This window comes from Cygnus olor, chromosome 1, assembly GCF_009769625.2.
Source record: "Cygnus olor isolate bCygOlo1 chromosome 1, bCygOlo1.pri.v2, whole genome shotgun sequence".
In the NCBI taxonomy this organism is placed as follows: domain Eukaryota; kingdom Metazoa; phylum Chordata; class Aves; order Anseriformes; family Anatidae; genus Cygnus; species Cygnus olor.
In genome coordinates this window covers 103620727-103740897 of record NC_049169.1, presented here as the reverse complement: position 1 = coordinate 103740897, position 120171 = coordinate 103620727, and the positions used below count along the sequence as shown (strand labels likewise).

The following is a 120171-nucleotide window of genomic DNA, read 5'->3' as shown; positions in this document are numbered from 1 at the left end:
ATCAATTGTGAACACTTATGGCCCCACAGCACTATGTAAAATAATGTGCTCAGTGAGATAATGGAAGGAAAAGTTTTCTCAATATGCTTTCAAATTTCTGCCTTCAATATAATTTGGAAAAGGATGATGTATTGTGCTTTCCTCCTGAAGGTGCTCCATGCTGCTAAACGGTATTTCCTGTCACAGGTATCTTCTGGGACAGCAGGGGTGTACAATCAACCTTGTCATTTTATGTCTTTTAAACTGTATCTTCTGGCATTGATTTTGATGTGTAGGATCAGGCTTCACATTTGCAAAAACCTTGGTAAATCATCATGTTAGAAAAAATTGAGAAAAAGTAGTTTTCATGATCAGTTTACACGTCTTGTATTATGAAAAGTCATTCATCAATAAGATACCTGAATCCCAAATACCGTGTTCTGTTGCATCCCAGTTAAAATTTTGACTTTCCTGTACATGGGTGCAACAGATGCTGATATGCTGAAGGCCAGTCCAGGAGGTCCTAGCTTCCTTTTCTCCTTGTGTCAAGGCTCATGGTACAGAACCTATGTCTGGTCTCTGATATCTCACTGCTAAATAACAGAATAGCCACCAGAGGGCAATAATAATAACCGCCAATAAAAAAATGCAGTAATCAGCCTCAGGAGGTCAGACTTTCTGCCTGTCTCCATAGGTGTTAGGTGGCATGCATATATTGCAATAGCACTGCTGCTGCTATTTTCTCTGAAAGTGATTTGGAGGTGTGCTGAAGCCAGGCAGTTGATGTACCTGTGTCCTCCTCTAAATCTTGTGTACCTACAACTGAGGCAACCTTGCATCCCTGAGTTGTCAGAAAGCACTGAATTTTTTTTATCTTCAGGGGACTGAAGCCTTCAGATGATTTCTGCAGCAATTTGTGTTGCTAAGATTGAGTTCCAGTAGGAAAGCTATTTTCTGCTTGATGTACAGGCTAGATGTGGCTTGTGTCAAGACCTGATAGGGAGATGCTGCCAGCCCTGAGTGTGGCTTCCAGCAAAGCATGAGCAGCACTGATGACCCCTTTGAGACATTTCTCTGTGATTGAACCCTGTAGATGTGCTATCCAGAAGCTAATGAATAATGAGGCTATCACCGAGATGTTGGAGGTGGTGGATAGAGGGGATTCTTCCTGATGAAACCCCCCCTAGCTTTGAAGTTGGTCTTGCTTTGAGCTTGAGGTTGAGTGGAGTCCTCCAGCAGTTCCTTCCAGTTTAAATATCTCCGATTCAATGACCAGGATGTTTCCAGGGCAACACCTATATAAACCTTAGCTTTCATAGAGTAGGAAATATTTCCCGCTCTTTCATATATATTTACATCTATCTGTTTACTTTTAGATATCGCTACCATGGCTGAGCAAATTTTGCTGGCTTCAGGAAGGTGCAGTGCTCTCTGTTCTCACCCGGGCTGCTCACAGTGTGAACTTCTGTCAGTCAGGAACTACTGACAACACAGGGTCATGAAGCTAATGAAAACAGCACCTGCTGCCTCATATAGAGGGTGGGACATCAGAGAAGACAAAGTCCAAGTAAATGGGCAGATTATGAGCCTCTGCCAGTGGCTTCAGGCCAGGGGACACTGAAGGCAGCGTGACTTGGGGGAGAGGGAGAGAGAAGAGACATACTGGGAGACTCTGCTCTGCTCTGCCTGGAGGAAGAAACATTTCAGATAAGCAGTCATATTTTCAGTGACAGGTCAAAGAAAAAGAATTGGAGGGAAGAAGAGGCTAGTGGGCCAGGATTAGTGCAAGGAGCTCAGAGAGGCACACTTTATAAGCCATTTGATTAATTTTTCTGTTTCAATTACATTTGTCCTTGTCTGTTAAAACTTCTCCTTCCCTGACAAACGTTCATTGTCATAGGTGTACCCATAGGAACAGATACAAAAATACATTTCAAATGATCTGGAGAAGGAAGAAAATGATGTAATGGAGTAGAGCAGATTTTTTTTTTTTTCCCTACTCTTCATAGGGATTTGGGGCTTAGTCATCATTTTTTTTTCTGGAAAAATTCCCTGCAGATTTTTTGGCACCTGAGATGACATCACACAAGGATAAGGGACCACCAGACCCATCTCTGCCTCCGTGGGCACCAAGGCACTCATCTAGGTGTTTCTAACCAGCTTCACATTTCAAAAGGCAAACTGTGATACAGGAGCTGAAACTAGCCTATTTATGAGGTTCTGTCTCATGAGCTGGCCATATGTAGCTTTTCCGTAGCCTCCGCAGGTGAACTCCTTACCAGGTCATTGAAGTTTCTTTTTGCTGGGGCTAGGTTGGTTTGTCCTGTTGTTTTCAGTTACTTCATGTCAGCTTTGTAGATTTTTCTGTTCCAACTTCTGCCTACAGCAACTGGCATTCAGAGCTGTTAACAAGGCACTACTGTAGCAGACAGAAGCATTGCTTAATCCACCTGCGAAACATAGTCCTCCCACAGGTGAAATTCAGCACATGCATTAAGCAACAATATGCAAGAAATTTATGACTATTTGTATGCAAAGGGATCTATTGCACGGGAGTGTATGCAGCCAAAATACAAATGCAGGAATGCCATTTAGTGAGAGTGCTGGTGCTGATGTTCTCAGGCTCCTGAGGAAGGTCAATCAGCAAGCAGAACCTTGAAGACTTGGCCACTCTATGATACCTTCAGTGGTCTTCTGTGATGGAGTGACTGCATCAGATAACAAGGGAAGACCAACTGATGTCATCTACCTGGACTTCTGTAAGGCCTTTGACATGGTCCCACATGACATGCTCATCTCCAGATTGGAGAGAGATGGATTTGATGGGTGGACCATTCAGTGGATAAGGAATTGGCTTGAAGGCTGCACCCAGAGAGTGGTGGTCAATGGCTTTATGTCCAGGTGGAGTCTGGTGACGAGCAGTATTACTCAGGAGTCTGTCCTGGGACTGGTGCTGTTTAATAACTTTATCAGTGACATAGACGATGGGATTGAGTGCACCCTCAGCAAGTCTGCAGATGACACCAAGCTGAGTGGAGCGGTTGAAACAACAGAAGGAAGGGATGCCATCCAAAGGGACCTGGACAAGCTTGAGAAGTGCACCCACGTGAACCTTCAACAAGTCCAAGTGCAAGGTGCTGCACATGGGTTGGGGCAATCCCAACATGAGTACAAACTGGGTGAAGAACTCCTTGAGAGTAGCCCTGCAGAGAAGGACTGGGGGGTTCTGGTGGACAAAAAGCTCAACATGAGCCAGCAGTGTGTGCTTGCAGCCCAGAAGACCAACTGCATCCTGGGCTGCATCAAGACAGGAGTGGCCAGCAGGTCAAGGGAGGGGATTGTCCCCCTCTGCTCTGCCCTTGTGAGGCCCCACTTGGGAGTGCTGCGTCCAGGGTTGGGGGCCACAGCACAAGAAGAATGTGGAGCTGTTAGAGTGGGTCCAGAGGAGGGCTACAAAGATGATCAGAGGGCTGGGGCACCTCTGCTGTGAAGAAAGGTTGAGAGAGCTGGAGCTTTTCTGCCTGGAGAAGAGAAGGCTCCAGGACGACCACGTTGCAGCATTTCAGTACTCAAAGGGGGCTTATAAAGAAGGTGGAGAGCAAATTTTTTGATTGAGCATTGACAGGACAAGAGGGAGTGGTTTTAAACTAAAAGAGGGAACATTTATATTTGATGTTCAGAGGAAATTCTTCACTCAGAGAGTGGAGAGGCACTGGAACAGGTTGCCCAGAGAGGTTGTGGATGTGCCATCCCTGGAAGTGTTCAAGGCCAGGCTGGATGGGGCTTTGAGCAACCTGGTCTAGTGCAAGGTGTCCCTGCCCATAGCAGGGGGGTTGGAACTGGATGATCTTTAAGGTTCCTTCCAACCCAAACCATTCTGTGATTCTATGATTTTATACCATGCTGGCTAAGGATTAAACAGTGCATTTGAACTAAAAAGCAGGCAGCAGATTCCCAGCTATTGATCTCTAATATCTTAGTGCCAGTTCCCAGACTGGGAAATGTATGCAGTCATTTACTAAATGAAAAGCTGATTAAATGACAACATGGTAGGGTAGGGAGGGAGTAATCTTAGCAAATAATTGAAACTTACCAAATCACTGAAACATGCCCCCAGATTTGACGGATAGTGAGGCCAAAAACCTTCAGAGGTGGCTGCAGGAAGTTGCCCTCCCAAATTAATTCCAAGCAAGAAGTAAAAAATAAAATAAAATAAAAGAATAATAATAATAAAAGATTCTTCCTTATTTAATGAAGTAAAGGATATACTGAAGAGCTTTAACAACAAGAGAGTAGCACTAGACCCTCCCCAGGAAAAAAAGCATGGGAATTTAGACAGGTGAATATGATAGCTCATCTTTAGTCAGATTAGAGTTTTATTTTCCTTCTCTTCTGTGAAACTTCTCCTCAACAAGAATGATTTCCTTATGCCTTCCAAGGGAAGAAGGCTGAAGAATACAAAATTTTAACACAATTTTAAGTGTACAAATATATGTTCTCTGGTTCTAGAGGTGAATTAAAACTGCGTGTTTTGTTTCTCTGTTTGAATATGGCAGCTCTGAAATAAGGGGGGAAAAAAAGAAGCACACACAAAAAACAAACAAACAAACAAACAAAAATAAAAATGACAACAACAACAAAACCCACAAATGTTAGAGGGATTTGGAGTCAAAACACTTCCGAAAATGTATAAAACTTTATTTTATGAATACATTAAACTATTGTGCACAGCACATACATATAAAAATAAAAGCAATTTCACAAACAATTGATTGGAAAAGTTTTGTGTTTCTTGCAAATTTACAGTCTCAATTATGAGTCCATATTGAGTCAGAATATGAGGTATATTTTTGTGACAAAAAATAATGTGAGAACTTTGGCACCATTTTACTGTGCAAATAAAATTTTGGAATTGCAATATTTAGTGAGGTATACATAAATTACTCTGCTTTTCCACTGTGTATGAATGTCCATATCTCTGCCTGTTTAGGGAAAAATGGATTATTTAAGAGCATGATGCACTGGCAGTAAACGCTATTTTCTAACAGAGGTGGACTAGGTCTTAAATTATCATGGGCTTTGCCTGTGGAGGAAGAAACTTTGAAAATAGGTTTCAAGTCCCTGGGAGAATATCATGTGCAAAATCTAAGCCACAAAGGCCCATGTGGTGAATTCACAGCAATACTTTCAAAATTTGCAGCTCATTTCATGGCTTTGTGCTAATGCACACTGAGATGACATATGCTTTGAAAGGGACCACCAAAAAAAAACTGTCAGAAATTGGTTTCTTAGCTCTTACTTGGGAAATTGTTTTACTTTCATGAGTTTGTCTTTACATAGTCACATATCCATGGAACTGTTCTTTTGAAGATAGCCTTGCTTGAGTTTTCCAGATCATGTCCATATTCTCTCTATAACTTCCATATGATGCAAATTCAGCTTATGATTCTTTTTTCTTCTGTACCAGCCCAATAAACTTATTCTGAAGTGTCTAAAGTGAGTGGTGGTCTTTCTAAGCCCTTCTTCCATGAAAATGACAACAGAGGAAGGAGGCAGAATTTAGCTAATTGAGCAAGAGGAAGAACAGAGTCCGGCTGTTTTTGAGGCTGCGTAAATTCTTGAATTCTACCACAGTGAATTCTGCTATTGTGGGCTGCCCCTAGACTGCTTGCACATGCACAGCAATGTGTCAGCACACACCTTAACTCCTCTAGTGAACGTAGCCAAGCATTCACTGAAGAAGAACCTCTGTCAAAGTCACATCCAACTAGCCTAAAACTGCAAAATGCTGCGGTACCACACTAGTTGTGCTGGAGGGGCTTCCTGCCAGTTACCACACCTGACAATGTCATCCTTCATTCTTGTATTAATCATGGCTCCTGACACTGCAGAACTTTTTGTGGTTTCAGTGTTGACTTCAGTGTTGATCTGGCTGGCATAGATACGTAATATGGACAAAGCAGTGGTGTAAAGAGTAACTCAGCAGAGTGAATGGTGAGAATTTCCAAATGCCGACCAAAACTGCATCCACGGGGGTCTGCAGTTCTTAAGAACATGTTCAGCTCAGCTTGCTGCATCTAAACAGACTTCTTGTGACCTGGTCTATGGTTTTCTTGTTGTTGACCAGTATGCGTAAAATGGAGTCAGTGAGTCTGATTCTCATCTTTTTATGCCAGCTATCCCGTTACTTATCAGTACCGCCAACAACAAATTAATTCAAACTATGTTGGTTTAAGAGGGAACAGACTTCATCCTAACCTAATGACACTGGTGTAAGCTGTAATCAGAAACAAATGTGTCAGCATTCAAACTATGATTTCTTCTATGTCCATGCACTCTTCCACCCTTCTTCAAATTTCATTTCAAAAGACAATTAGGAATATAACACAAGAATACAGATTGTCAGCTAATGTATTTCAATACAGCTGTGGTCTGCCTATCAGCACTATTAGGGACTCTATGTCAGTGTAACTGTCTGATATCAACCAAACTTTTCTTTGGGGCAATCTCCCCACTCAAAACATCCTACTTTTTCTCTTAAAATGAATTTTTTTCCCAAAGTAAACTGCTGCACACATTGTAGATGAACAACGGGTGCCAACTTGGCTTCTTTCTACATACTGCAAGACCAGAAAATTAAGTGTAACTCCTATCCTTTGCCATATCCAAAATGTCCCCTTAGTGTAATGTAAGCAGTGTTCCATTCTTTTTACTCTTCCTTTACACTGTGATCACCACTTACATTTAAGAAAAATAAATTCAAGTATAAATTACACAAAAGTAGCGGAAAACTGTATTATGTCCACAAAACAATTGTCTTGACAATAAGTCAGAAAGTATGGCTGCAGATGCACCCTTGTAGGCACACTCTTTGGACCAAATCTTCTGCAGCTATAAACCGATAGGCCAGTTTGGCTGCTTTACTCCATCTGAGGATCTGGCCCCGAACAGTGTTTTTCTTACATGTCAGAAGGCTCAAATTCATTATGAATAGACACCCCCTGCAAATAGAATGGCATGTCAAGGCTGGACATAGTCACATTTTGGCTGCACATGGGAGATTATCTTGCACTCAGATGCTCACTTCTGCAGCAGCACAGTCCATCTATGCTGAAAATGCTCATGCTCTGACATTGCATTGAATCTAGTTTCAAATTTAGGAGCATGCCATCAATGCAGGAATCCCAAGGCTTCTGGTAACTGACATTTATAGTGACTATTGACTTTGGACATCTTAAAATACTCTTTCAAAGGCACAGAGAATCGTGGTATGGAAAAAGGTTGTCAAAATAGTAAGGCAAGGTTATGCACCATTTGTATGGCTTCTAGGAGAGATTTGGAGAATATTTCATATAGCTTGCCATGATGTCTTTGAATGTGATGCTTTGCAATTGGCAGAAATTCTAATTAGTTTAAATTCCTCTGCACCAACATTGGAATGTGTGCTTACAAAAATTCTTTCTTCCTCTGTACTTGGTACCTCAGTGAGGTATAATAGAAAAGAACCAAATATACTTAAAACAGTAAATAAAATTGAATTCAAAACAGAGACGTTTTCTACAATAACCCTTTGATGGAAGCTTTCATGAATTCCATACATCTTATATTATATAATTAAATAATGCATCCTGCAGACCGGTTTCAGTTCTTAAGAGATAAATATGGTACAGCTAAAAGTGAAAACATTGCTGTTAAATATTTATGATTGCATATGTGTATGGATATCAGAGCACCTGGGCATCTAGAGACTGGGATGACTGATGCGTTAAAAGTATGTAACTACTTAGATACACAAACACACATATCATGTCTATATATATTTATATTAAAGATATACACTTCTATATTGGAGGTAGGTCTAAACTTAAGTAGCCCCCAAAATGCCACGTGGGTGGCATTCAACATCCTAATCTCCTGATGCATTTTGTATTTGGGACCCATCTCTGATATAGCCCATGGCCCTTCCTGAGGGAAATTGATTGTAGGTCTTAATTTTGCCAACAAGCCCATGTGAGGAGGTCCTGCAGAATTCCTTCAGAGAAAGAGGGACTCTGGGGGTAGGCAATTTGCTTGTGTGGAAACAGTTGTGGAATGGGCACCATCATGGTCAAAATAGTCTGAGGACTTCACAAGACAGGACACGTGTACATGTGTAGAAGGGGAGGTGCAGGCAGATATTCAGATGGAGTAAACTGCTCGAAGTTCTGGTGAAGCAAATTCATCTTATGATTTGGCCCATAATATGTAAACAACTCACCATGTAGGGTTTTTTTCTGAGGTAATTAATATTAACTAGTAAATAATCAATGGTTGATTAGATAATTATCACAGCCATTCTATATCTTCCTAATATTTTTTCTCTTTGCACTCCAACTTGCATTTTTCTCTGTTCAGCACCAAAGGAGGCACACAGCCATGTAAAATTTGTACAGAGTAGAAGAGAAGCAGCATAATATTACATATGCCATATGATGAACCTAGTACAAATTATTTTATCCAAATATACACATATAGATTTTTTTTTCAATGAACAGTATAAATACTTTACCTGGGAGATTATTCCCATGTGCAAAATGAAAGAGTTTTTCCTGGGATTAAGTCTTCTGCTTTGTTCATGTTCATATTCTTGGTAAAAAGTGGGTCACTGTCATAGCTGGAGAAACTTTATTTCCTCTCTTCACTCTCCCATGTTTGCTGAGTGCTATATAAGCACCGTGGTAAGCATTTGATTCATATGCATTGTAGTTATTGGGCAGCAAGGTTTCTTTGAATTTGCATTCATCTTGGAAAACAGCCTATAGAATAGGAAGGGGGGGAGGGGGGAGGGGGTGGTGCGGGGAAGAGCAAAAGCAGTTGCAATAAGTATTTCGGGAAGACCCAAGTCACTTTTCTTACTAGCATTTTTACCGAAGAAGAGCATGTTACAGTGTGCAACAGGTGGTGCTGTAGTGTCTGCATCCAACAATAAATCTCCCTCCACAGTGCTAGTTTGGTGTCAGATGAACTCAGATACCACCTGTCCAGATAATGAACTGTGGACTTCCTGTGACAGATCAGGTTAATTCTTCATAAATCATGGATGTCTCCATTTTCTTTGTAAGCAATAATTTGTCATCATCATGCCCTTTTGCCCAATTGATGTAGCTTTATTTCATACCTCCCCTCTGCAAGAGGTCCTGTCATTTATGAAAGAATTATATGCTGCCTGTCAAAACATTCAGTTCTCTCACAAACAGCAGTGTTCAGGAAGAACTGGTTGTTTGAATAAGGCATTTGAAAAAAACCTTTGATTAGCACCAAACCTTCTTTTTTGGTACATCATTAGTGATGCTATATTTTGTTACTTCTTTAATGATGTTATATTTATCTGTTAGTGAGATATGATGTTCCAGCTTCTAAGCCAGGAAAACAGTTTAAGTTATCTTCATATGGTGTCACTTCAATCCAAGGAAATAGAGTTATCTGGGAGAGAAAGTGACAGGATAAGCAGGATACAAATGCAGAGCACCAAGGAAATTAAAAAAGAAAGCTGAATAATTCTCTGACATCAAATGTCTGGCATATGAGACACCACCAGTGCAGTTCTACTTGGGCATCTTTGTAATAAAACAATTCAAAGTTTATAAGAGTTTAACTCAGGGCATTGCATTGTGCAAGGGAGAATGAACATCTATTTCAGCATTTAAAAATGTCTTTGAAAATAAGCAAGATTGAACAGAAACTGTAAAAAATAATCCAAAGGAGCTCTGGATTTCTTTAGAAAGACCTAGCTAAGCAAAGCATTTGGGCTTCTGGCAATTCTAGGTGCTTGAAATCAGACATGAGTGAACTAATATTCCAAGAGTGGAACCTTAAGATGCCCCACTACCATTACCTGTGTGAGCAGGAAACAGCCAGATTAGTAATGGCTATGTGTCCTTCACAACATCTGGTACTTTATTAAGCAGTGAAATGCTTTGTTGAAATTACAGCTGTTTCAAAGGAACTGACTTTATTGTTTCTTGACAAAAAAAAAAAAAAAAAAAAAAAAAAGAAGAGTTCTGTCAGTATCATTCATTATTGTGAGATGGGCTGGTTTGCTTATTGCCCAGAGCCAGACTCTCAAACGAGCTTCCTAACAGGTGCCTTTTCTACTCAGTGTTGAGACTGAGGACGCCTTGCTCAGGTCTCAGAGATTAAATTGCATTTAAAAAGCATAGCTAGCACTTTCTAGATGAAGATGATGGTGATGATGTTTCAGTATGACTTGCATACCATTGTTAATAGCTATTACTGTTTCTTCGCACTTTGGGACTGATCCCACAAAACTGATCCTTAAATAGCCCCAGTCACATATGTGGGCTTTGTAGGGTAGACTTCCTATTTATTCTCCATGCTGTGTTTGTTTGTAGTAGGGAGAGGCATGTTGTCATGATTTTACTAACAGCAGCTAGCACTGATATAGCTCAAATTCTCTCTCTCTTACACGCTCATGTATGTGCATACAAGGGTACATTGTTACACACACACTTTAGGTTCTAGCAGTTTTTCCAAAGCACACCCTTTCATTTTAAGTGTAATGAAGTGTTGGTATCAGCAGGATTCACTCTTACTACAACGTTTGCAGTGCTGAGCCCTTAGAAGAAGCTATCTAATTAATCTGTACTATTTGCAAAATGCATTCATTTTCCTAGGGTGCTTTCTGTACAGTGTTATTGGAAAGCTTTAAAATAACAGTCCACCAACAGACACAACACTTGTTGCACTGAATAACACTGATGACTCCAGGCTGGGTACATTCCCTGTAATTGAAAGGCTGTTTTCTCTGCTTGAAAGTAGAGATTTTCAAGAGGAAAAAATAAAAAACAAACAAACAAAGCACCAAAACTCAGGACCTTTGCAGTTTTTGTTTAAGTCTTGAATTATTTAATTTATTTTAATTATTAAAATTATTTGCACTTGTACTCACCGTTCCATACAGCTTCCCCTTGTTGTTCATTGCAATGAAGAGAGCACTTTTCACACCGAACAGGCTAACAACACCTCTCTCTACAGTGGATATTTCAAAGAGACCTAAAAAATAAGAAGTTAATAGAAACATTATCACAGAATTTGTAGCTAATCAAAGCCAATTTAGATATGACTATTTTAAAACCCTAATGAACATACCATAATTTTTATTAGAACTATGTCCCTAGTTGGGCATAATAAAAGTACACAGAGAAGATGATGTTTTTTTCTATATGCCAAAGGATCTTATAATAATTCTTCCAGAATCATATTCACACTCTGTAGAATACTTTTGCTCTTATATCTATCAAACTCTCTTGGACTTTTTAATATGTAACTTATTTTTATGTTACTGTTACTGTCTTCTATGAAAAAATCAAGTCCGAAGGACTAAAGCTTTTCCTTTAATCTTATAGTTACAGAACTGCAGCCATAAGAACAAGCACACCAGGAACAGCAAGTCCCTTCCATTACTGAGTGTCCCAAATGTAGAATTCCAAAATCATTCTTTGGCTCTGTGAGCTCGGTGACAACCTCCCAGATTCAAAAGGCAAATGAGAAGGTGAGGAGTGAGCAAATGCAGCAGAGAGAAAAAGTTTTCAACCTGTTTTGTCTTTTCTCATCTGTGCAGTAAAGCAAAGTAAAAATAAATTGTATCTAAATTTGTCTAAGCATTTGTGACATGTTTCAGCCTGGAGGTTTCTAATGTTTATTGATCCCAGAGACTTTTAAAAGGCAACAGATGTAGCACAGATTAACAATAACAAGTAATAACATTTGCATTCTATGAAGGGTAATTACTAGAGTTCACAGCAATTAAGTGACATCTATTTCATTTCTGGATGCAACTCACTGTATTGGTTTTCATTGTGAACTCCGCTTATCCTTCCGTCTGGGAGGATTTGAAGGTGAAACCCGATGCCCACGTTGCAATAAAGCCTCCGCTGCCTCTTGATTCCTAGCAAATAGTCACTCTCCCAGTTCACATCTGACTTCTCCCCTGACATCCCAGCAATGGACCTGGACAACAGAGATTGCCATCCTCTTTCCAGCAATGTGCCATTAGTTCTGCTTACAACTGGATATGTTGAAGCAATCCCAGCTAAAAAAAACAGGAGAATGAAAGCAGACAACGTCCGATGAATGCTGGCTTTGGAGAACATAGTGATGAGAAGTCTTTGTGCAGTGGTCATCCGGTTCAACTCCTGGGCACGTGGTCAGAATTAATGGCCCTAAAAATACCGCCCTTCTTGTTTTTCTCCCTTCAGCATGGTGGCAGAAGCTTATTTTTGGAAAGCAAATAGAGATTGCTGACATGAAACTAAAGCCTGAGAGCAGTTGGGTTGAAAGCAGAGAGAGGCCAGCAGGACTCAAACTGGTGGGGACCATGTTTTGGAGGTCCTGCTCTCCGGTGGGCAGCCTCGGTTGTATTTGATTGACCCATCTTTATAGTGCAGAGGCTGTCCCTCCCCACATCATCACTCTGACATCAACAGCTTGCCAGAGGTAAGCTTGGCATGGCTGTAACACTAACCTGCCATCCTCCCCGGCTGGCTGGGGTTTGATGAGTGCTGTCATCCAAGACCAGAGGCAGGAGTGAGGTTTCATTGGCTGCGCAAAGCAAAGGAATCAAATTGGTTGGGCAGTCAGAGGCCTTGCAGGCAGCTTCCTTATTTAGAGAAGAAGGTGTAAAAACAGTCATGGACCTCATCAGAGAGCAATGAAGACTTTGCAGTCACTTCCTTAGCTGCATGATCGCTGGGTGTACATCAGGGTAGCTCAGCATTTGGGGAGAATTGGCTTGAAGTGGCCGTTTCTCTTTTAGTGCATGCCCAGCAAATCCAGGGCACCCCTTACGACAGCGGCCCATGCACTAACAGCTTTTCTGTGCCTCTAAAAGGAGTGCTCCTGCTCTGTTAACACAGAGGTAAGCCATGTGAAAAGTGGGGCTTGTTCCTACTATTTTTACTCAAACATGCTTCTGCTGTTTGCAGTTGCATTTCTGCTAAGCCAGGCATGCAGGCACAAGATTGCAGTTGCTGGTAGCAAGGGGACATTGCTAATGTTCTTAAGTGTTTGTGGTTTTCACTGAGGTGACTTCCAAATGATCCCATTTATTTGGGAAGGACATGGGCCTTAATACAGTGAACAAATCTTGGATCTGTGCTGCCCTGAAATACATTTGCAGGTGTGCAATTGTATTTGCAAGACAGGGTCTTAGCAATGCATTAAAGAGGGAGGGAAATGGCCACTCCTTCCTACCTTTTCACTGTCTCTTTTCCTTAAGCCCAAGTACTCCTTTACCTTTATTATTTACTTTTGTAAATGACAAGCATCTTCATTTTCCTCTTCTTCCTCAGACTGCCTTACTTATTTCCCCTCATATAATACACTAATACAGTAGGTGGTGGAAAATGGCTGAGATATCTGCAAATATTTTTGCCAATATGTCTGGCAGCTTTTCACAGCACAGAACTTGTGTTGTCCATGTCATTTGAGATGCCTGCATGCTAGTAAGGAGAGTACCTGGAAGCACAGTGGAACCAAGCACATCAGGCATGACATACAGTTTCACATTCACTGGGCTGTAATATGAGGCCATGGACACAGCAGACACTCGAGCAGAAGCACTGTGAGCGATGGGGAGGAGATGGTAGCCTTGAAGCAGGTGAGCAGATAGATTCGGTGACGTGTGAAATACTGATTACTCTCTTGAGAGGGGCTCAGCTATAAAAAGGCTGGGAACCACTGGACTAGTCCCCTGGCTTGTGCCAGGTGGCATTTCAGAAGCTCTATGTCTTGGTCAAAGCAGCATTCAGGTTATCTTCTGCCTTTTGCTCATGATGAAAAAAAAATCATATCACTTTCTCTGCTGCTGTCTACTTTATCTCATGATTTTTCCGGGGTGTGAACTGCACATATAATTTTTAGGAATTACCTGCATTTTTCACCCTCTCGGCACAGCTGCAGTGTCTCTATGGGAGGCCAGTGCTGACAGGAAAAAAGGCTCATGGTTATAGGGATGTTACAGGGATGAAGCATCGACTTTCTAGATTGTTTTATAGTATAGTCTGAAGTCCTGCTCATTCCCAATGCATGTAACTCCAAGAAAAAAGCTTAATCTCTTGGAGCCATCCCTGTCTCTAAAATATGCATTGTAATATTCACTTCCAAAATGTTGTTTTCTTCTCCCTAAGGAATGTTTGAAGTGTAATTTTGCAGCTTGCTTGTGATCAGTGTCCTAAGAGGAAAAGCAGAATACAGCTGTCAATCATCAAGCAAAACAGCAGTTGGTGGTTTCACAGGTTGAGGGAGGAGAGTGCAGAGCTGGCTTTCCATCACCAGCTTTCAATCACCTTTGTCTTATTTGTCAGTTTTCTCACAACAGGACCAAGGCATGGGCTAAAACAGCTTCTCTAACTTTTGCTGGCATATCTGCCATTGCCATTTTTCCTTGATCTGGAACCTAAACCAATAGCTAAAAATTGTCACTTCACTGGGATGTTTGACAGTCCTCAGAGAGAGATTCTTGGTACCCAGCCTAAGACCGAGTGGTGAATGGTGTGCAGCTGAGAGATGAGGTGTATACTATAGTCTTGTACTACTTGGCAGTTCTGCATCAGAGCTGAAATGAGTCTTGAACCACCTCACAGTCTGATCATAGCCAGAAGGTTGCTGAGTTTTGTTGTATTAGGAAAGGTGTCTGAAGACAAACTTTTGTGTAAGTTCTAGAGTTTCTGATTCAATTAGATAATCCTTGTCTCCTTTACCATGTATTTTGTTGTGGTTAAACTTGTCTTCTTGGCCTGTGAATTAACTGTCTCCAGAAAATTGACTGAAATCTTTTTGATTTTTCAGATAGCACATTGTTCTGGCATCATGTGTCCAGCAGAATTTGGAAGGTGTCAAGGGAGATAACAGTAAAAACTGTAAAATAGAAATTTACAGTAAAATTAGTCCCATGAACTCCGTAATGGTAAAAATTTACCTCAGCAATCAACCTCTTCTTACCCAAAGTCCTAAGACCCAGGATGATGGGGGTTACCACCTAATTAAAGTAACAGGCTTTCATTGTCAGTATTTCAGTGCGATATTAAAATAAGGCCCCTTTGGAACACAGTAATACAGATCCACTTTCGGATAGTCTAGGAAAAGCCAGGCAGCTGAGCAGTAATGCGATACAGATTCAGAACACGTCTTTCAAAAATGCACGATGACCTAGGCTCCAGGGTTCCATTTTCAAATCTCTAAAAAGTCTCTACCTATTTTAAGGCACGGAAAGAGCTGTCCCTCATTCGAAATCAGAAAGTCAAACCAAAATTTTTCACCTTGCCTGTGCTGAAGATCCAGGCTGGTTGTGGAACAGAGGAGGAAGGAGATTGCTGGGTCACAGATCTGACTGCTATGGAAGGGCATTGCAGGCTCTGGATAACTCGCACAGGACTGTTATACCCAGTATGAACATAGAGCCCCATCAGACCATCTTTAGGCACAGGGGGGTTTGCTGAAGTGAGTTGGCCAGCACATAGAGAATTGTAACAAAAATACTATTATGAATGAAAGACATAAATCACAGAATGTGTGTATGAAAGCAAAACCAAAAGAAAATATAGCAAGGATTATGAAAATGACTTGTATTAATACCCAAGGACCCAGCTAACAGCAATAAAACTGGTAAACACTGGGTGTGTTGTTGACATTAAGATCAGACAGCCCACATTGGATAGAGCTACAGCACAAATCAGTAGAAACCCAGAATCAGCAGAAAACCAGAAGGCTGATGGCAGAACAATGACAAAGAGGGTTATAGCACTCTGCATTTGTTATTCTTCTTCCCGTTATCCCACAGGGAAGGCAGATGTGTAGCCATTTATACCCAGAGTGAATAAGCAAGAAAATAGACAGCAACCTTGTGTAAGACACTTAGAGGCTGAAGCAAACAAGCTTCTGAAACAAAAGTATCACCTTGTTACAGCTGCTGACTTCTAAAGCATGTAAAAGGCATATTCAAAAACCAGCTTATCAACACCAGTCAAAGTGAAACCAAGACACAGACTGAGGATGTAACAGCTGGCTTCCCTCATCTTCCATGTCACAAGCAGCAGTCCTGGCCAGGACACTTGGGCACATATGTCTTGGTGCATGTGAACATGTGGGTAGGAGAAAACAACTTAGAGATTTGTTTGTAATAAGTATCACCTTCCCATTCCACCACAAGGCCTCTCATTGGGGTTTTACATGCCAGTTTCCTACAGGTAGGTACAAATGACAGAACACCTTCCTGGCATTTTTTTTTTTTTTTTTTGGAGAAAGTAGAGGAAAGATCCACTCCCAAAGGAAGCTATAGAAGAGTCAGGAATATATAAGTATTCTAACTTACTTGGAAAAATTTTGGTTTACAGATCATTCAAGCTAAATTCATATTCATAATCCAAAGAGGGCATGTCAAACATAGATAAGCCAAACAGATTAATCTTTTTCTCCCAAGGCATTAGCACGGAAATTAGTTCATAGGGACACAGAGTAACTTTGCTGTGTTTGCACACAGACAGGATTATGGGCAAATCTTGCTCTTTATGACATGAACACAAATTCCTTCTTGCAACAGAGTTGTTCCTGGGGTACCATGACGTAACAGAGCAGAGCTTGCATCTTACCTTTATAGTTTTCCGCACAAGAGCTGTCCTAGGCTTATCCTGGTTTAAAGCTTGGCATAGAAACCCAGAGCCTGGAAGACCTCTGGGAAAAGAAACTGTTTCAACATCTCGTCTGTTCTAGGGACTGTGAGGACAAGGTAGCCCACATAGGCTGCAGAAGTGGTTGGTGTTGAGTAGGAAATGGAGTGGCCAAAGCAGCTGGTGATTGCACTGGCTCCCCTGTAGAGCTCTTGCTGGTGCAGCCTGGAGGACACTTGAAGATTTGGGACTGCTCTCTGAAAGCACAGGAAAAGATTTCTGTGGTGCAGAGTTGTCAGTAAGAGATGTATTCCAGTGCAGCTGGCCTGGTCCTTCTCTACATTTCTGGGCACAATAAAATCCCACCAACAACAGTTTTGAGGTGGCTAAATCTGCCTCTCCATATTTTACAGAGATTGAAATGACTTTCAGAAGACAGAGCATTGAATCCATGGTGAACCTTTTGCTTCCCAAGCCAGTGCTCTGCACACCAACCCACTGCCTCTCTCATCACCTCCTCAGCTGTTCCCACTCCGCAAGGACAGGCAGTCCGAGGGCAAAACGCTGAGCTTAAAAAAGTGACAGCCACCAGCCCCCACAGAGATCTCTTCAGTGTTATTTATTAGAAGAGTAGAATGATGTGGGACATGTTTAATTTGGTTTTAGTTTATTACACACAGGGTTTTATCATTACAGCAGGAACAAGAACAATGCAGGGATAGGGACACTAAATGGCCCATTCAGGTAGCATCATCAATAGGAAAGCAAAAATAACAATTTTTTGTTGGTGGTAGTGGTGAGGTTTTCTACAAGAGGCCAACTGACAAAGTCCTTGGGTTATTCCTGATTGTGGAAGCCATTCAGATGATTTGCAGTAATCCAGTTTTGAAGGTTGAGGGCAATTTCTGCCACTTGCCAGGTAAATGTGTCTGCCTTGTTTTGTGTTCCATTAGTTCAGGTGAGGGCTTTCTCTTGCATGTCAATTCCATATCTCTTGGTCTTGATCCCTCATGTTTCAGAGAAGAAATATGAATCATGGGACCTTTGTGGGGCCAACTGAACTCTTTCCTGGTTTCTTGCAAGGTGGGCAACACTGAAGGCCTAAAGCTTGGAACCGAGCTTTGATAATAGTTACAATTTGTTGTTGAATTTCACCAGGAAAGGAACCTGTCTTTGACTTCTCCTCCCGCCCTCTTCCTTTTTTCCATTCTCACTGCTGTGTTGGTGGGGGAAGAGAAGGTACTCACCACACCTGAGGATTTCAAAATCCTGTAAGAAATACAGGTGTGTAACCCTTGTCATGTTGCTCATTCACAGGGGAAGGCTGAATTAGTTAGAGTGAGTCCTGGAAGGGGTCAAAACCCAGGGTGTCCCACTGCAAGAGGAGAGCAGAAGAGAAACCACTTCTCGCAAGAGTCCCTGGGCCATTTTGTGTGAGCAACTGCTCTGTGTTCATACATGGGTGTGAAGGTGCCTACACTACAGTGAGTCCACGTGCTCCAAGGGTCTAAGCTTGCAGTACAGTCAGGGAGGGGTCTAGTTAACACAGTCAAGAAGTGCAGAAACTGACTCAGCTCACCAGCCAGGAGGTGTCTTCTCCAGGGTGAGCTGAAGCCTTCTCAGGACCCCACTACCTTCATTGACAAGGTCTTCGTGTAACAGGAGCTGAGGCACACACACATTGACACTTAAATGGAAGTTTTTTAATCTGGAGATGAATCCCCTCCCTGGTGCCCAGCAACTGGCCCAGGAACAGAGCAGCAGACAGACTGAGAGTAAATGTGTGTGAGCTGGTCACAACCAGGTTATGTTGTGTTTGATCCAGCAGCATTTGCAGTGATGGTGTCTGCTTGGAAATCTTTTGCACTTTTCTCCCAACAGCACAGACATGTTTCTTCACTGAGCTCTGAAAAGCTATCTCAAGCCTATTATCTGAAGTCCTACAAAGTCTTCACACATACTTGTGTCAGGAGGGTGTCTCAGCCACAGGCTGCAGTGTACAGGATGCTCTGGGTATATTCAAAGACCGCATGACTTTGTTTTGTGCTACAGCATTTGCACATTCCCAGCTACATAAGAGTGGGTGGAGAGTTGCTGCACAGCGTGTCCCTTTAACATCCCACTTTCTTTCAGATCTATACTTGGGTGAAATTTTTAAAGGGCATCAAAACTCCAGACTGATCTAAGTGACTCAGGCAGGGTTTCAGAAACCCCTGGTTTCTGGTGTCAGCTGCATGTGCTTTCCACATGATTAGGCCTCCTAGGGCTACCTAGCTATAAGGAGGTCAGGGACACAAGTCTCACCAGCCTCACTAAATGCTGGCTCATGTTCAGAATATGTTGTGGAATAAGAACAAGAAAAACAGATTCTCCAAATTCTTTATGCTTCCGAAATTAAATCACAGCAGCCATGGGATTCCAGTTCCCTTTTACTGCCCCTCTTATGCCCTTGGCAGATTTTTCAGACTAAGCCTTACCCCACCCATGGAAGAAACTCCTTGTTTCTTTCTTGGGTGTTTCTTTTATTTGGTCTCAGTGTTGTTCCGCAGTGTTCCTATCATGTTATTGCATGTACAAAAATAGCAACAACTTAATACTTCACATAGGAAGGAAATCTGGTGTGCCAATGATATTACTGAAGATCTCAACAAGTCTTCTCCTGCCCTTTCTCACTAAACTTCTCTGTTTCCCTAACCCCCTGAGTGAGTCACAGAGTCATTGAAACATGTATGTTAGAAGGGACCTAAGGAGTTCAAGTTCAGCCTCCTGCTCCAAGTAGTGCTAACTCCAATGCAAGAGCAGCCTGACCAGTCAAATACTTAACATTATCAGGCAGCAGCAAGAAAGGAAGAGAAGCCAGCAGCTGAGGAAGACCGCAGCATGGGCTCGGGCTGTGCCTTCAGTGTTGTGCCAAGGGCAAATAATTTTTCCTTATAACACGCTGTCCTCAAAAATGTCCAAAAGACAGTAGATAGTATGCTCTGCCTTCAAGCTCTAGGAATATAAATCAGACAGCTGTTGGCTTGAACTTTTTGATCGCTTGAAAACATCATTTGTGCTGAAAGATGGAGCTAGTATTTTCCTTTCATGTTGTTCTTTATGTGAAGTTCTTAGAAATAAGAAAATGAAGGTAAGAGAGCAAGGGATTTGTCCTTCCTTTTATTTCTTTGTTATTTAATATAAATTAATCAGTTCCTGGGACTGATTGAGAGGGACCTGCACTTAAACAGGATCTATAGGAGTAACTGAAGATTTTTCATTCACTCTTTAAAAATGTGCATCTAAAACTATATCTTGTTCTCATCATCAGGGGTCTAGTAAAGCTCCAGGCTGCATTCTCAGACAGCTATCTAGATGGGTAGCTAAAACTCAGCCACCAGAAAATCATCCAAAGAGAAAGTTCATCAGCCAAATTGGGACATTTCAGAAGTGATCTATGCTCTGTCTGGTCAGATTTGCTGGCTAAAACAAGCCAAATGAATTTTCACGCACAATTGCAATAATTCATTTTTTGTTCCTATAGCTCCTTTTCTGAACAGGAGAAAGTGAACAGGATATCCTTCGGCTTCTCAACAGCAGGACAAATGATACAGAAAAGAGGGTTCAAACTATGTCAGAGTCTGCTGAGAAGCTCAAAATTTGTATAGAACTTGCAAAGGATCAGGAACGCACAATGGGAGAGTTGGTACGAGCTCTCACTGAGTTCAACTACCCAGATCAATATGATTGTAACATAGATGCTTTCATTGCCAAGGGTGAAGAAAGAAAAAGATTTATTTCATTGATGGGTGAAGAAAGAAAAAGACGGATCATCCTATGGTTGTTGTAGAGAGAAGAGCGTTTTTGTTTGGCACTGCATGGGAAGTGCTCTGTGATAAGTAGGCCACAGTTTCTGTGAGATTTTGATTTTAGCTTCTTCCCAAGGCTCAAGCCAGGTTGTTTGTTAAAGAATTGCTAGTTTTTCATTTAGGCCTATGACTAAATTCTAACTTGAACAATAAATTAGTCTGGTAAAGGTGAAGCTTTATTCTAGGCAGAAGCATGAGTGTTTGCACACAAAAAGCAAGGAGCAGGGAAAATAACCAAGGTCTCACTACTCATCCATTTGGTTAGCACATGGCAGAATATTTGCTTAGCTCATCTGAACTATTGTCTAGCAGAGCTCTTTATCCAGTGAACAGCTAAATGAAATGATGTTACTGAACTTTAAACAGGATTTACAAAAGGAGGAGTGGAAGACACTGAATTAGAATACAAGAATGGATTAAAAAATGAGCTACCCTAACACAGATTTTTTGTAGATTTTGCATCATTAACAAAGAGTCAGATATACAGAACTTGCTATTATAGTATTTGTAGGAATGGGATAATCAGTTTTTGCTCTGAATAAATCCTTACCCAATTATTACAGAGAATACCCAAGTTGGAAGGAACCCACAAAGATCATCAAGTCCAACATTTTTTTCAGAAGATTGATCTCTGAGAACAGGATCCATACAGCTCTCGGTGAAGGAAAAAAAAGAGAGAGAGAGGGAGTATTAAAATTGTTGACTAGTAAGGAACAGGTAAAAGTTATTATAATTTTGGAGATACCATGATGTAATCTCCAGGGACTCCCTTTCTACTGTTTAAGTCCCTATAAATGGTAAGATTTAGTTCTACAAAGACACTTTGGTAGGAAAGATGGGAAGGTGGAAATAATTCTCTCCAGGAAGTGGAGGAGAAAGGAAAAGAGCAAAATCACATCATTTTGAGACAGAAAGGTGATGAAGTGGTATTTAAAGATACTAATGTATCTGGAAGGAATTTTGCATGTATATGTGGAAATTTGTCTTAGAAATTGTGGGAAGCATATCAGATCTGCAGGGGCATACAGGAAAAAAATATAAAAGATTGGAGAGTGGAGCAAGCACTAATAAAACATATGCAGAACAGGTAGCTAGTAAGTATCGTGGCTTACATCATTAAAGACCAAAGATATGCAGCAGGTGGCTGGGATCAACCAGTAGAAAACTCTGAGCAAGTTTCAACTCTTAGGTCTGTGGTCTTTGTTTCCTGTGGACCCTTGAACTGTTCACACACTCAAAATTAGGCACATGCTACTGCAGATGGCTGAACTGGCCTGATTTACAGTAGTAAACGTAGGTACATGTAGAAGCAGTTTGAAGATCAGAGCATTAATGAGTAGAGGGTGCAAAATAAGCAGTCAGTGAACCTTTCTTTGATATCAGTATTAGGTAAGAGGTGATGGATATGGAGTGGCCTGTACCTCCATGGTATAAGAGGTTATAAAAGAAACATGGAAAAAAAATAAAATATGTAATTCAAAAAAGTAGAATTGGACCAGAATTTGAGCTCTGGTTATTCTCTGACCTATACCTCTCCTGTGGAGAGCTACTAGAATTGGACTGCATTGGTTTCTTCTTTGCTTGAAACAAACATTTATTACACACATGCAGCATTCAAATTTTGTGAATTCTCCATAGGATGACAGAATGACTTCATGGATAATATCCAGGACTCTATTTGACTCTCCATTTGACTCTCTGAGACAAATGGACACATTTTTACTTTGCTAGAAGGCTAAAGCTCAAAAAAACTACAGACAGCTGAGCAGTTACCTTGATCCTTGGTATGTTGCCGACAATACCCTCAGCCTCTCCTTGAACATCAAGTGCTTCAGCCCCCTGTGCATCCTAGTGGCTCCCCATTGTACTCTCTCTAATCTGTTGACCTCTCTCTTGTGCTCAGATGCCCCGAACTGGGTTTAGCACACCAGATGTGGCTTCACCAGTGCCAGTTACAGGGAAATAATTGTTTCCCTTGAACTCTAGGCTACATTCTTGCTAATGCAGTGGGATATAGCCGTCCTTCCTCACCACAACTGCTGCCTCAGGTTCATCTTGCTCTCTACCAGGATCCCCAGCCCCTTCTAAAAGTGAAGCTGCACCCCCATCAGTCAGTGCCCAGCCTGTACTGTTGTGAGAAATTAGGTCTTGCCAGGGGGCAGGTCTTTTCATTTGTTAATGTTGGACTGCATGAGAGCCCTGTCAACCCACTCCTCCACCTTTTCAGGGTCCTATCCTCTTTGTATCAACTTTTCCGGTGCTTTGTTGTTAACTGCAAACATCTGAGTCAGTGAAAAGAAACTAACCTGGTGCTAGTGTTGGATTCGTCTATTGATGTGTCATGCTGTTTATTCTCTCCAAATTAATGCATTGTGATTGAACACTATGTAGTACCCACAGTAAAAAGAAAAAAAAAAAAAAGAATTTTTTTTTTTTTTTTTTGCATAAAAGGCAGCCGGTAAGGCTCTTTTATTTTTTCTCTTACTTTTAACATGTTCTTTTTAATGTGCATTATTCTAGATGTAGTGCTACTAAACCATGACTGTACTATACAGTTAGACTGACTGAAGCACAACCCAAAGACAAACTGAGATTAGTAAACCCAGAGTTTTAATCTCATTTATTACCATGATCATCATGTAATATTCTTAAATTCTGCAAGTCCCATTTTTCAGAAAGGAAACCATTTCTTTTTGTCAAAATATCCTCTGCCCCCAGTGCATTGAGGGTCCTAAATACAAGTACCATTTTTCACAGTGGAGCCTCAGAGTTTTTGAAGAGCTGGCTGTGAGTAATGGGAACATTGGTGCCCTCTCTGCAAACAACATGCAGGTTTGCAAGGTTATTTGGCTCAAGACTGCCTCCTTGCTTACCTTGAAATGATCATTTCTGATACCTACTCTGATAAGAGTAGCAAATCTGAACATAAAATACATGCTTTTTATTTCAGGCTGTAGCCACCTTGTTATATCTTCCTCAGGAGCCACAATGCAAGGTATTCGTTGTGATGGTTTTTAACATATGGAAGATCAAGATCAGATTCCTAAAATATTCTGAAAAACAGTTATAGCTTTAACACTGACTGTGGTTAAATATAAAACCCAAGCAATTTGTTCTATTAAAAAGCCAGAGTCTTATTTTTATCAAGCGATGTTATGAGGGCATGTTCTAAATCAGCCAGAAGCTCTTGCAGTTATAAGAGCTTCACTTCTGAAATTTTTAGCAGCCCAGTTAAGTTGGTGTAGGTTCTTAGTGCACTTTGTCAGCACAGGATTCTTCCTCTGACACTGACCAGATCAGAGTAGCTCCAGAAGATTAAACATTTAAAGACACAGACAAGGGAAATACAAGAACTGAGTTTAATTTTCCCTTGCAAAGATGATTCTCACTTGGATAGGGTCGGGTTATGGTGGGAACACAGGACTAAGAAATAAAAACACACATTTAATGCATTCATACAACACCTCTCCTCGTGACATCCCTCTCCCTGCTATCATGCACTTTTCCATATGCATGAGCCCAGTTTAAGATTGCTCTACTAATGATGATATGCAACTATTCCAAGCATCTTTTAACAGAATGTGTATTCCATGCAGGATTAGAGAACAGTTTGTCTGATGCACACTAGACAGGCGGTATGGAGCAGGGTCAAGGCAAGCATGTAGCAGAGCTCTGAAATTTCCTTTTTGATCAAGCGAGTAGTCAGCATATGTTCGCAGCTGGAATGTGTGCTCAACTTACTTTAGCGAAGTTTCAGCACTGACCTTTTGCTGCATTCCTCCAGCAGCAGTAAAATGGTTCTGCTTAAGTAAACTGACATATACCAAGTGCAAGTCCAGCTGTCTCCTCCAGCCCACCATTTCTCCTACTGTTACAAAAAGCCTGAAGGCATGGGAATGCTGTCATATAATGTGTAATAACTAATCATGAAAATAGTGTTGTGTAAAATGATTGTGCTGATGGCACAATGAAAGCCTCTTATACATCTCCTGCTGAATCCTGTTGCCGTGTCCAGCTTGACTGATCCCTAACTCTCTTTGGTTGTGTTTGCCGCCTTTGTTCTTGTTCTACTTGTTTTTCAAAGTGTCTGGAAGGTCTGGCTTGCGTATGACTCCAAAGTAAAAATTAAGATAGTTTATGCAGCAAGTAGGTAATTGAGCAGGCACATATTACTGTGCAAAATGCTTCTTTCAGAGAACAATTTCATTCACAGAGCTTCTCATGATAGCAAGCACTGCCACTGGTGTGGGCGCTGCACAGGTGACAGCCAGATTTTGTTCTCATGTTGTTTCATTTGCACTGTGTGCAGGCCAAGACTTTCCCAGATGACTTGTTATTCCAATTACCCCTAATTTTGAGATGTATTAAACTTTAGATGCATGGGCTTGGCTTTCAGAAAGTGCTGAATATCCCATTTGAAATTCAGCCTGCTTAAGCTGCCTTAGTTTGTGTACTCAAAAATGAAGACATTGCCCAGCATTTGGATAGACAGGGAAGAGCTTTCCTTTATGTGCATAGCCTGAGGTTCCTGAAAGTCACATCTGAATGTGTCTTTCCCTATAAAAATGCAGCAAATTTGAAGGTGATAAGGATCCAGCATGTACTGTATACAGCCTGCACTGCCACACTCTTTCTGACTTCTTTCTTTTCTTGCTGATTTCTTTCTTTTGGAAGCTGGTGAAAAATGTTGATGAACGGCACTAGCAGTCAGGAAAGGTTCAAAGATCTCTTTTTTCCCCCCTTCTCATAGGAGTTAAGGTGCTGTCTCCATTACCCTCCTCAGATAAATATCTCAGCCTTGATCGAGTTTTCTTCCCACTGCCATGACATCAGCTGAAAGATTATCACCTCCTGCTGCTCCTTGCTGCTGCCTTTCACTCAAACTGCGGTGGGTCAGTTAACACAGGGCAACTGAGGGGCTCTTCTGACCCACTTCTTTCTGCCTACAGAGCTCAAATTGCTTTTTGAGGAGTGTTTCACCCAATGGAGGTAGAGATGGGAGTGGTGACCTTCAGCAGGGCAGGATGGAAGTTACCCTCTCAGTGAACAGAGCTGCAGGCAGAGAATAGAGAGGGTCCTGAGCTCCTCCAGTTTTCCAGCCTCCCTAGATCAAGCCTCCTTTCCTCCTGATGCATTCACTCAGGCCTGTGCCCACAAACATGTTCAGTATGGTAGCACTTCACTTTCTGAATCCAGAGCCCTTTCAGGTTCTGCAGCACCAGAGGAGCATTAGTCACCCCGGAATGACAGCAGCCAGCACAGTCACCATAGAAGCACTGTCTACTTCAGTCATAAGGGAACACTAAATGATGCCTTCAAAGTCCACCATTTTTTCTGGATTCAAGCCCTTATCTCGGGTCTGAATTATTAGCCTCAAACCATTTTTGGAGGTTAGGCACCAAAGAGGAAAGAAGGTCAGCCTGCTGTTTTCTTCCATGTTGGGAATGCCCTACATTTGGACATATTTACCAGTACAAAAGACTGTATCAATCTCTTTGAATCAGGAAACTCAGATACCAGGCCCACACGGACACAAAGAAGTTCAAATCCATCTCTCTCCTGAGAATGGCTTGACCACCAAGGGCAAAGACTGTGGTAAGAAGATGTGCTTGGCTGGAATTAGGGATGAAAGAGAAAGAAGCCACCACTCTTACCACATGTCCCAAAAGCCAGGGAATATGTGGATGGCACATGTGTCCTCACTGCATGGCAGTCTGACAAAGAGCCCTGTGTGAAGTTTAGTCCATACACTCCAAAAGACACCGAACATGGGTTGGAAGCACTACTAAATACTGAGGTTGTTTTGGATAGAAGCAAAGTTAAAGACTACACCCTTGACTATCACCTCAGCCATGATGATAAATCCCGGCTGACATAAAATCTGATTAAAGAGGTACTTAAATATAACTTAAAGTCTTAGTAAATTTGATGTCTGCAATTAGACAAATATTTGTTTTCTGAATTAGGGCCTGACACAGTTCTGTAGAGCTGTAAATATAAGTAAATCAGTTCTCCATCTTAAGTTGGTATACGTGGTGGGCCTGACCGATTTTAGCTGTGAGACAGCTAAAGTGTTATGTACATATTTAAGCATATGTTATTATCTATCAGCCTGAAAGGGCTTTAGGGAGTCAGAGGATTTGGGGAGCCAGAGGGTTCCAGAGTGCTGGGGGTTGCCAAATCCAGCCTGACAGAGCTGGGGCTGCTTCAGCTCCTTGCCCCCACATCCAGCGGGGCTGAGTGTGTGTTTCCAGTAGGCACACGTGCACACAATTCATACATACATCTCTACATGGCTGATCCTACAGATCAGCACAGACAGAAAACACAGCAGGCAAGGAAACACAATCAGTGCCAATGGCTTCATCCTGTTACCTTCTCAGACTGATTGGAGAGTGGAAAATATAAGTCATTATCAGGGAGTGTAGTGATAGGAGAAGTAATGGTTCTAAATTAAAAGAGGGTAGACTTAGATTAAACATTAGGAAGAAATTCTTCACTCAGAGGGCGGTGAGGCACTGGAACAGGTTGCCTAAAGATGTTGTGGATGCCCCATCCCTGGAAGTGTTCAAGGCCAGGTTGAATGGGGCTTTGAGCAACCTGGTCTGGTGGGAGGTGTCCCTGCCTATGGTAGGGGGGTTGGAATTATGTGATCTTTGAGGTCCCTTCCAACCCAAACTATTCTATGATTCTACATGTATGTATGTATACGTATGCACATATATGTACATAATACAATATGTATCCTTCCAGTAGCTGATGTGCTCTTATACACACTGTCTGTCCTGTAACTTCCCCACAATCTTGCATCTCCCCAGTGGCTGGCACTTGGACATATAAGCCCCACAGGCCTGCAAACCCACTTCAGCTACTTCCTTGCATACATACACAAACACATGCCGTATGGATGTTATTTCCCTGCAAATTATTTCCCACTGCCAGCCAGAAGTAAAATATGCTGTTGTTGTCTCAAGCATGATGTACAAAGATAAAGAATCAACATGATGGAAACTTCCTTCAAGCTCTTTCTATAGGAATAGTTGAAATGAGCTCTGCACATCTCAAAGATTTTTAAAAAAAAGATGGTCCCTTTAACTGCAATATAGGCATGAGATCATACTATCATAGAAATGTTTGTTGGAAGGGAACTCTGGAAGTCATCTAGTTTAACCTCCCACTTCAAGTGGGAGTGTTGCCAGCTCTAGAAAAGATCAAGTCATGGCTGACCTTCATGCCATATTTCTAGCCGTAGAGAGATACCCATCTAACTTAACGTTTGAAGATTACTATAGGGCTAAGAATAATTCTCTGACTAAGGTGCTCTTTTGAATAAACTGGATGGTATCTGACCTTTTGCAGTGGATTTTTTTCTTCTATTTTTTTCCTTTTTTAATAACTGCACTTTCAGAGTTTAAATATTCACTGCTTTCCCTTTTTCTGCAAGGGACTAGATCTCAAGAAAACTTGAATAGCACCTTAATAGCATTACTGATGTGAATGCAACACGTAAAAGTTTGTTCATTTTTTTGCTTTTTCATGAGGTTTACACTACCTACACCAATACACCACAAAAGGGAGCTATGCGAAGTATATACTTGAACGGTGAGGAGCTGTATATATTATTACCAGAAAACCATGTGTCTACATGACCTTTAAGTATATTATGACATTCATCCAGCAAGCTTTTGCTGTATATCTCAGTTTTGCATTGCTGAGTTTCATAACTCATGGTTTTCAAATGAAGCAGCTGAAAGGGGATATGTTGGCAAAAGATGCCATGAGGCACTGGTGACACTGAGGTGTCCAGTCTGGATTTTGAGCTGTTAGATCTGGCTGCTAGACATCTTCTGTTTAGAAGAGTCACAAATATTTGATGTATTACACATTTTGCACACAAATTTATTATTATTATTATATTTATTTTTAATTTAATATAATATAATAATTTAATATAATTTAATTATATTAATTAAATTATTAATTATTACTTAACCACTGTGTGTTTCTAGAGCTATATTGGGAAGTGATATCCTGGCCTTACTGAAGTCAATACCAAAACTTCATCAAAGTTCATCAAGGCAAGGATTTAACATTACTGTTGCATATGAAGCCCTAAATTTGACTTGAGCATGCAACTGAGTCGAGAAGACTGACTGCAAACTCAGCTTGTACAATGCATCCAGCTAAGATCCATCATGTGAAGGCTTTGTGCTTTAGCTTTCCAAATTCCGTGGTTTCAGTGTAAACAGCTTTGATAGTGCTCTTTACAGAGGAAAGAAAATTAAACAGATTTTCTAGGAACAGTCGGGTAAGATTGTTCTCCGATTTCATCACCCCACATTAAGTAAAGACTACTTGAAAGCTTTCCCTTAGCATTTTGAGTCATCCTCTTGAGCATAGTATTTTATTTTTTATATCCATTATTCAGTTGATCAGCAGTCAGCAGAGAATTTTCATGTCTTCACAAGGTTTTTCTATTTTTTATTTGTGTGTGTGTGTGACAGGGAAATTAATCTTAAATTAAATTCCCCTTTTAAATTCCCCTAGATTGTATTTCATATATGTCAGAATTAAGACAGGCTCATGAACTGAATTGTAGTTAATCTGGTAGGTCAGAGATAATAGTCATGACAGAAAAAATGAGCAATTCAGGTTCAAATCTTGCTCTTTCTAGGGGGAGAGAGAATGGCTGCTTAAGTACATTGGTTTGACTGGAAGTCGCTTGCAAAGGTCTTGCTTCTGGTATGGGACTGCAGTTATATGTAATTAGCTTAATTTGTCCTGTTGGTCCTACTATTCTTTTCTGAGGCTTTATCAGAGTTTGGACATGTTACTTACCCCACTGCAGGCCACAATGGTCTAAACATCGGTGATAGGTGGTGCTTTTTGCTACACAGGCATAAAGGCCAAGGTTGTGAGGAAAGTCTGGCTAGACTGAAATGTATTTATTAATAAAGGTATGCTATTTCTCTACTGAGAATTGATTTTGCTCCTGAGTCACTGGCTTTTCATTTTCACTAATTCCAGTGCCCTTTGAGTGAGTACTTTGGTGTCCCAGAACATGTAATGGACTCTACTGTCACAGAACGCAGTGTCCAGCAGACAGTGAATTAAACATTAGAAACAACCAACTAACCAACCAACCAACCAATCCAGAGACAACCAGCAAGCTTCCTTCCTGCTCAGAGTACCTGCGGTGTGGTTGACATGAACCTAGGGCTCATGAGAAGGCTGCGGGAATGAGGAATGGCCTCGAAGTTTCACAGAGAGGAAAGCTGCTCTTATCTCTGTATGACAGCATCTAGTCCACTGGCTACATGATTTTTAATGCCCAGGTGATTTTAATTATTTTTAACTTTTCTATAGCCTGATAGTGTTCCCAGGCAGTAAAGTTTTCCTGGTCAGCTACATTTTGTCCTCAAATAATTTATTCTACCATTACCTGGCACACAGTATATAGTTTCAGTGCCAAAAATGAACCTTTAAAGTCTGCTGCCTGTCTTCTGTGTGACTGTCAACCAAATATCATTCAATCACTTGAGTCCTCATTTTTTTAAAAAAAAATCAACTTAGAATAATTTGCTTGACCCAATGCCAGGAGTTTTACAAGGACTAGATAATTTGACACATAGGGAGTTTGACTTCCCTGGGTCTACATCCATCACTTAGCTTTGCTTGCACACCATCATCTTTGTTGGGATCCATGATAATTTCCAGCTATCAAGTGACTCACAGGCAGGAAGGACACAGGACTTTGCCTTTCCTGAGGACTCCAGGTAGTGCCTGTTATTAAAGGCAGAACTGAAGAATCAGTAGACTGATCTGCACAGCAAATTCCATCTGCTGAAACACAGCAGAAACTGACACTAGTAAAAGCATGTGCACAAGGAAAGTTAAATATCCTGCATTTTTAGGCGGCACTTCCCTGAATTATTGTGAAGGTTTAGAAATCAAGTGAATCTTGGAGAGATGCAGCAATTGCCAACAATTTTTATCTGCATATTTTATCTCTTAACGGGAAGGTTCAGTAAGCAGAGCTGAACAGGACTACCTATCAACACAAGAGTGGTATGTACCATTTTCCGTTTAGTAACATCAGCTTGCAAGACTTGCCCATGATTTATGGACTGCTTAAAAGAAAGAACAACTTCCACAGGCAGGGAGAATTGCCCAAAATTGCTAAAAACATATCCAAGATAACAACTGGTTGTCAGACAGCGGTTTCCAAACAACTACTCAACAGAAGCACTCACATCCTCTCGTATAGCTTGTCAAGCCTGAGGGAAAGCCCATGTCATTGACCCACTGCAATTTCCACCTTATATTGTTGAATGAGGAAAGATTCATTTCTCAAAAAAGGAGGCTTGGCTGGCTTGTGCTGGTAGGGTTTCCGCTGTGGAAATAGGCACGCGGAAGACTGATAATGTGGATGTTGCACACAAAGCGTGGCGGAAGGAAGCAGGCCCCTGTTTGTGGAGTGATGCTATTTCTGCCTGGATTTGAAAGTGTTCATTGGAACAAAGTTGAAACAGTCACTATAAATTACTTGTATGAGTGAGTAAAGAGCATTTTGGAGGATTATAATTTATGCCAGGCAGATGCTGTTATGGTTCAGTTTAAGGCATTTAAAATAAGACTTTTGGGAACCAACCAAACCAGCTTCAAGTCTTGTAACTTCCCAGTTCAAGACACTAAATTTATATGTACAGGGTCCATTCCTGCACAAGGGCCATGAGCCCTGAACTCCTATTGAAACTACCAGGTTTCAAAGATGCTCTGATGATATTTGATGTAAATGAACCAATGCCCATTAGGAAAGAGCCAACAATGTCATGTAGCATATGACTTTTCTTGTCTGAACCTGAATTAATCCAACTAAGTGATCTAAGTGATTTGCTCACAAAGGTTTTGTCTTTCACAGGAAGTATGTCTTGAAAGAGTGGGGAATTTTTCTCCATGGCATGCTGGGACCAAACCATGTCTGCTGGATCCAGATGGTTATGCATGTGTTTCCCAAAGATGGAATGGCAGGAGGAAGAAATCGGTTTCATCTGAGCAGTCAGAAAGGCAGACATGAAGCCCCATTTTGGCCTCTCACAGGCAGCTTAAGAGCACTTTTTAACATAACAGCATAGCTGCAGCCTCGTGTCATTTTGTAAATTATAGTGGATGCCACTCCATTCACTGACAAATTTTTATAAATTATGAGACTGATCTCTAAGTTTTTAGAAATATTACTTCCATAATTCTTATGTATTTTCCTTTGCTCAATTTTATCCCTGTAGGTTAAGTTAAAACCCTTCTTGGAATACGTAGTACAACCCCGCCTCCTCTTTAATCTTTGCACTCGTTAAATATTTACAGATGGTTTTCATATTCCCCTTCAGTTGTCATTTAGCCAGTGTTACTCTGTATCTGCTCAAACTTAGCACCCTTGGAAGGGCACACAAGGCCAAATTCTGCTCTCAGTTGCATCTGTGTAATTTTGGAGTAAGTCAGTGAACTTTAGTAGACTGAATTTACACCAGGAAAACACAGAGCAGAGGGTGACTCCTAAATAAAGGTGACTGCTAAATAAAAACTAGGAAGAATATCAAAGTTAACATCATATCCAGGCCCTGGACTGCAGAAGATTGGCAGCTTTTGTATGACAATAACTTTTGTTGTATTTCCAGTGATTGGAATGAAGATTTAGGAGACATGAACTGCAACAGCCATCTGAAAGATGTCAGTACCAACTATAGCTTTTCTAAGTGCAGATATAGTGCATTAGTAGTCTGTTTTGAGTTATTTCATGATTTAATGCTGCTAGCTTTCTTTTCTTTTTTCTGTGTTGCAGATAATATTTGCTACTAGTTATATTCATAGCTATATGTGTTACAAATATGACACAAGAACCTTGTTTTGTTCTGGGACTTACTTTCCCCAGGGGGTATTGATACTTATGCACACTGGAGAAAATTTATCAGACTTCTCTCAAAATTGCATAAGACTGGTCGAATGCACTGTCCCACGTCTATTCTGAAAGTCAAGAAACTGATGAGACAAAACCCATGCATCACGTACTTTAGTCATTTTCTGATTTAAAATAAATAAATAAATAAATAAATAAATAAATCTACATGGGAAGAAAGTACCCAGAGGAAGATTTGCTTGCTAATGTGTTTTTTGTTTGTTTGTTTGTTTGTTTTTCATCTGTAGGTTATTCTGACAGACGTGGGAATGGAAACAAAGGACTAAGAACCACCTTTCTTTTCCCAGAATCTGGACTAATCTCCAGGAACTAATCTTGGAAAGAGCTTTGGAGGTTTCTTATGGGTTCCTTTGTAACCTGAAGTCACCAGGGCAGCCTGGACCACGTGCAAAGAAAGAAGTTAGTACATTCCAAATTGGAAATAAGTTGTAATTTATATGCCTGCTTCAGAAGATGAGACTCTGCCATCCATGCTTAGCTGCTACCCATCTACAAAAATAGTTGGGAATGTAAATTTTAACAGGAACTTCAAAGCACCGCTTATGAGTATTCATAAATCAGTCTTAATTTCAAGAATAACAAGCTCATAGTCCATTGGCTATCTCTGAGCTCATTCACATCATCAGCTGGGTTGTCTTCACTACACATGCTCTCTGGGGCCCAATCTGGTTCATGTGCTGAGAATTCGACAGAGATCCTGACAAACAAGGTCACTGTTTAAAGATTCCCACAAAATATAAAAGCCCATCAATCTGAGCACTTGCTTGACCTGTTCAAGACCCAGTTCATTTTTTGTTTATTATTATTATTATTTATTTATTATCTGTAGGAATTCAAAGTCACATTTCCTATCAAGCTACAAACTTCACCAATCTAGGGGTATTACCCCATTCTTCTTGTTGGAACTGTTTGTTGCTAAAAATGAGTAAGGTTCTTTTGCCAACAGAACACAGTTTATGACAGATGAACTGAACCCACCTGCCTGACCCTGCTAGCTGTAATTACAATGCTTCTTTGCCTTCAGGGTTCAGTTGAGCTTTCAAAAGTATTGAACTATTGTAGAAGGAAAGATCTCTGATACAATTCTTATCCCTCCAGGCAGTACCAACACTTACGTTTCTAGCAGTGTAAAAAAAAAATAATATTTTACAGCAGTGTAAAAAAGGTCTGGTCTGAACTACAACTCTAAATCTGTTCCTCAACTGCCTGCATGCTTTGCCTTGATTGTCATCAGTGATCATGTAAGCAAACTGCCCCAGACTGTATAGCTGAAGACAGTGGGTTTGAAAGTCAGCTCGGGATGTCCTTGACAAACAGACTTTAAACCTCGGTTCAGATTTTGCTAAAGGTACCTGCAGTTTATATCAACCACCATAAGCACGTTCAAAAACCTGCACAATGTCATGTCTTCCACATTTCTCTTCAGAGCAATTTATTTAATACAAGCGCAGCCACATACACAATTTTACACAACATCTTTAAGGTATTCAGCACTGTCATCCTTCCAAGGAATGCTGCTGTGCATATACAAATAGAAAACCTCATGCCTATTGAGTCATTTTCCTCTTAATCTCAAATAGCTTCTCACAGCCCCAGTAGGATTTCTCACATGGCTTTATTTCATAAATTGCAGTCTGTATACTACTGGTCTGTACAGTTGCCAGGTACAGATCAAATAGAAAGGACAGTCGAGGTCACCTCAGCTCTGTATTCTGTTTTTCTACAAAGACAGCTAAAACTTACTGTTAACACTACTTCCTGGGAACAGATATGAAAAGCAGGAATAATAGATGATGTATCAAGAATTCTTTTGACAAAGTCTGGCAAGACCATTCAGTGCTTACAAGGGCCAAGCTTTGGAACAATTTAAGCGTAACTAATAGTTTAGTACCATTTCTTCCCTTTAGACTTTCCAAAACCTCACCCCTGGAGTTTGTTTGCTCATTTTTGTATCAAAGATGGTTATTAGGGTGAAAAGTTCATATATAATCCACTTTCTGAGGACTGAAAATACACAGCTTCAAAAAATTAAAGGCAGTAGGACTTATCACAAAAAGGAAGTAATTTTTTTTGAAAAGAATTTGCAGTTTTACACAAGTGTTACTAAATTAGATACGTCTTGGGGTTTTGGCATAATAAAAGAATTTGTGTGGAATTTTTTATTAAAAGTCTGAAAGTATAAGACAGATAACTTGCTCAAGAATTTTTGGTGTTCCATGGGTTACTTCGTGGTAGATTTACTGACTGGGTGTGGGGGGGTAATTATGTAACACACATCTCTCTTATAAAACAGATCAAGTCTTACAACTTACAAAAAGGAATACTTCTGCTACCACATCTTTCACAAACAGAATCTTGGTTAGAGCACTTGATTTTCTGGGACTGGAGTTTGACTTCATCTTAGGAGTAGCAATGAGCTTTAACAGGATTAATCCAGATCATTCTAGATGAATTTAAATCCTTCTATTCTGGAACACCAAATGAGGTCACATTACTTTCATGATTCTTCTTTAGAAGCTGCTGGCACAGGAAAAGAAAGCATTTGACAGTTCAGCAATAGATAGTTGCTGTGTCACTTAGGTGGACTCTGCACAGCATGAAGGATTCAATAAAAAAGTTAAGAGTTTATGCCATTTATAAACATCATGAGCGTATTAATATTATTTTGATTCTCTAAGAATTTTAAATTATAATTCATATTTAAGTTTTATATAAATTATAGTTCATTATAATTTTTAAATTACAGTTTCCCCAGTACAAAGCTTTACACTCTTTGCATTCATTGAACTAAATAAAACAATAATAAAGTCACAATGAAGATAGTAAATCACCTCATTTTTAGCTGGTTTTCAAGCGCAGAACTTGGGCAATCTGTAGAAAGATATAGAGTCAAACCCATCTCTGCCAGGATCCCAGTGTATCCTACAGAACAGAACTGTGGGCTTCAAAAAGCTCCCTGGGACTTTCACTACCTCAGCTGCTTTCTCGTGAGCCTAACTCTTCTGGGAACACTGAGAATACCAGCTTCAGACAGGACTTTCCCTGTGACGCTGATTGCTTACAGTCTCTTGTGCCCACAGACATGTTCAAAAAGCTTGACTGTCCAAGATGGGATAAAAGCAGTTTCTTCCCTAGTTTCCCATCAGTAGGAGGCAGAAGGTTGTGAGGCTTGTTTATTTGAGTGGATTCAAGTTTGGCCTAAGAAATTTCACACAAGCATCTTGATTAGTGATAAAGACCCTTTAGTGATAAAACATTTTGACAATAAGCAGCAAAATATACCAGTGCAACAGATTTCAGAACACTATAATGTTCCTACTAAGTTGTACATGACAGACTTGTCAATGTGAAACCTTCAAAGAAAGCAGAAAGATAACATAGTAAAAAGGCAATAATTAAAAGAACACCTAATCATTTTCACAGATACATTAGCTTGATTCTTTTTTAATACTTCCAGTGATTTACAAAATGCAGTAGGTTAAAGGATTCTCTCATGTTTTTCATTTTATAACAGTTAATTGGTAAAACGAGGCATTAATACATTTTATTTTGCAGTCACTGTGAGCTTGGAAAGACAACTGAGAATAATTTCGATATAATTTGTCAAAGGAGACATGTAACATCCTTTTTTTTTTTGACATTTTTTTTTTTGACATCCTTTAAATGTCACCAAGCCAATCCAGAAAATGTTTTTAAAACCAAGCAATCTGAAGCCCCTCCCTCCCCCCGATCCTAATTCTACTGTAAGTCTTATTCCTACCAAACTACGTGAATCATTTCTGTGGATTACATAAGACTAGTTACATTTCATGTCTTTCAGAAAAAGGTGAGGAATTCAACATAAATGCTGTGCTGAAACAGAGAAAGACAAAAATAAAATGCTAACATCCAAGTGCAGACAGCATATATCTTTTATTAAGATGACATTATTCTTGAAATTGCAATAAATACCAACTCAGGGTCATCAGGCCTTGGAAAAGAGACATTTCCATAAAGAATCTCCATAGCCTCTTCCTCTGTCAACAGGATATGTCTTACTGCTGCACAGAACTCAGTGCTTAGAGGTTAGAGTCAATGTAGAGGATACTCGGAAGATTTGGGGAAGCATGTTACTCAGTTGGTAAAACATTTCCTCAGAAATTGTCTGGGGGGAGGAGGGGAAAAAGAAAAAAATAAAGAGATACACCAGTAAGCTTTGGCTTTTTGCTGTAGTTTGGAAGAACTAAATCTCTTTAAACTTTGCTTTTTAACATTTAAAAGAGTGTTGCAGTTTTTCAGAAGGCCAAGAAGGTTGTTTTCAAAATGTACATTATAATTCTATTTAATTCAATCAAAAGAAAAAGATTGACCTAAAAATCATGTCTGTATATTTATGGGATATATCTGTTTCCAGTACATTTCTTGTTCTAATAATTGATTAGTTCTGCCTAGCAGAATCATGACAGTGCTGTTCATTATCTACAGGACTTCTGCTGTCTGAATTCCAGCATCAGATTCAGCTTCAGTTCATTTATTCTTGGCTTCCTCCTTGCTCAACAGTTTACTACTTTGTCATCAAGTATTTGCTATTTCTTTCATAACACAATTCTGATTTTTTACAGAATTTCTAGCACCACTTTTTAGAATAAAAACAAACCAAAAAAATAACAGCACAAAAAACACCTCAGTATTGGTCACATTTGCAAAATTTCCTGTTTCTGTAAATCAGTTAGAACTCCAAATTAAATCATTTCAGAATCTTTATTACAATTAACTTAAAACATCTAGAGTAATTAATGATTTTGTGGAAGCATGACTGAACTCAGTGCATTGCAATTTTCCAAGACGCTCAACAGTATGACTAACAAAAACCTAACATTATATAATGCAAAGTTAGTCCCAACTTTTCAGAGAAAATAAGAGAAAAAAATAAAAGTATCTTCTTCTAAGGTTATGTATTAACCATTCATAAAGGTGAACTTCCCAGTTTGCATTTTCAGCATCCTCAGAAGATACTACAGGATACCCAAAAATATAAAACCCTTTTATTCCTGTTTTGTAAGCAAGGGATAAAACCAACAGCGATTAGGTTTAAGCTCAAACTGAAAAACAGGGCACAGCAAAGAAATCAAATCTAGATCTGTTGACATTTAACTTCTTGTTCCCAGTCTCCCAGTTTAGATACAAACTTGGTTTAACCTACCTGCGGTACCAAGAATTGTACAGTCCGAGAAATTCCTCCATCCCATGAAGCCATTTCCATCATGAAACCTAAAAACCAGCATTCATATTATATTCATTACCTATGTAAACTTCCCCCTCAATCACACTACTATCAAGCAATGAGGAAGTTTTCACATACAATTAGGATTTTAACTGCCTTAACTAGGGATATCGTTAGTCACATTTAAATCAGACTTGGCTGATCAACTGACTGAAATCTGATTTAACTGGAAAATCTAATGAGGAATTACTGAGAAAACTGGAATACCCTTAAACAGCAAAATAACCAGGTCTATGGTACAGCAGAGTACTAGCCAGCAGAAGTGAGAGGTTTTTCCAAATATGATTATATTAGGAGTTTTTTCAATAGCTTGCTTTCATTGAGAAGCAGCTTTTTTCTTTAGCTCTGATGCGATCACATCCAGATGAATGAGTGCAAGACAATATCCAGTTGCCAAAAGGGTTTTGGCCATCTGGCAGGAACAGAAACTACTTGGACTTACTTACACAGAAAATGCTTAATTCTCATTGCTCAACTTATCATCATTTGGCATTTTTATGCTAGCATTTCCTAACTATAACCAATGAACTACAAGGTCCACCGAAACACATTAGTGACAAATAAAGATGCTTGGAAAAATACTTGTATAATGAAAATGGTTACATGGATGATATTTCATTGTGAATCACTAAAGTTCACAACAGCAAGAGGTTCCTTAAGTAGGTGGTAGAAAGAACATAACTACTAGCATTTTAAATACTCTAAATGACTGTTGCGAGCGTTTAAGTGCAGGACACAAGAATGCAGTAAGCAGTAACACAAATGGGAAATATAGGAAATGACAGTCAAATCATGATGACTTTCAAGCAAAAAGGTGAATTAGCATATAAACTAGTCTTGAAAAAGTATAGGGAATTGTCACTGAGGAAATTAAAATACAACAGACACTGGAAAGTATACTGTAGAGAACCACCTGCTCCTGCCCTCCTTCAGAGATTGCTCAGAAGCAGTAAGGGCTTTTTCTTTCACTGTCTATGTAACAGTTGTGAAGATATTTTCAAAACATTTTGTTTCCATTCTAAGTGTGAGATTATTTCCTGATGCTTAAAAGTCCCACAACAATAGTTAATAATTTTAAAGAGAAAGTATAAGTGTTTTAACAAGTAGTAAGTTACTAAAATGACTTTTTTGGGGGAAAATGTATAGCTTGAGCTAAGACTGGATGTCATCAAATGCAACACTGGAAATGAGCTGAAGCATTTACTAACATACCTTTAACACACTTGAACACAAGCTCTGCTCTCTTTAAGCACCATGGAATGGTCATTTCCTAAAAATAAATGAATAAATGAAAAAGGTCCAATGCCCATGGATCTAGATCAAGAGCAAGAGGAAAATTATTAAAAATAGTAAGTTATTACCATAAAACCATATTTTCCCACCAGGTATCCAAGCAGCATTACAGGCCATGATGAGGGATTCAGTTTTCTAAAGTACTCTAGACAGGTGGTGTGTGTATATGCGTATGTATACGTATACATAAACACACATGACCCATATATACATATATATAATATATGACCATAAAAGCACAGCCACTGCTTATTGGTATGAGAGCCTAGTGTCTGAACAGCCTATATATTTTTAAGCTGAGATCTTGAAAAACAAAAAAAACACACACCACCATACTGTTGATAATAATCCTATTAATGTCACTGGAAAATGGGTCTACTTAATTCCTCTGTGGAACTTCAGAAAAATGTACAATATACAATTGTAACTATCAGATCTGTGCTTCAGTTAGCTGAAGAGAGGCTCCTGACCACGTCTTAACAGCAGTAGCTGATGATTACCAGCTATTTTTGATGATTCTGGTTTAGGCTTATTGGCATACCCATACACCTTCAGTAAAAAATTCTCTCTAATACTGAAATTGGTAGAAATAATTATATCCTAGAGGTGCATTTTTATTAAGAGCTAAAACAAACAAAATCCATCTTCATCTGATGGATGGGTTTCAGATATAACCAGACAGCAAATTCTTACCTGAAGTTAAACACCAAGATGGGATATGAAAACCACCTGTATAAGCTACCTTACTATATGACAAACAGGCCCTAGTCTAAAGAATTTAAGTAACAGTTCAAATGCATTAGTACATCAAGCACTCTTCAGCTGTCAACTATAAAATGAATTATATTAAGATGACCATTCCTACTTAGAGGCAGGACTGTCACTGTAAACACTTCTCAGGAAGAAAATAATACTTACTTGTTCTGATGTGCCCTCCAACATCAAAAAGTGCACTTTCCAGTATGAACATAGGAATATACACATGGAATCAAATTTATCATTCCACGTACCTTTTAAAATTTATGCTTTACATAATTTTCTATTCAGTAAAGCCAGCGTTTATTTTGCAATGTCAAACAGTGTGCAAGCTGTCATTTTCAAAGAGCTTCAGGATTAAAAAAGATTATTTGAGAAGCAAGGTTGTCCAAGAATGCTGACTGATAATGTTGAATCAATATATTGAATGTCTCTGCACTAAACAACTATTAAAAGCTACAGTTTTTTCTTAGGTGGGAGCACCTCCCTATATTCTCCCATACCTGAAATAGTAACAGCCTCATAGTAACATAAAAACAGCCTAAGTTAGAATAACTTTACAGAACTTTTTTTTTTTCATGAGGTGAATTGTTGCATCAATAGGTGCTGCTTTTAGACTATACAACATGTGAATCAGAAACAACAATATTGGACAATTTTTTTTTCTTTTCTAACCTTTCTGGAAGAAATAGCTGGGTTTTGTTATAATTTATCTGCCCACATTTGCATTCTGTCACAAGCAATGTAGGAGTTTATTGCTACTTTTGATCACTGTTTTGGCTTAGGTTAAAAACAAATACCTAAAAAGAAAGGTCCTGTTGCTCTGAGGGCAACTTATGAGTACATTATATAATCAATAAAAGAAACTAGCCTTAAAAGGACTGATTCAAACAGCAGGATATGACTCTACTCCTCAGACTATTTCAGAGAAACATAGATGTCAAATCTTGTGGTCACTCAGGGAAATAACAGGTTGAATCTACAATGTCAGTGCATGCAAGCCACAAGAACAGAGAATGACGCAGTAGTGATTTGATTTTAATTCACCTTTAAAAACTTAAGTTCTCATGATCTTGACATGTTGTCAGGACTTCCCTATATGTAAATTAAGTAACAGTTGTGGAAATGAATAATCAGGTAAGTGCTAATTCAAAACACAGCACAGAAGGCAGGAAAAAAAGAAACACCCCATCACATATGGTAAGTTTTCATTAACAGCATTCTACCAAGTAGAAAATGTGTCTGGGACTTTTGGTTTCATTCACTACAGAGAGCACACACCATTCCTTTTCAGGATGAAAAGATCTGTTGTTAGATTAACATTCCTTTAGCTGATAAAAATAAAAAAGGCCAACTTCAGTGATTAGAAAGATATGCTGCAAACCTCTTCATCACTGAAATTTGTGACAGACTCACCGCATGGAGTTGCTGCTTTTTTAAAATCTAGAAGAGCATCCTTAAGTCTCTGCAGAACCGTGTCATAACCAGGTAATGAAAACACTAAGTCCATACACTTCTCATGGGACAAAGATTTCAAACCAAATTTCAACGGTTAATTTCAGTAAGCTAAGAATTAGCAAGGTGTTTATTCAAAGTATATCTATGCAAATACTAAACACTGTATGGAGCATTGCATGTTTCATGGTATGAAATGGTAAGAGAAAAACTGAAGGTTAATACACTCTTTGATAATCTGTCTATATGTATAAATGATGTTCACAAATATTTGCTGCACACCTTATACTCCCTTAATATCTACTTTTTTCAAACATTTTTTCGTAACTTATCATCACATAGACAGCTGCCTGACAGCCCTCAAGAGGTCTGTTTTCTTCCATGTTGCTATATGGATGGCAGCATACGACACCCCTTACGTTGAAACTACCAAGGAAGTGTGCCAACTCCAGCATTTTTAATGATTCCATGTAGCCATTTCATTCCCCAGTTCAGTTTATATCAGATTCAGTGCAATGATCAGACATTAGGACCTCAGTTGTCCTAAATTTGAACTTGTCTATTTTTTGTCTTTCTCAAATATCAAACACAGTTTCCTTCCTTTACTGAACTTAATGATCAGAACAGGAAAAAAAAACCAAAACTGTTGTTGTTGTTGAAGTCACAAGAAAAACTAAGGAAAACAGAAGCCCTAAATTTTTTCTTGGGGGGGAAGGGGGGGGGAAAGAGTAGCTTAATATGAAGGCTAAATAATAACAAAGTGTAACAGCTTCACTGAGACTGATACGCTCATCATTTTTGTGGGGTTATAAACACGACTCTTCCATCCATAAAAGAAAACCTTTGGGAAATACACAAAGCAAACTCATGATGAATGCTTGCCACAGTGAAGCATGCAAACATCTCTGCAGCTGTGCTCCTGGTTAACCACTTTACAAAAATGTTTTTTATGTAGGTGGTAAATGCAGATTCAAAACTGGAGCTGCTGAAGGCACCAAGTTCAGGTTAACCTTCGGAAATCTGTTGTTATTCGCTCTTCCCTCAACAACAAGTTACAGACTTGTGTGTTTCAAATGAGGTCAGCCAGCTGCAAAACACTGTAATAAGCGATGCTGCTAATGCAATTCACGCAGTTCAGTTTTGGCTCAACCTATGCTTATCATACAGGTCACTTTCAGCTTACTCCACAGATACTTAAAAAGCTTAATATAAAAGATAAATCATTTTACCAGGACTTTTAATAATCCAGCATCAGACAAGTAGATGATTCTTCAGTTTCACACATTTGAGCAACGACACCTTCTTAAAAGCATGGTGAACACCTGGTCTTGTGCTCTATTTGTATTTTAAACATGTTAGTTTTAGCTTTCATTGTATGTACGTATTTCAAAGGGAAAAAAAAAAAGGTTAATGTAGTCACTTGGCAACTTGATTAAGAGAAGAGCTCTACAAATTTCTGAAACACAGGAATTGGGTCCCATTAATAACTCAGGTTGCTGTCCTGCAAGTTGACTACTTGCATTTGCATCCCAAAAAAGGTGTTAATACCAAAGATGCAAAAATATATTTCTGAAATAAAATCTATTACTAAAAGTTCACATTTTGAGGCACATTCTTTAGAATCTTCATTACTGGATATTTTTAACATTGCTTGAACTTTATAGACCCCAATCTTGCAAATGGGATCCAATTCTACATGGTGTTCAGATAAAATTATGTTAAAAAATCAGTTATTCCACCTATTAAAAGCAATCCAAGGATGAGCCTTTTTCTTGCTATGAGTCAGGCACTTTCAAAGGAGAGGCAGTCTTGAAATTGGTAAGTGAAAAAACAATTTTCTTTAAAGAAGAAAAATAACAACATAACAGATTGCAAGTAAACATATGCAAAGACATAATAGCAGCGTTATCTTATTCTCCTAATTTCTTTTAGTTTGTAAATTTGTCACCTAAGGAAGTGTGGCAAGTGGCTGTACTTTCTGTCTGCTGGTTCTCTCCCCACCTCCATTTTCTTCCCTGCCAGTATCTTTTGAAGCTGATCTGACAGAGGAAAGATTGTAAATGGTATTAAATTATAAGTTTACTATGCACTGTGAAAAAAATACAGTTGAATAGGAGAAAAGTTCTACACGCTAGTGTCCCACTGAAGAAAAAAATACAGAAGTTCCGCACAATAAGCACACTTATGTCACCAAAGTATGTGACATATATCACTTGAGTCTCAGCAGTATGCTGCTTCTTGTCCAGCTGGTACGTGGGGGGCTCAGGGGCAGAAACTAAACGTGCAAATACTTAGGGCATGAAGAAGGAGACCATTCAGAGCAAAGGTGAAATTTGGTTACTGCTGCACAAGGCTGAGGTGATAAAGAATGGTGTTTAGGGGTACAGAATTCAAATTTTCTAAGAAACCGGGCTTTGCTAGTACTGCTGCTCATAAAAAGTTAGTTTTAATTTTTTCTAGCTAGAAGCAATTAAAATTTGGATCTGCTATTACTATTATATCAGCATCTTACAAACTATAGTTTCTAAGCAAGAACTGCTGCCACAAAACATCTTTTTAACTTCTAAATATGTAGTCCTATCACCTCTTTCATTAATACCTCTGTAACCGTGCCCTGAGCTGGATCAAGGAGAGATGGAAATAAAAATGAAGAGGTTCAGCTGACTGAAATGCTTTTAACTGGTTCAGTTCCTTAACTCAGGTCACTATATAGATACCAATGCCAGCACAATGATGTGGCAGGAGCATGTGACTGGGATAAATTGCTCCATTTGTCTTAAACAAGAATGAGACATATCCTTTCGAGAAAAAAAATAAAATTGTTGCACCTTAGAAGCTAAGAAGAAAACAAAACTTTAAATTTACTTACTTCTGACATATCATGTACCAACAGGAGAGGAATACTAATGGTAGTAATGTCATGTGTGCAGCAAACTTTGAGAATGTTTCTGAGTCCCATGATCGCAGGATCCCGAGCAGTTATGTTTCCAGATCTTACGTTATCATCCACACAAAGGTGAAACGCAACATGAATTTCAGAAAGATTTGAATGGCGTGTTATGTAGAATTCCCCTACAGAATTACATAAACCCAAAAGGCAAGGTATCACAGTAGTGACCTACACTGAAACACAATTGTTATGCAATGTAAGAATAGGGTCAGTAAGTTAAGACAAAAGGCGATACAAGTAGACAACAGATCAGAACACGTACATAAGGAGTTACATAAAAGTTAGAAACTAACTGATCTAAAATCTCTTGGAGTATGATTGTTTTACATTCACCCTACACTCACTTCCCTGCTTTGATGAGTTTCACAAGCATCAGGGACACCTGGTGTAATAAGATGTAACAGTGCCAGAACAAGCGGATATGATCTATATATAGCATGAAACAAAAAAACAAACACAGAGGAGGTGTAATACTCAAAATATATAATGTAAGCACTGAATTGCAGACAGATGTGGGAGGCGGAAATACCAAAAATGGATGCATTAAAATAAAGGATGCGAAAAGTCTGTGGAAAAGGATAGCGGGTTACACAATAACAGATACATTTTAGAAGACAAAGGTATAAATGACCTTTAGAATTTAAAACAATTCAGAGCAATGGGAAGATTAGTTACAAAGCTGCTTTCAAGAAGACGTCTTGTCAGAGAGATTTTTAGGCTTAGTTTTCATTTATCAAAGATAAAGAAGCAGCAAATGGGCAGTGAAATGCAGGTCTCTCCATCTTATCTTTCTGCTGGAGAGCAAAATATCTATACTGGAGTCAACAGAAAAGTAGGTATACAATACCACTACTGTTCCAGTCAACAGATAAGCATCTTCCTTCAAACCTATTTTCACTGGCAATTCCAGTTAAGATACTGCCTTTGCACTGGAATATCTGAGGAATGGATACGTACTCCTTCCTGACGATGGCTAAGGTAATCCCCAGCAATGTCCATCTAATAGTAATGATACACGTGCCACTGCACAAAGATTTTACTGGGATTTATCCATTAAGGATCCAAGTGGATTTATAATCCACTTACATGACCAAGATCTAAGACAACCATGAAAGCAATTTTAAGAAGCTCTCCTATTACCCATGGGTTGTATGGATTTATCTCCTTCCCCTGTGCCTCCAACTGTGCATTCATCTTCAAACTCCATAGCTGCTTTCCTTACTAAAAATCACAGTATATACTAAAGATATTCCCTCTTTTAGAGGAATGCATTCTTACATTCTCAAAGTTAAAATACATTCTAAAATGCTTTACTGGATCAGAACAGTGACATATATAGTTATTTCACAAAGTTATTTGCTATTATTTATGTTTCATTTTTTTTCCCAGGATCCTCAGAGATCTTTTTTATCTCCCCTCAAATTCTGAAGAGAAATTTTAGACATAGAGAAGTGATTTGCCCCAAAGTCATATGATATGTTGGCAAAGCTGGGAATAGAAACCAGATGTCCTGACACCCAGTTCTCTGCCTTAGCCACAGGAACATCCTTCTCCTCTGATTGAGGTCAACTTAGGTTTAGTTTATAATTTATGTTCTGAATTTAGAGCTAAAAATGTGCATCTATAAAACAAAATTTGTTCTAAGAAGAGGGGGCAAACCTCTTCAATGGAACTCACCTGGTAAAATATTTGACTGGTTTCGTTCAATATTCTTGGATTTATCTTCAGTTCCACTTTCTTTATTTCCTGTATATAAACAAATATCACAGATATTAAACATAACATGTATTAATCATGCTTTGTCATATAAAATGTACTGAGATGATATCTAGCTTGAATTTTCACCATAAAGTTGGAAAAATTTGGGGGTTGGACAAGAATTGCTTCTGCCAACTTCAATAAACGCTGAACTGATTATCAAATTATAAATGAACTTACCAAATTATAAGCTTTCTCTTTTAATCATCCTATGATACCTCTTTATTCAGACAAATGGAAACATAATGTTCTCAAACGGAATGCTAAAGTTTCTGAATTACCCTCACAGCTACATAGTACCTTGCTATTGCTTTTTTAATAATGCATATATTTAAAACAAGTTTGTTCCTAGTATTGCAAGGAAAATTTTAACAGAAATTTACATAAATCACCAATATAAAAACAGCTTTCAGTATTCTCCTTAAGACTACAGCAATATGCAGATTCCTAAGAAAACTTGTTTCGCTATGTACTCTTATGAATCTATTCATGTTACTGACGTATTTAAACCACACAAGTAGTTTTCTGCAAGAAAAACAAAGCTTCATGATGTACAAGTACTGCCTTGACACCATGTGGTCAGAAAATTTCTATGCCATTTGTAAAAATAACTGCAAAGTAAACCATTCACAAGGATTTGGTCAGTACTAAAGAGTATACTCATTTAGTCAATTTATTACTCCATTTTTAGTACTCATTTATATGGAGGGGAATAAGTCGTAACACATCTGCAATTTTTAAAGCTTTGTATTTATATAGAAAAATGAAAGTCAAGTCAAATAAGTCTATGTTGTCACCGGCAGTTTAAGCTCCAGAGGAAAGTATAATTGCCCTACATATTTCCCATGCTGCTAAAGTGTGATCAGAACTTAAGGACTTTTTTTTTTTTCTCTAAAGGTATGTCAATTATGGAATCAAAGACATCATGTGGACATGCTGTCTGTGAACATAGGATTTCATGCAGACCTCTCTGAGTTAACTGACAAACCAGAACATCACATTTCATAGATTTGTAGATATGAAGAAGAGGGAAATCAAGTTGCCCATAACCACAAACATTCTACTGACCACTATGCTATTTCAAGGAAAGTAATTTTGGTTGTCACTGACCATGATGTCTTTCCGACTTACTGCTACGCTGTGCTCTGGCCTTAAGTACAACCTTCTGGACAATTTCAAGTTGTTCTTGAATTCCAGGAAAATGAAAATCTGTGCATTCTTGGCAAACAGTTGCAAAATCTAGGAAAAAAAATAAAGATTTAAATCCACATCATAAGGATGTGCTAGTAACATTACATAATGCTGTTATATAGTTAAAGCAAAGACAGATACAACAGCAAAACAAAACAAACAAAAAAAGCCCTGCTGCATTTCACTTTAAGTCCTAAAAAAAGTATTACAGCAGAAACAAAGTGTTTTTTTAAATAAATGAATTCCTTGGAAAAAAAACAACTTGAAACAGTGTTGTTATTCTTCAGACAAAATCATCCATACAAAAAATAAACCTGAAGATAACAGCAAGAATCACAGAATTCTAGGTGGTGGAAGGGACCTCGAGAGATCATGGGGTCCACCCCCCCTTCCAAAGCAGGTAAAACATACATGCATTAAATGTTACCGTCCTTTAAAGCGTTGATGCCTTATTAATAATGGTCCTTCAATCTGTGATGCTTTATTGAAACATATATAGTAGATATTTCCAATAGCAGCTATGGCACCCGAGTTTGTTTTGCAAAACAAGAGCTATTAAATTCATAAACAGCATATCTGGAAAGTTGGCATTACAGTTCTTTCCTCTTAGTTCTCAAAACAGAGATCTGAAAGCTAACGAAAAGTGCCATCGGCTGAAAAGAGCTGCAAGTTTCTTTTCCTGATAAGCAATGTCAGACTTGGAAAAATTAAATTAATAATTATTAATTCATAATTCTAAATAATCCATAATTCTCATATTCTAAAAGATTGTGTTTTCTGTGTTTATCAGGATAAACTAAGGCCAGGAAACATTTTATTTGAAACAAACAAAGGAAAAGTCTCTTATTTAAATCAAAACTAAAGTTAGTTTTAGTTTACCATTTGAGTGTGCTATACCTACTTAAAATCTAAGTCATTGTAGCCCTACAGAGTCCTAATGTAAGAGGCTCATGCTAGGTAATGCATAAATACAAAATACACGAGAAGACTATTCCTCTAGCTTACAAAAAGAAGTCTGAATTAAATCCGGACATTGAAAGATCATAAAAAGTTCAACTTCCTGTTGAAAGCTGTTTTCCAGAGATGGGTCCAAGTCCAATTTCAAAGGTATATTTTACTAGTCATTGTTTAGATATCGTAAGAGATACAGTCTACCCAGAAGACATTGCAGTCATGGTTTTCAGTCTTGCAAATACCTCACATATATCCTGAACTTTGAGGCAAACTGAACCATCTTTGGATAATAGATTCACCAAAGATGCAACATCAAACTGTTTGTAAGACAACTGAGCTAGCAAAATATACTAAACAAGAAGCACATTCACTAGGGTCCTCAAGATGGATCTAAACAAATTAGGTCAAACAAGTAAGTTGCAAGACTTTGTAGGACTGCACCCGCTCTCCATTTAGTGTTTACTGAGTGATTGGTGTTGCTCAAAACAATGCAAAATACTTGAATAAACAGCATGCTCACATGAAGCTCATCTATACCAACCTTTGCTAACCTCACAGACACTAGAGAATGATTCTAGTCCATCACAAAACAAAGGCTATTAGGCTTGTGTTTTTCCATTTTTAAGACAGAAGAAAATTTTCTATGCTTTTGTAACCCAGAAATTTAGACTACACATGGCATTACCTCCCTGTTTAAACAACAACATAAACGTATTATTTGTCTTCTATTACAACATTTTTTGCAAATGTTATGAACCTTTGAACCCCCTAGCACATTTATTTCTTAACAGGCCTTTTAGTACAGAGAATGGTTTCTGGGTAGTGCTCTTGCAACAAACAGATTTAACAATTTTAAAGCAAATTTTCTTCTCAAAGGTATTTAGTACTGACCTTTGCCAGAAGGTATCACTCTCACCAGACAGTAGATATAAAGAAATGTACCCAAACCTCTGTTGCTGCCTCTAGTAGTTTGGGGTCTTAGCACAACCAGATGTTCATTGGTGGTTTAAAGTAGCATATTTGATTCAATTAGAGGAGCAGAGACATTTTAAAATGCAACATTTTAAAAAAGAATGGAGGCACAGACAGCTGTGGGAAGTGCTCATATTTAAGTTTGCCAAAGTCTGTTTGGAACTAAGAGGAATCAAAATTTACTAAGTATTCTATTTTATAGATTTTCATATAGTCCCTTACTTCCCCCCTCTACTTTCCCCTTTGCTGAGGCTGCAGTGTCAAATTTTGTGTTTAGTGGTATTATCTAAATGTCCATTTTCTCGTGATCATCTAGGACTTATGCACAAATTTTCACTATGTTAATTTAAATATTTAAGCAGTAATAAAAAAAAAAGCAATGGAAAATGAGTGCAAAAGTGAAATAATACTGTGAGAACTAAACTTGGAAACCATATACAGAACAAATGCAACTGGAATTTTAATGGGTACACTTCCCTCTCCTTACTACAAGCCTGATTCCACACTATTTTCAGAGTGCACCAAAGCCTACTTTTTCCTCCCCTTTCCAAGAAAATGCATACTAGAATGATGACAACTAATACTGGCTCTAGTCAAAAAGACATTTCATATGTAAATATTTAGGTATTAAATTTCAAGAGGAAGATGGGAAAGTCTACAAAGTTGTTCACAGAGAGCCTGGGTGGCCAAAATTCAAACAGGAACAAACACACGTGTCATTGGTTAGCCTTCAAACACCATCACAGAGACCAGTTAATCAAAAGATGTGCACTTAAAATGGCTATTAATCAAGCTTTCCAAGAGTAGGCAATTAATACTCCTATTATACTCCCATTGTTCCCTGTTAATGGAAGTTACGGTGATGCAGATATTTAAAGTAAATGTATAAATATGGTACATGCTTATCAATTTTAAAACTTCGTTTTGAGTATTTCATTGTATGGCAAATTAACATTAGAGAGTTAGAAGGCCATACTGATCATCAGCCAGTGTAAGGCAGGCAAATTAACATTAAAGCGTCCACTCTAACAACTTCCTTACTCAAATGCAAAACCTAATACAGAGATACAAAAGTTAACAGCGTATCAGAGTTCAAGCTACTTAGCACAGCTCTGTTCCCCATTCTTATCCATCTCTTTTTGCTTTTCCTACCCTTTTGTAATACCACATGCAAAACATTAGGGTCTCTAGTAAGTTTTAATTTTACTGGGAATACATTTTGTGAGAGAAGACAGCAAGTCTCTAAGAGTGACATTGGCTTTCACTGACATGATATACTCCATCAGGGGACTCACCTCTTTTGATGCCACTGTATGAACTGATACGGTTATCTACCAGTAAAACCAGGCCACAGAGGGAAGTTGAGTAGAGAGACATTGCAGTTTGAAGCCTGTGAAGCTTTACTCCACTTCGATGATTACGCTTATGTTTACAGAAATCCAGCATATCAGCTCTCAGTAATCTCAAGTTATGCATGGTCTTCAACTGAGCTCCTGTACCGAATATAAAAATGATACAAACAGTATTATTAAATACAATGGTATTTAATACAAACAGCAAAAGATGAAACTCACAATTATTATTAAAATGACCAAAAAGTTCCCCTAAGTTTTGTGAAAAAGACTTAAGGAAAGTATAATCAATAATATTTGCACAAAGTAAGTTCTTAACCATATATGCAGTTTATATGCATATCAGCAAATTACAAAATAAAGACTACTTGAGTGCAGTCAAAACAGCATAAGAAATCTCTACTACATAAACAATACTAAAAGAAAAAAAATCAAGCATCTATTTTTCTGTTAACTTTTCTTGGGAACTGAATACAACACCCACATTTTAATTTATTAATCGCTATGTGTATTGACGTTAACATGTTTTTCTACACTAGTCACCTTGTTAAAGTGGATAAAAATTTGCCTTTAAAATGTTTTCCATCAAGTATTTTCCAGGTAGGTAGACACTGTTTGATACAGTTTATGCTGTACTGTACTTCTCTCCCAAACTGTATATAATAAATACATTAATAGTTAAATACTGTAAATAAAACATGGTTAGATACATAATTTATTAGCATCTGTTATTATCTTTGGATTTACTGTCAGTTTATTTTACTTACCCAAGTGAATAGTAAAGCTTTCTTCTAAAAGTCTTTGCTCTTCATAAATTCTTCCATTTCCTTCCACAGATTCTCTCAATTGACTGGGCTGAACCTTAATTTCATCACTAAAATAATGAGAAACCTACTGAAAAGTTTATACTAGCTTTTGCTGACAATGAACAACATATTGCAAACTCTATCCAAAATTTTCTCAGCTAGTCTGTGGAAGCCAAGAAACTAAATCTATTTGAATGAGCTCTACTCATCTGAAGTTTTGCCTTTCTGGTATGTAACACTTCATCTGTATACCAGCAGGAAGAGTAAACTTCACTATCAGATTTACATCACCAGGCTTCTTTGTAAAGCATTCTGAGATTGAGCAACAAGAACCACAATACCTAGTTATAATGAAATGAACATATAAATAAAAAGGGAAAAAAAAAATATCAGTCTATTTAGAACACACAGAACTTTATTTATGAAGGTCCTGGATATAATATTCTTTCTACCTGCCTCCCCACACACAAAATGGGAGGTTAAAAAAAAAAAAAAAAAAGTTAAGTTTGCCACACTGTTCAAACTAGCAAGAAATATTGTAGAAGACCATTTTGGTTTTTTCTTCAAAAAGTCACCTGTTTGCTAATAAGTCACACAATAAGTACTGTTTCTGCTTTATGAAAGAACACGAACACCTCTTCAATTTGTTTCTGCATTACTGAAAAGGTTCTCATTGTTTTTAAAGAGTCTAATTTTCAAAGGTGTTTCATAAAAGATTGTTTTATAAACTTGCAAGAAATTTCACTAAATGCAAATGCCTAGTTATGAGATAAAACTGAGATACACTGCTAATATATACACACAGAAAAGATACATGTTAACATATATAAAGATATATACACAAAGATACAAAAAGATACATAGGCAGATAATTGCTTGTTTATCTTCAAGCTTCTAATTGCCTTATCATAGACTTTCTGTGTATTACTTTCAAATGCATTAGGACCTATAGTTTTCAGAACTCAGAGACACCACACTTTCTATAAAAATACTATCACTTCACATCTATTAAGATGAATGGAGATCTGCAATACTGAGCATCCAAAACTACGAAGTCCAAGCATCCACTGTCTTTCTCAGAGGTACTTGCCACTGGACCTCTAGCTATTTCTTCTGGTTTTCAGTTCTACGTAACTCCACCTTGGCCTCATTTTACAGTAGAAGAGATTCACAGTGACGAGCAGGAATGGCCTCTGTAATTCTACTATCTTTAAAGACTCACGAGAATAAACCAACATGAAAACTTTGTGGAAAAATATTTCAGGACTGGGCTTAGAATTTGAGCAGACTGTCACTATTGCAGTGAAGTTTTTACCTGGTCACTGATTTAGAAAGAGGTTAGCTTGCTCGGAAGCTATGCAATCCTAGGAACATATTCTGGGACTAACCTGAAAACTGCAAAAGACTTCCAAAACACAGAAATTCAGACACAATCGTGAGGAAAGTAGTGAGAAATCTACACGTATATTATCTTCTAACATATTTCCCCTCCTCTCTCTCTCTCTTCCCTCATATTCCATACACTCTGCTTTCTTATCCCAAAAGTGAACACTTAAGAGGAAGCGATGAAGTATTTTATACTTCATGTTCCATGCCATTTTCATCTTATCGCTCACATCCATTTTATGCAAAGGTGTCATTTTCCCCATAAATCCTTTCTGCATCCATCTAAACAATCTACTCAGGCTCTTCTACTAATGAGACATGAAAAAGCATCAGGTTTTACTCCTTTCATTTTCCAAATAGTAACGAAGGTGGTAGACACTAATGATACAGCATAGGGATCTCCTCAAGTTACAAATTTAAATTCCCCTACTATATCCTCAATAAGAAAACAACTCTCACTATAAGTGGTCAGACTGAAAGACTCCAAATATTTTAGCTGTACAGTGATGTCTACATAAAACATTAAAAAAGAGGCTTGTAATTCAAAATTTGTGACACTGCTACCACTTACTAAACTTTAATTATTCTGTGTAATATAATTATGTGATAACAGAAAGCATTATGAAAAAGCATTTCAAAAAAAGACAATGTAAATAAGGCAAAACAGGAGGAAGCTCCATACAGCTCAGGCTGTAATTTAGTGTATGAGAACATTTCTTTGTACAGAAAGGTTGTAAAAATGTTACGCAAAGAAGAAAGGTCTAAAAATATAGATATTTAATTATGATGGTTTATTTGCCTTTGATTCTCTTGGACCATGTTGTTTAAGTGGCTATTTTGAAAGAGAAGTGTATATAAAACCATGTCTTTTGAATTAATAGAGACAGCAGTAAATGTCACCATGGAATTAAATACCTGATTGAGCTGTTGTTGGGATTCTTAAGGTCCTGATGAAGTTTAATCACCCATTCCTGATATTCCTGCTTCTGGATAGCACTGGACTGTTTTAGTTCATTGGTCCATTTGTTCTCCAAATCCTAACAAGAAAACAGACATAATTTGAGTGTTTTGGGTTCTCTTTTTAAGACAATTATTTGCATGATATGTTCTAGTTCAGTGAATTTAGATTACCTGCTGAGCTTCAAAATGCTGAGCTGCTAATGAATTTACATCTTGGTCTGTTAGAGATTTCCCTAGCTCCTGCATCACCTTATCCATCTCTGCTCCTTGTCTGAAAGGAAAGCAAATGCAGATTTACAAATAACACTTTCAATAAACTGGCAGAGGATGTGCTGTCAATGTGCGCTTGCAACCCAGAAAGCCAACAGTACCCTGGACTGCATCAAAAGAAGCATGGCCAGCAGGCTGAGGGAGGTGATTCTCCCGTTATACTCTGCTGTCATGAGACCCCACCTGGAGTACTGTGCTTAGCTCTGGGACTTCCACCACAAGAAAGATATGGACCTGTTGGAGAGAGTCCAAAGGAGGGCCACAAAGATACTCAGAGGGCTAGAACACCTCCCTTATGAAGACAGACTGAGGGTGTTGGGGTTGTTCAGTCCAGAGAAGAGGAGGCTCCAGGGAGATACTACAGAGGCCTTCCAGTACTTTATGGGGGCCTACAGGAAAGCTGGGGAGGGACTCTTTATCAGGAAGTGCACTGGTAAGACAAGAAGTAATGGTTCTAAACTAAAAGAGGGTAGATTTAGATTAAACATTAGGACGAAGTTCTTTACTATGAAGGTGGTGAGGCACTGGAACAGGTTGCCCGGAGAGGTTGTGGATGCCCCATCCCTGGAAGTGTTCAAGGCCAGGTTGGATGGGGCTTTGAGCAACCTGGTCTACTGGAAGTTGTCCCTGCCCATAGCAGGGAGGTTGGAACTAGATGATCTTTAAGGTCCCTTCCGATCCAAACCATTCCATGGTTCTATAGAAAATTCAGCAAACAGCTGAAAGATATGTCATGCAGTACTTTATCCTTCTGCTTTTTTTGGAATCAGAATCCACACATTTCAAGTCTTCCTGCAGAAATGTTCACAAGATGATAAGACAGTTTCTCTAGATACTTTAATATCTGGATCACTTCACTATCATTATTAGAAGAGTTTTAACTAATATGTGGTCTGAACTGTCCTTGCTGAAATTCAATTACTGTGTTTCTTGTTTATTTTTCTACCAGGACACAGAAAAATCAACGGCTCTTCTAAACAGAAGCATCCCTTTATGCAGGATGGATTGGGGGAGGGATCTAGAAGATCTTACAAGTGGAGCATTCTGAAGAGTCCGATAGGGAGTATATGACAGTGCAATGCATGAACTGCATTTTACAGCAGCTATTTAGTCAGACACTTAATGCTGCCAATGTTAGAGAGGAGTTCTTTATTTTACTCCTTTGAGTTAACAAATTGATCCAAAAATAATGGAAAAGTCACTGGACAAAGTAAAAAAAACAGTAAGTTTTCAGTCTCAGAACCTGAAGAATATTTTCGTTTTACTGAAAGCAATTACAGACTAGATCTCTCAACTTTCATGCTAAGAACATACATATTTTCAATTTAAAATAGCTATTATTTTTAAAAAGCAAGTCCTGTTTTTTTTTTGCTTTTGATTAAGAATGAATTTTAGAGTCCATAAGATGTATCAAATAAAATTTCTAGATACTCAAGCCTGTTAAAAACAAGAAGACCAATATAAGTTTTTAACTCTTGCCCAAGCTAGATACCATAATCCAGAGACAACTGTTATTTTGAAATGGACTTACTCGATCCCTTGCTTAATGATGAGTTTCCAACTCAAGCTACATTCAAAAAGGGGAGCTGTAATTGCTAGGCTGTCCTGCTATCATCAATTCATCCAAATATCTCATCTCTCCTTTGTCTTCCTCAGTGTCCCTGGCTTCATTTGTCTTTTTATATTCACCCCAATTTAGCAATGAATTGATTTACTATAACAAAGACTTAGTAATGAATATCCACTAAACAAATCTGAGGGTCAGGGATTCCAAATCAGCTCCCGTGTAAACAGAACATTATCTTCACTCAAGTGGGATAGTCTCAGCTGTCATCAAAATACAAACTTTCACAATTACAGCAAGTAGATATAATAAATTCCACTGAAGTCAATACACAGCTCTGTCATACTAGAGCTGTACAAGATTACTGCTCTTAATACTAAGTGCTCTTTTTTCTATATATGTAGTTGAGAAGAGTCAGTAAGCAGCAAAAACCATTATGCTTACATTACTGCAACTTTTATCCCCAAATTAGAGATATATAAGATTCAGAAATATTAGAAAGAAACTACGTAAACAAATGTGTAAGATTCATTCTGGAAGTACACTAGAAAGAACCTACATAAACAGGTATATAACGTGAGCTTAAAAACAAAGAGCACTACTCCTTAGAAAACACACCTACTAAGGATATTTTGGCATCTCACAAGCATTTCCAGGATTCGTTGCTAGTACCTATACTATATATTTGTGTCCATTCATTTTTTTGAATCTATTTAGTTCACCGGGGGGGGGGGGGGGGGGGGGGGGGGGGGGAGGATTAAAACACACAATGCATGTGCTCCTCCTCGTGGACAAGGCAGCCACCTGCACCTTTTCAAACTTACCGGGGAGACCACAGAGACTTTTACAAAATTCTTCCTTTTAGAGTTTCTGAATTAAAGTTTGTTCAAATCTTTTCCTCATCTTTTCATCTTGTGGAACTTCCAATTTCTTATTTGAATTATATTACAATAAAGGCAAAACATGATACATACTTAAACTTCACTATCTAGATAACCTAAGCACTTAAAAAAATCGATAGGAATGGAAATAAAACAGCAATGGAAATTAAAATGGAATTTGAATGGAAATTAAAAAAAAAAAAGCACAAACCTTGTATTAATCAGATGACCTTTGCTTTTATAATTTTCAGTGACTGAGGAGAGTGTAAGACAGCTGACCCCAACAATATAAACTAAGCATTATATGACTAAGTTTAAAGAGGGAAACACAAAAATAAAATAGGGCTTACATTGACAAATACAAATTGACACGCATTATCATATGAGTTGTATATACCCATTAGTATGCACCTGTATTTTGTAAGACAACTGAAGAAAAGAATGCAGAATACCTTTCCCGTAGCTTTTTCAATTCCACGTCTCTTTCACTTATTAATTCTGAGATGCTAACAAAATAATTGTGTTCCAGGTTTAACAGTGTTTCAGAAGCTGGAGAATGTATCAGATCATGATAAACATCTGCAAAATCTTCATCCCAGCTGGTTTCTTCAGGTTTTGCATACTCTAATGTTGTCTAAAAATTATAAGAGAGATGTCTTTAAAGTCACCATATAATATAAAATAATGATCCCTCATAATGGGGAGGCAAAACCAACTGGGCATTCACACTGATGCACGTCCTTCAACATACATGAATTATCTCCTTAATTTGAGCTCTCTGTATTCTGCTTTAGCTTTTATCATTTTCTCTCTTCCCCTTATTCTATTTCAAAGCAACTACCAGCAGAAGCATTACGGTTTTGCCAACAGTGAAGAATCATCAATTTTCACCACCAACGTGAAAAGAAGAATAATTTAGCACTTACTATTTTAAGTATTTAAGGTGCTGTCAAAAAATAAATCTGTACAACATCATTTGCATTTGATGAAGTTTAGATAGGGTCCAAAACATCAGCTGTGCAAAGAAAAATGTCTTACTAGAAAGGAGGACCAAACTCTGATGTCACTACAATGTGATCAAAAACAATGACTTAAGAAAAACAATTTTTAATTAACAAAGAATGACCCAGAGATGCCAGTTCAGCAGGCTCTTCTATACTGAAACGATCCTTGTATCTGCCGTCATTCCCACCAGATTCCGATGATAAATTTAGATGGTAACGTTGAAGAAATGTCGAGATGATAAAATCATAATCCTTGCACTGAGGCAAGATTTTGAATAAATTTTTAGAGTCTGCCTAACCTATTCATAGTAACCTTCAGAGAAGAAGAGGGTAAACTCTTTCAATGATTTGAAACATTTCTGTGTTCACCCAATGCAGATTTTTTCTTCTTAAAGATTAAGCTAATTTTATTTTATTCATGTTCATCAAGGCATACGGTTTGTTGACAGTTTTCTTTAGGAGACTTCATTGGTATTTTTGAGGTTCTGGATGGGATCAAAGCAAATCTTATTCTTTGATTCTAATGTATTATAACTCTTAGATCTAATTTTGTTTGACGGTCACTAGCTATTTTACTTCTCCATTTTGTTTTTTTAAACTCTACTAAATTTTTGCCAATAATGAGATAAATTCAGGAAAAAAACTGACTTATAAGTTCCAGGGTGAATACTTAATAATCACTTTGGAATAAAAGGAAAAAAAAAAATCATAAGAATTGTAAAAATGAATTTCAATGTAATTTTGTACCTTCACATAAGTGATAACGTCTGCATACACATGCACACCCAAAGCAAATTCTGACCATTAATTTTTCAGTCTTAATCTTACCTCTTTATAAGCTTTAGACCAAGTATCTGCCAGCTGGTTTATGTCTACTTTTCCTGATTTCACTGCTTCCAGAGCCATTTCAGCTTCTCTATCATAATCTTTTATAGTTTCCTCTTCTATGAACTTACTAAGAGATTGCTTCAGGTCTATTATAACAAACAGAGAATGGCCCATCAACAAAACCATCTAAGTGGAAGTATCAGCAATCAACTAGGAAACATACAAAGAAAATTTTCTGAAAACCTTTTACTTAGGCACTTTTCTTCTAGTACTGATAGCCATTTTCTTAAAAAATTAAAACATTTCTACTAAGTACCTTTCTTTTGGTTTCTTCAAGTGTGGTGTAAAAGATTTATGGGCATGAATATATGACACTAAAAATTCAAAATTTAAAATTTCAAGCCTTACCATTTTCTATAAAACATGGCAGATTGTGCAGAAGCATTAGACGTCCATGCAGATGACTAATATTTTCTTGCACAGGAAATTTAAGGGGCACTGTAAGCACTAAATGTTGATTTCCAGCATTGAATTCATACACATAGTCTCTCTCCCGAATGCAGATATTTCCTTTATTAGGCTTCATCTTTGAGTTGATTTCCTGTATTAGCAATAAAATTTGCATGAGTTAAATTCTAGTAAAATCATAAACAAATTGCTAACAAAAAGCATGTTTTGTTAACAATTAACAATTTCTAGTTTTTAAAACTTTAAAACCTGCATTTTTCATAAATATTCATCTCATTTTTGACGACTGCATTGGTAGGAGCTGAAGCCCAAATGTTATTTTCCAAAACAGTGAGTGTTTCCAAACTGCAATCGAGTGTATCAGTGTATGAATTAGGATAATTACTCTCATGAGTAACTACAAAATTCTTGACTTAAAGGCGGAACCAGGACAGAAGGAACCCACATAAACAGCTACCTTTAACTGCAACACAGACTGATGACTGTGCCTATCTCAGAATCTGAAACAGTTTATAGTGCAGCAGCAGTTTATTTCCTGCTTTCCACTGGTGGCAGAGTGGAAGAACAAGAAAAAGCAAGGACATGGACCTGTTATAGCGAGTCCAGAGGAGGCCACAAGGACGATCAGAGGACTGGAGCACCCCTGCTATGAAGACAGGCTGAGGGAGTTGGGGTTGTTCAGCCTGGAGAAGAGAAGGCTCCGGGGAGACCTTATAGCGGCTTTACAACACCTAAAGGGGACCTGCAGGAGAGCTGGGGAGGGACTCTTTGTCAGGGGGTGTGGTGATAGGACAAGGGGGAATGGCTTTAAACTAAAAGAGGGGAGATTTAGATTGGATATGAGGAAGAAATTCTTCACTCAGAGAGTGGTGAGGCCCTGGCACAGGTTGCCCAGAGAAGCCGTGGATGCCCCATCGCTGGAGCAGCCCAAGGCCAGGCTGGACGGGGCTGGGGGCACCCCGGACTGTCCCTGCCCGCGGCAGGGGGATCGATGGGGTCTGCAAAGTCCCTTCCAGCCCCAACCATTCTGTGATTTCAAACCAAACCCAAACCGCTTACCACCAACAAAACACATCCCAGGGCAACCAAAGCTAAGCCAACGCCGGGCCGCGCCCGGCCGCAGGGAGGAATCCGATCGGCTCCGCTCCCCGCGCCGCCCCCCACCAGCCCCAGCCCCAGCCCGGCCTCACCTCCGCGCCGCGCCAGCACCCGCGGGCGAGCCGGCTGCGCGAGCTTCGCGTCCGGAGGCGCAGATTCGCGACCAGCCGCTCTGTGGCGAATGTGCGGCGCGGGGCGGGGCGGCTGCAGTGTCGTCATGGCCGCGGGCACGGCGCGGCCGGTGCGGAGGTGAGGGCCGGGGTGGGGGAGGCGTTTCCTAGAAAGCTGGCGGCCGTTGGCGCCCGTTACCCGCCCTCGGCTGAGGGGCCCCGGCTAGGGCCCCGCTGGCCCCGACCCCTTCCTATAAGGGTGGTGAGGCTCTGGATCAGGTTGCCCAGAGAAGCTGTGGGTGCCCCATCCCTGGAGCTGTTCAAGGCCAGGCTGGATGGGGCTTTGGGCAACCTGGTCTGGTGGGAGGTGTCCCTGCAGGGGGGGTGGGACTGGATGGCTTTAAGGTAGAGCTCAAATCGCTCAATGACTGTGATTCTTAATAACCTTATAGTAAAACATCTGAATATGCATTATTTTTTTTCCTTAAAGTCCTGACTTACCCAAAGTCAAGTATTAGCAAGTAAAGATTCTCACTCCAAAATCATTAACTCTGTGTGGTTTTGCCACAGGAGCAAGAAAGTTGTTGATTATTCGAAATTTGGTGAAGATGATGGTAAGTGATGTATTCCTGTATGTAACAAAAATGCCAAACACTAATGCCACAACCCAAAGCATCAGTGGAGTGTTCTTAATGAATAAGTTCAGTGACAAGGCTGTTACTGCTTTTAGTGGAAGTAAACTGTGCACACTGTTAAAAGTCCTGATTCAACAGGAATATGATGACTGTAAGCCAGAGTATAATAACAGTTTATTAGGGAACTGGTGAATACACTGTGCTATTGCAAGAAAATTGTTTCTTTCCCTGCCTTAGTTTTCAGAGAGAATTGCTTGTTCCATGTCCTCCCGAAGATCAGTTTGCAGGACTGTAAGTCAGAATATTGTTAGGAGTTGTGGATTGTCTGTACATAGGTCTAACATTCCTCTTGCAGCTCTGTACCTTGATGGGTTCTGGGTAAGAACTTAGCAGTCAAATTTTGAGGTTCATTGATAAGAAAAATAGATTGCAGGCTATTTATTTTCATGACAGTCCTTCTTTCCTCTAAGCCCCAATTGGTGTCACATATTTTCCTTACTGGAGTTGGGTTTCCTTACTTTCATGGATTTGGATTATGAATTTTTTGTTGCTGTTGTTTATTTGTTTTCCTGCTTGCTCTTTGTCTGTTAGTGAGATGCATTGAATAGTATGAAGTGATGGGAAGGAGAGGGTAAAGTAAATAATGTTGATGGTCCCTTGTGAGTCCTGCAGGTTAATGCAGAGTGTTAATTTCATGAGTTTAAATGTGGTAAATGTGGTGCGTGACTTTTCTTAGTTTTTAAGTGACCGTTTGTAATATAAAAGAAAAGTTAAATCTCTTTTCATCTGTCCCTCAGATGTTTTGTGTTGTTTTTTTGTTATTTTTTTTTTCCCTCAGAATTGATCATATATATGTTCTCTGGCACTTAGGAAGCACTGAAGATTATTATATTTTTTCATTATTTTGCAGTATGAACTGCAGTGTCTTCAGTTGAAAGAAAGATGGTCTCCATGCCTTCTAATTTTCTTGGAAAACATATTGTATTTGCTAAGAGGCAACATGAGAAGGCTAGAAAAAGGGAAGCAGGAACATTTCTAATGAACAGGAGTCATTAATGGGAACAATTCACAAAACCTCAGGACTCTAAAACTGATTAGTGACAATGATTGATATTATAAAAATTATTGTTCAGTATATAAAAAGGTGAAACTTTAGTTATTAAAACTCTGGTAACAAATGGGACCTTGAATAAAAATTGAAATGATCACCATTAAAACAGATCTGAAAGAAGTCTTGTTAAATTTTCATTAAAAATACATTTAAGAACAGTACTGTTCCACTTTTCCTGTTTTGTTTTTTTTTTTTTTCTTTTTTTTTAATAGAATAGATTTCAAAAAGGCTATGTTTGGCGTATTTTCAGTGTATGATGAAATTGGGTTGAGTGACTTCTTTTTGGCCATGTGGAAGAATATAGTGGATGAAACCTAATTAAAATTTGTTATTATTTCCTAAATAGATGAAGACTTTGCATGTATAGCTGCACCTTTAAGCAAAAAATCCAGAACACAGCTGAAGGAACCAAAGAAGGAGAAAAAAGAGAAGCAAAAAATAACACACAAAGAATTAACTCCATCACAAAAGCAGGCACCTGGTAAAAGGTGAGAAGTGTTGAAATGTGGTTAACTGTGTTTGAAGTAAGAAGCTGTATTTCAATAGTAGTATTTGTGGTGGTTTTTGTTGTTGCTGTTTTTTTTTTTTTTTTTCCTAGAGTTTTAAACAGCTGAGACTGAAAACCTAACATATTAGTGTGGTAATGATTTTCAGCTTTAATGGTGTAGTTGCAAAACAAGGGTATAATAACCTTACATAGGGTCAGGAAAAGTTGCGTGAGGTCAGTAGTGAACTATGTCTATCGTTTTTTACAGCTTTAAACTACAGCAATCTACCTGCATAGGTGCAGAAACAGATTTAGATGTCTGATCTTGTCTTGGTATTTCTACAGTGTAAAATAATTGTAAGAATTCTGTATTACTTAAGGACTTGAATAACTAATAACTACAAAGACAAGTTTGACTCCTTAGAAAAAAACATATTTAAAGTTTAATAGAAAATAGAGAGTCAGTGTCAATTAAAAAATCTGATTATTTTGATGGTAAAGTTTTGTATAAATGTTCTGTTTCAATGCAGTATTTCAAGCAAATGTTATTAGCCTTTCCTGTGATAATACCAGTTATTAGGTCTTATACACACAGTGTTCCAAAAGCATCGTACTTCTAAGTATAGTGTACTTTAAATATTAGTTTCTACTTTATTGAAGTCTCTTCAGGAAGTAATTCATAGTATGATGATAATTTCTTTACAAACACCAGAATTCAAAGTTTAGTAAGTCAGAAATAGATCTGTAACACTCATTTCATTGTATTATTACTTAGCCTGTTTGTTTTTTCAGAATATCCTTGGATGACAAACTCTATCAAAGGGATCTGGAAGTTGCCTTAGCCTTATCTGTCAAAGAAAAACCAGCAAATATCCTTGAGATGCAAAATTCAGAAGAACAAGGTTATTATACAGTTCAATGCAACACTCTATCTATATGTAGTGAATTTTGACATGACTGAATTTATTTTGCAAAGAAATAGCTTGAAAGTCATGTTTTATTTCAAGATGTCATTATGAAGAAATGAGAATTTCTAGCTTGTGCCTGTCTTCTTACGTTCATGTTTTTTTTCTGTGAGAAAAGTAACTTTTCTATAAGATTTTTCAAATAGATTATTTAGAGACAGATAAAAACGCTATTTTCACTTCTTAATATCTTCACTTTTTAAAACATCATTTTCATATATTAATGTTTAATATTTTTTAAAATTTTCTTTTCTGGATCCTAAAACAGGTAAGAATATTGAATCAGAAAATAGGAGACCTGTTTTTACCAACTGCAGCGTAGACAGTGAACTTTTAGGTAAGTTGCTCTCATATTATGTCTTTTTCAAAAATAGCATTTAAATTTACATTTAAATATGTTTTTCTCTTATTTCTGATGGATTTTATTTTTCACCTATGTGGAAAAAAAGCTTGTTTATTTTAAAATATTCTTAACTTTGAGGGATGCATTCATTTTTTCATTAAAATGTCCTAAAATTAGAAAAACGCTGCTCCTTAATGTGTCCAGAATGTCAAAGCATAAAGTAGATGTGGCCAAAACATATGCTGTGCCACTGGGAACTTTTTCATATTTCTGATTTTGTTTTTGTGCTTCTGTACTTTCATTAGTTTGATTACAGATAAATACTGATAACTATCATTCCTAGATAGAACAGTTTTGCCAGTTAAGTGGCATTGAGTACACCCTCAGCAAGTTTGCCAGCGACACCAAGCTGTGTGGTGTGGTTGGCACAGTGGAGAGAAGAGATGCCATACAGGGGGACTTTGACAGGCTCAAGAGTTGGGCCTGCGTGGACCTCATGAAGTTCAACAAGGATAAGTAGAAGGTGCTGCATCTGGGCTGGGGTAATCCCAAGCAAAAATACAGGCTGGGTGGAGAATGGATTGAGAGCAGCCCTGAGGAGAAGGACCCGGGGGTGCTGGTGGATGAAAACTGAACGTGAGCCCGCAATGTACGCTTGCAGCCCGGAAAGCCAACTGTATTGCATCAAAAGAAGCATGGCCAGCAGGTCAAATGAGGTGATTCTCCCCCTCTACTCTGCTTTCATGAGACCCCACCTGGAGTGCTGTGTTCAGCTCTGGGGCCCCCAGCACAAGGAAGACCTGCTGGAGCAAGTCCGGAGGAGGGCCATGAGGCTGATCAGAGGGCTGGAGCACCTCTCCTGTGAAGAAAGGCTGAGGGAGCTGGAGTTCTTCAGCTTTGAGAAGAGAAGGCTTCGGGAAGACATTACAGTGGCCTTCCAGTATACTTTAAGGGGTGCTACAGAAAAGATGGGAAGGGACTCTTTTTCAGGGAGTGTACTGATAGGACAAGAGTTGGTGGTTTTAAGCTAAAAGAGGGTAGATTTAATGAGGTGGATACAATGCAGAAATTCTTCACTGAGGGTGGTGAGGCACTGAAACAGGTTGCCCAGAGAAGCTGTGGATGCCCCATGCCTGGAAGGTTTCAAGGCCAGGCTAGATGGGGCTTTGAGCAACGTGGTCTAGTGCAAGGTGTCCCTGCCCATGGCAGGGGGGTTGGAACTAGGTGATATTTAAGGTCCATTCCAACCCAAACCATTCCATGATTCTGTGATTCTATAAAATGAGAACCACATGAAAACATGTGCAGATAACCTGCTACTCTAACAGTGTACTTTGAAAAACAAAAATGAATTCTTGTCCCTAAGACTCAAAACCTGCTTCTTTTTGAGTTATAGAGATAGCAGCGTTACTGTGAATTTGGATTAATTAGACCAACTTCTGTTTTTTAGGTCTTGATCAGGTTCTACATGATGACATGCCTAGAAGTGGCTGTAGGCAAAGGACGGCAGCATCTAAAGCTCTGTCACATCAGAAGAAGTCACTGACCATTGACAGTGATGACAGAGAGCACGTTACTGACTCTGAGCCAGAGTCTGTACCAGGTAGTCTGTAGAAACTGTCTGCTTAGGAGTTCTTGAAATGTGATTACTTACACTGAGGTCATATATGCAGGGAAGTGCGTACTGCTTCTAATGTATCTTTCCTCCCCTCTTACCAAAGCATTATATTTTAATTGTAGTGTTTGTTTTTGCAGTTGTATTCTGAGGTTTGCATCAAAACTGAATCTGGAGAACTTTCAGGTGCTAAGTGCTTTCAGTACTGGCTTTGTTTAAGCTTATTAAAGAAGTAGCCTCCCTTCTTTCCTTCTTCCAAATCTCATCCATCAGAAAACCTTTCCACGTCTGATTGGATGCCAGTCTAGCCCATTGCTGTGATTCTGGTAGGAGCCAATTGTTGAATGCCTAGAAAACATGACAGACATCTCTCTCTCTCTTATCCCCCAGTTGTTAACATGTCTCTATCCAATCTTTTGTCCTTTACAGCAAGCCTTATTGGAAAATACTTCTAAAATTATCAGTGAAATAAAATATCTGGGGGATAGTCTAGATATTGCTGTCAGAAAGCTATTTCTAAGACTTGCCCGTGTCTGTTATTTTCTTAAATAGTAAATCTATAAAAATTTTGCAGCTGAATTTTGACAAAGTATTTTTACTTTGTATTTTTATCTTCATATTTCCATTTTTTCCAAATTTCCATATTGCTCTCTACGACTACCTGAAAGGAAGTTGTGGGGAGCTGGGGGTTGACGTCTTCTCGCAGGTAACTTGTGACAGGACTAGAGGGAATGGCCTCAAGGTGTGCCAGGGGCGGGGGTTATGTTGGAAATTTGGAGATATTTCTTCTCAGAGTAGTCAGGCACTGGAACAGGTTGCCCAGGGAGTGGGCTGTGGAGGTGGAGTCACTGTCCCTGGGGGTGTTTAAGGAAAGGTTGGACCTGGTGCTTAGGGACGTGGATTAGTGGGTGACATTGGTGGTAGGGTGATGGTTGGACCAGATGATCTTGAAGGTCTTTTCCAACCGAAATGATTCTATGATTCCACTTTAAATATTCATGAGCAAGAATATGTAAAAATTCAAAGTGCTGTCAAATAATTTTAACTCTTTCATCTTGCACATGTGGGATATTTTAAATTGATAATTAAAAACTGTTTAAAGCATTATTATTTGCAGTTTATACCAGGGTGTGTTGACGTACTAAAAAACAGAGAGAGAAATCTGTAGATACAGAATGTATTATGACAGCTATTTCATAGAATCACAGAATTGTAGGGGTTGGAAGGGACCTCAAGAGATCATCGGGTCCAACCCCCCTGCCAAAGCAGGTTCCTTAGAGCAGGCTGCCCAGGTAGGCGTCCAGACGGGCCTTGAGTATCCCCAGAGAAGGAGACTCCACAACCTCCCTGGGCAGCCTGTTCCAGTGCTCCGTCACCCTCACTGTGAAGAAGTTCTTTCGCATGTTGGTGTGGAACTTCCTGTGCTCCACTTGTGGCCATTGCCCCTTGTCCTGTCCCACAAACCACTGAAAAGAGGTTGGCCAAATCCCGCTGTCTCCCACACCTCAGGTATTTATAAACATGGATGAGATCCCCAATTTCTTTCTCAGTTCATCATATAAATATGTACAAAACTGTATGCTTAAGATACACTGGTTCTTCACATTCAGAGTGAGATTAGAAGATCCTGGAGTAATAATAAATTTTATTTCCTGTAAAGAGATGAAATCCCTTTTCCTTGCCATAGATGAGGAATCAGAAGAAGAGTCAGATTATAATGAAGGTGATGATGAAGACTTTGCTATGGAAAAGAAGAAAGCCAAAGGAAATAAAAAAGAAACCAAACAAAAGAGGCAGGCTGAAAAAGAAAAGAAGACTCCCACATCCAAGATTAATACTACAGGTAAGTTTCTACTAGGAATCTGAAATAAACTCCTTTATAATGAAAATTCCTTTTGTATACAAGGAACAATGCCTGTACCTGTGACAGTGTTTTTTGTTTGATGCTTATCATCATTCTTCCTATTTAAAAACAAGTATTTTAAAAGACCTGAAGGAACAAATAAGATTAGCTGACAAACTGACTTCAGAATTATGATGAAAAAGGCTATATGCAGAGTAAAAGGGAAATGGCAATGAGAAAAAATCCTGAAAGAAAAAAGGCTTTATAGTAAACAAACATTGCTTACTATAAAAATAGACAAAATTGAATAGACAGAGTTTTTCTTCCTAAAACTAGCTTTTAAGAAAAGGTTAAATAATACTGAGTGATCTGAGGATTTAATATATATATGTGTGTGTGTGTGTATAAATATATATGTATATAATATCAGGGCGTGTTCTTGCATTTACATGTATGAATCTTTAATTCAAGGGTAGCCAAACAATGCTAGTGCTAATAACTGTTGGGTGAAAGTGTTAAATATGCAGCTTGTTCCGACTGAAGTTGTTCACTGTATTGCTAACACAATTTACTTTCATCTAAATAGCTTAAGAAAATTCTTACCCTTGTGTTCATCTTGTGTCTGACTTGATAATGTCTTTTAATTTCAATGGTGAGTTTACAATACATCATTTAGTTTATCTTTAGTTTTAGTTATGTCAAGGAATGGTTTGCTTTGAATAGCTGACAGAAGAATCTTAGCTTTTAGCAATTTAGTATCTGGAACATCTTTAACAAGAAATTCTTGCAGTGCTTATTTACAAACTAGTGTTGAAATTCCAGCATGTAACAGGACTGACTGTTTATATATTGCTGTTTGGAAGATAAGGCATTATTAACATACATATTTGTTTCACTCAGTTCGGAGAGGTCTTGCTGTAAAGGGATCTATCATCTTATACAGTGTGATAATTTCTCTGTAAAAGTATTATTCTAAGGCTGGTTTTATTTTTTAAGTATCGCCTGTAGTTTCTCCTTCACTGGTAACGGAACTAAAATCTGAGCCAACACAGATGTCCAGTTCTTCAGAACCAATTGGAAGGCCTTTACATGCATCAAGTCCTGTAACAGAGAAGAAGCCTAAATGGATACCACCAGGTACGTGTGAGATTGTAACTATAAACAGATACATTGGTTGTCTTAAGTTTCCGGAATTCTCTCCTAAAAGCAGACAAACAAACAAACAGTATTTTGGAACAACTATTGCCCTCTTAAAATGCAAGGTATTCTTTTAACCCTAGGTTAAAAAATAAAATAAAACAAAAAGCTATCTCCGTGCTTCTTTTCCTCTTACAGCATTATCCTTAATTCCTTTATGTGGGAAGGATAATGAAATATTTTCCAGAGTGTGAAGCAGATTTTAATCAAGAGATTGTCTTGTGGCCTCTTCTCTCTTAAGAGCTTTCTTTATCTCTGGTATGTGCTGCATTGTTATGTATTTTAAACAAATAATGTAAAAAATGTGTTGAAGTGTTTTAACTGCTTTAGTAAAGCAAATACTTAGAAGCTTTAGGTTATCAGAATGTTTAAGCTGCTGCTGCTGACTCCTAACTCTTTTTTTGGTTTTCCTTAATATTTACTTTCCTTTAACACACACATTTATTTTTTTATTTGACTCCTTTCTCTCAAGCCTTCTTTTGTCACTTGACTTTGTGTTCCATTCTGTGACTGTCTGTGGAGCACCTGAAAATGCACAGTAGACCAGGAACAATGTTTTTGTGTTTGTCCAGTGCCACACAGTGGTGTTTCTCTGTTGCGTTGCTTGTTACTTAAAACTGTGTGCCATACCTGCTGCAGTGGCTCCCAAATAGATTGATTCCCTGCAAGTATGCTGATTTTCATGTGCTTTTGTGGTATGTTGTTCTGATCTTTATTGCGATGTCTTTAGAATACTTTTTTGTTCTGCTTTGAATGCTATAAAAAGACAGGAGTTACGATTTTTTTTCTTAAAACTGCTTACACCTTCTTTTTGTTTTAAAATTATTTTCAGCTGCATCGGGAAGCACTAGTAACATTGGGAAATATGCTTTGGTTAAGTCACCTACTCATGGTCTTAGACTTGGCCTCTCCAGACTAGCAAGAGTCAAACCACTGCATCCCAGCGCTACCAGCAGTTAACTGGTCATTGACAAGGTATCCTGTGAAGGACTGTGTTTAGAAAAGACTTTGGAAAGCATTTTGCTTATAAGTAGAGCGTAGAAAACCAGCGGACAGCAAAAGCTTCATGGCATCATCTGCTTTGCGGGACAGTTGTTATGTACGTTTCTAATACTGCAGAGTTTTTATTCTGTAAAATGCTAGGCATCCCTAACTGCTATTGAATAATAATATTTTTTAACCAAGGTGACATCTGGTCACTAGTTCTTTTATGGGTTATACTCTGAGATAGGGGTTTATAATAATTGTCATTCTCTGATACCTGAACATGCCATTAAAATAGTCAGAAATACTATGTCAATTACGGATTTTTTTATCTCAAATGGATTCTTAACACAAGTGAAAGTTACAGTATAAAAAAATATTTATGGGAAGAGACATCACTTTTACCCCTCCGTTCTTGGAAAATTTCTCTTCACTCTCAAAATCTGTTAGTGTTTGCATAATTTATTTTAAAAAATGTAATATAGATATGAATGGTATTTAGAATGCTATATTAAAAAAAAAAGTAGAATAAAATACTTTATATAATCTAATCTTAGTAATTCGTTTTATTAATTTTGAAGTTCATTTCCAAATTTTGGCTACAGTCCTGCAAATATTTTTTCATGTGAATAATTTACTGGAAGTCAATAGCATTACTCAGACTCAGACAATAAGGATTTTGCTTTGGGCTCCTTGATCTTTGGTGAAGACTGATATCCTGCATATTTATTGAATTTTTATAAAACTTGAAGTGAGAGTTACTTTGTCATAAGACTGAGCTTTTAGACATAATTAGTCCACAAATGTAAATAATTTCCAGTGTAAGCATATTGGTTATGCCAGATGCCACAGTAGATGCTTTTGGTCCTGTATTACTGAAAAGGATTTGGTCATGAACGACTGAGTTGTATTCACATAACTGAAGATTCCAGGTTTCTTAACGTACATGATAGTGTTAAAAGAATATATGGGCCTATTGTTCAGAGTGATTAGCAGGTAAAAGCATGGTGTTCCTTAAGTGAAAATATGATATACTCATTTTTAACTGTATAGTATTTAAATGATTAAAACAAGATATTTACAAACGCTTACATATTAAAAATAATAGGCACGTTGCCTTATGGAAGGACTTAAAAGGAATCTGTGGATCAAAGAGTGTTTCTCAGAAACAAGGAAACTCATCGTTGTGACTTATAATTGCACTTTATCCACATTTTGGATGCCTGACTCCTGGCATGGAATCACATAGCTTTGAGTGGGGCAAGGCCCGGTGAACTGGACTAAGGGAGTTTAGGGATGGCATATGCCTGATGTCTCTGGTGCCTGTCTGCCTCATTTGTGAGTTGTCTTAGCTTGCTAAAATGGTGCATCAGAAAAATAGAACTTCACAGCAGATTGTCAGCAGATGAGCTTGAGACTGCTTCCAAAGTTGAACAAGAAGTACCCACAGGAAAAGGTAGGTATCTAAGAATAATGCTTGTGACAACTAGGAGGTGGATGTTGTATTATTCCTCTCCTTGATTGACTTTTTGTGCTTATTTAACTGGCCCCCTTCTGAGATGTACGGTGGATAAGCAGCTGCAGCAGAACAGGAAGCATGGAGAGCCCTGGGCCCCAGGGTGGTTCAATGCAGCATCCCAATCTGCTACCCTCCATTCATGCTTCAGTCATTTTCTTTCCAGAAGAAAGAAATGGTCATGCAAAAGAACATCTGTATGGTCCCTCACTGCATCACAGTCACCAGGTTTCTTTCTATTGAAATTAAACTGTCATGAATTGTTTTGCTTTTATGTTTGTTTCAGGATAAATTAAGATCTCATGATGTTATGTCTTTTCCTGCTATACAGGGAAATGTACATAACAATGGAAAATATTTCCTCAATGTTATGCTTTCAAAAGATATTCCTGCAATTAGTAGATTTAGGAATCCCAGGTTTCAATGACCTTCCATTCATCTTGTTTTGTTTTTTTTTTTTTGTTATTTTTTTCCATGAAACATACAGTTGAGACTTGTGTTGCTCAGATCTCAGTGTTGGCGTTTTCATACTTTCAGAAATGACATAGCAGTCTGCCACCTGTCCTTGGGACCCTTGGGTTTGTATGTGTTTCCAGTTCATGAGGATTTTCCAGTCGTTTCTATACTTTTTTTTTTTTTTTTTTCACTGAGTGAAAGTTCCATATAGGCAATTAGAGGAAAAAAAGTGCCTTCGCAAGGTAAAAGTTAAATGTACCTATTTGTGTTTCAAGGCCACTCTGTACCCAACCTGAAGAAAACAGGTCTTGCCAGTAGGTAGGGATTATTTACATAAAAGACTTGTTCTTTTCTGTCCTGAGTTATTAAAGAGCATGGTCAGAAGTGGCCACCTTGATTTGGACGCTGTAATTGTTACAATAACTAGTTTGTTTTTTCATTTGTTTCTTTTCCTGGTAGTAACAGGAATTGTTTGTGTTATTCCAGCTAGTTTCAGTCTTGGGAAACTTGTGTTTTTTTTTTCTCTGAAAAGTACATTTAATTTACAGTTTTCTTACTGCTCTAAACATTAAACAGCACTACACAGAAATCTCTATGCATCATTCCTCCAGTGGTTGCATGGTGGTGTGATGTGGAATGCATATGATTTCAGTCTGTAAAGCAATCAGAAAGATAGTGCATCCCTTAACAAGTCAGAGTCCAGTTTTCACATATTTGCTCTTTCTGAAGTGCATCTGTATTAGTAACAGAGTAACAACATGATTGTTAAAGAATAGATCACAATTTTTAGATGTAAACTTTGCTGCCAAGTCCTTCCAGTTGCAACTGACTTCAGTAGATAATCTGTCTGATCTAGAGATGACCTCTTACTTCAGAACAACAGTTCCTTTCAAGTGTTGATGGCAGCTCCAGATATACTGTGTTCCTAGAGGTGGAATCAACAATAACATAGGTGAAAGCTGTCTCTGCGTTGCTGTATGTGCGGTTCAGTTGCTATGACCACAGGAATGCAGGTTGGTCATGCAGAACAGGGCTGCATCACAGACACGCTTCAGAATTCTGGCAGCCTGGAGACACTATGCTCCGAGAATGATAAATAAGCTTATTCTGAAACAAGCATTAAAAAAGTTAAAAATGCCTAAAATTCAGGGACATAAAAGTGTGAAATTGCTCTGAATATTTATAAAGTATGCTTATGTACCTACAGACCTTCTATGTCATCAGTGCATTTCTCACTTCCTACTCTCTTTGAGAGTAGAGATAATGCCAGAAAAAAAGAGGAGGAAATTGCCAGACAAGCAAGAGCAGCATAAACCTACAAAGCAGCCGTTAAAGTTAAGTACTGCTGGTTGGTGGTATAAATCTGTGTGTTTGGGTACAACTATTGCACCCGCTCATGCTTTGAGCCTCAAACTTTTGAGTCCTGTAAATCCTGTTTTTAGACGATGGTGGTTCACATGGAAGACACGTCTTCCTGTGTTATGATCTATCAACAGCAACATGGCTATTAACATTGATGCTTTGGAGCAGGGCTCAGCCTTCCTGATGTGGATGAACACAGGATTTCAGAAGATGCTGTACAGGCTTGTTGTTCATGGGTGTTTGAAAACTCCACCATCATAATGGAAACCGAGCTCTTAGATCTAGGTTCCTCATCTATGTTCACTCGTCCTTGCTCAAGAGCTCTCCATTTGTAATCTGTAAAGAACTTTCATCTGTTTTCTGTAGGAGTTTTGCTTTCTAATGAGATTAAAAGTGTGCTAAAGTAATCTTCACTGTGTATGTGAGGCCTGGATTTTGCAATGAATTTGAATTTGTGGCATACAAAGAACAGCTGATGTAATGTGGTCATAGGTAACTATTTCTCTGGTGTTGAAATACCACAGTAAAGAAAAGGAGTTAGACACTCTGATTTGGAAGAATAACATGTCTTCCTTAAAACACTTTAATTGGTTTTGAGAACATGATTTTTCTTCGTAGTGATTTTCTAATCTGTGTACAAAGGTGAATAATTTCATGATATAAAATAATAAACAGCATTAAGAAAAATATAAATAAAACAAAGTCATTGTATGCAATTATAATTGAGGATGTTGGGGTTAGATAAAATAGTTGTAACTGATGAATAGTAAATTAAAGGAATAGTTTATATGAGTAATCTTTGTGATAAAAGTTGTGTAGTTTTGGAGATGCTTATGAGAAATTTCTACTGGGAAGTTCTTGAAAATAATTTGTTTAGGGTTTGTTTCTATGCTTAGACTCAGCCCTGCACTGGACTTTTTGTATGTCTGATTTCGCCAAAAGATATCTAAGAACTTGTAACAGAAACTACCTGTGAAGTTTCACTTCCTGGGGATAAGAGGAGATTGTGGAAGAGATTCTGAGCAGTGAATCCCCAGCATGGAAGCAGAATTCATTAAGCCTGTCCTGAGAGAGGCTTTCAGTATTTCTGGAAAAAAAAAAAAAATTGATTCAGAAGCTCTCAACTTGTGGATAATTCATTATACGATTCATTTCTGAAACTCTGCCCTCATTCTGCCTTGTCTGTATTGGCTATGCTTAGATAATGTGTGAAATGCTCTGTCTTTTGAGTAGATTAACAAGAAGGGTGGGTGAGCCATGGAATATAATAGGGAAACAACCCTTGTCTCATTATTTTTGTTATAGGAACAAAAATGCCAAAATGCCATTTCCTGAGACCAATTATATCAGGAATTCCATGCAATTCTAAAGGTTGCTGTTGGTTAAACTGCTCTTGAATTTTGGGCAGGGGCTTTGAGTGTAATTTAGAAGATGCCGTATCTCTAAGCAGTTAAATATCACCTGTCTTTCATATTTGATCACTTCTATCGTCTCAGCTTTCTTTTACCAAGTATATCAGTGCAAACCACAAAGATGAAAAACCAATGTTACCACTTCCTGTGATCCTCTATGCAGAAACCTGCTCTTTGCATTGTAAAACAGTTTGTCCCACAGTTTCAAAGAACTGTTTGTTGGTCTGTCTCCACTCATGTGTGACATCATTCTTGTGAGAGGAAGTGAGAAGCTGTGAAAAAAACAGATCTTATTTGAATTAAGATTATTTTCTGCTGTGCTGAATCTTTCCAGTCCTCATACACCCAATATTCAGGATGTGTGTGTACATTTTAAACAAAGACTTTGGGCATGTTTTTTCCCACACGTTTGGTTAATAGGATAATGAAAATCTGAAATTTTCTTCTCTTTTTTCCTCCCTGTTTTTTCTTTAGTTAATTTTGGATATGAGTCTAATTTTTTAAAAGCTAAAGATTAGTTTTTTCTGGCTTAACTGAATAATACCATGAAAAGACTTACAAGCTTGACTAACTGGCAGTCTACAGAATCTACATCTTCCTTAGTATATTTAAAATTCTCTCTACATAGCCTCCAGGTATCTCAATTACCCAGCCTCTTTTCCATGACTGTAGTCCTTGGGGCCAAGGTAATCATATTTATGGTGTCATTAAAAATTCCTAGACTCTTAAGAACAAAGAAACCATCTGAATATGAGGCAATAGAACTGATCAAACATGAAAGATGGATGATGTTAATCTGCATGAAGCATCTTATAAAGTAGAACCAAAGATAACAGATTATCTTTCCTTTCATGAACAGATGAGAGAATTTACTTGGGTATCCCATAGCTTTTTACATCCAACAAATCTGTATGAATCTTGCTTTAATTATGTTAATTTTGAAGGATTTTAGAAAAATTGTTTAAATCCCGTTTCAGCAGAAACTTTAAGAGATAAGTACATATTCCTTAGCATACAAACAGAAGTTTGTAACAGTATACAGGAGATAAACATTAGAGGGCAGTACGTTATTATTTTAGTACAGTAGGGTTAACATTTGTATTTCCAAAGCATATACTTATTAAACAGTCACATGAGACATGTGAACACCAGAGGATGTTAATGGAAATAATGCATTACAATAAATTTTTAAAAAGGGATACTACTAGACAGTCAGTGAGACTGAGGTAATTGTTGCCAGTGTAGTTAACTGTTCTTCAGATCTGCGGTAGATTTTTTGACTGTACTATTTCAGCAGAAGGCACAACAAGCATATGAACGTTCAGATAAATACATCGTACTTGCATCGGCAGTGACTGGCACCCCTCAGTTATCAACAGCCTACAATTTGATTTTTCCAGACTGGAGTCTTAGCAAAGTGGGATTCTAATGTAATTCCTGTAGAAAACATTAATGAACTGACTTGGTGATGATCAATAAATCTTTTCTGTATTTGATGTCTATGATTCTTTGGAAAGAAGTGTTTTATATTAAAAAAAAATGCTATTATCACTTAATAAATAAAATACTACATTACAGTACAGTATTGGTGCCCTAACCTGTAGTACAGCCTTTTAAATGCATGATAAGTTTTACTGAATAGGAAAAAAAACAACAGCAACTAGCAGGCATTCCAAGGTTATGTTGTACAACTATCTCTTTTAAATCCAAAATGTCTAGAATAGAAAAACAAAATTTAATAAGCATTAATCATCTTTCATCAAAGTATATCAGGAATACAATTTTAGCCTAAGATTTTTTCATAGATGAATTAATTATATAAATAATTGTAGGTATTTCCTGAATTGTTTCATTCAGTTATAAGTTTAAAATATAACTATTTTCCAAATATTTGGTATAATTTTCTGAAGCATAATAATTCAACCTCTACTTGGGTAGAAATACGATGTGATTTACGAGTGTGGTCTGGCTGATTCAGTTTCTCTGACACCATTTCATAGGAACAAACTTGCCTACAAGTCAGAAAACATAAGAAAAGGCAGATCTGTCATCTTCCCCAACATAGTTAAATCAGGAAAAGGAATGCAGCCAGCACATCCAAAGGTAAGAAAACTGTAGAACTCAGAAGTCAGAGGCATTAATTTACCAATAGTTCAAAATGCTATAGTGCTTCATTGTATTAAAATTAGATAACAATAGGCAGCAATTGATCAGGGCTAGATGGTATATAGTCAACTAAACCCTCCTTCTTTTTCTGTGCTCCTTATGAAGGCCAGTACAAATATGATCTTGTACTTGAAGCAGTGCAGGAAAATCTGACTTCCTCCACTTTAAACCAAACCTTCCTCTAAGAAGTGGGAGAGGATCCCTAAGGTTGCAGGGTGTGCAGTACCAGCTTGGCTTGCTCAGTCTCCATTACACATTTGACTGCTGCATCAAGAAGTTGCTTCTTTCCTGATTTTGCCTGCATAGGCTGTTCAGAAGAGAAAAGCAGGTGGATCCCACCTTCTTTTGCAGGCTGGTACTTCATATTCAGTGCATTGCACCTCCCATCTTCCTCTAACAGGAGGAGCTGCTGTTGTTATTCAGCCCTAATATTAAAAAAGGCATAGCTTCTGTGACACAGCCAACATATTCTTGACCATCTACTACTGTTGTTGCCAAAGGTTGTCCAAAGATTTCTGAGATGTGTTGGTCTGTCTCCTTGATGGCTGAAGGAGACCCTGAGGTTTATTGACTGGGGGACCTGCTAACTGTGGGTCCTCTGAGTGGAAACAAAAATTCATAGTAATAATGCAAGATTTTTAATCCTGATTCTCACATAATCCTCTCTTCTCCTCCCTTTTTTTTTTTTTTTTCTGATCCAGGCTTACACAAATAATAGAAAACAAAGTTGTCATTCTATGTAATCATTCATATATTTTAAACACCGCTAGTAGGTAAACTGTGTTGTGCTGCATTACACGTTTTGAATTATTATAAAGGGGATTGGAAGGATTTTGGTGAAGGACCAGGACACCAGTGATGATCCAATGTGATGGAAGTATCTTTTTTTGTTGTCGTTGTTTTGTTTTGTTTGCTTTGTTTTGCTAAGTGGCATTGAAAGTGAAGGAATCAGTGGTTGAGAGAATTGTGGAGGTGGCAATAGAATATGAGTGAGAGAAAAATTCAAAATGGTGTAAATTTTGTATTAAATTTGACATGAGGGACAACTTCCTCATATCAATAGTTTCACAGGTGTCTAGAACCCTGAGAGTGCAGAATGGAGGCTTTGATCTTAAATGAGCTCTTTTAGTTAATGACAGTATTCCTGATGTCAATACATTCTTGGTCATAAGTCTTTAAATATGGAATTCATAGCTGATTTCACAATACTGTGATTTCTATTGAGTGATACTTGTGATTTTCACTTTTGCTAGATTAGTCAAGTCCTTCTGAATTATCCAAATTGTGATCATGATCATTCTAGGCAGTAAAAATAATCTCTGCTTCAGTGTTGACAATTATTCTTTTACTTATTGTCAGGGTTTTGGTATTGGTTTTGATCTGCTGTTCTCACGTTCCTGGGGAAAATCAGTGATCCAATGAATTGGCTGTGGGAAGTATTAATGCTTGTGGAACCTTCCTATTGAATAGCTGCACCGTGCGGAATGTGAAAAGAACAGGATGTAAAGTAGAGGTTAAACAAGTTCCTGCTACTTACAACAAATTCTCTTGTGCCTTGTCTGGCTGCCCCCATCCATTTCATCTGCCTCTGTGACAGAGCCATACAGACAGTGTTACGCAAACAGGATAGACTTATGAAAGAAGGTTCAGGTGTGGTCATAAAGCAAAGGCAGAATTTACTAGGAGCTGGCTGAATTTAGGCTATCTGCAAAGGAACTGTAAACGTGAAGTGGGAAGTTCTTGGAAACGTTTAAGTCAGTATGATACAGATTTAGCACTGAATAGTTTTGAAACCATCATTTAAAGAAAAAACATGATCTGTATGGGATATATTTTCCGTTTCTAATACATATGCTTGCATACAGAAAGTCTGATTCTCCTCATTCATCAGCTTTGGGCTCTATATCTTCATTAGCCCCACTGAGGTTATAATAAATAATAAGTGATTATAGTGTTCACATTCTCTCCTGATCTATGTATGCTTTGGAACATGAGTGAGCTCATCTCTGAGCTCCCCCTTTTGGTTTGCTTTGATTCATAGTTCTTGCCAAAGAAATCCGGAGGCAGATTTTTCCAGTTGCTCTTGAAAGGGTGGGGATGTATGTTATTAAAGTGATGTGAAGCATTCTGTCCTTCATTTATAACAGCCAGCCTGTTCCTAAGTGGGAGCTGTGCCTAGCTCCCAAATTTTGATCTGTATAATTCCTGAGCTTGTATTACCCATCATATACTGCAGTAACTCCTCTGTACACTCTCCATGTTTTCTGTGCATCTCCCTGTAAGGGGAAAAAGAGTTTATGACCAAATTTTGGTTTTGCTAACACGTAATATGACATATTACTGTTCTGATTATCATATTATTACTCTGTTGTTGAATTTGCAGGGGATATCTTTGACAGAGGGTAAGAAAATGAAGGTTATTGTCCAAAATGAGACAACTGTGGTAATATCAGTAAAAAGACAGATAAGCACAAACTCTCTGTATATCATAGAATCATAGAATGGCTCGGGTAGAAAGTGACCTTAAAGATCATCTAGTTTAAAGCCCCCTGCTATGGGCAGGGGCACCTCTCACTAGACCAGGTTGCTCAAAGCCCCATCCGACCTGGCCTTGAACACTTCCAGGGATGGGGCATCCACAACCTCTCTGGGCAACCTGTTTCAGTGCCTCACCACCGCTCTGAGTGAAAAATTTCCTCCTAACCTCTAATTTAAATCTATCCTCTTTTAGCTTAAAACCATTCCCTCTTGTTCTGTCATTATCTGACTGAGCAAAAAGTTGCTCTCTGTCTTTTTCATAAGCCCCCTTTCAGTATTGAAAAGCTGCAATGAAGTCATCCTTGAACCTTCTCTTCTTTAGGCTGAGCAGCCCCAGCTCTCTCAGCCTTTCTTCAGAGGAGAGGTGCTCCAGCCCCTTGACCATCTTTGTGGCCTTCCTCTGGACCCGTTCTAACAGCTCCACATCCTTCTTGTGCTGGGGGCTCCAGACCTGGTTGCGGCACTCCGAGTGAGGCCTCAAAAGGGCAGAGCAGAGGATGACAATCACCTCCCTCGACCTGCTGGCCACTCCTGTCTTGATGCAGCCCAGGATGCAGTTGGCCTTCTGGGCTGCAAGTGCACACTGCAGGCTCATGTCGAGCTTTTCATCCACCAGAATCGCAAGTCCTTCTCTGCAGGGCTGCTCTCAATGAGTTCTTCACCCAGACAGTCCTCATGTCCAGGATTGCCCCAACCCATGTGCAGCACCTTGTACTTAGACTTGTTGAACCTCATTAGGTTCACATAGGACCACTTCTCAAGCTTGTCCAGGTCCCTTTGGATGGGATCCCTTCCTTCTGTTGTATCAACCCCACCACTCAGCTTGGTGTCATCTGCAAACTTGCTGAGGGTGCACTCAATCCCACTGTCTATGTCACTGATAAAAATATTAAACAGTACTGGTCCCAGGACAGACTCCTGAGGGACACCACTCATCACTGGCCTCCGCCTGGACATAGAGTCATTGACCACCACTCTCTGGGTGCAGCCTTCAAGCCAATTCCTTATCCACTGAATGGTCCACTCATCAAATCCATCTCTCTCCAATTTGGAGATGAGGATGTCTTGTGAGACTATGTCAAAGGCCTTCCAGAATTCCAGTCCAGGTAGATGATACTGGTCGGTCTTCCCTTGTCAACTGATGCAGTTGTAAGCAGTGATATTGCAGTTGTGACACAGAAGTGTTTAGGTTGGAAGAAATCTCCTGAAATCATCTAGTTCAACTTCAGTTATTCTTTGTATGACAACATATAACAGCTAATTTAATAGTTCTTCTTTGAAATTTCCCTAATATTCTGTCTTGATAATGCGCATGAAGAGAGTATTTCTAAAATATTTCCTCTAAATCATAGGAAAGCTTCTTAATTAGATATATAGTTCTCCTGAAATAGTACTGGGACATAGTTTCTAGCATATTCCTCATTTCCAAGAAAAAGTGAGGCAAAATATGTACTTAGCTTTTTTTCTTAAAATTTAAACTAACAGTAGCAATACACATGTGCCAGGTATGGACTTCTTGGCACATCATCTTTAATACGGTGAAATTAATGTATTAAAACTGAGCATGTGTACTGAGATACAGTACACATACTGGGAGGTCCCAGTCCACTGGTGGCTAGAAAATGTGATGCCCATCTACAGGAGTGGCCAGAGGGTGGACCTGGGAAACTATAGGCCTGTCAGTCTGACTTCGGTGCCAGGGAACTCATGGAGCAGGTTATCTTGAGTGTCATCATATGGCCCTTGCAGGGCAACCAGGTGACCAGGCCCAGTCAGCATGGGTTTATGAAAGGCAGGTCCTGCTTGACGAACCTGATCTCCTTCTATGACAAAGTGACATGCTTAGTGGATGAGGGAAAGGCTGTGGATGTGGTCTAGCTTGACTTCAGTAAGGTTTTTGACACCATTTCCCACAGCATTCTCCTCAAGAAACTGGCTGCTCTTGGCTTGGACTAGCATATGCTTCATTAGGTTAAAAATCAGCTGGGTAGCTGGGCTCAGAGTTGTGGTGAATGGAGTTAAATCCAATTGGAGGCCAGTCACTAGTGGAGTCCCCCAGGGCTCAGTACTAGGACCAATTCTCTTCAGTATCTTTATCGATGATCTGGATGAGGGGATCGAGTGCACCCTCAGTAAGTTTGCAGACGACACCAAGTTAGGTGCGTGTGTCGATCTGCTCGAGGGTAGGAAGGCTCTGCAGGAGGATCTGGATAGGCTGGACCGATGGGCTGAGGCCGACTGTATGAAGTTCAACAAGGCCAAGTGCCGGGTCCTGCACCTGGGGCGCAACAATCCCAAGCAGCGCTACAGGATGGGAGATGAGTGGTTAGAAAGCTGCCTGGCAGAGAAGGACCTGGGAGTACTGGTTGATAGTCGTCTGAATATGAGGCAGCAGTGTGCTCAGTTGGCCAAGAAGGCCAACAGCATCCTGGCTTGTATAAGAAGCAGCGTGGCCAGCAGGGCTAGGGAAGTGATTGTCCCCCTGTACTTGGCTCTGGTGAGGCCGCACCTCGAGTACTGTGTCCAATTTTGGGCCCCTCGCTACAAGAAGGACATCGAGGTGCTCGAGCGAGTCCAGAGAAGGGCAACGAAGCTGGTGAGGGGTCTGGAGAACAAGTCTTGCAAGGAGTGGCTGAGGGAGCTGCAGTTGTTTAGCCTCAAGAAGAGGAGGCTCAGGCGTGACCTTATCACTCTCTAGAGGTACATTAAAGGAGGCTGCAGCGAGGTAGCGGTTGGTCTATTCTCCCACGTGCCTGGTGATAGGACAAGGGGGAATGGGCTCAAGTTGCGCCAGGGGAGGTTTAGGTTGAATATTAGGAAGAACTTCTTTACTGAAAGGGTTGTTAGGCATTGGAATGGGCTGCCCAGGGAAGTGGTTGAGTCACCATCCCTGGAGGTCTTTAAAAGACGTTTAGATGTAGAGCGTAGTGATATGGTTTAGTGGAGGACTTGTTAGTGTTAGGTCAGAGGTTGGACTAGGTGATCTTTGAGGTCTCTTCCAACCTAGATGATTCTGTGATTCTGAGATTGTGTCAGTACCAGGATCTAGTAAAGTCTGTAAGCACTTACTACTGAAGTACACAGAGACACTTGCATACTTTAAATTAACTGTGCCAAAATATCTTAGTGAATCAGTGCCTGAGACTGGCAATTACCTTCTGTCCCTCCCACAGAGGTAGTGTTTAACCATGCTATTCAAGTTGGAGGTGATGGGTCAGTTTGATAACAGCACACAAAATGCAGGCAGCAGCCTGAATTCCAGGGGTTTCCTGTGGTATCCAGGCACTGAAAAATCTCTCTCTAGGTTGGTGGTTGCCAGCTGATGACACACATCGACATCAGGGGTGAATCAAATCGGTCTCCCAGGCTTGTTCACTTGTCCCTTTTGCCAAACACGAGTGTTGCCAGGAACTGTTAACTCCCTGAGGAGGTGCAGGGGGGATGGTAGTGCTTCTACTATCAGAAACAGTTCAGACCCTTCTTGTGCCTTATGGTCCTTCATCCTCATGCTGTATTACCTGTGTACCTCTGGCTGTAATTGTAGTGCTGTGCCTCTTCAGAGGCTCAGTGCTACTTCTGGTCTGGGGAAGGAGTTGGACATGGACTCCTAAATGACACACTGGATGAGAGCAGGAGGAACTGGACAGCAACAAACTACCTTGCTAATAGTGCACCAGCATTTCTGAAATGCCTAAGTGTCTTCATCATGTACGAAAATAGGTTTTTGCCTCTAAATTCTGTAGCTAAATGTAGATACCTCGCAACATCTAAAAGTAGATACCAGCACTAGGTAGTCCAGCTTTCCTAAATTAGGTCCCTGGGCTTCATGTACAGCCCTTGCAGGAAGGCAGAATGACTCAAAACATCCAAAGGGAGCAACTCAGAGTTTGTCAAAAGCAAACTGTAGGCAGAGGGATGTCCCCAGAAGCTGCATCTTGACTTTACGTACCTCCACATAATCATTAGATCTGCTTAGGAAGGTCATTAGATCTTCTGAGGAAGAACAGCATTTACAGTATATATATATACAGTATACCCTGGTTCCTCCTTCCATACAATTGCACCTTGCATTGCACCTTTATCTGCCTGCCTAACAGAATGAGAAATTTTATGCAATTTCTGACTATATAACCTGTGTGCATTTTTTCATTGTTTTTGTATATACAGTTACTGGACCTCTCAAAGCAGCAGGAAATCCATCCACTGAGGCACAATTCTCTCAATTATGGCAAGTAAGAAATTGGAGGAAGTAATCAAAGTTAATGCCCAAGTGAAGTGCCCAGCTGTAAAGAAATGTTGCAGCTGCTTGTCTGTATATAGGCTTGTCTATATGTAGCCAAGGGTTTTGCTCCATACAGGTAGCCACAAGAATCAGAGGTGTAGTGAATGATACATACTAGCAGCGTGCAGGCAAAGAGGGGGGAAGAGGTAAGGGAGTGGAGACCTTGAATTGTTGAATGTGTGCTTTTAAGGAACGAGTGATTTAATTGCAACCAACCATATCCTGGGCTGTATCAAAAGCATGACAGCGGGTCGAGGGAGGTAAAGCTCCCCCTCTACTCTGCTCTTGTGATACCCCACCTGGAGTACTGCATTCAGTTCTGGGGTGCCTGACACAAGAAGGACGTGGGCATATTAGAGCTAGTCCAGAGGAAGGCCATGAGGATGATCAAAGGGCTGGAGCACCTCTCCTATGAAGACAGGCTGAGGGAGTTGGGGTTGTTCAGCCTGGAGAAGAGAAGGCTCCAGGGAGACCTTATAGCGGCCTTACAGTACCTAAACGGGGCCTACAGGAAAGATGGGGAGGGACTCTTTGTCAGGGAGTGTGGTGATAGGACAAGGGGGGAATGGCTTCAAACTAAAAGAGGGAAGATTTAGATTCGATGTTAGGACAAAATTCTTTACTCAGAGGGTGGCGAGGCACTGGAACAGGTTGCCCAGAGAAGCTGTGGATGTCCCATCCCTGGAAGTGTTCAAGGCCAGGTTGGGTGGGGCTTTGAGCCACCTGGTCTACTGGAGTGTGTCCCTGACTGTGGCAGGAGGCTGGAACTAGATGATGTTTAAGGTCCCTTCCAACGCAAACCATTCTATGATTCTGTGATTCTATGATTTTATTTCAGGCACCCTCTGTATGAAAAAAATGAAGTGTTTTTGATGGCAGTGGAAGAGGTGTGGCCTATGATTAGCAACAGGGTCCTAGAAACTTCTAGGGAGATAAATATATTCATGATAAATAACTTGCAAGACTGACATGAAAATATTAGTCTAATGTATATTGGAAAGATACAGGAGAACATGCAGTATCAGTGGCATCGTTGCTTGAATAGGCCTGAGGTCTATATCCATTATGAAGTGGGCAAACATTTAAACTCTGAAGGAGATGCTGTAACAGCAGAGAGCTCTGTGACTTTTAACTTCTAGGAAGGTGGTACTGTTCTCAAGGGACTGTGACACACATGGTTAGTCAGCAAATTGGGAAATCTGGACCACACCCTGCTCAGACGTCCATTTGCTATATATACCCATTCAGTTATTCACAACTGCAAATCAAATTATGACCTTGCAGGAGGTATAAATTAAATTTACATGCAGACTCAGCACCTCTTAACATCTGTTGTTTTCCTGCCGGCATATTTGCTCTAGCAGTGTGCTGATGTCAGGCCACTGCCACGCACCATGTATGTGCTGAGCAATAGAGATGGTGCAGATTCGCTTACTTGCCTCTCTCCTCCCAAATCAGTATGACTTTTTCAAGTGTTGAATGAGAGCCAATTTGTCCTCTCCTGACACCTCCAAATTAATTTGGCATGTATCATAACCTATACTGAAGTGATCAGTTATTTGGCATCTTTTGATTGTGAGGTTCATAAGTGTTTGTGAAAACTAGGAGGAGTCATAACAAGTTTCCCAGTGCTTGAATGAAAGCTCACTTTTCTGTTGTTTGCTTAGTTCATAGTGGCTGTGCTTCAGGATCTGAGGAACCATCCATCTTTCTCTAGACTTCACAAAAAACTTATTTGATTTGATTTCATACAGTTCCTCCATTTCCCATTCCTTTTCTTGTCTGATTGGAAAGCTCTAAATTTGTCTCCTAGAAGTAGAACACTTCACTGATGTGAACTGTAGCAGAATATGAAGGCAAAGGCAGAATTTGTTCATTATAGTCTTCATGGTGCAAGCTGTTCCTTTTTTTTATTTTTATTGCAGAATCTCCCAAAACAAAATCTTTGCTGTTTCTCTGAAATCTTTCTCAAGCTTTGAGATTCTGTTTGTTTTTGAGGAAGAGGTATGGTGTTCAGATTTTTATTTTTATTTTTAATATTAAAACAATTTGGGTTTTTGACTTCTTGGCATTTAGATTTTCTTTTCCACTTGTCTTTATTTAATCCCTCTCTTTCCCCTCCTCCCATGTTGTTTTTTTTTTTTCAAATTTACAAAGAAAATAAAAATTGATTAAGAAGAAAATGTAACTTCAGTGAAACAAGGATCAAATAATATATAAAATTATAAACTTATAAGAAATGTAAATGGTATTAATTTCAGAGTTTTCCAAAAGGAGACTTGGAGATTTCTTATTTTTATTCCAAACCCACTATGGCTTTATTGTAATAAGCTTGTGTTGTTCTTCTGCTTTCTTAAATCTTTCTTTCACTTTGACTAAGATTTTGTTTGCATTTTTTGCTCTTTATGAAATGTGAATTGCTTTATCATTCTTCAAGAAAAGTACAGAAAATAATGAATTGAGACTAAGTGTTAGTTATTCCCCCATGGAGCCTGTCAGGAGTGCAAAAATAGATTACAGCATGCTGAATAAAAGATCACTGAAGTATTTTCCCTTCGTATTCCAAGCAAAAGCTGCTCCTTCTGTAAGCATTTGTTTTGCTGATGGAGTATCTAAAAGGCTGTTAGAGCCCATAGAGAATTAAAGCCTAAGCAGAAACAGAACTACCTAGAAATAGTCACTCCAAGATCACAAGTATTTTTGAGGGCTAAGAGGAAACCATGAGTGAAATGCATGGGGACACTCTTTGGATTTACAGTAAAACTCTATGAATTATATGAATTACCTTTGTATTACCTTCATTATAGAGTTTGTTTTTAGCAGAACTAAATCTATGGCTGAGTCTTTGAAAAAGGAATTAAAAAAAAAAAAACAGAGGAAGAAAATAAAGAAAATGATGCACCTTGTGGTGCCTCAAGGGACAGTTTTGCAATCATGCTGAGCCTAATTGATGAACATGTTGTGCTTGTGCTAGGTCCTCAAAGATTTCGTAGCACGTCAGCAAATATGCTAATATTCTCAGTTTGGTTTAATGTTACTTGGTTTGTGACAATGCTGTGGAACTATGGTAAAACAACATGTGATTTAATTCCAGTGAGCTCACCCATGAAAATCATCAAACAGCCCATGCTATTATTGATACAGGGGCACCTGTATGGCAGGGTTGGATTAGACAAACAGTAACATCAGGTTTAAGTTACAAGAGAACAATTTAATGGAGACAGATTTAAAACATGGAGCTTTGTCATTATGGGGAGAGAAAGAAGCAGTGAAAACTGCTGTGATTTCAGCTTCTTCCATAACTCTTGTTTACGAATGAGAAGAAATAGGAGAATCCAGCCTAAGGTAATAATGGTTAGCATTTGTTTTTATTCTTTAAAGTACATACATCTGTATTAGGTTATGATATACCTCTTGTGTGGAAGGGTAAACAAATACTAGAAAACAGAAGACAGTTTGATCAATTGTACTGTCTACTATCAATTCCATATATTTTTTCAGGATTAATCATAATTTAATTTGTATGGAAAAGGGTAATTAACATATCACTTTTTAACGAAAACATTAATATTATTAATGATGTGAAGTTAGTTAATGCTTACATTTTTAAGTTGCAGGAGTATCTTACAGGTTTCTGCATAAATGTTAAGCAAGTGATTAACTTGTAGGATCTCAGAGTACTTAGGGTTCTGCAAAAGATTTCATACTGATCTTTTCATTTACATGAGAGGCTTTGTGGTTTATTAAAAATTTTAACTTATATGCTATAAACAGCTAGTCTATCTTATTTTAGAGAAAAAAAAAAGTGCTCTATAGAAAACCTGGTGAAATCTGCCTTTTAAAAAATGCATGTTTCTAAGTTTAAACTTAACAAACATTTGATCATTTTTTTAAACTGACCTTCTACAGGAGAATCAATGTGAGGGGTCGTTCACTGATGTGCTACCAATGTTATATTCTTATAACTCATCTGAAGTAATGAAGTTGTGAAACAAAGCCCCTGTTTTTCCTCCACTGATGGCACCATTTAGGAAGCCATCTAAATGTACAAGTGCATGCCTGATATCAATGGCATTTGGGAAGGTGTTTAGGAAGTGCAATTATGAACTATACGAGGACTTAGAGATCTTGATCCTTCCAGGCTACCATGCTAGCTTCTGCTTCACAAGAATAGCACAGGTGTTTCCTGCATATTACCTGCAAACTGGTAGAAATAGCTGATGATCTTTCTTGAAAGGAAAATCTTGCAGGTCTTTCAGGGCTTCATAGGAAAATGAAAAATACTTTTCCGTCATGATAATGATCTAATTTGCCTATAATCTTTTTTTCCCCTATGACTTTTCAATGTGTTTAGGAGCTACGTTTTGTCTGTGTACCCCACTTGATTTAAATGAGCTTATCTGGTACATATCCAATTCCTGTTTCTCACGTGATTCCTCTTCGGTTTGTGAATCCAGGAATAACCATATTTTCTGTTCTTGGAATAGTCCTAAGAACAGATTGGTGCTTTAGGAAAAAAAAATGCTTGAGCACTGATTTCTAGGCTAAGTCCTTTATTTGCCCAGTCTGTTTCCTAGAAATTATAATGTTGCTACAGTCCTGGTGGCTTTATACAGCCAAACAATTGTTTGGAAAATCCCCTTGTACCCAAATTCTATCTAAATTCGGTCATGGACCCTTGCTCTGATGTTAGAAATTATCTTCCGAAGTTTTAATAATTATGTCCTTAGCTACACAGTGCTTAATTTCCTCATATGTAAAATTGCATTTGTGATTGTTATTTATCTTTAGAGCTTTTTTACACCTGAAAAGCATTATTAATTTATTTTTCTTGTTTGCTAATAGCAAGAGCATATCCCAACCATGATAGGAATTGTTAATAAGCTTTAGAGAAGCATCTTTGTAGCAAATAGTTTAAATGTTAGAAAGGTGAATTTATCATTTGCCAAGCTTTTGCATTCTCCTGTGGAAGACATACTCTAAAGAAGTAAGAAACTGTGCAACTGTTTTTTCCATTTCCAGTAAACTTGCCCTCGTTGGTTCATCTGGTGCAATCTTTGCCCAAGTTTATGCACACAAATCTTAAACCACCCATTCCCTTTTCACTGGTTAAGCAGCAGTGTTATTGACATAGTTCATATGTTTTATTACAACAAATAAAACAGGAATGATTTAAGAAACATTAACTGTGTTTTCTGGCCACTTCAGGGACTTGTGGTATTCACTGTACTTGCTTCAGTCTGCAGTGGCAGCATTTTACTTTCTCCATTGCAATGGTCAAGCCTTTATGTAAGCCACTGCATGGACTTAGACACAAAGGGTTCAGTTTGTTGCCCCTTTGTATCTTCTGTCTTTAGTCAAATCAGTGGAATGACTGTGTAGGCAAGTAAAATGTTTTCAAATTAAATTTAGCGTTTGGTGTCTCTTTTGCATTAGTGGCACTAGCTCTACAAGGTGCATTGCAGTGCAGGAGGTGCACAGTGAAATGTATAAAGAGCAGAATTTATCAGATCTAATTTTAGTGATATAAAAATTTGAGATACCTAATCTACATTACTTGCATAATCTCCTTCTCAAGCTGAGCCAACAAAAAGTCAAAGGCACTTCCACGGGGAACTTTGTTTACCTTGAACATTTAGGCTAAGTTGGAATGAATCTTCTTCCCACTCCAAAATGCCTAGTCCACTGAAGGGCAAGTTCTTTAATTCCTTTACCTCTAATATTATTTTATTTCACAGAGATGTTGCCAAACTTAATAGGATTGTAGTTAAGGGTTTGCCTATGTGATGATCACAGCCAGTGATGGCATCCATGAGGAATTTATCTACCATTGAACTTAAGCCCTTTAGTTAATTATCTGTCAGAAATGGGTATTTTGTTAATAGTTAGTTACAAAGACCATAAATATTTCCTTCAAACTTCACAAAAATGCTTTGTAATTTATAGCTGAAACATTTTATGCATTTTTTTTTAATTCAAATGACTGCACTTTTACCTTTATCATGACTGGAACTTGGTAGTAATCCTGGCAGATTTCTCTCACTTTGACAGCGTTGTTGAGAAATGTAACAGAAAACCTTACAGTAGTTTCTTGTGTTGAAAAAATTAATTGGTCCTCTTCAGGCATGAGAAAGAATGATCCTAAAATTTGTTTTTATTCCTCCATGACCTGACACACACACAAAAAAAAAAATTGAATATGCTTACAAGAATGTTATAAAATAAGGAAAATAGAAAACATTATGAGGAACAGAAATAAAGAAAATAGAGGACATTCTTAATGGGGGACAGTTGAGTGTACGACCAGATCCATCCTTTGCTCCCTTGTATGTAAACTATCCTAGGAATGTTAATAATTTCTTAACGAGTTAAGAGTCAAAACCTGAGATGGGACAATAAGACCCAGAAGGTTGTGGAGCTATGCAAAGCTGTCTTATACATCTTTTAATGAACAGCCTGGCTGCACTGCAAACAAACCAGAGGGAATACAGTGTACAGCTTTCTGTTACGTACCCTGCCTCATATATCTAGCACCACCGGTCATAAGAACAGAGTGCTGTGAGTAAGCGTGAGTAGTGGTACTTCCCACCTGTGTAGTACATATACTTGATATCCACAGTGGACTGGACTGATAACTTCCAGCATCACAAATGTATATTTTCGCACCACATTAGCTAAATCCCTTCTCATGAACCTTTGTGAAAGCTACTCAGAAATGGTTGATATACCTGTGGGAGAAAATAATTGGAGTTTAACTGGCTTTATGTGCACACACATGCCTGCTTGTCTGTGTATGTTTGTGTGGGAGTGATGTAGCTTAAACACACTTGATGCATATTCGTGCTGTTTCATTTGTATTCCAGCACATGGCACCTCCATGCATTCCTAGGGCTGAACCTGCACTGTTGGCATGACAGTCTGTGACGTTATTTGGCTAGACAATGAGAAGTTGTTTTTCTTGTATGTGAAGTATAATTCTGGGGAGGATTTGTTGACCGGAGAGCTCCAATTTGGGGAGAACGGAGAAGTGGAAGTGATAGAAATGAGAGTGATTTGCCTTTTAGGATGGTGCGCCTCAACAATAGTATTAGGCAAGGGCATTGCTTGGACCTCCATGAGTGCAAAAGAATAGCTGTTTGTCCTTTGACAACACTGGAAAAACTCATTCCAGGAGCATCAGCAAAGGTGGCTGTCTTCTAGAATAGCTTCTGTGGGTGAGCATGTATCTCTTCTTTGTAAAGCCTGATTTCTGAGTGCAAATAGAGCTATTCTGGGTTGTCGACAGATTTAGAACCGGCAGGGAACATGCCATTCCTTGACTGTATGAAGGAGGAGAGCACATGGTATTTTTCTGTCTTAGCTATTCCCATAAGATGTTGGGGAGATAGGAGCACTTCTAGCAGTGCTCCCTCTCACATGCACAACACCCAAATGAGGTAAGAGCAGAGAAGCTCTGTATTGATGCTAACAAGAACCACAGACCAAGGTGCCGCAGTTTGGTCTTCAGTAAATGAAACGTCATGACCAATGAGAAATGAGCCCTTGAGGTATTAATCTATTTTCATTTTACAAGCTGCCAGTCTCAGTGACTAGATTTAACTCAATGTATAGCAAGGTCTCTGTGACAAGTTTTGAAAAAATATGATTTCAAGTGGTTTTTGGTTTCACAAGCACACAATCTCAGTGAGAAAGAACAGACTGAGACAGCAAGGAGAACAGCCAATCCTGTTATATTTGTCTTTCTTATTACTGACTTGCCATGATAAATATGGAAAATTATATTTGGCTAGAAGGAGGCTGAGAAAGGGAACAGATGGCCACCAAAAGAATACTAGAGCAGCTAATAGTCACTGGCATATTTCCGGGATAAAAATTTAAATCTGAAGCCAAGCAGAAGGGTGGGTTTTTTTTCTGATCAGGGTACTGTGTATGAAATTGAGCCTGCTCTGCTCTAACTAGATGAAGGTGGGCTTCCTGAAATGTGTTTTGCGAATGGAATAAACAGCCTCTGTCCTGCAATTAATGGCTCTTGCAGTTATGCTGACAGAAATAGTTGACAAGGTAAGGAAAATGTTTATTTTCCTACTGTATTTTGAGAAAGCAAGTATGTATTTGCTGTGGCTTTTGAATATACTGCATGATTTAACATTATGTTGCATTCCCTGTATGTATTGTATTGTTAATTCAATTTTGATAGTGAGCAGGTGTCCATTTAAACAAGGAGACTATGAAGTCTACTTTTTATATAGTTGTGCGTTTTATCATTTCTAAAATTCTAATACATTTCTGATTTTTATGGTCAATTGAATATAAAAAAAAATAAGCTGACATTTTGGGTATTCTGAAAAAGTGTCACACTTTCTGATTTTGCAGAATGGTGAATGCTCAGTGCCTCTTGTGATTGCAAATTAGGTAGCGAATGGGGACACCGTTCTGTTTCTTGAGTGACAATTGGAATTAGCAAGGTAATAGCCAGTAATATATGATCTGAAGGACTGGAATAGCAGGAGATCGTAGTTTGGGATTAGAGTGCACTATCTTAGTTGTAGGACAGGCCAAGTGTTACATGAGTACAACAGCCAGGAGTGAAGTGGAATGGAATAGTAACAGTTGCTGCAGTTTTTCTTTAGAGTGCGTCTGCCAGATTAAACCATGCACAACAGCTCAGCTGTAGTTCCCATTACTAAATGTACAGGATTTCGCTAGAGCAGCAGGTGACGGGTCATTTGGATCAAGACTATCAAGTAAGTCACTGTGCGGACTTAAATGATCAATCCATCTGCTCCCTTGTCAGGTACTGGCAGGACTGTTGTAGGCACAGATCAGTTTTTCCAATGGTAAATGTGTATGCTATTTAACTGTTTATTTTATGAGGGTTCGTCAGCTATTGATTTTAAGGTGTTTTGAATAAATTTCCCAAAGAGTACTGAAGAGCTCTACATCCTTAATAAGCAGGTTTAGAAAAAGAGAGGCAAAGAGGATCACAATTTTCTGCAATTAAAAAAAGGCACAGCCATGGGCTGATGGACTGATTTTGCTTTTGCAGTATTAAAGGAGAATTGTCTATCTCAAAATCTTGCTAATCTTTTCCGTAATAAATAGAAATTAAATAGATTCAGAATTCTGACAGCATCATGACCTGGAGCTCATTCACTTGCTTCCTTAGCTCTTGCTGAGTTTTAATGTCATTTTGTGAATTGATTATGCTATATTAGTAAATACAGTATATTTTGAAATTTATATCTAATAATATAGGCATCACTGTATAGCCTTTTTAAATTACTGCTAAGAAATAAAATTTCGTTTTGGAGTGAAGACTCTGCAGTCTGTACAGGTATGTGAAGCCAACTGTATCTTTATTTGCTTTTCAGTGATGACTTTCTCTTTAAAAGCCTGGCATTGTATTGACTTGTAGTCAGAAAAGCACACAGCATTTAAGAAACTCTTTCTAAATGGAATGCAATGTTTTCATCAGGTCCAGAAACTGAAAAATAAAAATAGCTGGGAATAAAGTATGGATGAGGTGTGAGAAGAAATGTAATATGTCCTGAAATCAATAGTTGTATTAAGTCCAGGGTTGATATGTCTGGTATAGTTATGAGTGTGGATTCCAGACTCATCTTCTTGATAAATCTGGTTCTGCACTGAAGTGCAGGATACGTAGTTTACATGCAAAGTGTTTGTCTGTGAAAATGTTCTGGCAAATATTCATCTTTGGAAATTCACACTGGAAAATAGTGATCGCAAGGACATTTGGAGCACTGGGAGAAGTATATTGTGCTCTAGGTCATTCATATGTAGGATGCAGTAATCCAGTGTTTCTCTTCGGGGAAATTATTGTGGTTGTTGTCGGGAAGTTTTGAACTCACAGCGTATGATTCTTCAGACAGTGAGCCTAAAGGAAAGTGGCATGGAGTTCCTTTCACTGTGGCTAGGCTGCATCATGGCAGGTGTCTTATGGCCCCTACAAAACACTAGCAGTACTCATCCCATATGCAGGCTTATTTTCATGTGGACTTACTGAAGCCCACTACAAAGGCCTTTAAATAATGATCCTCTGGCATTGATCCTGGCACTGGATAGGATGTCATTGCAAAGAGAGGTGACTTCTCTTCTTCAGGTGCTCTGCACATTTAAGACTGTGTGACAGGTACAGGCCATGGAAGCCCTGGCTACAAAACAGGTAAAGGAGAATACCATGCTTTGTTGAAGTATGTTTAATCTTCAGCTTACATCCATAAGACAATTTTGGCTGCAAATTAGTTTTTTGAAACACTAAGTTCCCTCCCATGCCTCCAAGTTCCTCTGTTTTTAGAGTAAATACTGCTTTTCTACCACTTCAAGAATCCTACAGCGGAATTGTTGTGTCTACTTGGTTAAAGATGATTTTTTTGACTATGAATGGAATGACGTTATGTCTTACAGAGCCCAGAGACAAGGAAGCATATTTGACCAAACCTGGTGAGGTTCACTTGAGTCTATAGAGCAGAGCTCCAAGCTGCTGTTGTGTTCCAATATCCAAATTATCTTACAGTTTTCTTCAATTCACTGCAGTCTCATATTGGACAGAAATGTACAGTGCAATGCAATTTATGTTTATAAGAAAACTGCTGAAAGCACCAGCAGAATCTTAAAAATGGCAAGCTACTTAGCACTTTCCCCATGTTTCTTTTGCTATTATTGTAAAATTCTCTCTCCTTTGGAACCAATTGGATTTTTTTTCTTTATCTCAGTAAATTTAAACATCGATATGTGTTTTTATACCACAAGTTGAATTAGTATAATTCTGCTATTAACAATGGATGGGTTTACAATTTACCTTATGAGGCATTGTAAAGCTGTCCTTCCAAGCAGGCTCACTATATACTTTCAAGCACATATTTTAAGGACGGCAAAGGCCCCTCTTCCCCTCTGTTGACCACGTGGGCACATCAAGCATGCTGAGAAGCACAATAAGCAAAGCAAGTTGTCTCTGCACCTGCCCACAAAACAGCTGTTTGACTGGGAGTGGAATTGCCAGAAAGTAGTGTGTTTTCAGCAGCTTTTGTTGTCCTCTCTCAAACACTGTTTTGGCACAGATATTGCCACAAAGGAAAGAAACGCCAAAAAAAAAAAAAAAAAAAAAAAAATTGCATTTTCCCCAGAGTAATTATTATTATTAAAAAAGCATCATCTCATGTTTACAGTCTTCTCATGTGGATACATTTTCTCAGCCTCAGCTGACTGTTCAAGAGAGTGATCATCTGGGATCTAACAGAGTCTTCCATCAGGTAGGTAACTCTTCAACTGACTTTAAAGAATACTTAAATGTTTGTTTCCTAAGAGATTCCACATAATAAATAAATCTGAGCATAGAAAAGTCCTGTATTCCCTGCCCTCTTCCATTTTTCCTGTAGCTGTATGACTTTGTCCCAAGTGCCTGAGAGTATTTTGTTTTTTGCTAGCTGTTCAACAACATGTGAGGCATTTCTCCTGCCCACGGCACTTTTGTCTCCTGAAGTCGTAATGAAAAGTTCCCTGGAATCTCAGTTCTAAGGCTTTAAAGACTCTTCTATAGTATTGGAAAAAAATCTTACTCGTTCAAGATGGTTTGATAGAGAGCTTTGTTTCTTTGCTTTTTGAGAAAATTATCAAACCTCTCTGTTGCTGTCAAAAGTTTGAAAAATATATTTGTATCCTTTTCCCAGTACAGAAATTTCACAGGCTCATATGGGTTGTAGCCTTAACTCAATAGACTCAGTCATTCATTTGATAGTGCATAGATGATCAGATCTATGTTACAGATCTATTTCAAATCTTTTTCTTTTTTTTTAATGTTTGCCAAAGAAACAGTCTACCTTGAATCTTTTCTTTGTTGATAAGTGGGTGATTTCTCTCATTCTAGATATCCAAGATATTAGAGGTCCTAACATTCATAGAACCACATACTTAAAAGACTGATTTTAGAAAACGAGTGTTATAGACATATTTTACAATAAAAAAAGGGCCAAGTCTAAAGAAAAGACTAATCATACTGGAACTTTCAAATGATTACAAACATCTCATTTTCAATACAGTTTGCACAAAACATGCCTTCTCATTAACAAATTAGATGTTAACAAAGGTGAGAAAACAGGACAGGGAAGACCCTCTCAGTGACTCCTCTTCAGTCCCAATTTCTCTTCTGCCACCTGGGACAGCTAATGAAGTTTTTTACCATTTACATCTCGTGTCTATCCTACATACACTTTATTTTCCCCACTCCTGTGGCCTGGAGTGGCTGTTCAGTTTCCCAGCCCAACCACCTCTTCCACCTGAAGCAGTCACTCCTCTGTTGTTGGATGCAGATGTTCTTGTGGGGAAACTTGAATGCCCCAGAATGTGCCAGGCTGACGGATTGCCTAGACAACCTCCGCCTGCATGTTAGTGCAACTGGGAGCCGCAGGAGAATATCTGCCCTTTTTGCTTTCACCGTTAGGTGTCAGAAGTGAACCATACACACCATTTTAAGGCTTTAAATACTTCTGGTTTTCGAAGCTGTTATAAAGAATTGCTTGCTAGGATGTTATGTAATATTTACTTATGCTTTCTATTTAGAAAGTCAATCACAGTGCTATTTCCTTCCCACATCTGGAAGGCCAAGCAAAACATGGTTTGGCTGCTGACTCTGCAAACCCTCCCCCCCTTGAAAGCAGCCTGTGTCAGATAACAAATAACAGCTTGCAGCATGTGCTCCCCCCTCTTCAGGTGAGTTATAAAGTTATTAGACATCTTGTTTTTCATTGGCTAATCAGCTTCTCTCTAGTATTGCTAAGTAAGTATCAGTGGAAAAATGTCATAAATGTGTTTCTGTGGGGAAAGAGAGAAATAATTTAGAGCCTACATTTGTATCAGTTTCTGTTTTCAGTTACAGAAAAAAAAAAAAAAAGAGAGAGAGAAAAAGGAAGAACTATAAATAGTCAAACAGATAAATTGCTTATCAGCATGATTATGTAAAGCTCCTGAGATTTTAACGGACACCTAACCTCACAGGAACTGTCTGAACTGTCTTCACTTTTGACATTCCTTCTTTCACCTTCCCCCCCTGTGCTTGAGCTGTTGTGCTCCTCATACCTGGCAGCCCTGCTTTTGTAGCAGTCAATATTGAAAAGAAAAAAAAAAAGGGAAAAAAAAAAAAGGAAAAAAAAAGCAGCAAGGTTAGAGGCAAATACTGGAAGATGATTTTAAAATAAAACTTTTCACTCACACTAACACGTTCTTAATCCAAAACTCACAAGCATCAAGGTGCATATAACCAAGTGGTCCAATCAGGACTTCTTGCAATGATGTGATGGACAAGGACTGCCCGCTGTTTGGTCTGTATCACATCTACTGGGTTCTTCTTGTGCTGGCAGCCATGTGCTGGTTTTTGGATATGGCTTTTGTATCATTATGGCACTGAGACATACTGATCTTTTGTGTCTCTATCCTGGTCCTCTTGTATGAGTCATCAGGACTTTCTCAAAGGCTGAAGAATTATAAATAAATTAAAGAATAATTTAGGTTGGAAGTGTCTTCTGGAAAACATCTAGCACAACCTCCCACTCCAACTAGATCAAGCTTGGAACTGGTTGCTCAGGGCCTTGCCCAGCTGTGTTCGGAATACCTCCAAGGATGGATAGTCCACAGCTTTTTTGGGCAACCTCTTGCAATAGCAAACCAGCTGTATGGTAAAAATGTTTTTCCTAATATCTAACCAACATTTCCCAAGTTGTGATTTGTATCCATTAGCCAGGTATCCATCTTGTCCTAAGACCACACACCCCTGAGAAGAGACTGGCTTTGCTTTCCTGGCAGGTAACTGTAGATAGCAATATGACCAGTCCTGAAGCATCCTCTTCTGCAGAGTGAACAAATGCATTTCCATCAGCCTCTCTTTGTACGTCATGTTGTCCAGGCTCCTAAACATTCCCTGGCCTCTCCCCTGAATTCACCCCAGTTGGTTGACGTCTTTCTTATACTGGGAAACCCCAGCCTAGACTCAGCACTCTGTGTTGTTATGAATGCTGAAGAGAGGGGGAGAATGACTTCCCTGCTGGCTATCCTCTTGCTAATTCAACCCAGGACATGTTTGGCCTCCTTTGCTGGAAGGGGAAGGGCACATTGCTGCCTCATGTTCAGTTTGTTCCCAGGACCTTCGCTGCAAAACTGTATCCTTTCAGTTGTCTCCTAGCCTGTTCTGTTACAAGGGAATATTCTGTTCTAGGTGCAGAACTTTGCATTTGTCTTTGTTCAACTTCAGGAGATGCCCATTAGCCAATTTTTCCAGCCTTCTGACCTTTCTTTGGATAGTATCCCTGATACAGCCTGCAGATTTGAGAGGGTGAACTCATCTGTTGTCCACGTAATTGATGAACACAATAAGACTGCTAGCTTTAGTATCAGTCCCTGAGGGTGGCTGCTGGTAAGCAATTACCACTGATCACAGTCCTTGGAACCCGACCATCCATCCAATTCTTGACTCACATTACGATCTGTTTATCCATTCCAGATCTTACCATTTAGGACATAAGCATACTGTGGGAGACGGTGTCACAGGCTTTGCTGAAGTCAAAGTATACAGCATCCATTGCTTTCCCCTCATTCACCAAGACAGTCACTTCATCAGAGAGGGAAATCAGGTTGTTCAGACACAATTTGCTCACGATTTATTCTGTCAAATCCACGCTGGCTGTTTCAAATAAACTTTTTGTCTTTTATTTGGTTGGAAATGGCTTCCAGGAGGAATTGTTCCATAGCAGTCCCAGGGGCTGAGGTAAGGCTGACCAACCTTTGGTTTCCTGAATTCTTCTTGCCCTTTTTGAAGATGTGTGATGTTTGACTTTTCCACATTATCAGGAACTGCCATGGCCTTCAAATATAATAGAGAGCAGCCTTTCAATGATGTTGAGCTGCTTCTTCCACATTCTCAAGTCCATCCCATCTGGTCCTGTAGACTTAGGTACGTCCAGCTACTTATGTAGTCCTTAAATATCTTGACGTACTGCAGGTAGATGAGAGTTTTCCACAAACTCTGCTCCTTGATTCAGGGACTTAGCAGGCCTGAGGGCATAATTTACCAATGGAAAGCATCAAGTACCTTAGTCTCTTCCATGTCCTTGGTCACTTGGTCCCAAACACCACTGAGCAGTGCATTCATATTTCCCTTAGCCTTCCTTTTTGCTGATGGTGTACTTAGAGAAACATTCCTTGCTAATTGCAAATTCAGCTGAGGTTTTGCTTTCCTAAACATCACTGCGTGCTTGTGTAGTGCCTCTTATATGTGTCCCAGATAACCCATCCTTGTTTACACCTTTTTTGTACTCCTTACTGTGTTTGTGCCTGATCAAATGTTCCATTTCCATCCATGCTGGCCTGCAACCATGCTTGCTTAACTTTCCGCATGTTGGAATGGACTGTTCTTGTACTTCAAGGAGATCTACTCTGAAGATTTATGAACCCTTCTGGTTTCCTTTGCCCTCCAGGGCAGTCTTCCATAGGATTATAAGAAGATCCATGAACAATTCAAAAGGTACTCTTCTGAACACCAGGGTTTGTAGTTCTACTGTTTGTCTCACTCATGTCTCTCAGGATTTTGAACTCCACAATCATACGGTCACTGCAGCCAAACTGCCCTTTCTTTGACCTTACATCATCAGTCAATTGAGATGAGCAATGCTGCTTGAGAACAGCAGGTCCAGCAGAGCATCTCAGATCATCTGCATTAAAAGCACAGTCCATAAATCTCCTGGATTGCTATTGCTATCTCAACAAATGTTTAGGTGACGGAACTCCCCCATGAGTATCAGAGCCTTTTAAGTTATGAAAACTCTTCCTTGATGTACCTAATTAAAAGTCCTGCTAAGCCTGGTTAGCAAAGCTATTTGCAAAGGTAATCTTGCCCTGCTTCGTCAGTTGGATTCTGTTTCTGCTCAGCAGTCCTTGTTCCTCATCCTGTGTTCACAGAAGACAAATCACTCCCTGTAGCTTCAGCCAGGTATTTATGCACTGGATGTACCCTCTCTAGCTGAGTCTTTTCCCTTCATTGAAGGGATTGAGAACATAGCTTGGGACCCCACACCTTCTATTCTTATCCCAGAGCACACTATTTTCTGTCTTTTTATCTGTCTTCCTTTTATATCCAACCCTTCATCATGTCCTTATGGCTTGATTCTGTAGGCTGTCCTGTTCTGTAAGGCCTCCGAACTGCACGTGCTGGAATCTTGAAGACCTGCTGATATAGATAGCATCTTTATATCATTTCTTATACAACTTGTTCCTTCTAGTGCTTCCACACCCCTACAAGCCCATTCATTCCTCATTCCTACAAATCTGGATATTTGTATTGCAATTGTGTAGGTGCAGACCCATGCTGCTGTCCCTGCAATGCTGCGGGCTGCACAAGCAGTCTGATGGATTCTAGCACAACTCTGCTCAATATGCCCATACAGAAATCAGAGATAGAAAATGCCTATTTGACTATCTTTCCTGCTCTTCATACTAGGAAGATCATACTCAGATCCATCCTAACTCATAAAAGATAAGCAGCTTAATCAAGCCATGGTGGTTTCTAGCATTTATACAATGTAAGTACCCATATATTGAATGAACATGGAAGATGAACTTTCTTCTTTTATTTAGAAATTTATCTTTCTGTGGTCCAACAGTGCTATAGGCAGAATTTTGGGGTATTCAGTGAGTCCTAGTCTCCAAGCATACATGTTCTATCTCAGCACAAAATTGACATAAAGATCACTCAAGAAATCCAGCTCTTGTAGTCCTGTCTTTAGGAATGTAAAAGGTTGGGGTTTTGTTGTTGCTTTTTTGTTTTTCCACAATTGTAGATAGCTGAATATTCATGAAAATATTTGAAAATAAAATTACCTTTTTTTTTTTTTTTTGCTTGTCAGGAAAATGGAATTATAAGTAAGTTTCCACAATTTAATCTTCTAAACAGTCATTCTGAAAATGATACCAGAGCTCAGAGAAAATCATCAGAACTGGAAAACACCAGCACCAGTGTCAAGCTGCCTATGACTGCTTCAGGTAGAATATAAGAGAGCATGCTGAAAAGACTGGAGTGACAGGTTGCATGTATAGATAGTGAGTGTATGCAACCAGGATACTCACTGATGAGAGGTCCCTTGCTAAATGTTCCATGAAATATTTAATAAGCAATTTGGAGGGCAGGAATATGGACAGGCTTGGTGATTCCTAACAATTCTACTTGCAATATGAGAATGCAATAAATGGAATATGAGAATGAATAGATTAACACAAATACATAAATGAGAGATGTATGCATTATAAAACAGAACTTGTATTTTTCAAAGATTTATGACAGATCATGAAGCAGTATTCTATTATGGTGATAAAACACTTTTCCCACTTGCTTGTAGCTGTGTCACATTTTATCTATGTGGGATAAATTGCATTTTGGGATTCCTCAGATGTAAAAGGTTTCTGGAAGAGTGGACCTGTTTTTAGGAACAGTGCTGGAAAAAAAATGTAGTGGCTTTTTGTCTTCGAATGATTTAGCATCACTGCATTAATGGATGGAAATCTGCTGACGTTTGACAAAACACCCACATGCATGCCTAAAGAACACATTGATTTATAATCTCTGTTTGTTTGTCTAGATTTAAATGATATAAAAGGGGGTGTAGGTAGAAATTTTTCTGTACAGGTAGAATCAGGATTAGTAGAACAGCAGATTCGGGTCCCACTTAATTCCCAACCTCGTGCATTTGAACTTGATATTTTTTGTTAGAAAAACAAGTACTTAAAAGCTTTGGTTAACTAAAGCTTACTGCCATTTCATAAATATGACAATCCAATCAATAAAAAGCATACAGTTCTTCACATAATCTGTGAAGTTTACTGAAACAGGTAGACAACAGATGGGATTTTCAAAAACATCAGGGTATGTGACTGCTCAAAATCAAATCATTTTTACCTCAGCTCTCAAAATCTTGCTGAGAGATGATGAATGTTTTGTTGAACATAGAACAGTAAGCCAGAAAAGAAAGAAAAAGAAACATAAATTTGTACAAAATGTCAACACAGAATCATAGAAATGATGGTTGGAAGGAACCTCTAGCAGCCATCTACTCAATCTCATGTTCAAACAGACATGCTTTACTCTAAAATGTTCCACTGTAAAAGCAATGTGCCATTGACAATGTATTTAGCCACACCTTGAGTACTGTATTCAGTTCTGGGGCCACCGGTATAAGAAGGACGTGGACCTATTAGAGCAAGTCCAGAGGGCCACAAGGATGATCGAGGGGCTGGAGCACCTGTCCCATGAGGGAGTTGTGATTGTTCAGCACGGAGAAGAGAATGCTCTGGGGAGACCTTATAGCAGCTTTCCAATACCTACAGGAATACTGGGGAGGGACTCTTCATCAAGGACTGTAGTGATAGGACTAGGAATAATGATTTTAAACTGAGAGGGTAGGTTTAGATTAGACATTAGAAAGAAGTTATTTATTCAGAGGGTGGTGAGGCACTGGCATAGGTTGCCCAGGGAAGTTGTGGATGCCCCATCCATGGAAGTGTTCAAGGCCAGGCTGGATGGGGCTTTGAGCAACTTGATCTAGTGGGAGGTGCCCCTGCCCATGGCAATGGGTTTGGAATTGTGTGATCTTTAAGGTCCTTTCCAACCCAAACTATTCTGTGATTTTGTGATTCTGATTTTTATTCTTATTTTCTTGTTTTCTAATTTAGAAGCCTTGAAAAATTTTAGAAACCAGTTAACAGTCTATGAACAAAAAGAAATTTTCAATTATCCAGAGCTATGGTTTCTTGGGCTGGAAGCTAAAAAGATTGAAGGTTTGCCTGAAGCCCAGAATAATAGTTGTTATGATGATGAGAATGGTTCTTACCTAAAGGTAAGTGGAAACATTATGGTATTCACTTTCAGATAAGTTTGTAGTGACTGTCTGTCGACTCTTAAGGGATCAATGTGAGATAAATGTTGTTTCCTGAAGATAAATATTCACATAGCGAAAACATCAGTAATAATCATGGTAAAGTTCAGAAGAGAATCCTAAAGAGATAACCACTTTTCCTCAGGCTTGATGCAAGGTGGGTGGATTAATGAACCATGCACTTGTTATTTTCTCTCTTACAGTTGCTTAGTGTAGACTTCACTTGCTACAAATCCAGCCTCTTTCATGAACTACTTTAAAGCCTGATCTTTGCCTTGCTGTTTGAATCTGAACTATTTATTTTCTTTTGAAGGTTTTACATGACCATATTGCATATCGATACGAAGTGTTGGAGGTCATTGGAAAAGGGTCATTTGGGCAGGTGGCTAAATGCTTGGATCATAAAACCAATGAATTAGTGGCACTGAAAATAATACGGAATAAGAAAAGGTGAGACATCCATTGAATTTAAACCAATATAATCAGCTCTTTATTATATATGCAGTGACAAACTGAGATAATGTGAACAAAGCAAAACCAAGCCTCCAGTACCACAGGTTTTCATTAAACACACTCAGAACAGAGTGAAGAAAGGTTAAGTCAGGGTCTCAGAACTGGCCTGGGCCCAGTGGAGATGCAGTCTGTGAAAGCAGCCACAGTTTTTCCATACTTACAAAGAGGTCTCTTATCTGTGGCACAGTTAATACACAGCACAGGTAGCCAGCCCAGCACAACTGTTTGCTGAGAGCCTATTTTCCTACAAGACCCCAAAACACCAAGAATAGTCTGGGAAGCTCCAGTCGCTCATCTTAGTACGGAAAATTCTGCACTATGTTCCTAAGAAACATCTTCTCATTTATGTGACCGATTATAATTTTGTCAGTTGAGTTCAGTGTTAACTGAAGTCAAAGGAGCAGATGAGAAACAGAATCATAGAATCATTCAGGTTGGAAAAAACTTCTAAGATCATCAAGTCCAATTGTTAGCCTAGCACTGCCAAATCTACCACTAAACCATGTAACTAAGCACCACATCTACATGTATTTTGAATACCTCTATGGCTGGTAACTCAACTACTTCACTGGGCAACCTGTTCCAATGTCACGCAACCCTTTCAGTGCAGAATTCTTTCCTAATATCCAACTTAAATCTCCCCTAGCACAACTTGAGGCCACTTCCTCTTGTCTTATCACTTGTTGCTTGGGAGGAGAGACTGACCCCGACCTGCTACAATCTCCTTTGAGGTAGATGTAGAGAGAGACAAGGTCTCCCCTGAGCCTCCTTTTCCCTAGGCTGAATAACTCCAGTTCTCTCCACCGCTCCTCCTAAGAATTGTTCCCTAGACCCTTCACCAGCTTTGTTGTCCTACTTTGGATATGCTCCAGTACCTCAATGTCCTTCCTGTAGTGAGGGGCCCAAAGCTGAACACAGCAATTCAGGTGCAGTCCCACCAGTGCTGAGTACAGAGGGAAAATCCCTTCCCTAACCATGCTGGCCACACTGTTTCTGATAGAAGCCAGGATGGCATTGGTCTTCTGGGCTACCTGAGCACAATGCTGGCTCATGTTCAGCCTGCTGTCAACCATCACCTGCAGGTCCTTTTCTGCTGGGCAGTCTTCTAACCACTCTTCCCCCAGCCTGTAGCACTGCATGGGGTAGTTGCACCCCAAGTGCAGGACCCGGCACTTGGCCTTGTTGAACTTCATACAGTTGTCTTAGCCCATCGGTCCAGTCTGTCCAGATCCCTCTGTAGAGTCTTCATACCCTCAGGCAGATCAACACTCATGCCCAACTTGGTGTCATCTGCAAACTTACTGAGGGTGCACTCGATCCCCTCATCTAGATCATTGATAAAGATATTGAAGAGAGCTGGCCCCAGTGCTGTGCCCTGGGGGACACCGCTAGTGACCAGCCTCCAGCTGGATTTAACTCCATTCATCATGACTCTTTGGGCCTTGCCACGCAGACAGATTTTTACCCAGCAAAGCCTATGCCCATCCAAGCTGTGAGCAGTCAGATTCTCCAGAAGACAGCTGTGAGAAAGTGTCAAAAGCTTTGCTAAACTCTAGGTAGAAAACATCCACAGCCTTTTCCTCATCCACTTAGCACATCACCTTGTCATAGAAGGAGATCATGTTCATCAAACAGAACCTGCCTTTCGTAAACCCATGCTGCCTGGGCCTGATCACCTGTTTGTCTTGTGTATGCTGCATGCTGGCACTCCAGATGATCTGCTCCATGAGCTTCACCAGCACCTAACAGGCCTGTAGTTCTCTGAATTCTCTTTCCAGCCCATCTTGTAGATGGGCATCACATTTGCTAGCCACCAGTCAATTGAGACCTCCTCTGAAAGCCAGGACTGCTGATAAATGATGGAAAGTGGCTTGGTGAGCACTTCTGCCAACTCCTTCATTACCCTTGGGTAGATCCCATTTGGCCCCATAGAACTGGGTACGTCTAAGTGGTGTTGCAGGTCCATTTCCTCTTGGATTATGAGGGCTTCATTCTGCTCCCCATCCCTACGTACCAGTTCAGGGGATTGGATACCCAGAGAACAACTGGTCTTACTACTAAAGACTGAGGCAAAGAAGACATTAAGTACCTCAACCTTTTCCTCATCCTTTGTTACTGTTCTCCCCCACATCCAGTAAAGGATGGAGATTCTCCTTAGTCCTCCTTTTCTTGTTTATGTGTTTATAAAAACATTTTTTATTTTTCTTTATGGCAGAAGCCAGACTGAGCTTAGGTTGGGGTTTAATCTTTCTAATTTTCTCCCTGCACAACCTCACAACATCATTATAGTCCTGAGAGCCTGCCCCTTCTTCCAAAGGTCATAAACACTCTTTTTCTTCCTGAGCTCTAGCCAAAGGTTTGGCTGGTTTCTGTTCAGCCATGCTGTCTTTCTTCCTCATGGGCTTGTCTTCTGGTACATAGGGACAGTCTGCTCCTGTGCCTTTAGGAATTCTTTCTTGAAGAGTGTCCAGCCTTCCTGGACTCCTTTGCCCTTCAAGACTGCCTCCCAAGGGACTCCACCAACCAGTCTCCTGAACAGTTTACCCTCTGGAAGTCCAAGATGGCAGTTCTTCTAACCTCCTCCTTGCTTTTCCAAGAACCAAAAAGTTCATTAAATTATGCTATTGATTCCAGGAACAGCTGTATTCAGAGCTTTAACTGTTAAGTTTTTCCCCTCAGTGAACACTGAAAGTAAAGATGTTCTTCAAAACTGTCTGTCTCACTGTGCTATGTGTGAAATATTGCTCTGATTGAGTAAACATTCCTATGGATTTTGAAAGCATCAGGATTTTACTCTGGATGTTCATTTGAAACTATTTTTCATTATTTATTTTTTTCAGACAAGTCAAAATATCTACTCTTAAGTGCTATCTAAGACTGGTATATTTAGACTAGGAAACAACAGTGAATCAAATTTAAAGTAGTTAACGGTGAGCAGTGAATTTTTAACTGTTGTCTCACACATTGAGTTTATAGTAAAATTGTGGTGTTTGCAGTGTTTGTATTGCAATAAACTTAGATTGAGTTAATGATTCATCCATTTGGATGTCATATGATATTGCAGATTTCACAGCCAGGCTTTGGTGGAAGTTAAGATCCTTGATGCTCTTCTGAAGAAGGACAAAGATGATACTCACAATATTATCCACATGAAAGAATACTTCTACTTTCGCAATCACTTCTGTATTTCATTTGAACTGCTGGGGTAAAGTGTATTTTCCTTAACATAAATCTTAAGGAGCATTGTAGACCTTGTGCCTTATGAGCTTCCATTTTTATGCCTTCTTTGGAGGAATTTGCATCTCTTAATGTTACAAGAAAGGAATACTGTCTAAATTCGAAGTGCATAGCTGAGTCTTTGATCAGCAAAGATGAAATGAAAAAGGCCCCCTCAGACCATATATAGACAATGACATGATCTATTCCTTATCTTCTGTGCTATGTATTGAAGTGTTCTTCCCTGAGACACCTATGGGAAAAGAAGTAAAATTGCGAATTCAGAACTGGTAAACTTCAGGGTGTAGAAGCATGAATTATATTAAATTATTATAAAATATTGCTTTCTGTGAATGTGTGCTGCACGACACACCTTAGGTGGAATTTTGGATAAACTTTAAGGAAGTCAGACCATTTTATTCACCAGCCTCCTTATAATCAGGGCATCAAACTGTAATTATGTTTACCCATAATTTCCCATTTCTTCAAGTAACACCCCAATTGCTGCATGTATTATAGCATTTGCTGAATTTTCATCATCATATGGAAGTATTGATCTCAAATACACCTAAATTAATTGTACTGCGGCTTGTGAGTCTGTCAGTCAGACACACAGGAAAAGAGTTGACTACTTGTCTCCAGGGAAGACATGGATGAGTCTTTTCAGAAAGCTGCTATGTAAAATTCACAGGAAAACATTCATGGTATAGTCAACATATTCAGCTTTTTACAGGAGAGTGGCAGATTGGCTGTCATAAAAAGTATTTGCCCGATAAAATCTTGATTGCTTCTAAAATTCAACAAAAAACCCTTAATTTGTGAACTTTGTGCTCCATCAAGTCCTGGTAACTTTATTTACTTCCAAAGGAATGGGCCTTTTCTGAATCTAGTGGACATACAAGTGGGGAAGGCAGAAAGCTACAGTTGGTGTGTGCCCTTGACGTAACATAGGAGCTGGAGTCTCCCGGGGCTGTGGAGGCTCCTGGGGCTGTGGAGGCTCCTGGAAGGATCCTGTGAGCATCAGAGGCTCCCCGTGTCCATCGTCACGGGGCCTGGTGCCTACCTGGTGCAGGCAGCCAGTGGCACCAGAAACAGTCCAGGCATTGGGTAACTTCCTGGGGGTGGGCCAAAGCTGTTCTGGGCCATGAGCCCATAGGCAGGGCTGTGGGGAGCTGGAGCCTGGCCCTGCTGTTGTCCTCACTGAGGCAGGGGCCAGCAGCCGTGGTGCTGACATGGAGTCCCAGGCCCTGGGTGGGTGGGGGAGCCCTGCAAGTGGACAGCGATATCAGGTCTTGTGATGCCCTCAAGGTCTCAGGGCACTGTTCACATGAGCAAAAGCTAGTCACATCATTTAATGCAGTACTGGAAGAAGCTAAGATACGATGATGACAAGAGGGATTTAAGAACCTAACAAGACCTGAATTTATGGGGTATTTATCTAGAATAATTTATTGCTAATTAAAGACTTTTTAGACAAAATGGATTTATACAAGGTGCCAAAACAAAGATAAACGTGAGAGAAAGGAGACTGAATGTTTTTTTTTCCTCTCACTTCCTGAATGATTGTTGTACTTGGTGTAAATCAACACAGTTAAATAACAGCATGGAGTTTAGTAAGCAAGCATGTCTATGGATATTATGTCCTCATTAGACCTGAAGATTCAAGGAGATGTTTATGCATATTACATGCAGAACATCATTCTCAAGGAGGAAATTAGTTTGGTCATTTTATTCTTCATGAGTCTCCTCCCTCAGGTAGGAAGACAGACAAAATACTTTCTTAATGCACTCTAAATTATTCATGCTGTTAAAAATAAGTTCCCTAATCTTTTTTCTGCTTTCTGCCTTCTTCTTCCAACCCCACAATCCTCACAGAATAAATTTGTATGAGTTGATCAAAAAGAACAATTTCCAAGGTTTCAGTCTGTCTTTAATTCGACACTTCACTCAGTGTGTGCTGAGATGTTTACAAGTGCTCTACCAGGAAAGAATCATTCACTGTGATCTGAAACCTGTAAGTACTGTCATTTCCTAACATGTTATTCTGCACAGAATCTTATTTTTTTTATTGATTGAGAGGAACTCTCAGTAGAATCATTAAAATTTAGTAGGTTATTTGTCCAGAAGCTCTAATTTCTCTCAGATGCTATTAGTACTAGGGTTAAGTGATTCTTTCCGTTGATTCAGTTTCTTCACTGCAGTTTATACATGGTTTTGTGGCTGCCAAAATATGTGCAAAAACGGATCAAACGCAGGTAATGGCTTTTTGCTTAGAGACAGAAAAAGGTATTTGTGAAATTAAATAATTCAATATGAGGAGCATTATAATATAATGAGTTATTCACAAGGTAGCCTGTTTCAGGTTAATCCTGTTGCATATTTAATTTCATATGTGTAACTATAAAATTAAGTATCCTAATAAGTGACAAAACAATTCTATAATACACTATTCAGGATGCTTACCTATTTCTGGAGGAATATCTGTGATCTAATTCCTGCTGTTATATCTGCTAAGCATTCAAGCTAGATGAAACATTTCCATTCTCCTTAAGCCCCAATCTTAACTCTCTTTTTTTTTTTAAAAATTCTTAAGAATTTTTTATTCTATTCTTAAGAAAATTCTTTAGTATTTTTAATCTCTTTTTATTTCAGGTAAACCATTCTCTTGACTTTTTTTCCAAACATCAAATGAACCAATAAATAAATAAATCATCTCTCAAATAAAAATGCTAAGGATGGAATTCTGCTCTCACTATGCTTAATGTAACCTAACTCAGAACTCCAAAAAGTCAAGTACTGTGTGTACCCGCTGTCTTGCCAACATCTTTAGCAGACCAGTTTACAGTGAGAAGTGAGGCTTGCAAGATAGTCAAAATATTGTAATCTGAAACAATTCCCCTAACAGGAAATCTCTTCCCAGGCAGCCACTGACATGAAATAAGGTTGCCAAGATCAATGAGTATAGTCTGCATTTAAATAGAGTAGTATTAGTGAACACTTAGTGGTTTAACTGAAAGAGAATTTTGTTCTCATTCTGCAAGTGTGCTTTCATGACTTGAATTTTTGTTACCTGAAGCTCACATGTGTTATTACATCTGCCTCCTATGATATTTCTCAATGTAAGTTAGGGTACAGAGTTGCTGTGGACTTCATGCCGGGTAAGTAATGCCCCCAGAACCTGGTTTTGCCATTAATCAGTTTCTTTGCATTGTGCGGGATTCGGTATTAGAGAATGAATACTACCATGAGCATGGAAGGATAGCTAGCTGCAGAGAGAGGATACATCCCATAACAGGACCAAGAGCATCTGGGTGGGGGAAGTGAGTCCTTGTCTTGACTTTCATCAGTATCAGCATCTTCCTCCTAGGTCCTATTTTTATGAATCTAATAGCACAAGAAACTATTTTGTCACTAGTTGACAACAACCTGGGAACTGTTCAGTCCTTCAAAACTTTGACGTAAAATTGGTATAAAACTTGTTGATAAACATAGCTATCTCTCCGCTGAGAAGTGGAAAAGACCCTATGATCAGAAACAAAATCAAAGGAAATTCTTGATCTCAAGAGATTTTTAACAAGGGTAGAATTCAACTATCCAGCAGAGAGCTAATAAGCTATGTTTGCTCATTGATGCAGATATTCCTGAGCTAACTGTGTAGGAATCATTTTTCAAGTTGGAACTGTAGGCACACAGTGCTACGCCATCAGCACCCAGCTAATATGTCGATAGGACTGTACCATTTCAATTCATTGCTACTTTGATATCTCTACACCACACTGTTGTGAGGTGGAAAGAGATATGCTTACAGAGTCTGGAGAAGGTTGAAAGAAATAGAGGGAAGAAATGTGAATTACAACTTGTTCATGTGGCAAAGGCTTTCTGTGGTTACAAAAATAATGGTTCTGGTTAGATCATCATGTGACCAGATACAGTTTGTCTTTTACTAAGTTAATGACAATGGGTTTGGAGGGGCTCATTATGCTCACACAGCAAGCATTCTCACTGGCTGGTGCCTTGATAGCACCACACACTGTGCAGTGCAGTGGCTTGGAACGCATGTCAGGGACCAGTGTGCCTGCCTAGCTAACCTTCAAACTCTGTCCGTTTACAAATCTCCCCTCTGCTTTTGCACATTCCTGGATGTGGTTGCCTACTCATGTTAGCAAATGCATTCCCAAGGAAGATGAAATTTTAAGCTTTTGTTATGCAAATAAATGTAGACCTGATATGGGTTGTTTCTTTACCCAAGTGTTCACTAACCTAATGGGGTGTTAACCCTTTTTTTTTTTTTTTTTTCTGTGATTTTTCCCCCTTTAGGAGAACATATTATTATACCACAAAGGCCAAGGTTCAGTTAAAGTTATTGATTTTGGATCAAGCTGCTATGAACACCAAAGAGGTTTGCAGAAAAGTCAAGTTGATGTAATTTTCTTAATAAGTTTTCTTAATTTTTAATAATGTGGGAAAAGCTAATTATTTGATTGATCTAATATGGTGGCCTATGCCCCTAATAAAAATCTGACAAACTGTTCAGCCATTGGTGGTGGAACATATACTTGTAGGAAATAAATAAGCTATTACCATGTTTTCTCTTTGTCCCAAGCCTGATCAGCCCTCTACTGCTGTTGAACTTAGAATTGCATTTGCAAAAATGGTTAGCTGAAATGGGCCTATGCAGATAATCCCAGTTACATGACTTAACAAATAGTTTGTAGGATCAGAATCAGGTCCAGAGATCCTTTCCAAGGGGGATGGTCAAAAAACGGGTACTTTTTGGATGAATACAATGAGGGAGGAAACAGAAAAGAAAAACAGAAAGAAATCTAGACTACATTTTAAAACCGAAACTAGTCTTGAATTGTTCTTTTATTTTCCTATGAAAGTTTGATATATAAACTGAACCAAACATGTTCATTTATATTTTGGGATTCAGCCCATTAGATTTACATCACAGTTTTGTAGGAGCAGGTAATCATTTTAGGTTTGCCCATATTTGAGTAAAATGTAATCTGAAGACGCAGCCTAAAATATTTGCAGAGAGTAACAGTTTGAAACATAAACATCAGTGGAAAGAAAGAAGGATCATGACTGAGACTCTGTCAGCTGAAACAAGACTCAGTGCAACCCTCAAACTGGTACAGGATTAAAGAGTATAAAACAAAAAAGTCAGCTATTTATTTGTGATGAAAATGACAGAAAAACAGACAACAATTATACAGTTGGTCAAATGCACAGATTACCACCATGGTGCTCTCTATCTGCACAGACTTGGTGAAATCGCATGTTGTGCAGAACTAACTTTTCAGGGCACTTTTCTTCCAGAAAGATATCGAATATATGGGAATGTAAAGAACTGCAAAAATATAAATAAAGTGACAATCAAGTTGTTAAGAATAAGAAAATAACAGTGCTTGTATACTGTAACAGTTTTCATTTGTTTGAACTGACAAAAGGTAAAAGGATAAATCTACTCATTAGGAGTCCCAGACTTGGAATGTGATTTTTGATAGTTGCTGTGGGGCTATAATTCAGGCAATAATGCATTAACAGGGGAATCAGAAGGCAACAGGAGATGTTCCCTGAGTATCAGTAGAAAAAAGTATTTCCTATAGTGCAAGATTGTGATAATGAAGAACTGTTGATTCATTCAAGGGGAAGGCCTGCAAGTATGAAAGTGAACAGACTAAGCTGAATCACAGCATTAGAAGAAGAGTTTCTTTCAGTAAAACCTATTGAAGTATGATTTCAAATAAAATAGTGCTAAACATATTGCTCATTGATTTTAGAATGGGATAAAGGAAGGTTTTCTGAGCCTGTGTGAGCAGTCCATTAATGGGAGCTAGTAGTTAGAGTAGACATATGGTGCCTGAACATAGATATCACTTTTCCTGTGAAATCTGGAATCCACATTTCTGTCTCAATTACAATATTTTGTTTCTTGTCATTTTTTTTTTTTTTTTTTTGGTTACAGTGTACACGTATGTTCAGAGCCGGTTTTATCGTTCACCTGAAGTGATTCTTGGTCATCCTTATGCCATGGCTGTTGACATGTGGAGCTTAGGCTGTATCATGGCTGAACTTTACACAGGCTACCCACTGTTTCCAGGGGAAAATGAGGTTGACCAACTTGCTTGCATCATGGAGGTAACTTCTGGTATTGTATTTTGAATTACATACTCACTTGATAAACTATGCTGCCAGCAACAAAAAGAAGTTTCAAGAAATGAAGAAGTATAACTGATGAAGAGACAGCCTTTTAGAGGGAGGCTTATTGCAGCCACAAGGCTCTTTGAAAGGATGGGTTCTAACGAGAAACTTATTTCTATTTCTTGTGCTAAACGCTTCTTTGTACATTCACTGTCTTGCTTCTGAAGGAAACACATTTTAATCTGCTCAGAATTTGTACAGAGAAGCTACCACAGAAGAAGCATATCTAAGGGGAAGGAAAAGCAATCCAAATTATATAACAGGCTCCTCTTCTCTCAGAGATCACAGAACTGACAGTCAAGTGAAATCTCTCAAGGTCTTTAGTCCAAGCTCCTTCTGAGAGTGAGATTTTTGCTGATCAGTCAGCTTTGGCTTTGTCTAGCAAATCTTGAAAACCTCAAAGTCTGGAGTTTCTACCACCTGTCTGGATGAGCTGTTCAAGTGCTGCTCAATTCTCCTGGTGAAAAAGTTTTTCTTAATAGTCACCCTGAACTTCTCAAGCCACAGTTTGTTGTCCCTTCTTATACTGGCTGCCTACCAAAGAGTTTGGCTCTATCATCTTTGTAACTGTTTCAGGAATGTAGTGTGACATATCCTACATCAGATCATCTACCCAGTGCAAATGTTAGAGTAGGTGCAAAGCTGGCCCATGAAAGCGGCTGCATACCAACCACTACACTGCAAGCTGATGTTGAACTCAGCCCCAAGTTCTGATCTTTCTAGTGCCATGTTAGTTTGTACAAGATTTTTCAAAGACAGCATCTCTCCCTTTGGCCTCCTACAATGTATTTTATTAACAGAAATGCTAGTTCTTAGAGTCCTCTGTGGTAATGAAGATCCTAATGTCAACTCTTATGAGAAGACATTTTCTATGTGCAGACAACTTTAAGGGAATCCATTAATTCCTTCCACAATAAATTACATAAAAGCAAATGATTTGTAGACATTTCATAGTAAGTTGCTACATTCAGCTTCTTTTCAAATGGAGGAAGGTGAAATATCACATCTCTCCTGATGGCTGTTGTGTATGTTTATGAAATGAGCAGTAACTCCATGAATTTTTTTTTTTTTTTTGTATTGAAGGTTTTGGGTCTTCCACCACCTGATTTTATCCAGGCTGCATCAAGGAAGCGAACATTCTTTGGTAACTGATTCTGTTTGTTTTTCCTTGCTGGACTCCTCTGCTCGTTAATCACTAATAGAGCACTGGTAGAAAGTAGGGTCAGAAGAACTTAAGCTGCTTCTTAGCTGACAAAACTTCCTTCAGAAAGAGGTATTGAGATAAAGCAAGTTGATAACATTAGACCTACAAATGAATGTGTTCCTCTGTTCTTCATCTTTTATCGGCCTCTTATTGCCAAGCTGAGAGAGAAGAAATTGGGAAATCCACTCCATTGTTACTTCTTAAAAAATGTTATTTCAGAAGGGAACACGGGGTTTCGGGAAACTAATTTAGACTACGTTAACTTCTCTGGATATCATGTGGTTTTGGAAAAATTGAACAAAAGACTTAATGTAAGATGCAATCTCTAGGATGTAACCAGTATTGTTTGCCACAATGCTGGCAGACAACCAATTGAACAGGACAAAGCTGGAGTTAGTGGGATGGATGCGTACCGTTTTTGCAACTCTTAAAGTTTTGGTGAAGATATTTAATGTGATTTTTTTGATCATGTTTTTATTTTTTAAGATTCCAAAGGTTTTCCTAAATCCATAACCAACAGCAAGGGAAAAAAGAGATGCCCAGACTCAAAGGATTTAAGCACAGTGTTGAAAACTCATGATGCTGGTTTCTTGGACTTTCTGAAAGGATGTCTAATGTAAGTTCATAGTTCTGATTTACATGCAGCAGACTGTTTTTGAACTTGCTTTCAGTGTTCTGTGCCTTTAAAATCTTTGTATCTGTTTGTTCGCTTTTGTGTGTGTGTTTTTGTTTGTTTTTCCCTTCATGGTAGTATTAGGGTAGCTATTACAGATATTCACAGCTTATTGCAGCGAAAAATCATTGCACAAAAAGACTCAGTGTAAGGGATTATTTCAAGCTACATAAAAAAAACCCTGACACTGTCATGTCTAAAAACATCTCTCCTTCCTCTGATGTTGCAGACTAAACTTTAAAAGCAACATTTTTTGCCTATTGAGGCCTTTGTATTTCATCCTTTCTGTTTTATCTAAAATAAAGGTTCATTCTCCTATGGAGACAGGCTGAGGGTGTTGGGGTCATTCAGGTTGGAGAAGAAAAGGCTCCGGGGAGAGTCTTCCAGTACCTAAAGGGGACCTACAGGAAAGCTGGGGATGGACTTTTTATCAGGGATTATATTGACAGGACAAGGAGTAATGGTTTTAAACTAAAAGAAGTTAGATTTTGATTAGATATTTGGAAAAAATTCTTTCCTATGAGGGTGATGAGGCACTGGAACAAGATGCCCAGAGAAGCTGTGGATGCCCCATCCCTGAAAGGGTTCAAGGCCAGATTGGATGGAGCTTTGGGCAACCTGGTCTAGTGGGAGGTGTCCCTGCCCATGGCAGGGGGGTTGGAACTGGATGGTCTTTAAGGTCCCTTCCAACCCAACCCATTTTATGACTGTGATTCTATGATTCAGATTAACACAAATAATGATAATGCGCTGTCCCAAGGCAGTGCATATTTGAAAATCAAAGTTTGGTTTTGTACTTAAATCAACCTCCCACTCTGGTGGGAAGAAAGTCTTCCAAAATTTCCTCCAGTGGGAGATATATCAGGAACTAACTTAGCTGACTTGAATTTCTTGACCATATTTTCTGTGCTAGGTCTTGGAAATGGCAATCAGATGATATATTATGGTATATGTATGAAAACAGTTCTGCTTCTTTGAATATCTGCTTGCAACGATCTCGCTGTCTGTATGTATGTTCCATGGGTGAGATTAGACTCTTTTTGGTTATAATATGCTATAGACATCCCCCGTTGCACAGGATAAAAGGGCAAAGTATATTCAAGCATGTCTCCATTCCAGAATCAAAAGTATTGTTTGCTTGCTCACTTCTTTCTGACTGTGGTAGTTAGTGTGGAGAATTGCTTAGCACATTTACTAGAGTGTTACCTTGTATTCTGCATGCTGATTTTTTTTTCCTTACCATAGTTATACTTACTTCTCATTGACAGCAACACAATGTATGTTTCAAGAATTATCTGATAGACCGTATTTTTTCCATTCTTAAGATTGGAATAAACTTTTATAAATCAGTAAATCTCAGAATGCAAGAAGAGTCTAATATGTCTCAGGTCCTGTCATTTCTAAGATAATATGTTGACTTCACTCCAGTCAAGAATTTTGTTACTGTAGGCCTAGTAGGGCAAGTAGTATACAAATGTTTTCTTAAAGGAAATTGATGACTGGCACATTTTTCTAAAATGCTAGATGCAAATAACATGGAAATGTTTACAGTCTTCACAGAAGTTAGGAATCAGACAGATTCTCTATGCCATGAACTTTTAACATAGTACCACAGAATAATTTAGGTAGGAAGGGACCTCTGGAAGTCCCTGGAAGTAGCAGGGCAAGTCCAAACAGGGCAAACTTGGAGCAGGTTGCTCAGAACCTTGTCCTGTTAGGTTCTGAATATCTCCAAAGAGGGAGAGTCCACAGCCTGTGGCAACCTGTTCCAAAAACAAACCACTCTCATGGTGAGAGCATCAATGGCAAAGTGTCTTTGTGTTTGTGTGGGGGAAGGGAGAAATGTTTCAGTGTCAGCAGCATGTCATCTGTCTTCACAAAGTAATTGGGACTTTTTTAATAAAAGAAGTATTGTTGGGGAAGACAAGCTATTTCATGGCTCACATACGATCATGTCTTTTCCAAAGAGGTCAGGTTACTAAGCATTTTACACGGTGAGACTCCATGATATGAGGTGTCATTTTACTAATAGTTAAAATGACATCTCTTGGGAGATGGTTACTAATGAAGTTTTACTCATCCATTGAACCAGAAAACTGAGCATAGAGGAACAAACTTTTGTCTGGCTGCCTTAAATATTTACCTCTTACTGTAGGTAGAATAAGCTTTTGGAGGCAAGCTTGGGTTCTAATTTTTACTAAAGCATAATGGCAGCAGAAGCTGGTCCCATGCCTTTTCCAGTGCTATCTCTGCCTTATGCAAGGCTAATGTTTTGTGCCTTGTTTAACATTGACTGTAAAATTCTTTCTAGCAGTTATGGGTTACTTTCCTAAAGAAATCCAACCTAGTTTGCACTTACCTCCCCCTCTTCTTGTGTGTCTTGCACAAGAAGATTGCTTTTAATGTTCTTCTCTGTTTGCTAAAGCTGTATGAATCATTGAATCATTTTGGTTTGCCGGTTGAATCATAAAATTTAGAAACAATTTCAGTGAAGCAAAAACACCTGTAAGCAAGTAATTTCAGGTCACAAAAAAAATCTATGCTGCAGTTTTTGTTGTTGTTTGTTTGTTTGTTTGTTTTAATTTTCATAGGTTTGAAATGAAAGCTCATTTGGTGACAGAAAAAATTGAACTGTTTAGTCTTTTGAAGTTGTCAATCTGTGTTTTTCCAAAGCAGCTTTGTACATTTGCCATGACCTCACAGATAGTTTTGTTCAACTTATATATACCCATTTTGCAGATAAAAACTTGAGACTGAAAAATAATTCAGTCAGCTCTTGTGATGGCAAGAGTATCTTTTTTTTTTTTTTTTCTACTTTATTTCTGTACAGTTCTAGCCAGCATTGATTTTGGGCAAATCAGAATGAAATACCCTGCAACTAATGTAGAGATTTGTGACATAAATATTAGGATTGTTATGAATGCAGTGTGAATGGAAATGTATGCTTGCTTAAGCACTGGAGTAAACAGCACAATGAGGGCTCAAAGAATTGTGCATATTGATAACAAATGATACCGTTCCCAGGACACTGGTCCCACTTGTAAAACTGAGAAGTTCAGTGTTTGTGTTAATGCCAGGACAGTCAGGAAGCCTGCATTCTGGTGATACCACAGCACAGGTGACCAGCAGTGAAAAATCTGAAGGGCTACAGAATATCACCCACACCATTCATTTTCCTGTTAGTTAAAAGCAAACAAACAAAACAGATACATATTCCAAATCTACAAGTGAAAACAGATGATGAGTAGTTACCTTGCCCAACATTCCAATACTTATGGAGATCAAAGTCAGAAAGGTTCTTATGTGGAGGACAATGCCCAAACACCAGGTGACTTTTAAAGGATATGGAAGATCTGTCCAAGGACTATTTCATTGTCACCAGTCAAGAAGAACCCCAGAGATGTGGTGAAGACTCAGTAGATGTCATCTCTTGTCCTCTGTGTGACACACAAGTGATCTTGGCCAGAACACTTGGTACTTGTGAGTGTGTGGATGTGAAAACTGTGTGAATCAAACCTGTGAGAGAATGAATGTGAGAACATAAAATAAAATTAGGGATTTTGTAAAAATATCACCTTCCATTTCCATAATAAGATCTCTCATGAATTTGTTAAACTAATTCTCCACATTAGTTTCAGGTGCAGCTAAATTAGGGAAGATTTATCTTTTAATGTATTACCCTATGTCTGATTTGTGTTCCCATTCGTAGAGCTTGCATTGACAGAATGTGAAAACTTTGAAACAAATATTCAGTTGGGTCCCTACCCTAATAACACTATAAACTGCACATTTCTGTATTTAAAAATATCTAGACGCTACAGAGCAAAGCAAAGATCGGATCACAAAAGCACATAGTGCTGAAGTAAGTAAAAAGTTTTTAGCAAGTAAAAGGATGGAGAAGATCAAGTAAGATTTTTTTTTTTCTGTTAAAATTCTTTTGTTTCAAAAAATGGCCTCATGGCATGACTTTCAAATACTGAATCTCCTGGCTTAAATTAACTTTCAGTTATATCTACCGTTGAATAACTTTTTGCCTACTGTGGATTTAAGGTGGGAACCTGCTCAGCGCATGACTCCAGATGAAGCAATGAAACATGCGTGGATCCAGGAACCAAAAATATGCAGAGCAAAACAGAAAATGCAGGTTTCAAGGAAGCTGAGTGATGGCTCTTTCTCTACACCAGGAAAGAAAAAAGAGAATATCCGTAAGCATGTCTACCTGGAAAACTAACTGCATTTATATCGGTGTTTGGTATTTCTTTATATTTAGTAGCATCTGACCGATGTAAGATGAGGTGATAGTACACACTATACAGATAATGAACAGTCACTGGAATCTAGTGAATAGAGCAACTATTTCTTACCTCTGCAGAAATAGATCTGCCCATTACTTATTTTTGTAGTGGCTTCCAGCAAGAAGACTGGTAGCACTAAAGGTTCACAGAGAAAGAGCTTTTCCCTGTTGACAGCAAAATAGTTACGGTATCTGACACCATACCATAGTGCACTTCACTTTCAGAGCAAAAGAATGCATCAGTGGTTGTTGTGAGATCACAACAGAAATTTTCAATTGATTTTTTGTGAGTTTGTAGTGATCATGTGTTTAGCTGATGATGATAATCCACAGTCTCACCCTATCATTTTATTTATTTATTATTACAGAAAATATCTGGAAAGATACAGCTGACAATGTGAAAAGTGAACTGGGTGAAAGACTGACTCTCACTGTGCCCTCCACAGGAACAACAGAAAATGATGTACAGAATCACACAATGAAACATGCTATTCCAGAGAAACTTTTGGATACTGAAATAGAAAAGCCAATCAAAAACGATCAAGCAGAACACAGTGGTGAAACAGCTCTTCCAAAAAATTCTTTCTTTTTTCCACCAATTAAGTAATGCAGAGTACAAGTAATGATTGGTTCAGTTGCATACCTGGTGTATTTTGTATGTACTTGTACTCAGGAACATAAGCTGTATCTGTCTGAACATGGACTGTGCATATTGTAGGTATATTTAATGTTCATTTTACTTTGAAATAGTCCAGGCAACAAACCAGGATTTGAAAAACATTCATTTTCCTCACCTCCATCCTTGCTATGTTCAGAGATACGTTACAACTAGCAGCAATAAAATGGAGACTGTAGAGACAGAGTGGCTTGTTCTTGATGTTATAACAGACTTCTGAATTTTAGGTTTTCCTGAAGCTAAAAGAACAAATGCATTGACTAAAGGATCTGAATCCTTTCACTTACATCAGCATAAATAAGGAATAATTCACAGACAGGCTTGCTGGATTTACTTCTGTATAAAAAATAGAAATCAAACACAGCATCTCCACTTTCCTCCTTCTCTATCTCATCTTTTTTATGTGAAGCACTAGATGGAAGCCATTGTCACACTTTCTTCGCAGACTTAGGAATGTAAATTATGTTCTTTTGCTCTTCCACAACAACAAAGGGTGGTATTTCATGCCCATTTCTGCAGGGACTTCACTCAATATTCATATAAACAAGAAAAAGGAATTAAAGCAAGCTGTTTAGATTCACGGAAATTGTTCTCTATGGGAACTTAATAGTCAGGAAAAACAAACAAACAAACAAAAACAAATAGAAACAAAAACAAACAAAACCCACAAGATTTCTAGGAACCCTATGATTTCTATGCTCAATTTAAACAATCTCTTTGGCACCCACCTCATTATGACTCATTTACTTTACTGCAGCTTACGGATAGTACTGCAAAATATGAAAGCACATAGTGAGGAAATTGCCATACAAAATGCAGCTGCTGCTGTAACAGTGCAAAATAGTAGGCCCAAGAGAGCTAGGTGATTGTCGGTGTTAAGAGTTACCATAACAGCAAACTCCCACAGGCCCTATGTGCAAAAGAAAAACCCAGAGAACATGAAAATGCTCCCTACACAGTTCTAATACAACAAGGAATAAACAAGGCGTCTGATAGGGTACAGAGGTGACTGCATTACAAGAGCCCTACCATAGGTGTGCTGCTGAATATAAAGTTAATGGAAACAGTCATCTCAGAGAAAATGGGCTGCACAATATAGTGTGACCATTCATGTTGGTTTCAGGCAAGTCCTGGGACTCAAGACTACACACCTGGAAGATAAGTGACCCAAACAGGGCAACAGCCCATTATTGGGTGTAATTGAGAGATTAAGTGTATAGATATTCTGGCAGTAAAATGTCATTCTGCTGTGATCCAGATGTTACTGACAAGCAGGCCAACTTGCAGTACCAGAATTGTCTGTATCTCTGGCTTCAGAGAGACTCCTGTTCAGCTGAACTCTCCTGAAGACTATAAAAAGCTTCTGTTCTTCAACGGAAGGATATGCCAGAAAAAGTGAATTCTCTTATGCACTGCATTTATTTCTGTGATTACACAATACCCAAAGAGGGTGAGTATCAAGTGGGAGGTACACAGAGCCCTTACCATGTTTCATGGAGAAGGAATCCTGGCCCTGATAGAAATGGAGCAAGACTCATCAGCAGTTTTAGGGAACATTCAGATAGGTTTTTGCAGATATTTAGAAAATATTTTGGATGTTTCTTGAAAGTAACACAGAAGATGAGAAGCAAAAGGTTTCTGTTTAAGTGCAAGGGTTCTTTGTGGACTAAGAACAGCAAGAGTACTTATCCTGATATCATGTAACATAAAAGGTCAGATTCTTATCTCCTTGGAAAAAGAAATTGTACAGTTTCTATTCAGTT

At 38.9% G+C, this 120171-nt stretch overlaps 4 protein-coding genes across 19 annotated transcripts; 2 read left to right on the top strand and 2 right to left on the bottom strand.

Moving 5' to 3' along the window:
• Window positions 1–8469: 8469 nt before the first annotated feature.
• Window positions 8470–15754, bottom strand: FGF6 (fibroblast growth factor 6). Its single transcript, XM_040575703.1, has 3 exons — window positions 11822–15754; window positions 10928–11031; window positions 8470–8774 (listed from the first exon to the last, which is right to left on the bottom strand). Exons 1-3 carry the CDS (start codon window positions 12159–12161, stop codon window positions 8598–8600), a joined length of 621 nt encoding a protein of 206 aa, XP_040431637.1. The 5' UTR covers window positions 12162–15754; the 3' UTR covers window positions 8470–8597.
• A 20604-nt stretch (window positions 15755–36358) lies between these two features.
• C1H12orf4 (chromosome 1 C12orf4 homolog) lies at window positions 36359–62017 on the bottom strand. Of its 12 annotated transcripts, XR_005824781.1 has the most exons (17): window positions 61880–62017; window positions 60356–60398; window positions 59767–59924; window positions 58517–58714; window positions 58109–58254; window positions 56729–56910; window positions 53733–53832; window positions 53517–53638; window positions 51177–51283; window positions 50353–50550; window positions 47051–47179; window positions 45860–45928; window positions 44102–44304; window positions 43181–43271; window positions 38941–38998; window positions 37648–37715; window positions 36594–36609 (listed from the first exon to the last, which is right to left on the bottom strand). XR_005824781.1 is itself a non-coding variant. In XM_040575573.1 (16 exons), the coding sequence occupies exons 3-16, from the start codon at window positions 59891–59893 to the stop codon at window positions 36517–36519; spliced, it is 1800 nt and encodes a 599-aa protein (XP_040431507.1). In that variant the 5' UTR covers window positions 59894–59924; window positions 60356–60398; window positions 61880–62017; the 3' UTR covers window positions 36359–36516. The 12 variants fall into 12 exon arrangements, 10 of the variants coding, with proteins under 10 accessions (XP_040431507.1, XP_040431516.1, XP_040431529.1 ...); XM_040575573.1 differs by lacking the exon at window positions 43181–43271 and having other exon boundaries at window positions 36359–36609; XM_040575582.1 differs by lacking the exon at window positions 43181–43271 and having other exon boundaries at window positions 36359–36609; window positions 47072–47179.
• RAD51AP1 (RAD51 associated protein 1) lies at window positions 59814–69475 on the top strand. 4 transcript variants are annotated; one of them, XR_005824809.1, is made up of 10 exons: window positions 59814–59923; window positions 60355–60398; window positions 61877–62018; window positions 62810–62919; window positions 63251–63319; window positions 64776–64928; window positions 66628–66783; window positions 67780–67920; window positions 68119–68238; window positions 68813–68977. XR_005824809.1 is itself a non-coding variant. In XM_040575664.1 (9 exons), the coding sequence occupies exons 1-9, from the start codon at window positions 59856–59858 to the stop codon at window positions 68938–68940; spliced, it is 1011 nt and encodes a 336-aa protein (XP_040431598.1). In that variant the 5' UTR covers window positions 59814–59855; the 3' UTR covers window positions 68941–69475. The 4 variants fall into 4 exon arrangements, 3 of the variants coding, with proteins under 3 accessions (XP_040431598.1, XP_040431622.1, XP_040431608.1); XM_040575664.1 differs by lacking the exon at window positions 68119–68238 and having other exon boundaries at window positions 68813–69475; XM_040575674.1 differs by lacking the exons at window positions 59814–59923; window positions 68119–68238 and adding an exon at window positions 60096–60189 and having other exon boundaries at window positions 68813–69475.
• Window positions 69476–70114: 639 nt separating this feature from the next.
• Window positions 70115–118613, top strand: DYRK4 (dual specificity tyrosine phosphorylation regulated kinase 4). 2 transcript variants are annotated; one of them, XM_040575560.1, is made up of 15 exons: window positions 70115–72270; window positions 75711–75813; window positions 93910–93966; window positions 95273–95422; window positions 99604–99739; window positions 101423–101586; window positions 101939–102075; window positions 105203–105343; window positions 107230–107368; window positions 109672–109753; window positions 111326–111498; window positions 112645–112705; window positions 113252–113381; window positions 117489–117643; window positions 118101–118613. In XM_040575560.1, the coding sequence occupies exons 1-15, from the start codon at window positions 72200–72202 to the stop codon at window positions 118337–118339; spliced, it is 1938 nt and encodes a 645-aa protein (XP_040431494.1). In that variant the 5' UTR covers window positions 70115–72199; the 3' UTR covers window positions 118340–118613. The 2 variants fall into 2 exon arrangements, with proteins under 2 accessions (XP_040431494.1, XP_040431485.1); XM_040575551.1 differs by having other exon boundaries at window positions 71439–72270; window positions 93883–93966.
• Window positions 118614–120171: the final 1558 nt, after the last annotated feature.

Excerpts from the sequence above, each read along its gene's own strand:
- FGF6 (XM_040575703.1), bottom strand. The coding sequence starts at position 12,161 with ATGACCACTGCACAAAGACTTCTCATCACTATGTTCTCCAAAGCCAGC. Across the intron at positions 11,032-11,821 it reads TCACAATGAAAACCAATACA|GTCTCTTTGAAATATCCACT; the intron begins GTGAGTTGCATC and ends CTTATTTTTTAG. Across the intron at positions 8,775-10,927 it reads AGGGGAAGCTGTATGGAACG|GCTGTTTTCCAAGATGAATG; the intron begins GTGAGTACAAGT and ends CCTATTCTATAG.
- RAD51AP1 (XM_040575664.1), top strand. The coding sequence starts at position 59,856 with ATGTGCGGCGCGGGGCGGGGCGGCTGCAGTGTCGTCATGGCCGCGGGC. Across the intron at positions 62,920-63,250 it reads GCAAAATTCAGAAGAACAAG|GTAAGAATATTGAATCAGAA; the intron begins GTTATTATACAG and ends ATCCTAAAACAG. Across the intron at positions 66,784-67,779 it reads ATCCAAGATTAATACTACAG|TATCGCCTGTAGTTTCTCCT; the intron begins GTAAGTTTCTAC and ends TTATTTTTTAAG.
- C1H12orf4 (XM_040575573.1), bottom strand. The coding sequence starts at position 59,893 with ATGACGACACTGCAGCCGCCCCGCCCCGCGCCGCACATTCGCCACAGA. Across the intron at positions 58,255-58,516 it reads GCCATGTTTTATAGAAAATG|ACCTGAAGCAATCTCTTAGT; the intron begins GTAAGGCTTGAA and ends TTGTTATAATAG. Across the intron at positions 37,716-38,940 it reads TGTGTTCAAGTGTGTTAAAG|GTTTCATGATGGAAATGGCT; the intron begins GTATGTTAGTAA and ends GCTGGTTTTTAG.
- DYRK4 (XM_040575551.1), top strand. The coding sequence starts at position 72,200 with ATGCCAGAAAAAAAGAGGAGGAAATTGCCAGACAAGCAAGAGCAGCAT. Across the intron at positions 95,423-99,603 it reads ATGTGCTCCCCCCTCTTCAG|GAAAATGGAATTATAAGTAA; the intron begins GTGAGTTATAAA and ends TTTGCTTGTCAG. Across the intron at positions 101,587-101,938 it reads AGAATGGTTCTTACCTAAAG|GTTTTACATGACCATATTGC; the intron begins GTAAGTGGAAAC and ends TTTCTTTTGAAG.